At 41.0% G+C, this 142,411-nt stretch overlaps 1 protein-coding gene across 1 annotated transcript; it reads left to right on the top strand.

The window, feature by feature from the left end:
• The first annotated feature begins 34,277 nt into the window (after positions 1 to 34,277).
• htr4 (5-hydroxytryptamine receptor 4) lies at positions 34,278 to 123,180 on the top strand. Its single transcript, XM_070913412.1, has 6 exons — positions 34,278 to 34,356; positions 61,355 to 61,468; positions 67,544 to 67,744; positions 81,514 to 81,667; positions 85,666 to 86,240; positions 123,102 to 123,180. The coding sequence occupies exons 1-6, from the start codon at positions 34,301 to 34,303 to the stop codon at positions 123,178 to 123,180; spliced, it is 1,179 nt and encodes a 392-aa protein (XP_070769513.1). The 5' UTR covers positions 34,278 to 34,300.
• The last annotated feature ends 19,231 nt before the right edge of the window (positions 123,181 to 142,411 follow it).

Here is a 142,411-nt window from a genome sequence, read left to right as displayed (position 1 = left end):
AAAATAAACTCTGTGGGCCTGTGAAGGTCTCGAGCATTTCTTGGTTGTCGATGCTCCTCGCTCTTAACTTTTGCAGGAATATTATTCTCCGTTCAGCCTCAGAGCTCTGCAGCTCTGACCTGTGCACTCTTTGCTGTTGTTTTCTTGTAAAGTTGGCGTTATTGGAGTTGAATTCAGGAGTTGTGCTCTCACACTGTCGCTAAGTCACTCTGAATAAGAGTGTCAGCTAAATTCCCAAAATATGAGAAAGCAAATGTATTCCCTCATTATTTATGCATGCAGGCTGCAGGCTGGTGGAGTACCTTCATCTCCAATAAGACTCAGGCGCTTTCTTCAAGCTGAAACACGAGGAACAATACCTCCTAGGTCTCTGTGTTTGTTCTTCCCTGACTCGTTCTTTTATCATAAGGCTACAGCCTCTTTTCCTTTAGCTGTGTTTTTGTCCTTTTGGGACACATGAGACGGGCCTCTGTAATTTTGCTGTAGCTTGGTTTACACCATCTGTCTTCTTTGAATGTAGACAACAGGAAGTTGTAAATCGTGTTGGCAGTTTTTAGGGAGCAGATCCTGAGGGGTTTGTCTCTATCCATTTGTACTGTGGTGCAGTGTGTTCTTCTTCTTTTTGTGTGGTTAATTGATTTGTCCTTGATTTTTTTCAATAAATTGTCAGTGGACAGTTGTGGCATGACCATGAAGGTGTTCATTTGTTTTTAGGTTATTCGTCAATTTATCAATCGACAGACAATTGACCAAAAAGAATTGACTGAATAGATAATAAAATTCGGATAATTAGGTTTTAGAGATTTTATTTTTGATGTTTGATCAGAAAAGGGGGTTCGGCGCATTATCGGGACTTGGACTTATGACCTCAGCACTCCTGGTTACGGCTGTCAGCATGAAAGACATGTTAGCTTATGGTTATGTCTTCAAAACTGCAGTTCTTTAAAGAACCTGCTGGCTTTTCGGGGGTTTTACCTTTATATTATTTAGTAGAACAGTTCCTCTTTCTGTGACTCTAATGTAATCGTAGATGCAGCAGTCTAAAACGTAACAGTGATCAGCGGGCTATATATAACAGGCACAGACTGAGACTAATTCATCGGCTGACTGGTTAATTCCTTCATGTGTGGGCTTGGTGATTGTTAGCAGTTTTTATTTGGTTTGAAATACTTTGTGTATGGCACCCACACAGCAGAGTCACTATTCAGGACCGAGCCAGAGAAGCTTTACTGACTGGACCTGTGACTCAGCCTTTCTGTCCCTCAAAACCTGCCTCATTATTCAAGTTATGCTGATGAAGGCAGTCAAAGCACTGAAGGAGCGGACATGATTTCTGACTTTGTTTCTTGCTGCAACACTGATTAACAAACCCAGACTGCTGCTGCTGACCTTATCTCTCTCTCTCATTTAGAAAAACACACAGATTTACATTTAGCTGCAGTCTGTCGGCTCACTTACATTCACATTTTATCCATTTAGCTGTTGCTCTTCCCCTCAATTTACATACAGATTCAATAATACGTTTAGTTTATTATCCAAAGCGTACCCATTCTGAAAAGGTTAAGTGTGCTTTTTTTGGGTGGTGAACCAATAATGGTGAAGACCGGAGACTCTGACATATTACAGTCAGGCTTCAGAGCAGTTTGCTTCAGTCACGTAGCAGAAGTTACACAGTGATGTGACCTGAGCAACCATCCGTTATCCTCCATCTCTGAGGAGATGTTCACCCAAGGGAGCAGAAGTCGAGGTACACTTTGACTTTAACAAGCTTCTAACGTCAAACCCGAAAGCAGTGTGGAGCAGAGGAGGACAAACGGCTGAAAAATGGAAGCAAGAAAAGCACAAACTGCTGCTGGAGAATTCTGGAGGGAAGATTTCAAACGGGTACAAATACAATCCTGAAGCTGCAGAAATGTTCCTTTATCCATAAACCTCATACTGTCTTTGCACACACAAACACTCCGAACCTTTAAGACGCTAAACTAAGATGGTGAACGTGGTAAACATTGTACCTGCTTAACATGAGCATGTTAGCAAATTAGCATTTATCTTAAAGCAGCACTTTGTCCTGCTAGTATGTAATTATGAGATTATTTAGGTTTTAATGGCTCCAACAATGCTAATTCCTTCATTTGCTGCCTGTGATTTGGAATTATTGGCTCGAGTCGTGAAAAAAATAAAACATTCATAACCAAGCATATATTGTATGTTTTAATGCTGATCGCAGGAATCGTAGTTGTTGCCATGGTAACAGCTCATGAACAACAACCTTGACCAAAGACATTGATAAAAAGACCAGGAAGCAGAAAGAGAAATGGAATCAGAACTGATAAAATTGTGTCAAAGCCAAACTGCTATATTCAGATGTGTCTGTGTGTGTGTGTCTGTGTGTGTGTGTGTGTGTGTGTGTGTGTGTGTTGAGAAATGAGAGCCCTCTGGCCAAATGAAATATCCCTGTAATCCTAAAGTGTGTTTCTCAGCTGCTCTACATCAAAGCTCACTTGAAAGAAACTGAGGAGTGTGTGAACATTATTCTGAAGGCTGCCCACCTGCAGTCAACACTCGGAGGACACACACACACACATGCACACACACACACACACACACACACACACAGATTATGATGGGAATCAAGCGCAGTGTGATCCAAATTTACAAAATATACGGCCTCCTGGAAATGTTTGATTGTGGGCTAAAATCAGTATCAGGCATAATGTGTGTGTGTGCTGGATTTGAGAGTCTGATGCTGTTCTTGTTAAGAAAGAAGTCCTGGATTTATTCTTCTGACCCGATGACCTCTGACACTGTCTAACCAGTCAGTCAGTCAGACACACAAGTCAAAACTGAGAGCAGTGGTTGCGTCTAAATGGTGACCGCACTGAAAGGCTGAACTTGAGCGGGACTTCATCAAACGTGATTGGTGTTTTGAAGTTCATGATTTGGGTTTTCTGCCCTGTTGTCAGTTACTGGAGCCAGAAAATCCTACTTGTTTAAAGAAGGTGAAGCCTGGAGGCCTGGATGGGGCTGAGGTGGAACAAGCACGGAGCAACTCAATCAAGCAAACGCTGTTGAAGCCTTATGTAATGTCTCCTTAACGCCACAATGATGGCCACAACTGCCACCAAGATGAGCATTAAAAGTGACATTAGTAATCGAACCTAACAAAGAGACATGCTGAGACGTTTTGATCTGTTCGAGTATAACTCATAACAGCTTGAGGTTTGAGCTGGAGCCAGCCTCTATCTGCCATCTGGTAAAGAACCTGGAGGTTAAGGAACATCTGCATGGACTTTATCGCTCGAGTCAAGGTGTCAAATCCCTGAATTGTTAAGGAAATGCATTTGAATGAGAATCAGGGAAGAGCCTCCTCGGCAACGTACTCGACCTCTAGTTGAGTTGACGCACTCAGTCGCTGTACTGGTTGCATCGAACAGCTTCCACTATAAAACGAGAAAGTTACTTTTACATGAAAGATAAAGGTTGTTGTCTCTGAGTCTTCAGTAGCTCAGAAAACTGGAGATGTGCTGCACTTTCTAAAGCGCTGCTGGACATATTTGGTCTATACTGGACCGACAGATTACCCAGACGCTTTAAAGAGGCCAGGAGTCAAGCGCTGAGCTCTGCTCTGTTTATTTTTCATAAACGTCTGACCGGCGCAGATAGATGGATGAGAACATGTGGAAGAACTAAGATGGTTCACATTGTGTCGGGGTGCTTCTATTTTCATCCAGATAAGATGAAGTGATCTTGAAAGGGGCTTTGGGGTGTTGGAGTTATGAGATTCAGTTGTTGTGCTTGTAGGTCTCCAGTGTTTTCAGGGTTTTAATGTGTGTGAGCAATGCAGACAGGAATTTTAGTGTGAAACTCAAGCCAGTGTTAAAACGCCTCCCTGAGAGCTGTTTATACTGGGCTGATTTAACCAGCACAGACTGGGGCTCTTACTGGGAGAGAAAGAGAGAACCAGGCACTTTAAACTGCTCATTTTTCCAGCATCCTTACCGTACAGTTTGTTAAACATTACACATAACTTTTGCTTTTTAACAAACTGTCAATTTCAATGTGCTTTTCTTTGTGTTATCAGGAGGTCTTTGTTTTTGTCATGCATGTTGTCACAGATCTGGACCCAGATGCAGACAAAACAAAACAAAAACTACTAAAACATGACTGTGCAATCTAGTGAATAAGACATTTAGTGGATTGTGCAGTCATGGCAGAGTTATGCGATCTGAGTGCTTTCTAATTTTACACTAGCTGTCGTAGAAGTGCTTCGTTCATTCAAGGAAAAGGATACAACACTCATCTAAAGCCCTTTGAACATAAGAAACTGAGAAAGAGCCAAAATATATCCAGATACAGACACAAAGAAATATAGATATTAGTGAGAGCCTGTAACTGTGTGAGTGTGTTCAACTGTAAATCCACAGATCTGCTCTGTTTGAACGTGTTATCATGTGACTTGGTTATTCAAAGTGTAATCACATCGCGATCACATAAAAAACGCAGCTGTAAACATCGAGGATGATAATCAAATCACACAAACCGGTCGCAGAAGTGATCGAGGCCTCATTTGGTCTTGTTAACATTGAAATTTAAACGCAAAATGTCTCCAGGGAATATATATACGAGCAGTTTTATTGGAGATAAACGTTAACGCATGTACGTACTGTATCCAGTCAGCAGGCAGCACAGGCAGTAATGTAACACCTAAAACAGATGTTCAGGATACTACAGATGTGGGTCAAACGAGATGACGTCTTCACGGTCAGATTTAAAGGACATAAATGTGACAGAAAGAAATGACGTGTTTGAAAATCTGATTAGGGGACAGAAATCGATCTTTAATGTTTGCATCAGAGACGCGTAACTGTCAGGTGTGAATTATTCAGCTACATCATATGTTGATATGATACGTATAGAAACACTGGTGTCAAGCTTAAATGTCTCTTTTCTTTCACTGGTGTTGAGTATTTATACTGTGAGCCCATTTAGGGACTCCTCGTCAGGACACCATAGGCTAAGACAGCAATTAAACTTTGTACAGCCACAGAAAGTACAGCCACAAAACACTGTAAGCTATAGCAGAAATGTTTCTGCTGATTTCAGCTCCATCACGTGATGGAGCATCAAGAGACCATCTGGGTGTGGATGTCTGCTTATTTTGTTCACGCTGCTCAAGGTGTAAACACAGAGCAAGATGTAGGGTTGTTGTGACTTTAACTTCTTTGATTTGTTGGTTTAAATATCTTCATTTGACTTTATCTTTCTACATGGCACACACACACACACACACACACACACACACACACACACATATATGATATATATATACACGTGGATGCTAACATAAAGACTCATTAACGCCTGCACAAACTTTAAACTTTAAACTTCCTGCCCTGACTTTGCGTCCAGCAGACTGAACTGATACCTGATTTAAACATGTTGAATAATTAAGAGAAGCTTTGAATGGAGGTTGAGCTGTTGCAGTGCTGGATTATCGCTCGGTCTCCTCTCTGCGAGATAAGTTCTTAGGAAACTCGGAGGGAATGAGATGTGGCTGAGAGATACAATCACTGTGGGAGCTACAGCAGAGTAAACACACCACAAGTGCTGGAGTAGAGAGTGTGTGTGTGTGTGTGTGTGGTGGAAGTGTTCAGTGTCACACTTTAGTTCTAAATGAAGGAACATTTAGGGACTTTTGCGCCTTATATGCAAGTGAAATGTGTGTGTACAGTATGTGCTTGCCTACATGTGTGTCCACGTGCTATTTTACATTTACAGTGTGCGTATGTGTGAGCACGTTTCACTTGTGTTTCAATGCATTGACGGTGTGTATCACAGTGTTGACATCAGGGAGTTTCTGTTGAAGCAGTGGCTTGTCAGCGTGAGATAAGCAGCTCTGAAGAGACACTGAAGAGTTCAGATGTCTCAGCTGATCTCAGATAAGTTCCTCTAAACAACGACGGTCTTCAGAGGTTCTGAACTCACTTGTGTTGCAGCAGGAGCTGCTATTCTGCACAACAAATATGTCACTGAAGAAGAATCTGGAGAATGTAAATCCATCTATGGATTCACAGGAATATTGGAGCGCTCAGTCAAAGAACACGAGTAGATGAACTCCAGTCTGAGCTGCCTTTATAGACTTGAAATGGCATTTTTAGTTTAAGCCTCTGTTCCCTTTTTTGACAATGCTGATGATGAATATTCAAAGACAAGGGAAACAAGTCATCTCTGCATTCATAATAGTTTCAGGTGGCTTGACTGAGGTTTTCCTGACTTCCAGGCAGAGAATATAGAATAAGTCTTCTTTTTAATCACAGAACTGGTAACATTTAACCTGAACATACAACAGTAACTCCCTAGTTTGGTGCTTGTCCAAATACCAAGTGGACATTTCACGGCAATACATTCGATAGTTGTCGAGAAATTTGACAAAAAACCATATATGTCAACCTCGTGGTCAGCATACATTGTCAGGTTAAATGAAAACTTTGACCTGTTGGTGGTGCTGGATGGAAATATCAGGGGGTCACCACAGTCAGTAGGATTCATCACCTGGGAACCATGAATATCTCTACAAAATGTCGTGGCAATCCATCAAGTTGTTAAGATAAATCAGTCCAACCAAAGCGGTGGACTAATCATCCATCCATCCACACAGGGAGATGAAGAACCTGTCTCCTCTTTGCTCCATGTAAAAGTCATATCCCAAATATAATCAAAACCACAAGAGGAGTCAAAACAGTCATACGCTTTCTTTGTCAGACTGTTGTCGTCAAGCGTCACTGGTCAGACAGCCCTGAACAAAGATTTTGTCACAAAGAGCTCAACGGTTGATTTTCCCTGAACGACGGTGGAGCAAAAACTGGGTCACAAGTTGTTAAAACCCTGTTTCATGCACAGGGACTCTTAAATGTTCACAAGCATTTTCAGACGTTGTTGCCAACAATCTCTCTACTGAACACTTTTATAACCAACAGCAGAAAATAGACCCTTGACTTCTCCAAACGGCTCCTCTTGTGGTCGGAGCTGAAGTGCAGCAGCAGGTAGAATAGCAGTAACAAGTGGGCCTCTGCATCTGTCTCACTGTTTGTATTCCAGCTGGAGATGTTAAATAAAGATTAACTATTACGAACATGTAATTTGTCCTTCATGATAGACATGCTGTAATTAAATATCTGTAACTTTATTTAATGGAAGCTTAATCAGAGACTATAGCAGTCTGGGGAATGTAAGCGTATGGAGTTTTACAAGAGTCTCAATTTGCTGCTGGTGTTCCTGATGCAATAAACTTCTCTGTGCGCTGTGATGAATGACTTTGATTATTTCCATTGCTGCAAGGCAACAAACAATAATGGGCTTTGAATCATCAGCTCCCCAGTTGAACGTGAAGAATCAGGTATCGTAAAATCAACTTTTAATTAGGAAGTGTACAATCAGGTTTCTGCCCAGGAGAGATAAAGGTGGACCAAAACAAAACTCAATCAGCCACCGCAGCCTTTTCCTTCCCATTGAAAATACAGCTAAATGCTCATATTGGGACCTCAAATCAGCTCCTGGTGTGCAGGTCAGCGCCTTGTATGACAGCTCGGCCACCGTCAGTACATAAATGTGTGGGTGTAAGCGAATGCGAGGCTTTGTTTTCAAGATAAAAGTGCTATATAAATGTAGCCCATCGACCCTTACTCACGTGAACTGGCTGAAAAAGGAAATAAAAGTTGAGTATCCAATATTTCTTATATGTGGAGCTACAGTGAGGCAGCAAGCATGCTACCTTACACCTGTGTCATTTCTTTAAGACATACCTCACTGTTGTCATGGTCACAGCTTCCATTTATAATGTTCAACATCCAACGAGGGGGTGTCAGATCAGAAGGTCACGGACAAACAACGTAGTATGACGTGTCATTTGGAGGACTGTTATATGAAGAGCATTTGCCATTATTATATATATTTTTTAAATGAAAAAAAAAAACTAACACAAATGTACATTAATTGATTTTTACATTTACAATATGAGCTAAAAAAAGAAGACAGATCAAAGTAGGTTCTTTAACTTGGAATCATAAATGTAATATTTTGTATATGTAAATACTAAAAGGTGTACAACAGTTGAATTTTGGGCAGCTACAAATGCAAATGATAACTCGAGCATCAGGGAATAAGACACTCTGCACATGATGTTTACCTTTTGCACTTTATATTTGGTTCTTAACATTTTGATTCATCACTTCCTTTGGACATCCAGGCAAATGACTTGATCCAGGTCAACAGTGAAGAGTGAAATTCCTGTCTTGTGTAAATGTTTAGGACAGAACCGTGTCAGACGAATCAGGATCAGCGTAGGATGTATGTAGGGGAACTCCTTCAGCAGCTGCTACCGCCGAGACTTTCAGATACAAACTCATCCAGCTGTGCACATACAGAATATTTGCCAGGAGTCTGGCATGGTGAGCAGAGGCTCAGTCCTGTGCCACCTGGCTTCATTCTTCATCAATCCCCCAACTGTTCTGGCTCTGCTGAACAGAAACCCTTTCCAAGTGTTTGCTTTTCTGTGTCTGTGTGAAGGAGGCTGGAGAGGAAGGCAACAAAGATGAGAGACGAGAGAAGTGGTTTCAGACAGAGCAGGCAGAGAGGGCCTGATATTTTATCACAGAGATGTGAGTCTGATTTGGCTTGTTTGCTTTTTGTGTGTTTTTTTAAGCTGCTTCTTTGTAAAGCTTTTTTTTGTCTGCTCCAAAACAAAAAGACAAAAAACAAAAAACCCCAGTATGCCTGTGAAACTGTCTGACACAGACTTGAAACCAGAGGTCAGCCAATGATTATGGATGAAGACACCAAAGGTTCATCACAGTGACAGAACAATCTGGGGCTCAGGAGGCCCACGAGGGGTCACGGGATGAATCTGACGGGCTGGAGAGTATTACTGATCGTCAAGAGGCACACACATCCATAAAGTATTTGTAGGAGCTGGGTAACAAAACTCTTCACAAAAAGATCAAAACATACCTGCACACTGCAAAGACAATTCTGCTGCAAATACATGAAGTTAACGTTTCTGACTAACATTTGCTTTTTTCTTGTTGAATATTTTAACTTCTTTGGGCCTCTAGATATTATTCAAATGAACTGCACATGCAACCAAGCGGTCGCAAGTAGACACTGCTGTGTATTACGAGATCACAAGCAAAAAAGGTTGTGAACCACTGATCCAATCACCAAAAGGGCCAACTTTATGTTTGCACTTGTTATAGCAGCCTCAGTCTGGTGGCAGTTTAACACAGATGACCTACTTGTTCTTCTGATCGTGTCTTTTTTGTGTATTTTTTGTGTCTCTGCGGTCGCCTTGTTCAGCTCAACTGGAAGTTAGTATTCATGCACACCACAGGCAACGTGGAGGGAGAGGAGGGGGAAACTAGATTTCAGATAGATTTTGGCAAAAAGAAAAGAAGAAATAGAAGGAGGGCAAACAGGAAAAAAAGAAGGCAGATGGAAGAACAGTTGACAGGAAAGCGTGATAGTGGAAAGAGAAAAGAGTGGATGTTGGGGTCCTAGTTGTGTGCAGGACCAGTGCACTTCGCCTGGAAGGCCCATCCATTTGCCTGGATGCACTGGCTGGACTTCCGCTCCATCTGAGAGGAGGGCGGTCAGTCACCACCCATAGAAAACTCTGCTGTCACACGGGAAGAGAGGGGGATTTGAATCAGTTGGAGGAGAGAGTTAGCCAGAGGAGAGCTTGTCTCTCGGCTCTGCAGGACCCTGGAAAGGGGAGAGACAGAGAGAGAGTACAACATGGAGTTGACACTTGAACATCAGTCCACGAACGCCCGTCTGCAAACTGCCCGAGTGTTTACCTTAGGTTGTGAGGTTGGTGAGAACTCATCAGTTTATCCTGGCAGGGCTGTCTGGGCAGTCAATAACGGCAGGCTGAGGTGGCACCAGTAAGACCACCGGAGTCCCTGAAAACAACACGCTGCCTGAGATCACAAGATGTCTTGATGTACGTAGCTTGAACTCTCACTTAGCTCCTCTTACAAGGACTGCAGCAGTCTCATGAACTTCCAACGTTGTCAGCACGTTGGAGGAAGGAGCAAGGAAAGAAACAAATAGTAAAGAGGACATGGTTCCCATCACACACTGTTCCCTGGGAGCGCTAACTGTCTAACTGCTAAATGATTAGCAGCTATCTGGTGAATTAGTCCTCTGATTTATCGGTGGGATATCTGTGACCTCAGAGCCAGTTTGGTAATAAATAATTATCAATGATCCATTTTGTTTTTTTTTAAATTAAAATCATTACTGGTGAGAAACTGAAAGGAGGGAACTTCCTTTGTTGTTTGGATCCTGTGAAGCTATTTCCCTCCTAAAATTAGAGTTTATTATCCCCTCAGTGAGGAACCCAATGAAGTAGTACGTGGATTTATTACTGTTTATTTATGATTTTGTTAAGAGCACTACTTGTTTTCAAAGCAGCTGAGGCAGTAAAACATTTTGTCTGGAAAAACACAGACAAACCAGACCAAGTGCTGCCTTAACTGAGACAACTTTCATACTGAAACTGTTTCTATAAAAACATTGTATGTTTTGTATTACATACATTATGTTAACAGCAGAACGAGTAGCTGGAAATATTCAGTACTCTGCATTCACTTAAGCTGAATAAGAAGCTTTCATGTCAGCTAATTTTTCTTATGTACCCAGATTAATGTATTTGTGTAATTTGTGGTCATTTACTGATTGAAGTTTATAACTCTGCAGGATCCCACAAGAACAAATCAATTATAATCAACTACAATTTGTATAAAATGGGAAACAAAACAGTACATTTCATGAAACGTGACCTTTTGGAAGTTTTATCCACGCTGAAGAAGAATAAATGTACTCGACTTCTCGTTTTTTTCCTGCTTTTTCAGTCCAGCAAGCTGTAGTTGAAGAGACATTCGTCTGACAGGTTCGATCCTATGTCGCTGTACAAGTGTCTGGCAGAATAAATCAAGTGCTCCGCGAGTGCCTCTGTTAACTGAAACCATTGTCTAGCAAATGTAGAGAGAATAAATAATTCTGCACTTTGCTGTGACTTTTATTCCACATCCTGATGTTTGTGCAACTATACATGAAATACAACTTTATTTTTTACAGGAAGAATAATATGTATCCACAAAATGACAAAATCTAGGATATGATTTATATATGAATATATTTTATGCACATTTGGAGGTATCGTATTAGAAAAGCTATAGGTATATTTGTCTATAAAGAGCAGGATAGTATTATGATAGTGAGTTAAATAGCTTCTTTCACTCACCTCTTCAGTTTTAACCAGCGCTGATGAAGTTGAATGTTATGCATAACAAAAGATAACTGGTTTTAATTTATGAATCACTCCTTGGACACTAAACAAGATGTTTCATTAGTGTGGACCCTGAACAGCACGCAGCTTTGCTTGAATACACTTCAAAGTCCTTCAAAATATCCCTCACCATCCTGTTACACAGAGACTATTAGTTTGACATGCAGACACACAGCTGGTGGTGCTTTTGTTTCCCATTTGAATGAAGTCGAACAAGGATGTTTTCAAGGTTTGTCCTCCCAGAAAAGACACGCGTACCACAGACGAATGTCATTTCCTTCTAACTCACTGCTCTCGGTGTGAGTGACACTAACAACATCTGCCAGCCGTCATCCTGCTCAGCTCTGAGCACATAAAAGTCAAGTCAATGATGGGACATTAGCCTAAAAATAGAATTTTATTGCCTGAAAATAACAGAAATGCCATGTTTTGCTTTGTGGGCAACCAGTGAGTCCCTCTGAGGGCTTGTCTTCTGACATGTTCTCCAGTTAAGCGTAGAAACATTAAATCTAGTTGTTGTACAGTCTCAGTAAAACACCCTATAATCTACTTTTACTGTTGGGTCCCACCACGTTATGCGCTCTTTAAAGATGGCCTGTTATTGTTTTGTTGGGTCTTTACTTTCAGCAATCATTGTTTAATGAGTCCATTTGGTTTTTAAATCTCATCAACAAAATCTCATCTTGTTCTTTCTCTTGCATTATTTTTATGTGCTAAATGACACACTGAGCTAACAGGGAGCTAACATTTGCATTTAGAGGGTGTTATATATTTTACTTGAGGTGTCAAATAATTCACAATTTCTTTTTTTTTGTTTGTTCTGGTTGAAGAAGACTTCATTGTGTCTGAATCCAACGTCTGCACTCCTGCTAACGTGTTGCTAACACAACATGTTAAGTAACTGTTAATGACTGTTGGGCTAACAGTTGTATTTTACTCTTTTACTGCGCTCTGTGTGTATTTACTCGATAAATAAGTGCGTTGGGGCGATAGTGAAACTTTGTTGGCATAAGGGACAGTGTCACGAATGTAACTCCTGTAGTCTTTTGTGAATTTAGTTTCTTTGCTATTGTGCTAATTAGCTGTTAAAATACATTTGGTCAAACTATTGTTTATGATAAGTGATCTGTTGAATGAAGCTGATGAATGTTAGCTCTGTGCTGCTAAAAGTTGAAGATCGATCGATTGATGGGTGGATGTCATGATATGATTGGTTGAAATTGGCTGGTTCAAGCTTATGTAAGCACACGTCATGTTTTGTTTTACAAGAAGAAACATTTGTGATATAAGAACAAAAACAAATGTATTTTTTTGTATTTTTATTTGGCATGTATTGTTAAAGAGGTGCACAATATGAGCGGGGATGTGCTCTAACAGCTCACTCAATTGACATTTAATTAAAACATTGTCTCGCTAGCCTGTAGTGGTGTAGTGCCATGCAAATAGTTTACATAATTACATTTCTTTTTCTTTTTTTTATTATTTAGGAGCGCTGTCCCTCTATTAGTCCATGACATGGTGCAGCTAGTGCATTATGAATTAGAGGCCAAATCTTTTTTCTTCGTCCTCTTCCTCATTTGTTCAATATTGCATTTGATCTTTCCACCTTCTTGTAAAACAGAAAGCTTGATGCAACATACTGACGCAAGTTCTCTGAGTGGTGTTGTAATTGATAAATGGAGTCTAATTATAGACAAAAACAGGTTCAGGGTGTCTGTAACAAAGAGATGAATTACAACGTTTTATCATAGCAAAAGTCCTGGAATGTGTAGAACATAACAGTGTGAGAGCATCCGAGGGTGATATTTACTTTAAGTGGGCAGGATGGAGTTTTAGTTATGCAAACTTTCCTCCGAGGCAGAGCTGCTCTGGAGGCATAAATAACGTCTCTGGTGGGGTTAAACCAAAGAATCAGCCTGTCCTGCTCAGAAACATCAGAATACAGACCAATAAAGGAGGCATCTGGGGGAAGAGTTGCATCCTTATGTCTTAGCTTTGCCTTTGCTGAGTGTGCGTTTGATTCGAGGCCCAGCGAGCGGTGTCTCATTACTGCCTGGCTGGAATGAGTCAGCCTGCCAGCCCAGCCAGTGCACTTGTGATGAGCTAATGTAATAGATCCTATTCTTAGCTGAGCCCCCACTGTGTGGACTGGTCTACTTTAAAGACAGTTCCTTCCTGCAAACTTCTGAGCTGGTTCAGTTCATGACAGAAAAGGCCCTCACACTGTTTGACCAGGGGCACAAATTAATACATTTATTGTCCTAAACTTGGTACACAATGCTCTACTCTGGAGACAAAAAGTTTGTCTGTTTGTCCATCAGCTTATTTCGATGTGTAGGGGAAAAAGCTGAATCAATTTATGTTGTATGTAAAGCCGTGCTTGTCATGGGAAACAACACTTAGTGAATATATTTTCCACAGAAACAACTTCTGCATTAGACACAAAATAATGACCTACAGTGTGAACGTGGAAATCTAAGCTCTGATTTATTATGTTAAACACCAAACAGAAGCACAGTTGTGTGTTTTTATGGTGCGAGGTTATCAAGGACAAAGCTCCATTCATCAATGTCTTTAAATTAACAATAAATCAGATGATGTGTGATGTCAAAGGGTTGCCTCACAGTGACAAACACACCGAGAATTACAGCTTTAGCTGTTCAGCCCCTTTTAGTGGTACTGTTTTGGTTTCATAGCATATTTACTGTTGATTAAGCAACAAACATGCGCTGATAAACCCACTGAAGACAAAGTGGGACATTTTTCTGAGGAGTTGATGGAGACCAAGCAAGAGCTGAAAGAAGAGTAAATATTGACTTGCACTCATCAGGTGGACACAAACACGACTCCAAACGAATGCTAATGTTGTCTTGTGTCTGCTGGACGTGCTGGACACTGTAGGCAGTTGTTTGCTAGCACATTAGCCTTTGGCTAGCTTGTTTTTGAGTTATTTTACCACCTTGTGGCCAAAAAAACGTATTGATGCAGTTTGAAGGAGTGTTGAAGATATCCCACGTTACATAATGTAATGTAACATAATGTAACAATTAATTAATAATTAATAATTCTTTGTAGTTTCGTCACTACAAGTGGCTCCTCTCCATTTGATGTAGTCATTACTTATATTGTTAATTTATGAATATTGATTAGTGCAGCTTTAAGGTAGCACAAAAGCTCTAAAAGCTAACTGAAACCAAAGCATCTTTAGATGATTCAAAGCTGTTTAATTGTGTGTTTTAGGTTTAATCTCAGCAGTCATTTTTAAAGGTGGCCTTCACCGTTTTAAGAGCGGGATGTCTCATGAAAAGACACTTGTTCAATTATCTTCATCAGGGCTGCTGCGAGTTCAAGGTTTGTCCTCAGTTGATGATCAACTTATCACATGAAAGTTACGACCAGCTCTGTCAGAAAGTGTTCGCCTCCAGTTCGTTGTTTCTAATTAAAGCTTTCTTGGTTTGGGTGAGGAGAGCCGTGGAACATTTTTTATCTTTTTATTGTTCCAAGTTTCCAGCTTTCAGCAGAATAAAGGATCTAATCTATTAGATAGCACATAGTTGCTTTGTAGATAGATGGTTTATTATACTCTCTGGCACATGGCTGTGGACTCTGAGGTCAAGTCGGTTTATCAACTCTGCAGTGCAACTTTGTCAGGAATTGCTTGCTTAAGACTACCAGGATTATGGCACTGCCACAAAAAGGCACGCACACACACACACACACACACACACACACACACACACACACACACACACACATGCAAACTCACAAAGAGAAATGCAATGCAAAAAAGCAAATAAACCTGCAAAGAAGCACAGAACCAGATATATGACATATGCAGGGATACACAGACAAATATTCATGCTTATATACACACTTAGAAATCTACACACACACACACACACACACACTGTACGTGGCAATTTATCACTTCATGCTAGACCGTTGCATAACCGGACAGACTTGTGCTTTTGTCCTGCATGTGAATGCATGGACACACACACACACACACACACACACACACACACACACACACACACACACAGTGGGAAACAAGTTAATTCCAATTTGACTGATATATATTTTTCTCGAAAGCCCAAATGTGCACAAATATTCTCTGACTTCTTTGAAGCTTTCAGCAGCTAATATGACGTGCTTCTAAGAAATATTTTAGATGAATCTGATGACAGTTGTTGGCCAAATAAAACCCTTGTGTCTCCAAATTTGTTTTTCTTTACAGGTTGAGAAACAAAACCAATTGTATTAGCTGAGAAATGCATTAACACAAAGCTTAAAATGGCGTTCTCAGAGAGATGCCGCTGTCAATCCAATGATCAAACCGCATCCACGCAGCCCTCATGAGGCAGATTGGTGTTAAGCTATTACTAATTTACAATTAATTTATATTTTTGTCCAGCTTTATCAATGGATGCTGCTTCTTTATTTACAAATATTAGATATTTAAGATACCTTTGCATAACCTAACTCTATTTTCGTGCCAAAATGTGCCCCCCCCCCCCAAAAAAAAGACAATAATTGAGGGTTTACAACAGTTTTCATCATCTTAAGGTGGAATAACTCTGAAATAGTATCATCTATTTAACACGTTCACTCACGCGCAACCACAGAGGTGGATGTGTTTGGTGTTTTTTTTGCAGAAATGCACAGCTGGAGTTTCCACTGCTGTGTTGGCTGTCAGGTTCTTATCTGCGGCTGTGCTACCAGAGAACAGGTGGCAGTTTCCACTGTCATTAATGAGCTGCTACAGTGATGTACAGGCACGTCTGTGACCTACATGCTAGTAGCTGCTATCGATGCTGCTTAACAGAAGCAACCATTAAGGTTAATGGGACTGGGGACGCGGGCTGCTCCCCCGAGTCTCTGCGAGTTCACTTTGTGTTTAGAGGACTTAATGTCACTTTTAATGGCCACCTTTCATAAAGTCTTTATTGGAGTTTACAAATAAACCCTGTGAGGCAGAGCTACAGCGTTTAACTTCAGAGGGTGGAGCTGAAGAACCCCGTTTTAATTATTTCATCAACAAAAGAATTCATCAACAGTGTTTTCATCAATTAATGGTTTAAGTCATTTATCAAGAAAAAAAACTTCCAGCTTTTTAAATGGGTGGATTTGCTGTTTTTCTCAGTTTTATATTATTGTATATTATCTCTGGGTTTTGGACTGTTGGTTGGACAACAACTTTGGCTCGTGGAAATAGAGACCAGATGTTAGCTGTAGCTTTCTAGCAACGTTAGCGCCTCTCATTTCTGTATGTTCATGAATTCATAAAGTCTCAGGATAAGCACACATTTTTTTTAATTTTAAACGCATTCAACTCTCCATTAGCGACCGTTAGTGTCCACTTTTGTCTTTACAATCACTTTAAGTGTCTCTTTGCGTCGTGTCCGAACACACCTGAAGCCGGTCAATTCGTTAACCTTTCAAAATCACAGCCTATTTATATTTTGTCTATTTATAAAAAATGCTTTCCTCGCCAGAGAATTGACGGCGTTCGTCAACACTTAAAATGACCTATGTTTACATTTTTACCGATGACCTAACCCTAACCCTCCTGTGCACATGTGAATAATGACTGTCCACCCTCAGAAGCAAAGGCAGAAGTCTTCAGGGTGGCTGGTTGGGCGCACAGTCTCTTTTAACCATGAATGTGAACTTAACAGTGACCAGTCTCAGTCACCTAAACTTCACCAGACCTTAAGCACAGAGGTGGCAGATTCAAAGTGCTCCTATGAGTTGTTTTGGAAGGCAGTGTGTCTGGTTTGATTTGTGCGGTGCCATATCCCCCTCGTGGTTTTTATTGCACTTGCTCAGTTTGTGCGTCTTAACCAGACGTTCTTCTCATTAAAAGGGAAGAAGTTGTTTGCCAGTTGGCAGTCGCAGGTGCTGATGCACTGAACATTGGTAACACACCCAAAGCAGTGGTGAGGTCTGGCGATGAATATGTTGCCTGATTTTACCCGTTTACTGCCATCAAACTGACGGCTTAAGTGTGATTTATTCCTTCCGCACTGTGAGCAAACTCTGGAAATAAAAACACAGGAGACAGAGGCTGTTGGTTGTTTACTCACACGCCTTGAAGTATTAGCCAATATAACCAGCTTGTGATCTCCAGTATTTCAGAGGGAAAGGTTTGGGAGAGCAGCTCTGGCCTTGGACTTTGCCCCGGACAACGAGAGGAAGCGGGGCTGTTGTCGGCCATGACTCGTTAAATCACCGGGCTTATGTTAAATAGTTCAACAACAAGAGGCTGCATTGTTCACAGGTGAGAGAGAAATAAAGGTGTGTGTCTGTGTTGGTGGGTGGCGGCCTGACTGGGAGTCATTCATTTCATATGTAATAAACTGTAATGTGGACGTTGTGTTCTGCTTAAAAAGACGTTCTTTGAAATACTGAACTGGATTCTGCATCGACTTCCTGGTTAGATAAAGGTTCAAGTAAATGCTTTCCGTGACTTTTTTACAACTTAATCCTGTGTGAATCAATTTTTTGATAATCCTGGTCCTGCATGCATCCTGGTCTGCTTTTAGGTACACGACTTGTGGGAATGGTGGGAGTAGATTACTTTAAAAACGATTATTTTCAGTTGCTACATGGGAGCATCATGAAAATGAACTGTATTTTATTGAAAAATGACAACCAAATACAACCTGTTTGGCATTTGGTGGTGTGAAGTGTAGTGCGGAGCATTAGCTCTCAGGGTGATGAGGTCCATTTTCATCTTGTTTTGTGTAATTCCACGAAGCCTTTACATAATGAAACAGAGCTAAAGACTTACACTCATTTCATTTGAACATACTGTGTATTTTCTCAGTCATCTCCATTCAGAGCTGCTCACAAGGCTCATCAGGGTTTGATTATGTATTTGCCTCCGGGGCCCACAAACCTTGTCACAGCCTTCTTGTTTAAATTCACCGTGCTGCCGTAGCTCTGTGAATGAAGGGATGGCGGTGCTGGTCTGTATGTCGGCTGTTCAGTCCACCACCTTTTATTGTTTATATGTTTATTGATTGAACCACTTTGCATTTTTCAAATTTTTCCAATATGTGTTTACTCTTTTATATTTTATCCCTTTAAGTGCTACACAATAAGGGTTTACATTGTGTTTAAGTCCAAAGTAGCATCGTTTGAAGACCTCACACCTCACATCAAATCCTATAATTGTAGACTTGCAGACCACCTGGATGTGAGTCTGATGTGTGTCAACATTTTGTTTTTACAGAAAGATTAATGGTGTCTCTAATTTTTATCGTACCGCCTTATAGCACATATTATAGCGTGAATACAAGCTACCAAAGAGTCTGAGTTTACTGGACTTATGATTCTGTTTTGATTGTCCATATTTCAAAAAGAGAATATTTTTTATAGTATTAAAGCAGTATTTTGTATGTAGCGCCCCCTGCAGGCCTCACACCTGCAGCAACAATAGGATTAAGTTTAGCCATTAGCCTTCCGGGAAGAAGACAATGCAAGGTTACGGACTGAAGTGCAATACGTATTAAACTGTGTGTGTGTGTGTGTTTGCATTTGAACTCAAGGAGACTTATTACATAATCGCGACTCTCAGGAGTGCCCTATTAAATTATCATCAGTACTTCCATTTGTCCTCCATCTGTTTACGTCTTCTTTTCTCCTCTTTTCTGTTCCCCATTAAACTACCAACTTTGCTTTTAAGCAGCAGTCGTTCCTGACGTTTATATCTTTGGCCGGCTGTTTTAAAGGTGTACACAAATATATGTGTGTGCGTATGAGAGGGTCTTTGGCCGTAGGTTTGCCAATCTTTGTGTGTGTGTGTGTGTGTGTGTGTGTGTGTTTGTCGTCAGTGAGAGAATTTATACATTTGTGAGTCACTTTGTCTCCAGGTGCTCTTTGGACAGACCCGCAGGGTTTTATGGCTTTTGCTATTGAAAAGCTCCGATGAGTCACCCTGCAGCATGCCGCTCAGACAGTTCCTGTGGACATACACAGTCAGGACAGACAGACAGACAGCGAGACAGTCAGACAGACAGGACAGTCAGTCAGTGCCAAAAAGGTCAGTTTTTGATGACTACTCAGAGCGCAGGGTCCACTCTACCAATGCAACTGCTTGCTTGTGTTATTGAGTGTTCTGACCTTCAGTTCAAGCCGATATCTGAACAAAATACCAGCCGACAGTTATTCCTCCACTCAGACATTTTTGTCTTCTTAGGGTGGACTGTGTACTGATATTAGTGTGTTTAGGAATGTTTCTTTCCTCGAGGATAACATGTGTTTTAGGGCTGCAACTGATGATTATTTTCTTCTTCTTATTGTTTTATTGTTTGACCAACAGTTTACGACGTGTGACAAAGAAAAGCAGTAAATCCTCTGATTTGAGAGGCTGGGATTTGAGAATGTTTGGCATTTTCATTTTGTTTGACAAATGATTAAAACGATGAATCGATTATCAAAATAAAATCTACCATGTTGATATGGATATGTACAGTAGAAGCTTGAGTCAAAGATAAAAAGATTGCATCTGTACTTCATGAAAAGGCCTAAAAGGCACAAGATGAAACCAGGCCTCCACAAAGAAACTTCTGTTCTGTTTCGATTATTTTGGGACCCAAGTTTTATTTTTATTCAAATTCATGCAAGTTTAATTTACTGAGAGTGCTTTTGTCTTCCCAAACAGAGTGAAAGCTTTTGTAATAAATCTAAACTTGGAAAGTCCCAAGTAACTTATTTATCTGATTTCAGCGCATGAACTGTAGCTTCGACATAACTCCACAAGGCCTGTATCTGACCTGCATATTGTTGCTTTAATTTAGACCAGAGCCAGTCTGTGCAGAGGTGCAAATACTAGATGATGCATTGCACTCAGTTACTGTAGTCATAAACACATGCAAATATGTAAAGTCACTATAAAGTAGTATTTTGGTGCATTTTCTGCTGAAACAGTGTGTTAAGGGAGGGACATAACTTTGGGGGGATCATTTAAAAGTTTAACCAACTTATGAAAACAATGAATCAAACATCCAAAACATCCTCACTCTGATCCTGCAGAGCTACTTCCTGGTTCATCTTTGACCCACTGTATTAACTGTGTCTGCACATGCAGCTTCACAGAGCAAAGGACACTCGAGACGGACGTCGCAGGCGCACAAGCAGTTCAGTCACTTGGATTAAAATTCACCAGGTTGATGAACTTGTTGGACTGTTGTAAAGCTGCGTCGAGTGACCGGTGAGTAAAATGTTACCTTAACTGAGAGGAAAGATATTAAGATCCAGACAGTAAACAAACAAACAGAAACAGAACAGAAGGAGAGAATTCACCTTTAAGTAGTTGACCCTCGTGATTCCTTCCACTCTTCTGTATTCGTTATTTTATAGGTTTTCTTTTCAGTCAGAGGCCTTGAACTGAGACCATACTGACATTTAGCAGGGCAAATGCCCACGAAATACCATCCAGTGTCAGCTGATATTAGGAATCAATAACATGATGAGACACAGAGTCAAATAACTCTCGGCAAGGTCCAAAACGTTCTCTCTGTCTGTCCCTTTCGTTCTTTCTTGTTCTTTTTTTCTTTTCTAAATATTTTTTCTTCTTTGATATTTATCGTCTGTGTTTCTTTCTCCACCGGTTTCCCTGCCTTCGCTTCTTCTCTGTTTTCTCATTATCTTACTGCCACTCTCTCCACCATTATGAATCACACATGCATGATTCAGGGAGTCATCCCTAGTCCTGGATCGATACTTTAATGAACCTGGAACAGCAGTTTGGGTGGAGCATGCAAAGATTGCCAAAAAGCCTTGGTGGATTTCATCAGTCGAGAGTAAATACACTATCTTAGCTGCACAGTGTTCTTGCATGTGTACCCAGAGACCACAGGATGTTCATTATTATCAGTTTAGTAAATTGGGCGTAGCGCTCCGACTGCTGGATTAGCTGATTCTTCGTGTGGAGAAACAGTCTGGAGAAGGAACAGGAGCTCACGGGGGCTAAATACAACACAGGAATTAGAGGAAAGGCATCCATCTTGCTATTGAGAGAGACGAGCCCCAAGACTGCCATCAAACTCAAATTAGCATTTAAATTAAATAAATTCATCAAGAGGTTCAGAAGTGTGTGTCCTCGTCTCGTGGGCACAGGAGAACACCGTCTTCTCTGCCAGAGAGACGTTAGTTCTCCCTCACCCACCTTGACTCACAGTGAAGTATAACTCCGCCTGGAGATGCTCGCAGTTGGCAGCTGGTTTGCCCCTCACCAACAGGCAAGCAAATTTGATTACCGCTGTCAAATAAAACTAAACAGAGTCATCTGTGTGGCTGCACTTGCAAGGAAAACTCAAGAGCAAGCCTGTCCAGATGTCTAAAGGCTAATTTCTGTTGCTCCTTAAAACTCAGCGAAGTAATGAGTGATGAGGGTTTGTTTGGAGGGGCTCTCAGAACACAGGAGCAGGCAGATAATTGGAGTGAATTGAAACAGAAGGGAGGAATTCAAGGCAGGACGACAGCTGGCGTGAAGGTAGAAGCTGGCAAGGACGAACTTTAATGCCCCTCGAGGAGACAGAGTGGACTGAAGATTTAAATCAGCGTTTCCTGGACTAAGAACACGCATTTACTCCCTGACCCTGAATGATGTGGGAGATCCTTCTCTGTAGTCCTGTTATAAGTTATTGTGTCTGAGCTGAATTAAAGGACATCTTATATGATTTGACAAACTGATCTTAAATCAAGGTCCACTTACAAGCTTTTTCGAGTCTTTCCAGGAAACCTCACACCGACTGAGTGTGACTGAGTAATGGTAAATGATCTCACTTATATAGCACTTTTCAACCTTCACGGTTCCCAAAGCGCTTCCCAAGTCTCATTCACCCATTCATGCAAACATTCACACGACCGAGCTGCCATGCTGGTCTCCATCGGGAGCAACTTAGGGTTCAGTGTCTTGCTCAAGGACACTTCGACATGACGGGGGCAGCCGGGGATCGAACACCCAACCCGCACTAACCAGCTTCACCTCCCGTGCGACAGTGCTAACCACTGCGCCACCATGCCGCCCAAGTGTGTGTGTGTGAGTGTGAGCAAACTCCATCCACTGATGAAGACGGTGAGACGCAATTGAAAACTTTGGCAGATGATAGTTAGTGGACCTTGATTTGAGGGTTTGTCAGTCTATTTTTTCCGAGGAATTTTTATCATCAATATCTAATTTCAAGAAGTTTTATCTTGGATTTATGTAGTGTCATTGCTTATATAAAAAAAAGATTTTGACTAGATTTTAGGTCAGATGGTGTTTTGTAGAGACCTTATCCTCCAAATTAAACCCCTAGATTATGCTGTATTTCGCTTGTTCGAGGAGGATTTTTGTACACTTTCTTTACCCAACAAGGGGAATTACATTTTGCTCAATTCACAACACTTACCCATAAAAGCTTCATGCATGAATTCAACCCTTATCTTATTCAACTTCAAACTTCAACAACCATTAATAAAAGGCTTCATATTTGGTCAGTTTGCGCAGCAGGGGTAGAGATTGTAGTGGGACAGATCAGCATGTTTCTAAACTGCTCGCAGAGGATTTGGAGGGGTTTCTTTGGCATCCTTAAGGAATAATGCAGCAAAAGGCAAAGATCTTCAGTGATTTATGCAAATGATGGCAGCTGTAATCAGGACTTGACCTGTGTCTGAATGGAGAACATAATCGCTTTACGGCCAAGAAATAAAGCACAAATGAGATGAGAAGTGCATTCTGTCTGGTTGCCATTTAACAGTGTGCGTAAAAAACCCACAGAAACTCAACAAACTCATAAATCACTAGTACACATCATACTAAGTGTAATGAGTATGCTATTATTCCCCCAAAACATATCCCGCTGTGTATTTGTCTCATTATTGGTAGAAGCAGTTGGCAGACGAGCTCAGGTGTGTTTTCCTTCTGCTGCGTCCCTGCTTCATGTCCAGAGACCTCTTGCCTGGTGGGGCCTCCACGGGACAGGCTCACAGTGTGGGGACTGCTGTCACTGTCAGAGGTCCTGGTTGAGTTCAGTGGCCCCTGACACGTCCGGGCTCGGGTCGCCTCCCTCAACAGTGTCTTCTGAACTGAGGCTTAATGGGCCTCTAAGTGGGGAGACGGGAAACAGATGGTGTGGGGGACAAAACCACACAGCTGGATCATTACAAACACACTTCACACATACATCTGACTAATATTAGTAATGCCTTTAGACCTTGTGCGTGTGTGCATCCTTCAGTATTTGCAGAATCCAGCTTTTGTTTTTCTCCTTTTGGCTAATTATCCATTTGATTGGTATTAACGGTATTTATTAATATCCTGACGTCACTTTATATGTTGAGACTAATACCATAAAGTGTGATGACAGAAAACGGCTTCTTGTTGTCTCTTTCATTTGTGCAGGGTTTGGTTTGACTTAAAAAAAAACTAGCCAACATGTTAGCTAACAGTTGCCTATTTACACATCAGACAGACACAGAGCAACATTAGCATACGGCCAGAGAACCAAACCAATCAGATCACAGAGACTAAAATCTCTCTGTGGTTAACAAGTTATCAATATCCATCCATCAATATAATATAGTTGAGCTTTCAATACTACAGAAATAACATTAGCCATTGTCAGTTGGCTACTTCATCCACTTTTAAGTATTTAAATGTGGCCCTGCATGTGTTTTAAGCTTTAAATCTTTCAAACGAAAGAAAATGTCAGTCATGACTTTGATGGCTAACTAATAAGTTCAAAAACTGTGAACTGTGTTACATTTACACATCAGAGTTATTGCCCTCAGTTTCATAGGAAGTGCTGGTGTTAATGTGCACGTGTGTTATTAAACTTGGTTCTGTCATGTGTTTGCCCACTGCACAACGTTGAAAAATGCATGAGAGTGGTAGAGTTCAGAGAAAATTAAAAAAGGAAGCATTTCCATGGCCTAAATGTCATTTGACTCATCTCATTAATGGAGTTTGACACCCGTTGCACATGAAAGTACCAGAGCTGTGCCATGTCTCGGTCATGCTGCTCGACTCTGAAGCATTGGAAACTATAGGACCCCCAGCTGGTGCGAGGACATGTAAAACGATACGGTGGCGTCAGCAGGTTGCTGCATGGAAGATGAAAAGCAGGGTAACTGAAACCTGATTGACAGGAACAAAAAGAGGAAGGATATGGATGAATAGATGATGATAGACAGTTGGATGTTGGTGGAGAATGTCCATCTTTCTTTCAATTAAAAATCATCTGTTCACAAAATAAAGTGAGTTCAAAGGGAATTTGAAGTTTTAAAGCTGAAGTTCTGTAACGAGTTCCTTTAGGATTCCTAACTGGAAAGAAAGGGATCCGTCCACAACAAAAACTCCTGTATCCAACTTATAGAGGTGACTCAATGCCTTGTTTATCAAAATAATAATCATTTCAAAACAATCAAAACAATAACATCATTTAAAACTACCACTAAACGTATGCAGTCGTCTGTAATCAGACGTTGGTGTGTAAATGACATAGTTCCCATTGAAGAGCCACTGAGCATTTTCTCTGCTGACTAAAAGTGCGTAATTAATAATTACATAAAAAGCCTAATGTTAATTATCAATTAGCATTTTTGAAGCCCTAACTGAAATGTAATTGACGTTGCACTGTTTGGCTTGAAACTAAGTGGGTAAGTGTCACTTCCTGCTTGATTAGGCTGCGTCTGACTCTGAGAGGCTGAAGAATGACCTTCAGATCTTCAGATTCGTGAAGTATTGATCGCAGATGCTCGTGTCTTCTCACGTCTTTCTCTCATTCTGTGGCTCAGTGAAGGCCAGTGTCGTTATCTTAAGACTGACGCATTGTCAGAAATAGCTGAAACAGGAATTGGACGGCCAAATGTGATAATATGTTGTTTTAACTTACATTTGATGGCAGGGTGATCCTCCATTACCAATTCACTTGTAAGGAAACGTAGGGATGCAGTAAGTGTACACATATTGTACATATCTAAATCACTGTGCATTTATTTTGTTAGGAATAAATCTGCACATATGTCTGAAATAATATGTTGATATTTGGCGTTAAAATTCCAATATTAGGAAGCCTGGCAGGAGTATACAAAACATAAATATTAAGTCTATTTGATAGCTGTTCAAGATGACTACAAACGTTTAACGGTTCAAAACTGTATGGACGTTTTTCAAACTAAAATAAACCTGTATCACAGCCCAATAACTTTGTGTCAGTCACTTCTTCCTCTGATTGTGGTCCTACAAGTGAGAACACTTTGTGAGCTCCTGATTTGTGAATAGCTGCTCTCTCCCGTTGGTTAGTGTATTCTGATGTGATTGGATGATAAATCCCTCTCCCTGACGTTTGATCCCTCCGCCTCTCATTTAGTTCATTTCCTGTTTCCGGCAAATCTTGTTCTGAGAAATTCACAAGAAGTCTTAAAAAGGCTTTTTAATCTCTTCCCTTTATGTCGTTTATTCCAACAGAGATGTTTAAGATTGTTTGTTTCTCTGTTTGTTTGTGTGTTTTTCAGCAGAATATCTCAAAAACCCATTAACAGATTTCTTCCCTTTATTGTGGAGTTTTTTTCTAAGGAAAAGGGTGTGTGGGACAGATTGGTACATTTATAACTCATGATTCAAAATGTTTCATTAAAATTCTTCATGATTAAAACTGCAAATGGAGAGGATTGTGCAGCCGCGGTGGAGGTATGCACTCACTGACTGAGTGCTTTCTAGGTTTGTGTGTGGTCTGTTTTTACATACTCTGCTAATTAGTTCCAGTCCATCTGTCTGAAGTGTGTGTGTTCCTTTGTAGATGTAGCCTAATGCTTCAGGTCACTGAGTGCAAATGGTTCCTATTCTCAATACAAGTCAATGTCATCATACAGAAAAACCTCACAGAAGTTTTATTTCTATCACATTTTTGTTTATTCTGTGTGTGTGTGCTTACGTACTTCAGTTTGGGTTTTATACCTTTTGTCCGGTCGTCACACCTGAACTGTTTCAGGGCCAAGACTTGGTTTTAAGGCTGCAACTAACTATGGAGACATTATGCATTAATCTGCTGATTATTTATTCGAAAAATTGATAATCATTTGGTATAAAATGTCAGAAAATAGTGATACATGTCCAAGGTGACGTCTTCAGGTGTCTTGTTTTGTCCGACCAACAGTTTAAAACCCAAAGATATTCACGTTAAATTGATATAAATCATTGAAAAAGCAGCAAATCCTCTCATTGGAGAAAAGCTGCGACCAGAAAGTTTTTGATGATAAATTACTTAAACGTGTAGTCAATTATTTAAATAGTTGCTGATTTATTTTCTGTCTACTTATTAATTAATCACCTAATCATTTCAGCTCTACTTTGTTTAAGGGTTAAAGTTAGGATTATGTATCTTGTTGTGGCTGTTATTGTCCTCACAAGTATGGAACTGTGAGTGTCAGTTACAGGCTGGCGGTTGGTTTAAAGAGATACAAACAAGCCGGAGTGTTTTTTAACTATTTACCAGGATGATGATGTGTTCAGTCAGACCTCGCTCCTGCGCTGGCGCAGCACTAAAGCTGGCTGTGCGAGACTACGTTAGTGTTGAAGCCCCCTGAACGCGTCCAGTGTATTTCCCACGTGGACGTGCGTTAGCACATATGGAGCTGAAAGGTCGACTGTCTGTGTGTGTTTGTCTTCACGCCATACACACACTTACTATACTGTCCTAAATTGTTTACTGTATCGGAGTTTATTCATTCTGAATGTCACTGTTTATTTTTAGATTCTAATAATTGTAGTTTTCTAATACTGTTGCTGCAACAAAGACTGACCCTAACTGTCATCCTGCTTTACTTTAACATGCTTTCATGTTTTTGAGCAGGCCTGTTAATATGAGCAGGACCCCAGTGTGTACTTGAACTAAAGAGATTACCAAACAGTGTATCATCCAACAGAAACAATTTTGTTATGTTATCCAATCCTGAGTCACCGTAAATAACCCATAAATAAATCTCTACTGTACTATGCTGCTTCCATCTACTGTACCTACGTCTTTCTAAAGTAATTATACGTCACCGAGCCTAAAATTCAGTTGCTCTTCCTGGTCGGTGCAGCAGCAGCAGCAGCAGTTGGGAAAAATGTGACGTTGCCTTAAATAAAGTTAAGGAGCTTAACTGTTTTTTTCTGTACTGGAGTCAATAAATAGAACGGTTATAATTCACTGCAATAAAGAAGACACTGGTTTGACCTCACTGCAGGCTGAAGGTAGACTGAAGTAAGATACAGACATATATAATATATGCTTTTCTTTCGCACTCACATTATGTGTATAGTGTGTATTATAAGTGTGTATACAGTAAATACATCTACAGTATATACTGTACACACTTTTATAATAAAACTACTTAGACTAGTGTTTAAATTCTCTACAGAAAAGGAGCGAAAGTGGGTCTAAAAAATGTGGATTTCATTTTAACAAAAATAAAAGCCTTTACCGCCTAAGTATGTGTTTTTACGCACCCTGACAGTTTCACAGCTGTAGATATGCAGTATATTGCACAGATACACAGATACATATATATAGAAGAGTTCCTCGCTTCTTTTTGCTGGTGCTCAGTTTATTACCTCCTGGAGGCCTCTGTGCTGACAGCACACAGGAGCTTAGTTTTGAAGATTAGCCCCACCTTCACTGGAAACCTTTGGCTGAACCTCAGGAGACCTGAACCAGCTCTACCACACAGTTTAACAAACACAGACGAGACCTCCACCCCCACGATGCCCCAGTCAGTCAGTCTGCTGGTCTTGATGTGTCTGTCTCTGTTATTTGTGCTCACTCCCATTTTATATCTCCCATTTTTACCTGCTGACATTTCAGTCATTCACTATCTTCTTCATTGTGTCCTCTGTCCTAACCTGCTCTGATCGTCGTTCTCTAACTCCTGCACCAACCAGGCTTTTGCATTTTATTCCCTTCTCATTTTGTTTTTGGAATCAGTGATCCAGGCTCCTCAACAATCAGACAATGGGTCCTTTTTGTGCAAGAGGTCAGCAAAGACCCCAGGAACAGCGCCAGAATTACAGGTCATGTGACACACTGAGGCCCAGAGAGACTATCACACAGATGCATTATCACAATTCTGAGCCATTATGTTCATTAAAAAAATGAAAGTAACAAAAGGTTTTATCAACATATTGTTTATATATCGTGCACAACGCGAATTTTGTTGATGTATGAAACAAGTGAACATCTATCACAGGAAAGAATGGGGCGCCATCTTGAAACACAGCATCCAGTTCTCTTTCAGTGCCCCCCCCCCCCAAAATGAAGAAGTATTTAAGATACAGATTGAAATGAAGAAATAGAGTTGATGTGAACAGTTACATTCGAGACGGTGGATTACACTGATGCAGAATTTAGGATCCCCTTGAAGTTCTGAAGGTGTCAAATATGAGTTTATCAGAGAACAGTAATCCAACTGATTAGGGAAATTAGATTTTTTAAACAGTTTTTTTTCAAACTGCACTCAGTTTATCAAACATTTAATAAGTCTAACAGGTAGAGCTGACTGAGGTTAATGTACTCTCAGGACGGGAATGTCGCATCAACATGACATGACTCCATTCAGACACCTCTGCATAGCTGAGGGGCAGCTGGTGGCTGAACTTTAAATATTTTACGAGATTCAGTCAGGAATGTTCTCTGAGCGACTCAGGGCCGATCCAGACGGAGTAAACAGACTTCAGCTCCATTAGGACCAATCGTCGTTTTTTTACTTCATACAAGCAAACACAGCCATTGACACTGTCTCATACTATCGGTGGCTGTGTTTACATTCATGTACATTAACTGGGCTACTGGCTGCGCTCTGATTCAGGCCTGTAATATTAAACTGTTGTGATGCACTTTTGATGCCCTGCAGCTGAGTGTCCCACTCATGTTGCCATGAATAAACCTCTTAAGAGAATATTTTTGTTCACTTGTGAGGTTCCCGCCCACTGCTTGAACAGCCTACCAGCTATAAACCGATGTGGCATTTCTGGCTCTGCTACCTTTGCTGGTTGCCATGGCTTCTGTTGATATCAGGATGTACCTGTAATACTGTGCAAGCCCCAACTTTCAGATGTTTCAGCAGTGACAGAAAGAAGCCCGGCATCTTAACGCCGTGTCTCATTACCCGAGTGTGGGCTTACCGGGCTTTTCTAGCTCGACTGTTATGTTTTCATGCATCGACCCAACATCAGTTTGCCTGAGTCACCAGATTAAGAAAGTGTCAGTGCATGAAAATGCTGCAATTGGCTGACGCTTTCCTGCAGAGGATTTCTACCTCTTTTTACTTTTCTGCAATTACCTTTCTCTTTCTGTCACGTTGCTCCATCAGTTTCTCACACTGTCATCGTTTTCCTTGTGTTTCTCCCTCCCTTCTCTCTGTGTGACTGGATGAGAGCTGACAGACTCCAGTAAACCCTCTCAGCGGCCTCGCCCATTAGCTCTGTCAAGCGTTCAACTCGCCTCACCTCCCCGACTGTGTCTATTATAGAACAGAGTCGACAGGCCCACCGCGACCTGAAGACAGTGCCAAGGAGATTTCAGACTGGTGGCAAATCAGTCGCATGATGATATAATAACCTGTTCTGGATTAATGAATGCTCGCTTGACCTGCGCTGTACATGTATAGGGAGGAGGCGGGAAAATCTGCATCAGTATGCACTCATGTCGCCATGTGAGCCCACAAATTCCTGTGCATTCATGTTCTTGGTGATTGCATTGTTTTTCTTATTTGAAGCTGACAAGGTGCTCATGAGTAGGAGAACAGCAGCATGAAAAATGAGGAAAGAAATGTCATTACCAAGAACAATGAATGTGACATGGGGACTTAAGTACAGACTGGTGCAATTTTCCCACCTGTCTTTTACATACAGCAGGTCATGGCACCAGTGCAACAGAGCACCTTTGATGGAGCGGGGCTCAGTAACTGAAGTAATGTAGTGATTAACTAATTACTTCTGCTGGTGTGTAATTAGAGAAGTAATGTAGTATTTTTACATAGACTGTATAAAATAAGTGGATTATCGTTTTGAAGCCTCAAAGTTTGGCATTTTGACCGTCGCCATCTTGTTTTTTTGGAACCAGAAGTGACCATATTTGGACGAGAGGGTGGAGCTTGGGATCTGAGAACACGAGGCCACTATGCGACCTGACTGCACCAGGCTACTGGCTACACCGTGCAAAATCGCAGTCGAAGTTAGCTTGCAAATGTACTTAACCAGAAAAAATGAATCCTGAAAACACACTGTGAAAGAGTTTCGGCTATATAAGCGTACACAGCGCCGTGGATACGCATTGCTACGCCTCTGTCCTGATTGGTGCTTGCTGCCAACACATACAACCTGCCTGCAAATGAATAAATGAGTGTTACTGTTTACTGTGGTGTGGAGATTCTGTGCCGTGGTGGCGTCTGCATCGTACAGGGAGCTAGAGTTCATGTTTAGATCCAATGTGTGTGTGTGTGAGACATTCTGTAGAGTTAATAAAGACTTTTCATTAATATTTAGTACGTTAGGTTTGCAAAATAAATCTCAAACTACACATGATGTTCTTTCTCATGTCCCGGTATTAAACACAAGAATTTCATTTTCTCGGACTCAAGATAGATTTAATATATGAAGCCATAGATTTAATATGCTTTACTTGAGTTGGTTTTTAATCCAAGGTCCAATTTATCCAAATATGTAGATATCAGAGCTTAACCCTCCACAATAAAAGAATGTAGGCAAGCTTAGTGTGTGTGTGTGTGTGTGTGTGTGTGCCTTTCCTTTGCATGTGAAAGGACTATGAGCCATTTGGAGGTTGCTTTTATCCAAAGCATCTTGCAATATCTTATGAATCCGCATCCGTAGGTGCATACTAGCATGTTTGTTTGGGTTGGTGCACTGGATGGACTTGCATGTGGGAATATATACATTATATGACCTGAATATATAAGTGTACAGACCTGTACACTTATATATTCACGTGACACTTTCATTAAGGCCATTTCCTTTATTCTGAGTGTATGGTATTTGTATGTGAGGATAAATCTTCCTGACAGGCACATATAAAGACTTATACATGAAGATTATTCTTTGGGACACTTTCGTATGTCATTATGCTCAGATAGTCTATACGGCTGACCTTTATCCTCTTAATGTATCACCAGCAAACTCTTATCTTCATACTAGCAAGTTGAACCATGGAAGCATTTCTTTTCTAGTATCGTCAAAAGACTCAGTTGAGACTGAAGGTTGTGCTCATATTTTTTTGCCTTATTTTCTTTGTTTTTATGGCACTAATGTTTTTTTTAAATCTGTTCAAGAGATAATGTTAACAGATGTCATTGAATATCCAATTATTGATAACAAATGGAGGCCATAATGGTAACATTTTTATGAAGGTCTGATTCTGACTTTAATCCTCATCTTTAATCCTGAATCCTCATGCTCTGTCGCTTTCTAGGATGCGTCTTTTTCTCAATGTCAAAAGGAGGGACTCCTGATATATATATATGATATATGGATATACAGTAATATAAGACACTGACGTTGTGAGCATGAGGAAAAAAAGTGGGATATCTTCATGGACTATACATAAAGTATGAATCTTATGCTACAGAGTGAGTAGCCCAGTATAGTTTTAGCCTGTTGCAAGGCTAGCTAGTTTCTATGTGTCAGTCTAAATGTGTGTTTTCTAGAGTAGGCGGCCCTAAAAATGTCCAATAAGTCCAGTTTAAAGGCACTGAAGGGAGTTTTCTTGTTTATATTCACTGTTTATCACCAAAATGTATTGTATCCTTGAGGTCTAGCAAAGGTGTTGAAGGTATTGTCTTTCTTATAAAATAAACCTGCATTGTTAACATCCATGTATGCTAGCTAGCAGGCTTTTCCACCTTGACTTTTAGCTGGTGCATTGCTGTGTTTCGTAGCACACAACCAAATGTCACTGAGTGGAACCTAAACCTGGTGCATCGCATCCCCTAGACTGGATCTTAAAAACATCCCTCCATAGCATAGAGGTTTTCTGCTAGCTCATGTTGTGTTTTATGCCAAATGAAAACGTGCAAAGCATATTTCAATGTCTTTGCCACAGAACTGGACTGTGCAGCGTCATCTGTCAAGTAAGAAATACACTGTCACCAAATGCCATGTTAGCAGATGGTGATGCCAAGAAGACTTCCAAGAGTTTGACAGTGTGTGTGACCAAAAAGCAGAAAATACGCCGTAATAGCCACACTTGAAGACATAAACGTGACATTTATGCTTTATAGGTAGCAGTTTAAAACAGTGAAAAGGCTTCAAGGAAAATATCAGACGAGCTAAATATGAGCAGCATTTGTTATCCTGAGATAATGAGAAGTCATTATGCCAAGGTGAACGTTTTATATCTCAAGATAACTGGCCTAAAACAATATTATTAGTAACCGTGACTTCAGCTAACTTTCAAGGGATGCTAGCAGTCTGTCTTCATGGCTGTAAATACTGCAGAATGATTTGTCCATATAACAGTTGACTCTAAGTACGCCAGTCCTTTGTGTGTGTGTGTGTGTGTGTGTGTTTAAGCATTTCGAACATATGCCATCTGTTGGATAGTAATCCAGAGTACTGTGATGTAATATAACTCAATGTTTACATGATTGCATGTTTGTTGTTTGTGTGTGTGAGAGACAGAGTGAATATTGTGTAAGAGGATTATGCACACCAGCATTATTTTGGATGTCACCAAACTGGACTTCATGTTACTACCGAGACCAGAGAGGAACAATGAGGGAACAATCATCTTCATCAGCTATTTTCTGTTGAACAGGGTGAATTTGTTCCTCTTGTGTTGCGTATTTAATAACAAGAATATTCATGCTGCACAACACAAAATCTGCTGTTTGAGACTTTGAGCTCTGCCCTTTTTGTATTGTAGGTAATATGAGCATTTTGTTCATTCTGCTGTCGGATGCCGTCTCTGCTTTAAATGTCCACATGATGAACTGGTTCTGACAGCTGCCCATATGGCTGAGGCATAATGGGTTTTGTTATTCAGGGGGTAAATCTGCAGGTCAGGGTCCTCCTTGGTCTCTTCCTGACCTCCCTGTCAGGCCGACCTTCACTGTCCGTCCTCTCTGCCTGCGTGGCCGTGGACATTTACATTCACTCAGCAGTCAAGCCTTGTTCTAGCACTGTTTTGGTTGAAAGTGAAATGAAGAATGAATAAAAATGTATTGATGTTTTACTTCACAAAACTGAAATTATGAATGAATGCAGCATTGAGATATAAAAGATCATAACAGTGAAATCTAGTTGATGGCAAAGTTTCCACAAAACATGTTCAGTTATATGAAACAATACCTTCAACTTCCCAGATTGCTTCATTTGATTAAAAGGACTATTAGAATTACAAACTTCTCTATTTAAGCTTCCATTTTATATCTTACAGCATTTACAATTGTGTGGTTATTACAGTGAAGTAGCAGCAAATAAAATGCACTTACTTGCCTTTACTTAATCAGGAGATCTGTTGGGAAACGTTACACCTTTCGCGAGGCAGACACGGACAGAAATACGTTTACAATAGCAGCGTTTTCAAGTGTGTCTTTTAGATTATTGATTAGTTGCATGACGTGAAAAGGCAGCTTTGAAAGGCAGTTCAACCTTGAGGTATGTTTATGTAACTTAAATTAGTTTTACCTGCGATAATGTGAGTGAATTTGCTTTGTATGGGTTTATCGGCGGTAGCACTCACAGTGCCGATCAATCGGCAGTGGACTTCAAATGTCAAAGAAGTGTCACATTTGCATAATTCTGATTCGGTTTAATACGTTTATGTTAATGTAATCTACGGAGTCTGTTGACTGCACGAATTGTTTTATATGTGTAATTAAAAGTTCAGTCTATAATAATATAAATGATTATGTCAATTTGTTAATTGTGATCTTCTGCCTGCAGGGACTCTCTGCATTTATGGTTACATGAATGTCAGCGCTGCAGGCCAGATGCCGGTGATGGAGGAGCTTGTCAGTGAGAGGTGAGAATTAATCAACTTAAATGTAGAATAATAACTGTATTTGTAATTGAACACTTCCTGGGAATGGTCACATTACTGCACAACACATAAAATCTCTCTGGATCTTAATCTTGCATTGTTGGTTACTTCTACTCACTTGATTTAGTTTTTATTGTCCTTTAAATGCCTGGACACGATCTTTCATTATGTTTTTCATGTTGTCAATGGAGGTTGATTGGTAAGCTCAAAGCAGCATACAGTCATTTATTTACTTGAATTTTCCGATTGTTCTCTTGTATTTGTAAATGAAGGCATTATGTTGGCATCTTTACAACGTGACCTTAATTAGTCAGGATGCCACTGACAGACTTTACAGGTGATGTTTATGTGCAGATTTGTACCAAATCAAAGGATAAACCAACCTAAAGTGTCTTAGCAGGGTGCTGCCCCACCCTGAACTTTGATAACAGCCTCTACTGTACTGTGCTGAGATCACTTTCATGCTCATCAAATCAATTCAGCGAGCAGCTGTGGAAGATGTGCAGTGGTGATGATTCTTCCCAGTTTACAAAGTTATCCCTAAAAACCTCGTAAAATAATGAGAAAATGCATTTTCTGCCATCATCTGTCGGCTTTATGTGTGTGTCCGTTTCATCTATTCAGCCACACAAACTGTTGTCTGTCCTAAAAAACTCTTTATCTGGAAAGATAGCAGGCATGGCTGCTGCATTGTGTAATAAACCAGTCTCAAAGGTCTGCAGATCAAAGATGAATTCACTGCTCTGGTTCCTTCTTCAAGGACATTCTCATCCTCAGATTTCTGGTTCAGCTGAGGAAACAAAAGACAGTGTGGGGTTTCTACTGCGCCGCTCACTGCCTCTGTAGTTGTCTTGCCCTCAGGCTTGTTGCTTTGATTAAAGCAGGGATCCTGCTGAATCTGTGGGGTGGTCTTTTTTAAAGAGTTGTTTTATAGCTTCCTCCGCTTGGCTAACGTCTTTTAGCCCTGAGGGCGAGAGAGAGAGATTTTCATTTGTCTTAAATCATCACTGTGAAAGTGCAGTTGGACAACTTTTTTCTGACTGCTTGCTTTGACTCACAGACTGATAAGAAAAACATGCAGAAAGTGAAAGAGACACAGTACTTCAAGAATGCAAAGACAGAAGAATAGAAAAGACCGGAGACAGGAGGACAGATGGGACATCACAGACAGACTGAGGACATGTTGAACATTTCTGTGTTGTATTTCTACACTAATTATCTTCACAATGACCAGAATAAATCTTCCTGCTGTGGGCATTTTGCTCTTCTTCGCTTTCTGTCAGAGGCTAGTTTAAGGTCAAAAAGTGTTGTTTGTTTGTCGATTTGGATCGCCATTCATTGTTACCTTGGCAACAGCAGGCCTCTTTCTAAAGTAGCTATGAAAGAGATAAGAGCTGGAGCCCAGAAGGAGAGGATGTGTAGTTTTTAATGGCTCCTTGACTCTGAAAACACCTCAGTAGATTTTCGAATTTAGCGTCCAGTAAATTTCATTATCATCAATGAGTCAGCCAATCCTCAATGAGGCTGTTCTTGTGGGAAAATGTCTGTTATTCTTAGGTTAACAGATAACGGATTTTATCATGAGCAAAAACTTTTACCAAAACTTGAAGCCGAAACACATGAAATAGTTTTGTTTGAAAAACAAGTCTGTGTGCGTGCTTCTTACTGTTGTTGACAACATGCAGTATTAGTAGTATTGCAGTATTGCCTTGATGACATCTTCAGTATCTTCTATTGTTGATAAATGTCAAGAACTGATGATAAATGTCAAGAACTTTGATGATGAATTCACAAATAAATGACGCTCCTTGTCAAAAGTAATTCAGAAATTGTGAATGCTAATCATAACAGCTAACGCAGTGTGACTTGTAGTAGTGTGATGAACGTGTGACGTATGATGCGTCCTCACACCGGCCCACGCAGAGCCCTACATACATCCACAGGGTCACATATGTTACGTAGTGTGGTCACATACGTCTTAGTATGTTGTCTGTTTGGTTGGTGACACAGATCAGGAGGTGGGAGACAAGTGATACACAAACACAAACGCAGGCATAAATTAGCAAACATCCATTACTGTTGGGAGGGAGATCATTTTTAAAGCTAAATTAGCTTCATTAGCATAGTTCTTAATCTTCAACCCACCATTTCTTAATTAGTGGAGACACTATCTACTGTTGCTGCTAACTTATCATATCACACATGTTGCACTTCATGTTCTGTCAGTATGGCATCACATTACTGTCTTATCTCAGTTTGTTCTCTGGCACAGATGATTTCCCAGTTACACCACATTTACAGTTCCTGTGCCAAATGTGGTCCACATTATGTACAGTTTCCTGCATGGGATTCTAAATGAGCTACACTTCCTCCCAAATGGACAGTTTCACTAGCGTCTTAGCAGCAGACCTCAGGGTCGTATAGTTGTCACGTCACATTTTACTGGCAGGCAGACTGTCAGTGTACGTAAGTGTAGGCACGTGGGTGTATCCATCCACAAAAACAGCCAATCAAAGTAACCAAGTACAACCAGTATCCTCTTCAGTATCATGAATTAAAATTACACAAGTGCTTCATGTTGTAATCTCAAGGTTTTATAGACCCAAAAGATTCAAACAAGGTTAGTCACATTTCATTGTGACACCAGGAAGTAACCAGATGAATGGAGGTTTATGTACTGCAGGACCTTGATTAGTGGATGAGTTGCAGGTGTGCAGGTGAATTGGCAGCCGGAGCAGGAACAGGTAGCCAGTCCCAGACACACACACACACAAAGAGAATACAAACAGGGGACCGACAGGAACACAAGGAGGGGAAACATGAGGAAAACACATGGAATGAGGAAGAGGCACAGCCGAGACCGTGACGCTTCACTGCTATAGTTTTCCATAAAAATGTAAAAAAGAAAATGCATATCTTTCATATGTGCATGTTAAGCTGGTTCAGAGTTGCAGTCCTCCAACTAGAAGTCACTCTCGTTTATTTAGAACAGAGTATTTGCAGCGTAAAATGCCTTCCAGCAAAGAATCTCAATTTTTAATTTGCCATCGTGGCTCCTAATGCATAACCCAGTTCCTCTACAGCCTCTGAAAGGTTTTGATTGGTGGAAACCGTTTAGCATCGCTTTCTGTTAGCTTGTCAAGTGGGCGAGATCATACATTTTTCATGTCACACAGATTTTATGTAATAATGTTGCGTAGGAGATGCTGTTGTGCAGATGGTTTGGAGTCATTCCTCGTACAATCTTATTGATCAGAATCACATCCATTTAATTGGCGCTTAATTGCCACATGTACACCAGAATATGGAACGTGGATCCCTTTTCACCAATATCAATAATCAATCCACTCAGGTAAATGTATATAAACAGCACTGTAGATCTTCCATACATACAGGGTGTGATGCAAACGAAATATGAAATGATATGATAATTATTTACCGGTTGATGTTGTGAAGTACATCACTCAGTTACAGCATGTACTGCTGTGCTCCAGCTTTACATTCAATTAACTGACTTTTTTAAATGCAACCATTTCGCCGGCTCCATATTTACAGTTTTGTAAGTGTTGCGGAAACCTATTTTCCCATTTTGGCACACCGGTGAATTGAAACAAAAGGGCCCAGTGATGTCTGCTGCACATGCTGTATCTAAAATGGATCTTTCTTCAGTTTGGCCATATTATATTTTATATTATATTTAGTTTATCTTACAGTGCAGGTTGAGTTATAGAAAGACGAGTTTGGAGCTGAACATTTTGAAGTTCTGCCAAAGATGCACCGTTACGGGGGCTATAACAATTCTGCCGTTAACTTCATGTTTATGCACATTTTGCACCTTGTATTTAAAACTAAATTTAGGATTCGTACCTTCCTACCTGTGTTTTAGGTTGCTTAAATGGTGGGACCAGCAACTCTTTGTTTGACAAGAACTCTTCCACTTGCTGGTGGGATGGTAAAAAACATTACGTTGCACATGTTTCAACAGCAAGCGTCAGTCGCCCTTGAAGAAGACCCTGAAACTCTATCAGCACGGCGTGAAAGAAGAATGTTCCCACAAATATCCATGGCGTGTCACACTATAGCTATCTGTAACCAAGACCTAATATTTCTCATGTCAAACACATCCTGCAATGTAATAGCTCATGTCAGGGACTTTTATGCAACCGCGATCATCCCGGAACAGGCCGACGTGTTCGAGCCACAAGTCAATACGAGGCAGTCAGTCAGAGCGATCAGATAGCAGCGAGCTTCTCTTTCCTCTCCTCGAATCAGCTTTCCCCCCTCGCTCTGCTGTTTGCCTTCCCTCTCCTCGCCACCTCAGGTGTCCTGTGACAGATCCTGTTTTCTGGATGATTACTTCCAACAGGAAAGTTCGGCCTCAGACGGCATGAAGCCAAACAGAGAGATGGAAAGAACAGGTCGCCTCTGCCTGCCTCTGCTGTTACAGTACATTTCTCAGTTGTTTGCTCATTCGTTCTTTTGTTTGCTCGTTCAGTTCAATCAGCTGTTTATTCACCTTTTTCATCCATGTCATCCGTTCACGGATGTAGCAAGAGATGGATGGGGGGTGTAAACGATGTCCTCCAGCTGATGGTAATGATGCAAACAATTACTAGTGGAAAAATAAATCAACCGTAGTGACTGAATAATGCACTTTGAATCAAAACTATTATGGGTGGTACAATGGGATCACATGACCAACAAATTAAATAACTTTTCATAAGGAATGGTCGGGACAAAACAGGAATTTAAATCTATTCATAGATTTATTTATTGAAACCGATAAAAGTGGTACTGTAGGTAGGTAATCTGTAAATACATTATAGGCTACTGACCTGTGGTGGCGAGACGAAACCGCTGTTGGCTCCAATGCAGAAATAAATAATTACTTTTAAAATCAGTGTGCAAACAAGTCCTCATGCATAAACGACAAAACAAGTTTGTTTTATTGGTGCTTTGCAAAATTAACAAAGAAACGTGCACACAGGTGAATGAAGTGAGGGTGTGGCCTCTCGTCACAGACGTTCAGTTAACGTTTGCATTTGTTATTGGCGGTAACCGTGACCCTTTCCGAACCTTTAGCGTGCCATAAATGCCATTCACAGAAGCTGAAAGCCTGAATTTGATTCAAATAAATTTGTTATTGGATGTAACAACAACAAAACGTTTTCATTGATATAACAACGTCACGCCACTTCACCACTTCACCTGTGCAGACGTCGCTTATCAGGAGAACAGTCAGAGCGTTTGCTGGTCGTTTGTCTGTTTTGCAGTCATGTCTGACGTTCTGCATTTGTCTGCACCTTCTGTTGTGAGAGTAAATAAACTCTTTAGCCCGAAGTCTGTTTTCTTTAATAACGTATGCATGCAGGGTTTATCCCCTGTACCCCTGCACCTCATGAGAAGATGCAGGGGTACAGGGATCCATTATCATCTATCACCTCGAGCCACCTGTACTTAATTCTGACACATCGATTCTTCACTGCGGAGTCGGCAGCAGCTCACAGCACAATCTCAGTCTATTCTGCTTTTTCTTATCCCTCCATTCAAGCCCTACGTGTGCCGTTTGGTGTCTGTGCTGCCGAGTGCAGCCAACACAAGTTCACTGTCTTTTTCAAATCACAGACTGAATAATTCATTCAGCGACTGCTTACGTAATCTCAATTAGAAATCCTCCATTCATACAAAAAAACAAACATTTGCTGATGCATGAAGCTGAGCGTGCACACACACACGAACTGAGGCCCGAGCTTCCATTCGACTCAGGCAGGACCGTATCTGAGTCGGAGCACGCTAAAGATGCCGTCAAAATCTCCGGTGATGAAACTGACATCTGCCAAGCCGCTGAATCTGTTATCCTCCCAGATGGACAGGAGTCGGCAGGAGGTGGAGAGTTAGTGTGTGTGTTGGGCTGAGTGCTCCATTATACAGTGTTTCCAACCCGTTTCCTTTCATGCCTGACAAGGTGATTTATCCCACCTGTCACTGATAGCACTTCCAGGCACATGCCGGTTCAGCCTCCACGCCTCCCCCTGCTCTTTGATCCTCTCCCCTTTCAGAAAACGACATACATCCTGCAAAATCCTCAATGAGCGTGTTTCTTCACACATTTCATGGCATCTCTGTCACAAAGATCCAATATGGGTGTGGCTACCATTGAGGGAAAGGTTGTGTCTTAAGGTCGTAAGCCTTTTAAAAGCTGATAAAAAAAACGTTTCGGACTTAATTTTGTTAAAAGTGCACTATATCTTTTATTATCAGTGGATCAGGTGACTACGTTTAATATGAAGTGAGTTGCTGGTCGTTACAACCTCACAGAGAGTTATCCAGCTCTGCAGTTCCCCTCAGCTCCACAGAGCGTTGGGTATCGTCCTCGAGATGATTCCCCTTGTTGCCAAGGTGTTCCAGATGTAAAAGGAAAATCAAGAATGAAAAGAAACAAAAAAGCAGTCGAAAACCCGCAACACACTGTGCGTGTTCGCCTCCTTGACTGTATTCTGGGACATTCTGGTTTCCATATCTTCTCACTCGTAGAACACATTGTCCTTTTACGAATCTTAACTTTTAGTTTCTGTCTTTCTGTCTGTGTTGTTCTGCGCAGGTAACAGTTTAACACTCTCTGAATAAAATGTGAGGGGCTGTGCAAAACATTTTCCTGCTTTTATCCCTCACCAAGCTCAAGACTCTCACACCGCTCATCGCAGTAGAGCCTCTTCAAATAGCTACTCTCCCAAAATGTCAGTCCTGCTTCGAATGCAGAGACAAACTGAGACACAGAAATAAAACTTAAAAGAGTTGTTGGAAGAAGGTCTTTGCCAGCTTCTCCACTGAAACAAATATGTCATATTTCACGTTGAAGTGCAGAACAATTAACTAATTTGTGGTGACAAGTGGCTCTGAGCTGAAGGCTGCGCAGTGTTTTCACACCGAGCTGTTCTCTTTGATACACTCATGCTAAAGACTGCAGCGGAGAGTGTTTATGATCTTATTGACACACACACACACACACACACACATACAGAGAGCAGCCATGCAGCAGTGTCTTCTAATGATGTGGAGGAAAACGGGAAGATGCTGCTGTTTGCTTTGGGGTTCCTGTGTTGTTGGTGGTTTTAGCCGTCACTGCCTCCACACCGCTGATTAAAGCTGCAGCAGCTGCCTCTCTGTGTGGAGGGGATTAAACCAGGAGAGAGAATTTACAGCTGCAGGATACACACAGGATATGCAAAACTAAATATGTAGAGGATTAAATCTCCACATATTGAGTTGAACTCTTTCTCTGCAGAATCTGTGCGACAGATGGAGTTTAACATGATTGTTTAAAGATGCTACATGCAAACTTCAGTGAGATGTTGCTGTTGGGAGGCAATAAGTAAATGAAACAAAATGAAAACATATAATACATTGAAAAGATATTGTGTTAAAAGGCAAAAACAGACATGGGCCAATAAAGGCCAAACAATAACACTGACAGGAAAATGAACAATTACACCGAAATGACATTTAATCTATGAAAAACCTAAAGAGCAACCAGGTAAATTATGAAAACATGTTTGTATATACGTAAGAATTAAAATAGAAATGAATAAACACCATAAATATGACAGTTTGACATTTGAGATTCCTTTATTTCGTGCCCGTGGTGCTGTTCATGTTTTTGTTTCTTGAAATGAACACGACTAAATAGTTCTGGTTCTTCTGATAAATGCTGTGCTGAAATTGTTTTTATTTGTTTACATAGACTTTACATGTCATGCACATAAAAATCACTTGTCTCAGCTTTGGGAAAGTTACACAAATATAAAAATATCATAATTCAACGAGCACTAATTGGCCTTGTTGTCAGCTTGTTGTGTCCTTTCAACACTTCTGTGGAAACAATGCTGCAGGAGATTTTTACATTTTCTTCTGCCTTGTACTTCTTCTTCTGTTTGGTATTACCAGAACCAGAAACCAGAACGCTGTAGCCTAGTTTGAATCACTCTTCCTGCTTTCCTGTAAACCAATACAACAGACTTTCCTTCAAATCCAACGTGGTAGTGACTTAAAATGCAGCATAGAGGCCCAGTCGACAGTCTGAAGGTTTGTTTGCAGAAATGTTAGATCCCACTGAGCACAGAGTGTCCACTCAAGCTGTGATTATTTACAAAATCTGGTGTGTTGGCAGTAATTTCGCCTGAAAACAACTGATAGTTTTACTGGAACATGGAACTCAGCAATGCGGCACTTATCCTTGAAAGCTTCTCCGTGATGTACTTGGATTGTACCTCATTTGTACGTCAAAAGCTTCAAATGAATACATGTAATGAAATGTAATGTAATGAAGTGTGTCCAAATTTAGTGTAAAGAGACATAATTTTTGGTCGAGATTTCCTCCACTTACCTTGTCAAAACATCCAATTTTGTGCTTTGAATGGATAATTAAATTCTGAACGTATTCCCTTAATTTGGGAAAAAGACATCTTTTCAACGTTCTCTTTATTCAGACTCGTTATCTATTACAGCTAATCTTTTCAACACCTTTTCCAGTGACATTTTGATTGATGTTTTCAGAAATTAATATGCTTTTATGGTGGTATTGATGTTAAAATATCAAACAGCTCCTTTTAACCAGCGTTCCTCCCTCCATCCTCATGATTCAACCCGACTTGCAAAGTGAAACTCTGTTGTGTGTTTTAGTTGAGTGTTGGGGGAAGCGAGGCTCCTGATTCTTCACTTTTGATCCTACAAGGAGCACGCTGAGACGTTTTCTTCCTGATGATTATCAGGTAGATATGACAGACATGCTCAGTCTACGGGTGAAAACCCAGATCTATATCTATAACATGCAGAGGCCAGAAAGACATTAAAATCAGATGTGCAGAATGGTCATGAACTTTGCAATAAAGATAAGAACGTGGCAGATAAGCAGTAGAGAAAATGCAGCGCTGATGCCTGTAAGCTGTCAAAACAACACGAGCATTTAGCTGAAACTTCTCAACGGTATCGTCAAGTCAGATCTCTCTGCCTTCACTGTAAAAAGGTGATTCTGATACAGTTTACAAGCCTGTGCAGCAGGTTGGAGTTTCCCATTCAGGAAAAGGACACCTGCTCGAGTGCCTCATGGCTGGAAAACAGTGCGTCTTGTTAAATCAGAAGTTCTCCTCAGCTCTCGTTTTGTTCCTTTCTTACACTCTCGCATACTTGCACATACTTTTCTCTTTGAGGTCTTGTAAGAAGACTGACGCCTTTACCGCTGCTTCCTTTTTGGTAATTGGAGAACTGGAGCTTCTTTAGCTATGCTCTCACTTTTTTGAAGTTTGAAGTCAATGTAATGCAAATACACTGTACGTATGTGTCTTTGACCACTTTGACAGAAGCTTTCGGGCTAATATTAAGATGCAACATGCAGAATTAAAGAGATGGAAGATCACTATTCTGTGTGTTTATTCCAGTGCAGAGTCAACAAAGATTTGATTTCAGAAAAGCCCAGTTGACCTTTTCATGCACTCACATATAGATTTTTACTGAAAATGTGTACACAACACTTGAATAGGAAAATACCCCAATTTTACTCCAGCATGGAAAAACAGGTTTACATAGCCCACCAAACAATATGACATAGATCATACCTTTGTGTCATCAACGAGTCGACCCTTATGACTGATGATGGATTATATCCTCACAAGGTTAAACGTAGTGTGTCAACATCTATTTATGGCTACCTGTGGAAGTGGGGAATAACACTGAAACGTACAAAAATCTTGTCTTTTGTGCATTGACAGATGTTTTGTCCCGAATCTACGCATATTTTTTGACCTTGGTGTGTGTGTTTGTGCGTGAGAAGCAGGGTGTGCTTAGTCAAACTTATGTCAACAGGAATACAAACTTTCTGATTTGGTGTAATTCCAAAACACTGTAATAAGAGTTCCCGTGTTTATAGCAAAGGTCTCCAGAGGACGCACAGTAATTTGTCTTACAGTCATATTTTCATGCCCTGAAAGCACTTTGCAACAGTACGTGTCACTTTTTTAAAGTGACGAATCTGAAAGGCAAATTTCATCTTTTCTGTGGTGGAAAGAGACGCCTGGTTATTGACCCAAAATTAAGGCTCATTTTCCAAATCTGTTTAACATTGGCTGCAGGGCGGCATGCTGTCCTTCAACTGGAGGACCATCTCTTAAGAATAGACTAAAGTGTCCTTCAGCAAGACGCTGAGGTCCTACAGTCTCTCGGCCCGCTGCTCTGATGCCGACGCTGACCTCAGATCAGTCATTTTACAAAAGCACAAACGTGAGCTGCTGAAACAGACATTAGTTTGCAAGATGCATCTTTAAAATGATGAATAGTTTTGCTTGTTTTAATTTACTCGCAGCAGATGGGTGAAGTTTACTGCGTCAGTAGCATCTCATCAGTTTTGCTTTATTTGTTTAAAACAAACATTTTCAACCAAGACAGACTGCTAAAGGTTGTCACTGCAGTATTTCTAGGAATTACACACGTTTTCTGTGATTTTGCAGTCGGGTGACTGGGTTGCATCGCAAGTTACGCTTTTCACATGTTTTACTGACATAGTCCAAACGAGCAGCATGTCGTAGCCAAAGCTTTGTGCCGTGTTTAAAGACAGATAACTCTTTTATACCAGTGGTATTGGAGCTCAGATGTTTATCGTACGTAGTACTTGTACTTACTTATTAAAGAAATACAGCAAATTTTACAGTTCATTTGACTGTTTTATGTGTAGTTATTCATGAATTAGATGATTAATAAGCTTATTAGAAAGTCCATTAGAGGGATTGAAGCAGACTTGGCCATGAAAAAACAGTGTCTTTCTTGATGTCGGCTCATTAATTATCAAACATGGCCGCTCTAAACGAGGGCGGCTGTTTCTGCTTCCAGTCTGCCAGTTTACCATTCTGGGTTGTGTTTTCCTCACGACACACAGCGAAGCTTTGAGCCAGCAAAGTGGCATTTTCTCCTGGCGTTCGTACTCCTGGTTTTTCTCACCTGCGTCTGTTTGGTATTTTGGTGACGGGCTGTCAGCGCGACTGTGGCTGAGTGGGAGGAGAGCTGCAGTGTCAGGAGGGATCAGGCTGCGCAGAGCAGCTCTGCTGTCACGTTGGCTCTGCTCAGACCAGATCAAGATGCACGTTGCAGAGTGCAGGTGGCTTATTTTCATGTCTTCTCCAAGTGATGCACGTGTAAGCAGATCTACTTATTCTAAAGTTTACTGGCCCTGTTTGTAGATCGGTGGAATTCTTTTAGGGTAGAAAGGACAGAGTATGACACTGTGGAGCTCTGGAGTATCTTCTATTGTATACGCCGGACCCACTCTGCCTCCTCCCATGCTTATCTACAGAGTTGTACTGTATATTCACACTGTATCTACATCAATCTGCATCTCTGACACACGGTTATCAGTTTATTCTGCAGTCGTTTTAGTGTTGAATCTCCGTCTCCAACTTGTTTGAGAAGAGAAAAATGTTTTTAGCCAAAGTGGCCAAATTTTAGATACAATTTGAAAGCAAAACATCCGTCAGCGATCTCAAACATCACACAGGTTTTGGATTAAAGTGCCGATTTTCACCCACATTCAAAAATCCTGCAGAAAGAAAACCCTTGCAGAAGAAAGCATTTGTATTTATTTTTGTGCATTTCAATCAACATTAAAATGTAAAATGCGAAATCGACTTAATCTGAAATCCCTCTGACCTGAAAGAGTACCAACCAAACTAAACTGAGAGTGTTGGTACGTTTAGTCCTTTATGTTATATTTACTTTATTTACTCTTTGATCAGATCATTTCTCATTTAAACCACAATTGAGCTAATTATAGATGTATTGTCTGATGGCAAAGTCCTTGTATTTGTGTGAAGACAGAAGCTTTTTTTTTAAACACAAAAAACTCCTCTGTCTATATTTAATTAAATAAGAAAAAGGTTTATCGATAAAAGCAGAGGCATTGGCGGTGGTATTGCCAGTTTTTGAATGATATCCAGTCCTACCCACAACAGCAGAGACACTGAAGCCAAACAACACAATAACTTCTTCAATGAGTCATCTCGGACTGATGAAACAAAGTGCTATATTTGTTCGATTATTATTTATGTGTTTTAGACAGTTCTAGATAATTTGCTGCAAAGATCTGCATCTACACAATCTATCACAGTGTGTAGTAATACACATCTGTGGTGTGTGTTTGTGTGTACATTGTCTTCATTCTTTGCAGGTGTCCAGCTGTTTACACAACCTGCAGGAGGACTTTTAGTCAGTAGAATTAAAACCATGCTGTGAATTATTTGTGTATAGAAACTGACTCATTCTGCGGTGTGTGTGTGTGTGTGTGTGTGTGCGTGTGTGTGTGCATGTGTGTGTGTGTGAGCTTGAATGTGGGTGTATGCACGTGTATGTGTGTGAATGTTAATTTGTCCCATTAACACAGTAAATTTCACACTTGAACAAAGACAGCAGGTGAGGAGGGGCTGGAGTGAATCAGACACAAACAAAGTCTGTTTGGATGAAATTAAGTGGAACTATGATCAGAGACGAGGAGGAAACTTTTATGCGCTTCACACGAAACACTAGCGAACAGGATTGGTCACCCACTTAGTATTTAGTGTTGTTTGTTTTATTTGTCTCAAAACAAACTTAGTCTGGTTCCACGTTATCTGCCAGCACTGACACCCTCTGCTGAGATGTCAAAGGCCCAGTTCACCCAGCTACTAAAGCATTTTGTGTTTCTGAGAGTGATTCAGAAACCTCACTGTCAACACTTTTCATTGGACCTACATTCATTTACATTTGCACGTAAAAGTGCCGATGAACCAGAAGCTAGAGAAACTGTCCAACTCCAGACACACTGACTCACTGTTCCCAAGGAAAGTGAAAGCTAAACATACAACAAACGTATATAAACGATAGATGTTCAATAAGCCATGGACCTTCTGACGTACTAGTCAGAAAAAGTTCTGACATCTAGATTAAAATGGGCTAAATTTAGATGAATTTAAAGTTCTCCAGTGTAGGTTATATAACCGGTGTTTCCACAGCATTTAATCACTATATGTCAGTGTGACGAGGGTCCTGACTGCACACTGAAATACTGCTGAAACCACGCTTACATGTAATCTAGACATCTAAAAGAACTTTAGCACAGTTTACGTAGAATCACCAAGTTAGTGCTTTTGAACTTTATGTGTTTCAGCTGAAGAACTTTATTCGCGTTGTTACGGTGGGGCAGGGGACCTGAGTCTTCTCGTTTGAATAAATGTGGCTGCGCTTTTTGCTGTGAAAGTAGTTCAGGAGGTATAAACAGTGGTGCAAGACTCTGGTCATATTTTAGGCTATTTTATCTATCATATAATCTTAGCCTTAAGAACCTGTCTGACACAGATCTAGAAAAGAGTAACAAAGGTAGATGTGTTGCATTATGTTGGGCAGATTTGACTTTCTGAGTCCACCCTCTGCAGTTTCTCTATCAGAGGAACGAGAAGTTCACACTTTGGCTGCGTGGCTCAGCAGCAGGGATGTGTGGTCTCTGTAGGTGGTGCAGCAGCTTACATTGATTACTGTGGCAAAGCTCAGCTGCTGCATGCTGCGAGTAGATGTGTCACGTCTCTGAAGCGTCCTCTGTGCGGCTAGCCAAAATTCAGCTGTTCCCCCTGGTCTGTACACTTTACAAGCTCTGTGTGGCAGCCAAGCCTCCATCACTGCACCCTGGTCAGGAAAAAACATGTTATCACAAGATGCATTGCATCTCATGTGCTGTCATTTAGTTTCCATATGACATCATTTTGGGGGAAAAAAGGGGTATAATCAGTTAATATGTTATGACAGATATTTGAAAGGGCTTTAGGGGAATAGTTCAACATTTAGGGAAATACGGTTCACTGTTTTGAGAGTTAGATGAGAAGATCGATACCACCAGGAGGTGATTAGCTTAGCTTAGCATAAAGACTGGAATCAGGAGGTAACAGCTAGTAGCTGGTTTGTCCAAAATCCAAAAATACACCTACCAACACCTCTAAAGTTGATTTTAAGTTTCAAGTGCAGTCAATCTGTATGCTAAGCTAAGCTAATGGTATCCTGGCTGTAGCTCCATTTCGTAATGCACAGACATGAGAATCTTGTAATTTCTTGGCAAAAAGGTAAATAAGCGTTTTTCTCCAAATGTCAAACTATTCTTTACAATACTGCAAAACTTTTTTATTAAAGTGTTATTTTTAAGTCAACAATCATCTAATCAAACGTGTTTATCTTCTGTATGGTGGCCATTTTCTGACATCTCAGAACAATATGGTCAGAGTTGCTCCACTTATTTAACTCAGCTTAGCATTGAGCTAAATGCTAACATTAGCATGCTAAACTTTTAACATGCTGGGCAAGTGCTGAAAAACAGACTCATTCTTACATTCCTCCTCTGGAAGAAATCAATTGATGATTACGTTTCTGTACAAGGTCCAAAGGACATCCAGTTTGGGCAGAAGACACGAGCAGTTTAGAGAAAGGAGCATTTTCACATTCGTTTGATCCTGATTCTTCTGGTCCGAAGTGAAGTTTTAAGGCCTGTCTGAGCTCAGCAAATGTAACACAGAATGGTGGGTTAATGTGGGTCAGTCATAGCAAGGTGAGATTTGGACAAAGTCTGCAGACGCCGTCCAACTCTTCTTCTTTCCATCATCTCTTTATTTGCTCATATGTGCCTCTGTTTCTCTCAGATTGTGGTTTCTTTTTCTGGTTTCTTTCTCTTTACTCTCTGTCTTCTCGTCTTTCTTACTTTTCTGAGCTGAGCGAATCCAGTATGGGAATCCCTTTAGCTATATATGCACTCAATATTGCACTCATCCCAGATCTTAAGAGTTTCAGCGGACATCCATCCTCGGGCAGGAAACTCCTCAAAGTCCCAAAACATACCCAGATCCAATAAGATCCAATACGAGAGAGATCAACGTGAAATACACTGGCTTCAGTTGCAGCTGTGTATTTCATTTCACATTATTCTCTGGATGCTGCTGCATTATAGCGCTCAAACACGTTAGGTAAAATAAAACACAACTTTTGAGTGTTTAGTGTGTTAAGTGTTAAGTTTGTAATCACTCAGTACTGTACTGTAAATTTTTTTTACAAACAAGTGTAGTAGGAGATACCCGCTAAGCTTGCAATCTAAAAAGAAGATCCTCTAATGTCATGTTTGTGAAAGAGTGATGAATGAAAAATATTGTTTAACACACAGCTGTGTCCCAATTGCATACTATAACAGTATATGCTACTGTATACACTGATTGCCTAGTTCTATTTTGTTTGTTAATATTCAAGAAATCAATTAACTTTACTGTTTTGCAAACTTCCAAAAACTGTGAGCCTGAAGGCTGTAAGAGAAAGCTGAAAACTGTTTTTTAGTTTGTTTTTCTCCACGCTTTGTCAACATGAATGGCATTTAAACAAAACGTGCTAAACTGCTGCTGCAGTTGAACTCTTCCCCAAGAGGAAGCAGGTGAAAAAAGGACATTTTGCAGTATTTGCATTCATCAGACGTCGTGAGTAACATAATAAGATGAGAGTTTTAGAGTTGAGTTGTGTTTACGTTCTACTGCCTGATTGCCAGTCGCACCAACACACAACAGTTAAGGATAAGTACTATTTCTACAATGGCTACCACTGTAATTTTTTTCAGCAATCATACAGTAAAAAGTACAACTCCTTTGATAATTATCTGTTTCACATGAACATCACTGGCTGGCTGAGATTTGTTCAACGCTAAAACTCTTCTTTTTCTGTGTGACGTTAATCACCAGGCTGGTCTGAGCAAGTCTCTGCTGGTGTGATGGGGACCAAACAAAAGCAGCCATTTACATTTGGTCAAAGCATGTTGCCAGGCAACCCAAACTGGGGTTTGACTGCTGCTGTCACTAGCTTGAATTTCCCCAGGAGCCTTCAAAAGATGGATGTTCATTATGAAAACCAAAATATTTTTTAAATTTTTCACAGTGTTTCCTCTCTAACTGTGACTGTTTGAAGGTATTGGACTAAAATGTGTTCTTCTGTTGCATATATTTTCACCCAGCGTGGGTAAGAGCTTCAGCTTAATGCTAGAAATAGAACATTTTACTCTGTCACAAAAAGAAAATGTGACTATTCCCATTAATTGTGCTTCACTGTGTGTAAGTAATTATAATGCTACAGCTGACTAATATGGCAACAGAAGGGGATTAGTGCCATTCTCTCGCTCTTCCTCACACACACACACACACACACACACACACTTGTGTGGACACCCAAATTATTACACCTATATGTGAGTTTTGAACAATCATTCCAAACATTAACATGCTGGTAGGGAAGGCTGCAGGGATTTTTTGTGCAGGTGCATTGCCATGTTGAAACGGGAAAGGGCTTTCCCCAAACTGTTGCCACGAAGTGCGAAGCAAAGTATTGTCTGAAAGATGATCGTATGGCGTAGCATTAAGATTGCCATGACATTTGAACAGATATTTATGGTCTGCAGATGGTGACTCGCTGACATTCCCTGTGTCACTACGAGGTCGACATTGATGGTTTTGAGTATGGTTTGTCATGAAATGTGACTGTACAGTATACCTGCTCAACATCAGCATGCTAACATAAACTAATATTTAGCTTAAAGAACAGACTCTCGGAGCCGCCAGCATGGCTGTGGACTCTCAGTCCTGCTTATTAGATCTAATTTGACATAATTGCTTCTTTGAGTTTCGTGGATGTAACTGATAACAGTTCTGTCAGTGGGAGTATTTCTTCTGCCGTGAATTTGGCAAAGCATGAACAGTGAGCACGTGTGGAGAGTTTTCAGTTCTGACTCATAACGTGCTGCCAGTTGGTTTGAAATATAGCAGCACGGTGACGTGCTCCATGTTCAACCTCAGGAAGAAAAAAGACACAGTTCAGACTATGAAATGGCAGAATAATTTCCACGTGAAGAGATGTCAATCAGTTTCAGAGTTATTTAGTAATTTAGTTTCACTTCTGAAGCATGTCTTTGTCCAATGGGGCTGTGGGTGGAGGTGAGGATGTGGCGGTGTGGTGGGTCACATGTGTTAATGCTGTTTCAATAGCCACCTCACTCAGGCTCGGCCCCAGGTGCAACCCATTTCCAGATTTCCCCTGTTGCATTACGGGCAAAGCCGACATCAGGATGAGGCCAATAAATGATTGATAATTGGAGGGGAAATGGAAGTACTACCAGAGAAGCTGATGTAAAGTAATTGGGCGAAGCTGAGCTCATATTGAGTGGCCTGTCGCGTGTTTCTTTAACTTCAGGATGTGTGTGCGTGTGCGCCAGAATCACGCCTTGTGCCTCCGGGAAATTGGTATGAAGACAATTAGCCTCGAATGACTCGCAGCGCTTCTTATTCCACATTAACGCTGACGCTTGTCTGATGCCTCACGCTGTTCTGTCACTAATTTGAATTTGAATCACACAAGGAATTAGTCAATGACTCTGGGAAGAAAAGAGAAATTAGCTGCCTGTTTCCTTCACTTCTGACTGAATTCAGAAGTGTGACTCACTCATATTTTTTTTCACCCGCTCTGAAATCACAGGCAGGGAGATGGAGGGTTGGATGCGAGGCGGAGAGGAAAAAGCCGGAGCATCATTATTTCTTACGTATTTAAAAGGTGCATTAAATAATCCGTGACCTTTACTGACCTCTTTGAGCTGTATTTATAGAACGCACTGCATGCCTTTCTCCCGAGTTTGCGTCTGAGCCGACGCAGTGTGTCAATTACAGGTGATTGTAGTTAACAGTTAAGTAACGCTTTCACAGCTGAGAGGAGTACGCAGGTTAATTAGAGATCAATTAATTAGATGCGATTAGATCCAGCTGGGTCTTGTGATAAGGATTTGATACATCACCATGTTAGATGTTCAAACACTCCTCAGTCGTTTGCCTTTTTCCAGCTTCAAGGCCGTTTGAAGCTGAAATCACTTCTAACGTTGGCCTTGAGCTGAGCAGTTAATTGTACAACAGTTGTTACTGCAGTCATAATAATGTTAGTTTAATGTTCAGTTTAAACAACATATGTTGTATATTTTGTATACTGCATTACGAGTGCTGCCGTCCGTTCACAGGTTAACTATTAACCGATCACAGGCTTTAGCTTGAAGCACAACTTGATTAAACTTTGTCTCTGCTTACCAAAAAAGGTCGTGTCTGCATTTTCACTATACAGGCCGTCTGCAGGGGCTTTATGTGAGCAAATAATCTCAACAAAGTTTTATTGGCCAACGCTGACATTGATATCTGAGGGTCAGCAGTTCCTCAGGTTCACTTAAGTCCAGGAGAAAATGGCTCGTATTCACCAGTTTCTACATGTTTTATGAACATCAGAGACGAGAAATTACAGAAAGAAAGATTCTGTTTGACGTTTCTTCGCAAGCTTTGCTTCACTTGTATCGGGGCAACATGAAGTTAAATGCACCAAATACAAAAATGTAGCAAAGGAAACAGTAGATGTGACATTTTGGGCATTTAGCTTTAATTGATTTATTAATTAATAAGCACTGTTAATCAACAAGAAATAATCTACACTGTCAGCAGTGTGACCGAGTCTTTTTCAAGCAATAATAAATGAGTCATCTTGATGTACTTAAACATAAAGGATGAGGCACAAACCCTTTATTTTCCATCGCAGGACGTCTCAGAGTGTTGAACTGCACTTGGTCACATACTGCAGAAGAGGTTGGCTGTGTTCAAAGTGACTATCTGACTGAATTGCCATTTTGTTGGTGTTCAGGAAGATTGTGTGTCAAAACATGAATCAAAAGTCAAGGACAGCTTACCAAGTAGCACATTCATCTAAGTGACAGGGGAGAGTTGACGTTTCAGCAGAGCTCCTGTCAGTCAGTCCTGTCAGTTGGTTAAAAGTCATTCCACTCACCTGAAACGACTTTGATGTATGATCAATGACAGCTCCCTTCCTGCATATCCAGAGAGCAAAATGAATGATGTGAAATTTAAATGGCCAGCAATGAAAAGCAGCTGATTGGAAATTCAAGTTTGATTCCCAAATACCCTGAAAAATGTCATTAGTAAACCGCTCATGTTCATGGCTGGTCAGGGAGACATTACGAGCCCATCTTCTGCTATTGTTGTTGCTGTTTATGCAGTTATGTTTGCATTTCACGCCAGAATTTTGATTGAAACTGAGTCCAGAATTTAGAATCATGAACAGGATGAGTCTTCTGCGTCTCACTCGGATGCTTTTCTCTGTTGCAGCTTTAGTTTGAGATTTGGACTGAAAAGATGTGAATTTGTCAGTTATTTCTATGCTGATGTGCATGCGTTTGTTTTAGAGAGGTATTAACATTGTGGAAAGACTGGTTCTGTAGTTGATGTGTGTGTGTTTGTGTGTGTGTGAGAGAGATAGGGAGAGCTACTATCATTATCAAAGAAGGGGTGATGCTACATCATCAAGACGAAAAGCCGAGATAGAGGGAGTGAATGGGTTTTGATTGATGTATAAATGGATGTGTGTGTATGGGTGTTTAGAGGCTGAATAGATATTGTGAAACTGTGTGTATGTGTGTGATTGAATGATTGCATGTGTGCAGTGTTGATGGTAATGATTGCTTCTCTTGTGTATTCTGCATCATCTCGTGCAGGTGGTGTTTTCCTCTTTTTAAGCGATCTCTGCCTAATCAGGCAAAATTTTGTCAGATTTTGGTCTTTGTGTGTATTTCATCTCCATTTCGTTGTAAGCTTTGTTTAACTGCAGCGCTTGGTCCAATTACAGCTTTGAATTTGCGCAACTAGCCTCAACTCTGTTTTGGGATGTGAAAAAGATGCGTTTGTGTTGTATGTCTGTCTCTATGTCTGTGGCTGGATGGATGTGTATGGCTGGAACCCGTCTGAGGCACCTCGAGCGATGCTGCGTTTCAGACTAATGCCGAGCTTTTGAGTTTAAAGGGGGGGGGGGGGGGGGGGGGGTTATGAGCTACAGGGAAGTTGAGGGAGTAACACGAACCTGACATTTACAATCGTAATGAAGGGTGCACAGAGCAAGTTTTAATAAGCTTCAATTAGCAGTGTAAACAACTGGATGAACGCTTCGCATGTATAAACCGTCATCACACCCAAAAATATCCTAATATCCTTAATGTATCCTGGTAAATGTCACGTCAGGTTGTCACCTTAGCTTCACTTCCTTGTGTACCATTTTGTTGCATCATTTTGCTTTGAGGTGATTATTGATGAGTTAGATCTGTAGAAGAAGTGATGACAGGCAGCTCAAATAAACTTGACTTGTTTAATGTTTTATATTTTGCATGTCAGGGCTCTTTCTTTTGCTTTCCTGTGTCTCATTTTGTTGCATTGTTTTGCAAAAACACACAATTATCTAAACAAGAATGTCGACAATTCTGTGAAGCACCAGGACACGTTCAACGACAACATATTAATCATATTTTTACACTCAGTGCCTATATTTGAAAGCAGTATTGGTAAAGTTAGGGAAAGATCATGGTTACGGGTAATCCAAAGGCTAACTGCAGGTCTTCGACAGGACCTGAACTCTGCTCTCCTTCATGAAAGTCACAGCGGACAGTTTCAGAAATCATTTGACTATTTGCCTTAGTTTTCTCTTCCAAATAAGTTTGTCTAACCTGGGGTTTGCTTAAAACCTGTCCCAATGTCTGACTTTAATTTACCTGGTGAGTACAGCATTCTCATTACAAATAGAAATGATGGCCAAAACTATGAAAATAGGACCCAGGCTGTATTAAACCTGAATTTCCCTTCTAAATGTCTCCTCATTAGCACTCTGTAGCCGGTTACCACCAGTCAAATAAAAAGTAATGAAGCCAGTTCTTTTCTTTCACACCAACCCGACTGTCGCTTACAATGTCCATCACAGTGCAAGCTACGAAAGCAGCAACCAGGTTTGAATTTGCAGCCGTTGGAACCGTCACAAACACTTAAATGCTCTCTCGATCTCTTGGACTGCCAACACTTTCAAACCAGATTGTGTTTCCTACCTTTTTGCTGCTTCTCTCTTGCACTATTTTATGCTGTAAAACCTCTCTCTCTGGGGTGGGGTAAAGATAACAGAGCCTAATTGGAACAAAACTCCAGTGTGACCCTTCAGCTCGGCGCTGAAACAGAAACCCGTCGTTCAGAGGAAAACCTCAGCTGCAGCAGCGGCCGCAGTCGTTTGCTTAAAGAGCCCTTGTCACAGCAAAGAAAATAATCTTCTGGGACTGGAAAAACATAACTCAGGTAGAAGGGCAAATCCCAGACCAACAGTTTAGAGGTGGGCACCTTCACTGTCACCAAAACACCACGTCAGAAGTTGATTGGCAATTTTATACGTCTACAAAGGTGTGTAATTCCAGATTTGAAACAAAACGGCTATAAATGATGTTTCATTTATTGACCCTGGAGCCTGCAGGAATTCTTAGTTGAAAGTTTATTGAAAGAGATTACATACAGGCGTTAAGTTGAATGGTTTCCATGCTGTCGTCCCTCTGACTGTTTATTTTATGAACTGGTCAGAAAAAAATAAGTAGATTTCCGAACATTTGAGGTTTTTGATGGATACAGATGTGATAGAACTTTTACTGAACTTCAGGGCTCAGTGTCTCTAAAATATTGAGTTTTTCTTTGGTTATCTCGCTTGATATAAATACCATAAATTACTGAGCAGATAATTTAATAAAAGAAAGAAAAAGAAATCTTAGATCTGCAGCATGCAGAGCATTCCCACTAAATGAAAAATGTCATCAACAAGGCCGCTTACTCCGATGCATTGATTTATTGTCCTTTGTCAAAATGTTCCATCTGAGTGATCCACCTGCTTTCATCATTTATTTTTACTCCCGAGCTTTTCAGCATAATTATTCTCTTATGGTTCCACCCAGCAGGCGGCTCTGTCACGACCCAGTCCTCTGTTCCAACACATTTTACCCTGTTTATGACGCCGAGAAGCAACGTTTGATACCAGTTTGGACGGCACCCATCGCCCCTGGAGCCAGTCTGCATAATGGCAGGCTTGTCTTTGCCTGCTGAGAGGGAACGCCAGTGTCCAGACAGTTATTGTTTGCAATTAGGGATTCCCACTGAGGCCTTCAGCACCAGCCAAAATATATTTTTTTGTCTTTTATAAGAGACAATGTAAAGTTGGAAGCCCTCCCTGTTGATAAGATTTTTACCCACACACGGGGTCTTATGGAAGTATCATGTGGACATGTTTGGGTGAGCAGGAACAGAGAAAACAGGCTTGAATGATGGAGAACAGAAAGGATGGGATGGGGGTCAGATCTGGTCATTTGGGGTGAGCAAGTGTATGTCCTTCAATACAGAAATGTGGTTTAGTGAGATCTATAAAGCGGACTTGATTTGACCAGTTATTTAATAACTGATAATAATAATAATAATGTCAAAAGAACCCATAATTAAATGTTTGTGGAGAGGACAGACACACTAAGTTCCTTAAAGCATAGAGTAGTAAAGTAGAAGTTGGTTCATTAAAAGTCACAGCAATGTTCTGCAGAAACAATTGGCGTGACTCGCAATTGAAGCTCTTCCAAGGTTTGGGTTGACATGAAACTGTCTTGGTTGGAACATTTGGTTCTTTGATAAAAAGTCAAAGGTACCAGCTTGACGACAGCTAAGACTCCCAAGGTGCATTTCGGCCAGAAACATTCATTCACTTGATGAAACATGAGCAGTTTATATGGTGTTTACAGTTCAGTTGAAATGACAATGTGTTCTGAATTTACATCTGCTCAGGCTTTGACTCATTGCTATCATGATATCTGTAGCCAAACACCATATAAAACTGTAATTAAAACAGATGGGAATTACATGAACCCAAATTATTGTTAAAATATCCTTACAAAAATACAATCTTCCTACATAGCTTGGTGGCTACCCCAGCCTCCTCCATGAAACATAGTGAGACAGAAGTGGCCACAAGCTCAGTGTAGCTGTAAGTTAACTTAAAGTCTTAAACTGGCATAACTGAAAGTGATAATAATGTGGGTGGGATACGTCACTCATTACTTATAAGTGAGTAAGATCACCCTCACAAGAAATCTTGCATTGTATAGCGTCGGGGATGAACAGCCGTGATCATCCTTCTGCATGTTTTATTGATGCTGTCGTGTCCTCAGATGAACAAGAGCTTTCTAGGACTGTCAGGAGATGGGAAACACTTAAATCATGTATCAGCACTGGATGTGGAGTCTTCTGTGCACTCTACTCTGCATGATTGAGCAAGTTTATTAGTTTCTATCTGCTTGTAAAAGTGCTTTAATATGCTTCTTATGGCCAGTATTATCTTCCTATAGGGAGCTCCACCACAGCTATTTCCAACTAACATTTAATATGGAAGTCAAGGAAGTAAATTAGTGAATGTGCAGCAGACAGAAAGATAAACATTTCAAAATAAAAAGCATTAGAAAATTATAAACAGAAATATGTAAAACAACAAATAATGAGATTAAAACTAAAGTGACCAGCTGTGTTCACCAAAGCTTTTTGCAGGTTGTAGCTGCCGTCGTGTGTTGAGGTGGACCTAACAACAAACCTCTCTTCTGATGACAGGAGAAATGTTTTGCAGCTTTAAACTTTGACGCAATAGCAGACATTGTCACCACATTCACTGTATGTTTGTAACGGCCCCCAAAGATGATCAGTTTACCTCAGATGACTCAATGGTTCATGCAGAATCACTCAGTTGTGCTGTCAGACATGTGAGTTGTCACGCTGCCCCACACAACAAGCTCTCCGCCTGCAGCATCAACTATTCCAGGACATCTGCGTGGACCACCGAGGCTCCTGACCGCCAGTCATCAGGGCTGAAAATAAAACGCCTTGCTCTTTAGATCCAATCAGCGGCACTCCAGCGGCTCGTTCAGTACAGCCACCTGATATGGAGCCACGCTCCAGAATAGCTGGATACTCTGAGGCAGTGTAGGTGATTGAGGTGGGAACTTTTTTCCTGACGCAGTTGGGATATCTTTCAAAACATTTTCACATTTATATTGAAAAGATGTTGCCTCATGTAGCAGAGGCTTCAAAATCACTCACACCCTCAAAACTGTGTAGAAGTGTGTGTGTGTGCGTTCTGCAGCTTTAAAGCTTCTCGTCAGGAGAAGCATTTCCCCAGTCACCCCTCATCTGTCTCTCAATACCTAATTGAGGCTGCTGCTTGCTGATTGCCCACCAGAAGTTCAGCTTAGCTGCAGGTCAAAGTTCACGTGTATCGGATGTCGACAGAGTTTTCTGTTTCGCTCAGTCCTTTCACCTCTGGCTCTTTGTTTCTGCAGTCTCTCTCTCTGTCTTCCACATGCTGATATATAAAGTAGGATTTAAGAGCAGCTGACAGTGTGCAGAAAGAGTTCTTCATACATCTGGAAAATGTATTGAGGACACATGTTGCGGTGCAGGAACAAGGCAATAGAAAAGAGACGACTGACAGAACACACCAGTTGCCACAAATGCCGCTAACATCTCGCCTGTCAGAAGACGCCGCTGTCTGTGTTTCTGCAGGTTTGCCTCAGCTCCCAAAAGTTATCTGCTCCGGTTTTTCCTAAACACACATTAAATATACAGCAGCTTGCAGAGTTGTGTGTCTGCACTGACTAATGTGTAATGCATTATTAGATAAATAACACGGCGAACATGTTGAATTGTAAGTAAAAGCACAGTGCAGATATAGTTTACATACTACTAACAAAGTCATGTCATAAAATATGGGCTCTCCACACGTTTCTCTTTCAGTCTGGGAATTGTTACTGGAAGGACCTTTGAGACAGATTATGTGATACTGAGCTGTACACATAAACTTGACTTTTCAGCCAGATTGAGCTCAGTTAACCCAGACACATAGACATTTTTTTTGCATATCACCAATTCAAAAGTTGAGTAGGGTTTTAGGTGGAAGCTGAGTGCTGAGCTACATTGTTCCTAAAGAATTAGGAAGCAGATGCCAGCAGCTTTAGAATCTGAAGCTGACAAGCAACTAATGTCAGTAAGTGTGTTTTTTGAAAGCTTCGAGGGAAAGCACTGCTCTTGCCTCTGGGTGCATTGTCAAATCCAAAATTAGGTGAATTAGGTCAATGTTCCCAGGGTCCTATGTGCCCCAGCTTAATGTCCTCTTAATATGACACATGAAGGAGACTATTCAAAGGGTTTAATGTTCAGTGTATGTTTACCTGGGTCGATATGTTGAAATCACCCACCTACAGCTTACTGATGTTATACTCCTTGAAACCTACACCCCCAAGTTTACAGGCGAGACAGTTTTCCTGACATTGATATCTCCACAGTGCCTGAATGGATTTGTACCATTCAGACTGTATTTGAAACATCCATCTCCCTTTGTTCTTTTGCAATTTGAGCTGTGAAGATAGCCCTTTCCAGTCTCTTATGATGTTAGTTGATGAGCCCGCTTGAAAGAAGAAATTTGTATGCTGTCTGTCAAACCTGTGTTACAAGGTAGCCGCTACTACAATAACATGCATATCAATGTCTCATTTAGGGGAAGGTCAGACTGTGAAGCTGACAAATTCAAGATGAAAGAAGATTAGTGGGGTGTTACTGAGGCCTTTCTAACTTTTTTGGTTGGGTCATGTTGCTTCTGTTGAGAAGCTGTCAGTGTTCCCATTTGATCTGATTAGTGTGTTGGCTCCGCTGATCAAAGAACAAGTCTCATTTGCACACTATCACCTTGCCTTTGAACCTCAGATGGTGAGAGTAAAATAATTTGGCAGATAGGGACGGCGTACAGCTCCTGACTCCAGCGGTGAATCATACAGTAAAGGCGTGTTTTAGCATATTACAGATAACGTGGACAGAACATAAATTGCCCCCAAACTTGTCATTTTCTGGGAAAAGAAAATTTAAATGATGCTTGTGTATGCTTGCTTGAGTTGTTTCACTCCAGTAGTGATGGTGCGTTCCTGTGCGCTGACCCCGCTCCATCCCTGTCAAACCCTCAAGTACGAGAGACCACAAACCTCAGAAGGATTACTGTAATGCATTACCAATGTCAAACAAGTCTGAGATTAAACAAGTCATTTTCAGAGGGCTCTTAAACCACACAACTCCAGGGGTTTGATTCATGCCGGCTACTTTGAGACGTTTTGTTGAAGCCATGCCAAGGTTATATGTATAGGAGCCAAAAATGCTGTGTCTGCAGTTTTGTGCCATAAAATATATCATGTTCCCATGATGGACGGTGAATTAGCACCCTGCGTCTGGCCTTCTTAACTTTATTCAGCCTGAATCAGGAGGAAAGAAAAGACCTTTTTTGTAGTAATAGGAAAATATTAATATTCAACTAAATTGAATCTTCAGTGTCAAAGATGTTGGGTTTTATGCCATTCAGCACTTCACCACTGAAACAACTGAAATGATCATTTAGAAAATAAAGATTTGCTAACATCGAAATTGAGTTCATGTGCTTAATTATTTGGTTTTAATTTGTGGAGAGCTGTATACATGTAGAGTATGTACAGCACCGATCTTTAGCTTCTAGGCTCTGAGGAGGAGTGACGATACTAATTTACTTTCTAGGGTAATGAATACTCAGAGCCTGCAGGTGGATGCTGGGGTGGAGGTATGGAGGCAAAGGCGTGGTGTGATCGATGCAGCTGTACAAAAATAACAACTCTTGAGTTAAGATATTTAGATATGTCAAGTGAACTGCTCCTAGTATCAATTGTGACTGATGTATTAATCAGTCAGTGCGGGACTTTGCAAAAACGTTCTGAGTTGAGTTTCTGTAGGTTACATTCTCCTGTAGGTTCCCTGGATGGAGCGCTCAGTCTCATTAGAGGGTTTTTTTGACAATGACTGCACCGATACCTGAACTTAATTTGGAAAAGTTGATTTCGTTGATTACATTACTTTATGATAACGGCTGATATGATAAAGTTTCCGTCTCCTCATCGCTCTTATCTGTAAAAGATACACACTGTAGTTTCACTGATGTTGTTGTCTCTGTCTTTTTGGCGTTTCCATAGCGACAGCATGCCAAAGCGGATGGCTCTGATCTGCTTCCTGTCTCTGGTCATGCTGATGAGCGTCCTGGGAAACCTGCTGGTCATGGTGGCCGTCTGCAAGGACAGACAACTCAGGTGGGACAGAGCTTTCTTTCCTTTTTCCCTACACACTCCTTCCTGTCCTATATGACACACTTACTCTTCAAATGAACTAAAACTGTAATAATATTACCTTATTTAATACTTATTATGTAATAAGAGAATGAATGACTGTGTGTGTGTAATATACTTCACAAATGAAATGAGAGAATACATGCATGAACATACTGGACAAAGACAGGATGATTTCTCATCTGTGAAGCTGGATGAGAGACGGTAACATGCGACATGAGCAGAGCTGGTAGGTCATCCTGAGGACGGCTGGTCATGTGGGAACCAGTGTCACCACAATGATTCATTCTTCTTCTTCTCCTCCTGTCCTCCTGTCCTCCTGTCCTCCTGTCTTCCTGTCCTCCTGTCCTCCTGTCCTCCTGTCCTCCTCTCCTCCTGTCCTCCTGTCCTCCTCTCCTCCTGTCCTCTTGTCCTCCTCTCCTCCTGTCCTCTCCACCTTTTATTTTCTTCCCTTGTGTCGTCTCTCTCTCTCTCTTCTTTCTCTCTTTCTCTGTTGCTTAATGTCTCTCTGACGGCTGGACTCTCCCTCTCTGTCTTTGTCTCTTTCTATCTTGTGGCACCTGCGAGCTCAGGGTGACCTTTGTCCCCAGGATGTTGACAAACTGTGTGTGTGTGTGTGTGTGTGTGTGTGTGTGTGTGTGTGTGGTGGAGGATGAGTGCACGAAAACAAAAGTTAGCGTAGGCAGGTGTGTGGCAGTTGTGAGTGTGTGTGCACATGTGAAATGAAAGTAATTGAAGTGAGGTTTCATTTCTGTGTGTAATTGTGTGCGTGCAGTGTGTGTGTGCGTGCAGTGTGTGTGTGCGTGTGTGTGTATTTAAAAACACTGATGAGTGGCAAAGTCACCGCTGTGATGTCTCACCTCCCTGAGGAGGGAACCATGACACACCATATTTGTTTCTCCCTGCCTCGTTGTCTTTCTGCCCACTGGGAAATACACACACACACACACACACACACACACACACACCAATACACATACACACATCCTCTTTATTCCCAGTACACACCTGTAAACTCACATGCAGACCTCCTCAGTGGGAGCGTCCCATGGGTGACAGTGTTCGTGACAAAAAAATAAAGCATACCTGTGAATACATCATGAAAAACCTACTGAACTGTTGTGTTGGCAAAACAGTCCGGTCTTATTACTCAGCCTGTCGGCCAGTTTTTAGGTCAGTCAGTCATTAAGCTGAAGTTCATCAGTGTTGCAGGCTGCTCCTCCTATGACACTGTCGGACTCACGATGGACAGTTTTTTAAAAACGTGTTAGGGTTATTGATGTGGCAGACTCAGAGATATCTACACCTATCTTCCTTGTCGAAACCTGGTACCTACATTACCCACAATGCAACTGGAACACCAGCAGTTCACTATTCGCTAATGTAGCCTCGAGCAGCTAGCCTCAAGCAGAGATGAGGAGCGGGCTACAGAGACTTTTCTAATTTCTAAACTAGCTACAGCTAGCAGTCGGTACATTGGCTGCTCGGGGAGAATAAAACAGTCCAGAAGTCAAATTCATGCAAACGTGAGGCTGAACTTTCTTCACGTTCAGTGTGAACGCACAGGGCTGACAGCCAGTAACAGCCAGTTAGCCATCGAATTACTTATATGTTAATGATTGAGGGAAACATGCTAAATGTTAGCATGATACACTGGGGAGCCATGACAGGGAGAGTATCACAATGGCAGCAATGTGACAGGATTAAAAGCTGTATTATTACACAGTTTCTCTCAGGCTGCACAGACTTCACTTGCTGCGTAATAATATAGCTTTTAATCCTGTGAAGTCTGTGCAGCCTAAGAGTAAGAGAGGAAAGCTGCCAGACAAACTTTTCACACACACACACACACACACACACACACGCACACACACACACACACACACAGTCTTCCGCAGAGTTGACACCAACAGAGGGTGATTCAGAGGGTATTAAACCACTCATCGATATTACACAAACACAACCACTGTTACCAACCACCTCTTGTTTATGTAATGTCATGTCTCACACACACACACACACACACACACACACACACACGCTGGACACTGGGCAGATCTATAAGCAACTGCGGTGATAAATCTGTCTTTGTCTGCTTTCTTTGGTTTCTTATTATAACCAGGAACTTAATAAGAGATCATTGTATCTGTTATCTCATTTAGTCCATTAAAACGGCGAACTGCTGGATATTTTTATTTAGATCATGGGTACAACAGTACACGGATAGTCAGATTACTTTTTTTATTGTGATAAGTAACAATGCATTATAATGTATGGTACTTGGTACTTGGTTATCCTTTTGATTAGTGGTTGAATCAATAATGCCATGAATAAATGTTCTCATAAAACTATATATTAACATAAAAGATCTACTCATAGTGGCTTTAAAGTAATTAAGTTTTGCATCACCGTTTCTATTAAATGCTGCTGTTAAGTATTAGTGTTGTTAAAAAGGCATGTACTGCCTCAGGAAACATTTTTACAAAAACAGAAAAATTAGCTTGATGCCTTTTATTGGCAGTGGAGTTGTTTTGTTGTTTACTTCCTCAAGGTCATCCGTTTTTAGGCTTGAAATTCCACCAGCTGGAGAAGACCCAACAGCCAAACAAACCGCCAAACGTGGAAATAGTTTGCACAAGAGTGTGTTAAATGAACATATTTTCAAGCTAAATTCCAAACACTTCTGGAATCTGACAACATGTCAGCGTCACTCGGTGCATCTTTGTCTTAGCTATAATCACAGTAATTAAGTTCATAAAGAAAACCAGGGTGTCTTTGTTTTCATCTCCATGCTACTCACCCAACTTTCCATGTTATACAGTCGACACCGTGTGCGTCTGTAAGTGACACCAACCTCACAGTAACATAATTCCCTTATAATAAAGTTTATTTATTCTCAGCACTTTAAGCTAAACACGACATGTCATCCTCCTAACTAAACGCGGCGCCTCCCCTTCTGGGCATGTTAATGGCTTCTAAACTGTTCTGAATTACAGCCAACGCTGCTGTGTGTGTGTGTGTGTGTGTGTGTGTTTGAGCGTATACAGTATATACGTGTATATAACTCTGTTGTCATTCATCTACAGTATGTCTGTCTGTACAGTATTTACACATGCTTTTAAACATCTTCTCAAATGTGCTCATGTGTTTCAGTTGCGTGTATGTGACCATGTGTGTGTGCATGTCCAACATGATTTACGTGTGCCCCACATGCAGCGGGCGCAGCAGGCAGCTGGTGTTTCCAGCCCTAACAGCCTGTTTTAAGGGGCTGTTTGGGTTAGTGACAGGCAGATGGAAAACCCTCACAGCCATCCGCTCTTACTGAAGCTATTTATAGACCGCAGACCATCCACACTGCAGAGAGCACGGAGAACGGGCCGGCCGACTGACCGACTCTTTCGCTGAGTAGCTGGTCGGCTGCTGTGGTTCGTCTGTTTACCAACCCGATGAGGAAAATCTCATTATTCTCCATGTGACTGCTCACCTGCCAGGATTTCTTTCTAATGTGACAGCTTGACTGACAGATGAATTGACCGGTCAGCTGACCGAGTTCGTTGACAGGTTTTCTTTTTATACACCAACAACCTTGTGACAATACTTTCAACCCTCACGTGACCTACCGTACCAGACTACTAGTTAAATAGTGCCGAATTTAAAGATTACATTGATTAATCTGATGATGATTAATTTCTCGGTTTTATCAGAAAGGTTTCAAATACAGCAGACAGAGTGGCATCCAGTCATTTTGTGTCTGCAGTTCTCAAAGCTGCACAGGAGAAAATCCCTCAATGTGTGTGTGTGTGTGTGTGTGTGTGTGTGTGGGCGAGGAGAGAGAGTATTTATGCACATGTGTGGATGATAGATAGTCTGTATGTCCCAGCTGCATATATATATATATATATATATATATATATATATATATATATATATCAGATCTAACCTTGTTTTGAGTTGTTAGTAACCTCACACTGGAAAAACAACAACATGAGGTGCGGCTTAAAATGTCAGACTGCAGAGTAAAATAGCTTGATTTCTGAAGGTGGTATTGATGTGCACTATTGTTCTACAAGGCAACGCATCCCAGAAAGGAGCTACTAGCAGCTGAATAAACATGACAAAATAAGTAATCAATCACTGGAAAAGGTATGTATGTATTTTCAAATCGGAAAAGTTTTCACATTTGAAAGTGAACCTGAGAGTCAGACTGAATTTCATTTCACATAATTCCTCAGTCGTCATGTTCATGTTTGCCATGTTATTTTTTGGGGGAGTGGGGGCATTTTGTCCTAACCAATCAGCAGCAAGTGATGTTTCTGTCAGTCAGTCAATCTGTCACTTTGATTGATATATTTTTTTTGTACATGAACAGTTGAGCTGGACCAATAAGTCTTATTGTGGAAATCATTTTATTGGTGTATGTGTCAACAGATAAGTAGACATACCTGAATACTACAGAATACTACAGAGACAAATGAATGTTGGCTGAAATACTTGGTATCGGTCAGGCAGAGTATACTACTACATAGAACTGGCACAGATTGTGTGTGTGTGTGTGTGTGTGTGAGAGAGAAAGCTGTGGGAACGAGTGAATGTTTGTGTGTCTTTGTGCCTTCATTGAGTTGCACCAATGATGAATAATACTCATTCACACAGCAGCTGCGACTTTGTATCTCAGTTCACTCTCTCCAACGCCGAGTAACCAGTAAATGACCAGTTTAAAAAGGTTCATCCACACGCAGACGTCATGTGGGCGCCCCTAAAACAAAGAGATATAACATATGCACAATTATCTTTCTCTTACCTCCTCTTATTCAGAAGAAAAGCACTTCTTCATTCTCTGTAACATGACTAAAACCTGCGTTTTTATGGCTCCAGGACCAAAGAACAAAGAACAATGTAGTAGATGAAAGTACAATATGTCTTGGGTGTCTTTTAGTGTGATGTTTGTCTCTTTTTTTATCACAGCTGTATTGCTTCGATAAAGAAAACCACCTTTTATCACAGAGAAAGGGATGAAGAGTCTGCAGGCTGTTAGTTCCAGCAATCAAGGTGGATTCAGCCCTCAAGTCTCTTTTATATCCCTTAGTTTGACTTATTTGCAGAATGAATCTACCTTAATCTCTTTCGCTCTCTGTGGTTTTAGCTCATTTTAAGTTTTCGAGAAGAGCTGAGTCGGTGACTTTTCACTTTCACAACTCGGTATCTGTCTTCCTCCTCACACTGCAGTGAAAGGGGAGATGGATGTTTCCTCTTCCCTCTCTGTTCTGTTGTTGTTGTTGTTGTTCTGTTCTCCTGAAACCTATTCTTTGTGACTAATGGGACTAATATTTGATTTCAGAAGCTGTTTTCCTTTTTTCTCTGTACTGGAACTGGAAGACAAACTTAGAACGTGAACTGTTTTTCATTGATTGATCAGTGAACTCTCAAAGTATTCCCTTCCTGCAGTGGCCTATTGATTTTCTCTTTCACTCCAAAATGGCTAAAATGTGCTTTTCAATATGTCAATAAATTTTCAACAGATAATCTCTTGGAGCTAATGACACATTTACAACCACAAACCACAAACGAACCACAACCACATTTCATGGCCTTCTTTAGCAAATTGGAGCTGACTCGGGTGTCAAATGTCACAACTAAACTAATTTGAAATTAACTAGAAATAAATTTTTGTGATACAGTTTCAAGAGTTGCACAGCAGTGAGTAAGTTGTTGCTGGCTTGAGGTCGGCTGTGTTCAGTATCATAAAAAAACATACTCGGCAAGATGAAGATATGATGTGCTTATAAACTGTTTATTCATTATCATTATTTATATAACAACTGTGATTCAATTAATATTCATTACTTGAGTTCCTAAAGGAAAAAAATATAAACCAACCCTACATTTATTTACAACTTGCACTCTTTGTTAAAGAGCCTCTCATGAGCCGTCTTGTTGTTTTTCTATAATTGCTTTTCATGGATTTCTCGATGAACGTACTTTTTATCTTTCAGTCTACAAAATGATTAAATCTTTCCCCTCGTTCTTTCCCTCCGTCAGGAAAATCAAGACCAACTACTTCATCGTGTCTCTGGCGTTTGCCGACTTGCTGGTGTCGGTGCTGGTGATGCCGTTCGGTGCCATCGAGCTGGTCCACCAGCACTGGATCTACGGCGAGACCTTCTGCCTGGTCCGGACCTCGCTGGATGTCCTGCTGACCACCGCGTCCATACTGCACCTGTGCTGCATCGCACTGGACAGGTGAGACTTTCTGGTCTGGTGGCGTTTGTGTGTTTGGGTTTGATTTGGCACAGATTTATATTGCATCTTTAATACTTAGCATGCTGTGCTCAGGTTTGTGTGTGTGTGTGTGTGTGTGCTGAGTACGTCCACAACATTTCTGTTTCAGCCGTCCGTTCAGACTGAAACTGGAAGAGAAGAGATTTAACTGTTTTTATATTGTTCAGGTGTTTCACTGTAAAAAACATAATGAGCTAGAAACAGATGATCCTAGTGTCTATCAGCATTATATAGATGACATGTTACCTAACGTTAGTGTTAAATGCCACATCAGTAACTTAGCTAGCATCCGTAACTCAAACATGTTTAATCATGTGCGACCTGAGGAGAGCAGCTGTAACGCTATGTGATGACATTTAAGGTCCCATATTGTAGAAAGTGAGATTCTAGGTGCTAAATAAATACTGTGAAAGTATCAAAACGTAGTATCAGAAACTGGGGGCTACATGAAGGGCCAGAATAAGATGAATAAGGACTTTTTTGAACTGTGAATCATGCAAAGCTACTCCAGTGGAATCCCAGAAAAGAAAATAGAGAGCTGGAAGGAGCATAATATGAGACCTTTAAATCATATCCTCGAGTCCACCTGATTGGCTGAAACAAAAGGAGTCATGTGATGGGTTCAACAGTCTGTATATAAATACATTTGTGTGCATTGAAAAATATTTTTGTGGAGATCCAGAAATACATTTGTGAATTCTTCTGTGAGCATTCGTTAATAATGAGACTGATCTGACTCCGTAGATTTCACAGGAATTCCCAGTTTTCTGTTCATAATCTAGGTCAACAGAATCCCACCACTACACTGACGTGAAATACTGTTCGGCTGCAGCATTGCACTTACATTGCAAGTGGCCTTGACATGCTGGGAACTCTGGTGGGAACCAGATTGACTGTGTAGTTGTGTGGATGAGTTACTCCAGGTTAAAGGTCAGGACATCAAGTCTTGCAGTGTCAGTTCACACAAACCATAGACTTCCTCCTGGTGTTGTCTTGAAAATAGTTTGAGTTATATTAGGAGAGATTTTGAGAATGTAGAAAATACTGAAAAGTTGCCCACAAACTTAACAAAACCGAATCGAAAGCAAAAGGTTTTTTTTATTTAGAATTTTGTAAGCAGACTCCAGAAGAAGGTTTATTAGTAGAACGCTTACTTGCTGTATTTACTGCAGCACTTAAAGTTGGTCCAGGGCTGAAACATTAGTCAGTGAGTGTGAAGGGTGAGTCGGGGCAGAGTGCAATTTGATGTTATCTGATTTAAGCAATGTCCTTCACTTTGACGGCTTTGATATTAACTGGAGGGAGAGGACTTCCAGACTGACGGCACAGATTGTGTGAGGATGTAGACTGGATAAATTATTTCTATTGCACAGGGGAGAAAAAAACACTTTGGCATTTACAGCGACTGACAAATTTCTGCACAGCAGCAGACATAAACACAACAGACAATTCAAACTGTGAAAGAGCACTGTGAAGTGTCGTCTACACATGTGCGAATGTTTTCCTCAATGTTTTCGACCAGCAGATGGTGGGACAATTTCAAGAGCGGGATTGTTATCGATGAGAAGTGGAAGGAAAAGAGCATCACTCGAAGGGGAATAAACGGTGATGAGATCTCCAGTAGGTAGCTGGTACACATTACGACTTAAGGGGGAGACTGCAGAAGACAGCTAACATGTATCAAACGTTGTTAGGCAGGTCTGTAAAAGTTAAATAAGTGAAGTCCATCCATTTACCATGGATTACATCAATAGAAAGGGGAGGTTTTCACGAAACGCCTATCCCTCATTGCAAATGGTGGCTGCAGCGCTCAAGAACAGCACTTGAGGGAACAGGGCTTGACTCTGTGTCGAGGCCGAACGGTAATTGAATGTGTTTTTTGAGCGATTGAAGGGGAGGTTTGGAGCTACGGACATAAACCTGAATGACCTCCCTTTGTTTTGTCCTACGTAATTATTGTGAGGCCTGTAAAGAGACAGTTGATGGCAGCAGACTGACAGCCATGTAATTCGACCAGGAATACCAGCCCCCCACGCAGAATAGCTGTTTTTTTTCTAGCTCTCTCACCATGTTGCTCACTACTTTACTCATTATCTACAGTAGTTAGCTCACTAGCTAACTTTATATAGCAGTCTGGGACAGCTCTGCTCATCACCTCTGACTACTTTGGTCAGCTATTATTAGTATCTGTTTTGTAATCGTCTGCATAAAGAGTATTGCATGAATCAGACATGCTGGTTGTAAACAGTTGCTGTCAGTGACGTCGTACTGTTGATATCATATGTGAGGGTGGCAGCCTGTGATGTGAGATCAGAGCAGACAGGGTAAGCCTCATCATGCAGACAGCTGGATTAAACTTTTCCTCAACCTGACAATGGCCAAATTGAAACTTGTGAGCAAACAAAACACAGTCTTTATTTGTGTTCAGTTACTTTTCAAACATGCTGCAATTTTTTAAGCCCTAAAAATATTGAAGGGAGTAAATAATGTGGAAGAAACTTTAAGTGTTTCTGAAAGTCAAGAGTTCATGAAAAATGTATTTGGCCATTAAGGATTTCTACGCTGAACGTTATCTTAGGAGCTTCTAAAATAAAAACAAGGGTTGTGTAACATTGTGGGGATGCTGGCACCAAGCTGGACGCTGAGAGAATGTCGTGCTGTGATCTTCTGATTCGTACTGCCACAAACACAACAGCATTTTCCAAATTAAACAAATCAAAGATGCAAAGCTCAGCAACAGTGAAGGAGGAAATGGTCTCTTCATTCAATTATCTGGCCGGGGGAGCTTTGTACTCTTCTATACGTACAGCTTCCTCCGCATCCTGGAACTTCCATTACCAATTCATAGTGAGGCAATCACCCTTCATTACCCCGAGTTCCCCCAGTGAATCATATCACATCTCCCATAGACCCGTATCTTCCTCCTCCTCCTACTTTGCCTCCTTCTTTGGTTGTTATTGAACAAAACTGCAGATGTCGATACCTTTTCCTTTTTTAACTGCTTGCTGCTTGTGATGATGCTGATAAAAATAAAGTACATTCGAGTATTATGTTTGTGCTTTACTTAATTATATATTGCTATTCTGTACAAAAGCTCCTGCAGTATTATCCAGTATTGTGTTGTATTATCGTGTTTATTTTATTTAGCACACTTTTACTTTCGACTTTGCCAACGTTAACTGTTATACCTTGTTTTGTTTTATCCTGTCTTTATTATCTCATTACCTTAGCATATGTTTTTACTGCTTCTCTTTGTCTGTTGTTGTTTAGCAATTAAAAAGTTAAGTTCATTACAATGCTTACTAAGCAATACGCAGCCAAGTTTTAGGTCTCAATATCATCAAATTCTAATTAAAATGAAACAGACAAAACACATAACGCATAATAGTACTTAATTACAGTACTCTTTATTGTACAGTGTTTTAATTGTTGTAAGTTAATCAATTAATAATAACTGTTGGATAATAACGGCTCAAAGGACGATCTGCTCTCCCTCCCCAGTGCTAACCACTGCCACCCTTTCATGGCTGAGTAGTTTGTAAACCATCATGTAATTATAGGTTGTCAGAACATTTGAGATGTGGTTGTATTAAAAGCGACAGACTGACTGACAGACAGACAGCCTGAAAGTTGGCCCTTATGTAAAACTACAGGATGAGACCAAGAATTAATGAAAATGTTGCTCAGTCAGTTGCAGCAAAATGAAAGAGAGAGTCTGGAGTTGCATATTGGACAAACAAAGCCCAGATTAACTCACTTTCTCTCACTGTGTGCATATGTGTGTGTTCTGCTGGATATTTGAAATATTCAGCAAACACATACAAATGCTCACATTCTGCAGAACAACAGAGACAAAGGCACTAAAGATTAAAACAAGCCTTGACAGATTTAACACTGGATTTGTTGGCACTCCTTCTTCATTACCGTAACTTGGAACCATAACTTCTTCCCTGTTTCGGGTGAGATAAGCGCTATCACGGTGACACACAAACAAAGAATTATGGGTTTAGAGACCGATTTACAGGGAAAGAGAGACCATGTTTTCATGCAAAAACATTTTTCAACCTTATTTAACCACGGAGCATTTGCTGAACTCTGAACTCTGATAATTAATACGTATAATCTTTAATATGACTTTCTTGATCTTAAAGGAGTATAGCAGTTTTAGCCCATTTCCTACATATAGCCTACTTTACATTATAATGAACCATGTTGCTGAGTTCTGTAATTCTTTTAGTCAAAGTTAAATTATCATTAAAAAGGTAGTGTAATGCAGGCTAAATTATAATATATACATTTACAAACCCCACTCAAAATCACATTCACACACATTAATTGATACAGCCTAATACTTGATGGATAATGCCTTACTCTCAACTGTACTGCAAGGAGCACTGTCCTGCACTGCATTGATTTTGGTTGATGTTCAATTCTTGCGTCTTTTAGGAGAATAATTACACATTGTCACCCATGTATGAAATATTGATTTTTCTTTTTCTCTGAAAGGACTGGAGAGGAGTTTAGGTAGTTTTTTCAACCTTGAGTATTGTTTGCACAAGTTCCATCAACCAGAAGAGTAGGCCAACCTCTGTGTCACCTTAGTGGCCAAACCCAGGGGAAAATAGCACACACCAACCTTTGCTCCTGCTCATACAGTTTACTGCTGTAAGCACAGGGTAGTTATTAAAGGTGACCGAGATGAGCATTTTGTCATTTCTACCAACTGAACGCTTCTCTTCTTACGGCAGCTTCTGGCAGGACATGAGAACATCGTTAAAACTGAAACTGGAAAGTGACAGGAACATGTCCAACCCAGTCTCCTGTGGGACTTTCACCCCTGCATGGTTTATGCTAGCAATTTCCAGGAGACTGCTAATTAATTTTCATATTGTACAGAAATGAATGGAATGGAAATGAACCAATGGGTGCTTGTAGGAACCTGGTCCTTTAACTGAGCCCCTCAAGGCAGAACCTCCCAGGCTGTTCATCTGTGTTGGGTCTTAGGTCTGCCAATCCTAGTGATAAAGGACGAGAGGCAGTTCTGCCCCCGAGGTCCAAGTCAGGACAAAACACACTGATTGGAGCTACTGAGTTGTTCAATAGGAACAACAGGGCCGAGAGCATCTTGACCATACAGGGAGGGAAACAGGTCTTGATTCCCCCTGACAATTTGAGATTTGTTCATCTAAGCAAACAGTTTTGTGTCAGAATCTGTCTTTTAGCTCTTTAAACAATCCTTGAAAGAATACAGGCTGTTGCAATAGCACTAAGTAGTTTAGTTTAGTTTAATCAAGAGGAAATTCTTCTGCACTACAGAGTTACTTCTCCCATTCACACAAAAGGAGTTGCAAAAGCCTTCAGCTCAAAACAGAAACATTACAACAGAGGTCAGCAGACGCAGGCGACTCGGAGTCACACTGTAGCAGCCTTCTGCTGAGAGATGAAAAAAAAGAAAAGCAACATGAGAAAGATTGAAAACAGCAAAACAATAGAAAGGGATTGGAAAAGTATTTGCTAATAAGACAGTAGAACGAGGAAAGAGAGGACAAAGAGAGAGATTAACAATTAGATTAGCATTTAGAAAACTGAAACCAAACAAAACTGAAAAAACTTCAGAAGGGGACTTTAGGAAAGACTTAATTGATCCTCTTAACTGTGTCAACCTGCATGTTAGACAGAGTTTACAATACTGATGTTTTACCATTTCTTCAAGAAGCTGCTCAAGTGTGCAGCCTTCCATCAGCATTCATGAAACCTTTATGAAGGTGTTCCTCAAGGACCCTTCCAGGGCTCCACTTCTGTTACAATCTGCAAATGCATTTCCCCTGAACCACCAACATGAATAGATTCTTTGAGGAACGTCTTTTGGGTGCCATATGGTTCCTCGAAGTGTTGTCAAGAGTGTCTGCAGTTACTGGAAGCCTTGAGGTTGAGCTGTATAGACAACAAAACGTTTGACAGGAAGTTAAAAAAGAAACTCTCTCTTCCCTCAACATTCAGGATGCCTTCAAGTTTTAATGCTTGACCTTGTGGGAAAGTCGAGGATGGAGATACTGAACAAAGAATCCTCTCCCTCCTTTTCTCACCTCCCTCAAGTTGCCCAGAAGCAAAGAATCCTCGCTTACATCAGTGAAATAACTTCCTCATCCTACTAATCAGCTCCCTGTGTGAATATTAGAAAGTGTTTTAATCCTAAACAGGTCCAGTCAACCTTTCTTGGCCAAAGTAAGGTTAAATAGTTGAGATGGAAGCGGAATGAGAAATCTAAGTTTTGGGCATGCTATAAAAAGCTTGTCACTTGTCTGCTCACTTCTGTGGTGCAGGCAGAACTGTAGTTGAAAGCCCTGGCCTCCAGACAGCTTTTGGCATTTTAGGTTTTGGCTGCTGATGGGCTCTGGTTCAGCGGGACGGGGAAAAGAAACAACCTTTCACCAGAGGCCCGACCTCTGCTGCTGTTTGTGCTCTGAAGAGAAACTATAACGCATGAATACCGACTGAGAGACAAGCTCTTTTTGTCTTGGATCTGAACATTGACACACACACACATGTAGCATATACAGATTTGGTTTTACAGTTGTCAGGGTGACAGTCTGTTTCCTCTTCTGTCAGAGAATCACTTTCTGTGCCTCTGGCTGCCTTTAAAGAGATGGTTTTATGGGAAAACAAGCATTGTGTTGGGTGGATTTCAAAGTTGTTGTTTAAGTGTTGAAGCATGAAGCTGCCAACTTTTTGACGCCATTAGATTATCATCTGCCCCTCTGGGGACAAAGTTTTAATGAAGAACTAGAAAGACTGATGACATTCAGCAAACAACTGATTCGGGTCTGAATCGGGTTATTATTCACCCAGGGCAGATCTTTTTGATGGCCTTTGCATATGGTTCATCCAGGGACGTGTTAAGGCGTCAGTATGCCTTAAACCGTTTGCTGTGGAATTGGGGTTGCTGTGTCCGACCATTTTGTAACCAAACAAATCATAATCTGACGAGCATGCCCACTTCATGCAGTGACACAAATGCGTCAGACTCTGAAAACCACGCCCACCGGAGGGGAAAACAGTCGCCGCCACAAGATTCAACCGAGGCCTGAAATGCTAACAAAACGCACTGAAATGCAACAGTGGATGAGAGAGCCATGCTTTTATGGTCACAGAAGCCTCATTATCCCATTAACATTCATTAAATTAGTTACCTTCATTGAGAAAGAGACAGTGTTAGCAAATCAATATCGTAATCATTTTGAGAGATTCATCTTTTTTTCCACAAACAATCAGTACCACCACTAAAAGGACAATCACATTTGTTTGGGAGCCATGCTGGACTGATTTATGACACAACATTAATTTAATGTTGTTAATTTAATCCAGCTCTTACAACACAAACAGACCAAAACCTTTTCTGGTGACAACTGAGTGAAACGCTGATGGGAAAATCACTTCCAACATGTTTATGCTTTTCAAGAAAGAGGAGCGGGGGGAGGTCAGGAAGACTGTTGATGTCATTTGTAGCCTCCAGCGTCCTGAATAAAACAGATTTATGAGAAAAGAGCAAAACAAGAGAATAATAACAACGCATTTCCCTAGCATATTTTGAACGTCTGAAAGGAAAGCATCTGTTGACTGCATCACTGGAAGAGGACGAGCATAAACACAGAAGGAAACAATGAGAGACATTTGAATACCTCACATAAAATAATTTAGAAGGAAAAAAACCCACAAAAACAAGAATGACAAACATTTCTAGCATATTTCTACCTGCATATAAATACTGTCATCTCAATTTTTGCTATTTTATTTATTTTTTTTACTGTTGTCAAACACTGTCACTGCATTCAATATGTAGAAAATATTTCCTGACCCGAAAACGAACGCTCTGCCGAGCTGTTGACGGAGCGTTACAGAAACACAACATGGCGTAAACATCCATGGGGGAAAAAATTGTCAGACAGCTTGTATAAGGACACACACGGTTTGTCATGCTTGTGGTGGTGACAGCAATGTTTTTCCTTCAGAGCAGCGAAGTGAGTATTTCAATCATTTTGACTCGGTCAGCTGTTGAGGAAACTCAGCCAGAGATCTCGTGACTGCCAAAAACCTGCTTATTAGCACACTTTCAAATTAAGTTTCTTAGTTTTTTCCTTATCAGTATCATGTCTTCTCTGGGGCATCTAAAGAACTCAAAGTTTAGGACTTGTCTCTTGGTTCATTGGAAACATTACTAAATCATTCATTTCTGTCCTTGGTTTCTTTTACAATACTTTCACCTACAGTCCCGCCTCTTGTTTCTGATGAATTAGACCACATAGGAGGCGTAGTGTGAGCAGCACGTTGGCAGCAACGAGTAGCAGCAGCAGCTTGAGTGTAGGTCACCCACGTTTTAGCAACGCTCAGAGCTCAACACACAATCACTGTAGTAAAAAGAGAAGAAAGTACACTTGAAATATGCCTCGGGTTGCGTTCATGTGCATACAGTGCAAGTGATTGCGTGGATTAAAATAGAGCAGATCTGTTCCGTCAGACGTGAGATGGACGACTGAAAAAGGCAGTTGTGTAGACATGCGGTTAGACCTTCATTTGACTTCCTGCAACAGGCCATTGTCACATGTTACTAATAACAATGACCATGGCTCCGTCATATTCAAGTGTCCCAGTGAGCCATGACAGTGTGTCAGTGAGCCAGCATGCACAATACCAGGACCCTGAAATCAAAGCAGCTGAATGGATTTCCTCCATGGTTCATTTTATTATTTACACCTCTGCTTTTCCTACTGTGACATGTCAGAATGTGAGAAAGGCCTATTATTTTCTTGTACTTGTACTTGTAGACTCGGCTTCTCCACGGGCCTTGAAGCAGTTCAGAGGTCACTGTGGCTGTTGAAACAAATAAATAAATAAATAAAAACACTGAATGGAAAGCAGAAGAAAAGAGGCGGCTTGAAACGTGACTTGATGCTCGTAGAGCGCAGAAAAAGAAACATCTGTTGCCTGCAGTGTATTTCTGCTGTAGGAGGTTGGCTGACAGACAACACAAGCTTGTGTATGTGACAGAGAAATAGAAAGAAAGGAGAAGGATACCGAGAGGAAAGAAGGGGAAGTGGAGAAGAAAACAGAGAGAAAGTGAGAGAACATAGAAAATAAGTGAACAGCTGCAGGATAAAGCTTCTCATTCACCCACTGTGAGCTGAAGATGCTGAAAAGGGCTGAATGGAAATGAATTAAGACTAAAAATACCAGAAATGCCACAAGGAGGATGCTCCAACACAAAGGCATTCAGTGAAGAGGCTAACATAGACAGAGACATTTAGACTGAGACAGAAAACTCACAAAGTGACTGTGGGAGAGGGAAATAAAAGAGATGGATATACAAAGAGCTTGAATATAATTGCACGGTCTAATAGTTAAAACCACTCTGCTTGATTGCAGATGTTGATATTGATGCTAATACTCAGTATTCAGTGTGTTTAACCTGTTGTTTGTTTTTACAAGTTTGCAGGAAGGATTTTCTTCGAGCACTGTGTCAGAGAAAATACAAAATGCAATGAATACAAAACACATTATAACAACTTTTCAAAGTGTGTTTTTAAATAAAACGTAATAGTCATAACTCATCAAAGGGACCCCCATTTTTCAATTTTTCATCCTAATTCCCAACATTTTAAATCCAAAGCTATGCTGTCACTGACTTTTAAACAGTTTTCTAAATTCAAGGCTGGATTTCTAAGCAGTAAAAGTGGACAACTGCCATATAAAGCTCCAAAATTTCTGTTTTTGGTTCATTTGATTGCAATTACAAATTAGTTTACCACTAAAGTTAAGTGTCAGATCATGTGGATGTACTGCGTTGTTAGCCTCCCTGTTTTGTTTTGGAGCCCTGTGTCAAAATCTAGTATAGTCATATCACATGATCCTCTTCAGCAGATTTGGGTTTGCCTTCCCGCTTGAACACTTTAAGGAAATCTACATTTCTACCGTGTGCACTGAGGGAGGGGGCGTATTAGGGCTCTGGGGCCACATAACTCGTTAATGCAGTCATGGCTCTATAATTACAGTCGTCGCACATAGTTGCGCAGTAGCAGCACATACATGTATTTGTTTTTGTAAGTTTGTAGGATGAATACTGCTGTGACAACCTGTCAATATTGATTAGATTCCTCGGAGCAGGTGCTGATGGCTGACAACATAGGGCGATCCTGTTTAGTCAGTGTAAGTATTCGACATGTGTCACTAAAGATCACATTTTGACCCAGTTTCCTGAGGCTAAAGACTGTGGTTCTTAGGTCTTAACACTGAGACCCAGAGTGGCGCTGGTCTTCTGTCCGAACTTGTAGTTAATTGCATTTGGAGGCGAATAAATGGAGTAAATAGGCGAATCGCTGTCGTGTGACTAATCGTACCCTCTTTTTATTTTTCACCTGGCTCATTAGTTTGGGATTTATGAGAAGCTAGTATGCTATTTGTACAAAGATGCTTTCTTTCTTTTTTAATATTTTCAGGATCATGGTGGATGTCTGAACTCAAATGGGAAGTGTGGAGGATTTGAACGGGTCCCTCTCTGGTCACAAACCTTTCTCACGTTTGAGTTTCTTCACATATTTTGGCTTTTCTCAGAAAACCAGATTCCATATAAATAAATGTCTGAATAAAAATGCCAGAAATAAACACAGAGAAACGTTTTGTAGATCAAAAGGAAACGGGGTCCATTTAAAGTGCTCATGGTCAGGACATGCTGCCATTCAACCGTGCTGCGTCTGCTTCTAATCTTCCGCAGGTTAATGTGTGTGAGAGTGTGTGTGTGCCTTTGTGCATTTATACATACTACTGGTTCTTTGTATGTATTTAAGCATCTGCAGGTGTGCATGCATACTGTGCTTTTGTGCACGTGTGTTTGTGTGTATGGACATTTGTATTCAGACAATGCAAGGATTCATACTTGTGTTCGAGACACTTGGGGGGGCCTCCACATCCACACTTAAAGAATCCATTTGCAACCTTTCAACACGACTATTTTGGCAATTCAAACAGAAAGGGTCTCTTGACCTTTTTTAATGCCACAGCACATGCAGACCACACACACACACACACACAGTATACACAGCCACTCCAAATTTCTGATGGCTGCGAAATGCCACACACAGCAAGTAGGTAATGAGGTAGGACCATAGCAGGGGAGGCAGCAAAATATCAACAGTGACTGACGGTGGGATGAACTGGATTATCTTTAATACTGCTGCTGCAGAGCGCAGTGTTCAGTCAACCTTCTGACGATAAGCAAAGGTTATAAGCAAGTGTGAGTTCAGCTGCTGTGGATGAGTCAGACAGTATGGATTATTGTATGTTGTAACAATCGTTCTTATGATTAATCAAGCATTTGATTGAGAGTATTTTTAAAGTTGCATTAATTATCTGATAAGATACAGACACAGAGGTAACATGTTTGTGTCAACATTCACTAGGAAATGGGTTTGATGAGAGAGCTGAGATTGAATCATACATGTGTCTTAAAACCAAACCAAAGAGACAAAAAAAGGGGATCATTCCCTGTAAGTTTGTCATTTGGAGTGACTTCTACAATGTAAAGCCCCTACACCCCCACAGTCCACTTACACAGGTGTTTTCACTTATGTTGCCTAATTAAACCTTTTCTCCAGACTGTGTGGGAGTGTACAGACTGTACTTGACTGACAGCTCCCGCAATCTCCTCTGAGTTTGGTTGGATTTGTCAGGGGAAGATTTATACCATTATCATTGTTATTGGGTCATAGAGTTTGGTCACATCATGTAATTCCAAACAAAGATCCGACCAACGTGAACCTGAGGTCGAATCAGCCAAGTAATTAAAACCTGTGTGGGCGTGCAGGGTCTTTGAGTGTTTCAAAGTGAGAGGAATTATCTGCCAAGGTCTGTTTCAAATGAGCACAAAACCAATATATAATAGATCTGTATAATACATTTCATACACAAAGTGCTTCTCATAAAGCACTGAAAACATTTAAAAAGAAAAAACTGCTTAAAAACATTAAGATGCAAATTAAAGGAATATTTTATTCATTATTTTATTCATGTTTATTTTAAGTGTAAGTAATAAACACTGATATAGCAGAGCCACACACACACACACACACACACACACACACACACACATATATATATACACTCACAAACATGCAGGTGGATAGAAGGAAGCTTTAAATACTCACACATATTGTGATCCACAAGCTTGATGCAGCTCTGTACCCACATGCAGACAAACAGATACTCATAAACGCACTGAAGCGTGACATGGATGCACACACACACACATGCTGCAAAGGCACACAGAAGCTCACTGACACACACACACACACACACACCAGGCCAGGTAGAATTGCAGATGTGGAGGATTTGTTACAGTAAGCAATGCAGCATCTGTCATTTGAGCTTTTCTCTAACGGGATTAATCTGTCGCTCTTCTCTTATCCTCATCTCTTCTTCCCTTTTCTGTCTCCTGGTTTCTGCTTCTGTCTTCATTTTTCCTCTTCCTCTTCCTCTTGCCTTTTTCATTCCTTCTATTCCTTTTTATCCTTCTCTCTCGGTCCTTCTCCCTCTCCCCGAGCCCATTCATAATATTCCTCTGTCACCCGTGCGATCCCATTCATGCAGTTTAGCGCCAGCGTCGTCTTAGCGATATCACTGCCCGACAGCACGCCGGGAATTCCTGCTGTAGTGCTTGATATCATGCTCTCACACACACTTAGGCACACACACATTTGCTGGTGATAAGTCAGAGTCAGAGCGAGTGTGTGTGTGTGTGTGTGTGTGTTTGTTAGGTAGTGAGTAAGTTACAAATGAAGTGAGACAGATGTAGACGTACATATACGTACATACACGAAATATAAATGAATAAGTGCTCATTCAGTTTCTCTTGTTTCAGGATGATGGGAAACAAGCAAAATCAGTTTGTTTCACTTGTTTGAAAAGCCGAAGTCCAAGCTGCTTGGATTTATGGCATCAAAGAGAGAAATATAGCAAGCAGGGCAAAAAAAAAAACATCGAGAGAGTGTAAAAAAGGGAAGAAAGTGGACAATAGAAGAGACAGATCTGGGTCACAGTGAGTGGGAGAACATTATTGTTGATTTTAAATGTTCTTTAAAGGAATAATCCACGAAAAAAAATAAATGTTTTTAGTATCATTCACTTGCAGGCTTAAAAAGTGGGCGAAAAAAGTTTGTAATTTGTCCATTTGTATTGATAATGACTCACAGTCAGAGATGATGAAAGAGACATGAGGAGAACGCGAGGGAAACGTTTGATTTTTGAAAATGCTCTACTGCTTAATTATTGGTGGTTAGCATATTTTTGCAAATGCATTGGCAGCAAAAAGCCTCTTGTCTTGCCAAAAGAGCTCATTTAAAATGGAAAACATAGAGAGAAACAGAGGGACTGAGTGACAGCAGAAAACACCAGAAATAAACAAGGATTTCAGCTGTGTCCCTTTGTGTCCCTTTTTATTGGCTGGTTGCAGTTTTGTGGAGTGATGTAATGATTAAAATCTCCGATACTGTTAACTTACTGTGAGCTCTTAAACAACAGAGATTAGAAGGGAATGAGCAACCAGGTGAACAACTTTTATTTCATCCACAACTTTTATTTCAAAGGTCTATTCTTTCTAAACTTTGGCTGCTCGATTAAATCAAGTTATATATGAATGTGTGGGTGAGTTGACTGGTCATCCGATTCCTATCGTGTGTCTGCAGGTACTACGCTATCTGCTGCCAGCCTCTCGTGTACCGGAACAAAATGACGCCCATGCGAGTTGCTCTAATGATCGGCGGCTGCTGGGTTATTCCCACCTTCATCTCCTTCCTGCCCATCATGCAGGGCTGGAACAGCATCGGCATCGACCACCTGGTGAGTGCTGTAATGTGTGTGCATGTGTGTGTGTGTGTATGTACACCAGGGGAAATTCACTGAGGAGCCTGGGTTACATGGAGATGGAGAAAGTATATTACATCTCCACAGGATATTTAAGTTTATGACAGTAACACACTGAAAGAAAGTGATGAAAATGAGTCAACAGTCAAAAAAAACAAAAAAAAAAACTATTAGTGTTCTCATGTGCTGAGAAACAAATGATAGTCCGAAGGAGCATTGTTTACAAGAAGGAGGAAAGGGTTCCTATGTTGCTATGGAAACATCATCAACATGGCAGACACAGAGACAGAAAGACAAGGCCACTGACACCACACACTCGGAGTCAGTGTCTTGTTTGTGCAGTGAGGTTTGTTTAATGTCAAATAAAATGTAAGCTAGAATACAGAAAGAGGGATTAGAAGAAAGGTCCTGGTGTTGAAACTGAGGCATCACAGAAACTAAACGCAAAAGGAGGTTCCCGCATCGTGAGGTCAGGATAAATCTGAGACACAAACAACTGCTGCTTCCTCCAGATCGTGTTGAGTTTAGATCTGTCCTTTTACCTCTAATGTCAAACTGTACAGACAGTTGAACTAGAGATTCTTGTCTGGATTATTCTATTCCTGTTAAGACATGTTTCCCTGTTTGGAAATACTTCTTACGTCAGACGCATTACATCATTTGAAAGTGCTGAGAAATGAATCCATACTTTTGGGTCTTCACGACTAGATTGCTGAAGTTCATTAAACTCTTTGCTCGGCCGAGCAGCTGAAGCAGACGGTTCAAAAATGCTGCAGCCTGTTTTATAGCAAAGACAAAGCACATTACTCTCTTTCCATTGGCTGCTAGAGAAGATAATTCAATCTAAACGTTTAGCTATTACCTATCAGGCACTACACGGTGAAGCCCCTCAGTACATTTCTGTAACTAGATGCTTTTATTTTGAAGCAGTTCAAGTCTTTACTTACTTTCTTACAGGTTGGAACAAATGCTCAAAAAAAAAAAAAAATATATATATATATATGTACATGATATGAAACTACCAGAACGCATGCATATTTGCAGTGTGTGATAAGTGGGAAACTTGTTAGTATTATTTGGGATATTGCGAAACATTACATCACTGACCAAGTCAATGTTTGAAGGACTTTTTTTGTGCAAATTTGTGAATGAAAAAAGGAAATCTGTTACTAAAGACAAGATGACTGAATGAAAAGAACAAGGCAGTGTAGAGCAGAAAAAGGAGAGAGAGAGAGAGAGAGAGAGACTCCCCAGCTACTATTAACCTCACTCGCCCCTGACGGCCTTCGTCTGAACGCCAGCGAGTTACTTCCAAGCTGACTGTCAACAGGAGGCTGGCTGGCTCATTTTTGGCAGCGTTGGCAGTGACACACACATCACACACACTCTTCTTTGCCTTCCTCTTTTTTCTAACACACACACACACACACACACACACACACACACACACACACACACACAGAGAGGTGTAGTCTAAAGTCAGCGCTGTGCAGCAGCGGTGGCACCGTCTCTCTTTGGGTCTAATTAGAGCTGTTGAATATTCAGAGTAGCCAGTCAGTTCTGGCACAAACTGCAGCTCAACAAAACAACTGGAACTCAGGTGCCGATAGAGACACACATACAAGTCACACGCAGTCCCTGTTTGGTTTCGCTGCTTCCTTCTGTTTTTATGGCCTTGTGGAAAACACATTACTTCAAATGTTGTCTTTAGAATTGTCCACTGTGACAATTTTTACCGTCAGATATTTTCAGCAGTGGAAAGTAACGTAAAGTACATTCACTCAGGTACTTTTCTGAGCACTTTAATTCTTAGATACGAATACTTAACTTGAGTATTTCCATTTTCTACCTCTTTGTACTTCCACTCCACTACAATTCAATGTAAGTTTAGCCCCACCTTTACCAGCTGCAACATCACAGTCATCTACTCATTGATAATTATAATCCATATAATAAAATATATTTAGGTGCAATTTATGTACTTTTACTGAAATAAAACGTTTAAATGTGTCTGCATTGTGGTATTGCTACTTTTACTCACTGAGTACTTCAAACTGTTCATAAAGTGGCATCTTTATATCCCCTATATATTAAAGTGGACCCTTTAATGTCTAGTATCTTGTGTTACTTCAGGCAATGTTACAAATTTACAGAGCAGCTTTATTTCATCTATTAAACGGTCTCTTAATTGAATTTAGAAATCACAATATGAAATTCTAATCAGATAATCTGATTATCACCCTCCCCTACTGATCAAATACTGTAAATGGTTACAGTTCTGATATTATCTCGCCGAGGCTGCAAACGTTATTTATTTAAAGCTTTTAATCAGCTTCTCATAAAATAATGCTATTTCAGTATTTCCAGATCAAATCCGTTAGTACGTGTCTCTGAAGGGAAGAGAAGGGCTTGACCTCGGCCTTCTTTTACAAAAGTCTTTGGGGTTATGTGTTCATGTAAATTGAACTTTATCCTCCATAAGTGATTGGAAAACATTAATTCTCATTATCATAAAATAACATCTTCAGCCATCAGCACTTGGATGAAAAGGCCTTATTACAGTTTTGATGTGTCTTAGCGTGTTCAGTTTATTGGCAACCCGTTGACTTTAGCATGGTGGAAAGATTTACCACGCAGCATATACTGACTGTGGAGCTTCAGAGAGATTTGGAACAACATCCATTTTCATTTTTTGAGAGATGATTCCCAAAACATGGTATGGTGTCTTCAGTGAAGGCATTTCTTCCCACAGCTCAAAAGATTAAAGGAGAATAAGTGACAAGAACTGCTTCCAAGGAGCCCTTTGGCAAGACTTAAACAGAGTAAATCCAGATCTTACAGAAAAGAACTACGATCACTGAGAAAGAGCTCAGTCGACTGTACCTGCATGAAGCGCAGATAAAAAGTATGTATATCGAGTTTGTCCTATTTTTACATACTTTTACTTAACTCTTATCATTGTGTGCATTCATGCAGCAGGGCAGGTAACCGTAACGCTCACACTGAACACGTTACACTTAGAAATGTCAGCCCATTCATAAAAACGTTTTTTAAACGTTAGGGAGCGTGGCCTCGCAGCTATATGGATTGATATCTGTATTATTCATCTCACAGCTCTGAGCCGTAGTTTCCCACAGAGTTGAGATGATAGCGGAGGAAAAACTGGGATGAGACTTCACTGTGATTAATGGCGACTTGCAGAGCCTCCTTCTCCCTCAGGAGCTGTGTTCCCCGTTTACTACGGAGACTCAGCAGAGGACAGCGTGGGATTTTAAGTGGGTTGTTGTGAAGTCTTGAGGCGTTTCATGGCGTAGCGGGGCAGAGCTGCCCGGCAGCTCAACACATGTGGTTACTTGGGGACTTATTTCTACAAACGGTGTATGTGATTGAGTTGAGCCCTTTGTGCATGACTTTACTTTCGGTGGCAGCTGGTACGTCAATGTACTGTTTTCATTTTTATAATAAGTTCGCATCAGATTTGAGTCAAGCAACGAGTGTGGCTAAGCAAACGGTCAGCAGGCCAATCCATCGGTCCAACGAGTCCTCAATGAAAATCGACGACGAAACTCAGTTTCAACTGACTGACTAACAGACTAAGTCCGATAATGTTGAGCTTCACCAACTGAGATGTCCTAAAATGGCCACCGTACAGAGTCTGAATCCTTTTGATTTAGGTAACAAGGCCTTTCCTCTGGCACCACCCCCAGACCAACCTTTAGGTTCCTAGTGCTACTAGAAGTTCTAGAAGTACTAGAAGTACTAAAAGAGACAAGAAAGCGTACTTTATTTTGTGACAGTTTTGTGTTTTTTATGTTTGGGTATAATCACAGCTCCAAATGCTACAACAGGCTACTAACAGACGTTTCATTGCCGCTGTCCTCATGGTGCAGGAAACAATACAAAACAACAGCGTCTCTGAATCTTGACTTGAGGTTCTCGTCTAACTGTCTAACTGATGTGACTTCTTTTACCAGATTGAGCAGAGGCGCCACAGCGAGGGCAGCAACTCCACGTCCTGTGTCTTCATGGTCAACAAGCCATACGCCCTCACCTGCTCTGTGGTGGCCTTCTACATCCCTCTGGTCCTCATGGTGCTGGCCTACCAGAGGATCTACGTCACGGCCCGTGCACACGCCCTGCAGATCAGCATGCTGCAGCGGGCGGGAGGAGCCGGTACCAGCGCATCTGGGGTCGACTCTGCTGACCATCAACGCAACCACCGTATGCGAACAGAAACTAAGGCAGCAAAGACTCTGTGCATCATTATGGGGTGTTTCTGCCTCTGCTGGGCGCCGTTCTTCATCACTAATGTGGTGGACCCCTTTATAGACTACACAGTGCCAGACAAGCTGTGGGTGGCCTGCCTGTGGCTGGGCTACATCAACTCCATGCTGAACCCCATCCTCTACGCCTTCCTCAACAAGTCCTTCCGTCGTGCCTTCCTCATCATCCTGTGCTGTGGGAGGAAGAGGTACCGCAGGCCGTCCATCCTGGGGTCCGGCGCTCCCTGCACAGCCACACAGATCAATGGCTCCACACATGTACTCAAGTAAGTTCTCTAAATCATTTTAGTGGTCGGGTCTGGTTCCATGTTATCAGGCATGAAACTGTATGACAGAAGAAAGCAAAGGTATCCATAGCATAGATGATCCATAGCAGTTCCTGTTTTACACTCAGTGGATGTGAAGAATTTATGTCGTGAAATCAAACTGTCTTGTGTTGTTTTTTGTGTCAAACAGATTATATATGTTGCTTGTACGTCACACTAGGGGATAAAAGTAAGATATTGTACAACGCACAAAGAACGACTCCGTATGTTATAACAGAAAGTTCATCTGGTGTCATAACGCATCTTTATTTTTTTATAACGCAGCTTTTGTTTTTTGTCTACTTAAACCGTCACTTCCTCTTCAGTTCCTCGTAACGTCTGCATGTGAACGTTGCATTAGTAATCTCACAGAATACAGAGGGAGCCATTTATCCTTCATCTGCCCTGCGTACACTAATTACTGCAGACATTTCCTGAATAATGGTGTGTAGGGTCAAACGGCAAGTAGCAACAGCCCATTGTGATAAAAAATGATTTGTTTTCAGGCGTGTTAGAGATGACTTTATCTCTGTATATCCCCTTCTTAGTCTCTGCACGTTCGAATACGCGGCCTTGACTCATTACTCTCCTGACCTCCTAGTGCTTCCAAATATAGAACACATGTTTCACAGCCATAAGAGTGTGACGTTTAACATGTACTTCTTAGCGGCCTACTGCATATTTAATCTTCATTTTTTCCCCATCGCGTCTCTACGTCTGGATAGGACGATCTTATCAGTATTCAATAATGATGAATGCAGCGCAGCAGCTTCTCGTTAATGCTGGGAAGGTTAAATAATCCTGCATGTGTCTGACAACATACGTATGTGATATGTATTGATAATTTACATTTGATATACAGGTATCATAGGGATACTACAGAGCCTTGTGACCCTAGTAGGAATTTCTTTCTTTCCTTGCTCTCTTTGCACAACAGTGGCCTGTAAATGACACAAACCATTTAGTCACGTTTACAAATTAGAGACAAACAAGCCGGTTAATTAAAGTACAGATTCAGCTGACACGGCAGGTGAACAGATGTCATACCGTATTAAATGCTAAGATAATAAACCTGCTTTAGCATTTGTCTTTTGTGTCAGAGTGCAGCGACTCGTGATGCCAGTCACATCAGTGTGACCTTTTCTAAGCAGCTGAAAGTGTGACCAGAAAGGTGAGTTGTCCAATTTGCTAATTGGCTGAAGCACATAAACCTGTGGTATGGATAGCCACGAGGAAGAAATTATTCATAGAGAATAACCACTTTTATACCACTTATTATCTTTTTTCTACCAAAGTAGACAGTCTGTCCAGACCTCCACCTTTTTACAAAGTAGTTACCAGTAACAAGTTTGTAGTTATCTGGCTAAAACATGCAAAAACACTGGAAGAGTCAGCAGAGTTCTGTGCAAATCCCTGTTGAAGCTGGCTGCTGTGTGGCTTCTCTTGAGCAAGACTTTCAGAGTGGCATTAAGGTTTCTTGGACTTCCCTCATCGTCTGCAGTGTGAGTATATTTCATTGTGTTTCTGATATCGCCCTAGTTTTACCATTTCCAGGGGTTTTATCTCTTAGTGAGATCTTTTGATTGTGAGTAAGAGAAGATCATCTACAATAACTATGTTATTCATGTAAATACAGACCGGAGACAGCCTCCTATTGTCAAGGTCTTGTACCTCTCCCTTCAAAAGTAGGCTTTCTTAACTACAACGGCCCATAAGATTTCATTTGAGCTTATTATGTTCATTTTTACACCAACATCTCCTCTTAACTACACTGCGGTTTCTGAGTGTCCTCTTTAGCCTTTTCAGTGTGAATCAGTCGTTTCAGTGACCTTATCACACTGCAGTAGCACTTCTGTGGAAAAGGTCCTTTTCCTTACCACTTGATAAAGTTCAGAGATTACTTGATGTCCCTTCACTTCAGTTTGTAATTAGTTCTTCTGAGAAGGAACAGTGCCTTCGAGACTGCAGACGGAGACAACATGAATTCACACACCTGCAAGTGACATTTTCTCCACACACCGAGACATCACTGGAACAGGTGTTATGAATAAAGAATATTAATGGTTTGAATTATCTTAACGCTTTTATAAAGGCTAATGCATGCATTGCAGATGGAGTCACTGTAAAAGCTGTAAAAAAAGAAAAGCACTTCACACTGGAACTGGATCTACGTTTCTGCTTCTGACCAGAAAAACAAAATGATCCGGTAGAAATGTTCTGAGACAAAAGGCTTGAAAGGAGACTTGATCGGTGTACATGGTTTCACTTAATGTAGCGTGAAGGACATGAAACATCATCCTGACGTTGCAGATCCTTTGGGACTTTTGAGCTCCAGAAACAATTTGACTCTGATGTCTGCTCGCTGTTGTAATACTGAGACAGCGAATGTTCATTCAAACTGGTGTTGACACGCTCATTGTAAGCAATCAATGAGTGTATTTATACCAACACAGAAGCTCTGATCAATTCATGTCCACTCTGCCGACAGTACAACATTTTCATTCCCTCTCTGACATTTCTGGACCACCTCCAGAGAGTTGTTACTGAGGACTGACAGCAAGCAATTAATGTGAGCCTGCCCATATGGAAGTCATCTTTACACTCATTATTTTACTCTGAAGCGAGTACTACTGAAATATACTGCTATTATTCACACAGGAATAGTAATACCTGGGGACCACCAGTCATTTGTGATATTATCAGAGGTTGTCTGTGCTTCTAATCCTTAATTCCACGACGTGATGCAATATTAGTCCTGCATCAATGGCATTTCAGTCATTTAGCAGCTTTTATTTTCTTCTTGCAAGGATTCCTGCTTGTAGAAACTACCATAAAGCTTCCTATTACAAACAATTAAATATTTAATGTTTTATGTGTCATATGGGCAATGCATATATATATATATACATATATATATACATTCAGGAAGCTCATGTGGGTGCTCAGCAAGAAAATGTACGAGGGAACAAGAAAGAGAAATGCTCGATGATGAATAAACAATATCGTGGCAGTATTTGACAGCAGGTGAAGTGTAAACGTTTTGGAGTCAGGACGATATAGTGTCACATGAAATAAATGCACTGAATAAACTCCAGGTAATCTACTTCATTCAAAGTACTCTATTAACAGCAAACCAAAGTTAGAACCAAGCTGCATGAGCACAGGTACAGGTGTGTTTTCCTGTTGTTTTTATCATTCCTATTATTTTTAACTGCTGCGTATCAATCTATGAGCTTTTATTGGAATCATAAATATTTTTGTTCAATGATTTGAGAAAGTTTTCAGCAAAATAAGTGACTCAGAATTGCGCCTGCAGGTGTTCAGTGTCAATGAAGATGATGAATGATACCCATTTGCCATCATTAGCTTCGGAGCATGTTTTCAACATCATGAAAGTCTTTAGAGGTTGGGTTTCCTACCTTCTGTTCCTGAATGTTATTACCTCTGCAACATATCTACAAGCAGTATTTGACTATAAGTTTGTGCTTTATATCAGACAGGTGTGATACACTGCATATTTTCCTGCACACTCTCTCATTATACCTCCTAGTGTGCTATAGATAGGAGCTCCACCGAGCACCGAGACACCTCTGGACGTCAGAGGTTTGTGGCTGTAGACATCGCACGGAAGACATCCATTAGTCTGCTCTGGTCTCCCCCATGTGGGCTGTTCAAAAGCTCAACGGGATGTTGTTCACGTCATCACATCCTCCAGCTTCTCTGTGTTTATTAGCCTATCACGGACGCACACGTCACACACCGAGTAGATGTACAGGGTTCAGCTCCTGTTACGGCCTGTCAGACTAAAAATATCGACATTCAAGGCTTCTGACAGATGAAGATCATTGACCACACAGAGTTGTACACGCAGCCAAGAAGATTCAACAGTGCAAGGACATGAAGGCAGCCAGCTGCACACACACACACACACACACACACACACACTGCAAGTGACACACAAAGTGATATATCAATATATTTCTGTCTACATGTGTTAAACGATTTATGATTCTTCTCTGCTTCCCTTTTGCCCTCGTGTCTCAGTGACGGTAAAACTAGAGAAAGATTTTTAGTGGCTGCGGGAACAAAATAATCATCAGTGAGAGGCTGATAGGATTGTTAATCAATACCAATAGTCTAATGATCACTTGGACAGGTTATCATTTTTGCTCATTGGTGTGTGAAGATACAAGCAACTTACGTAGGAGGACATTTGTTCTAAATATGTTGTTGATGTTGCTATTGGTTTGGATTGAGAACAATAACATGTGATAGATAACATGGAAAAAAAACTAATTTGTTAGACTGAAAGACATTAATCAACTTCTGATAACATGTTAGAGACATTCTGTATTTTTATATATCTCTGATGATATTTTTAGGGCAAAAGAGAGGAGGATGATGTGAAAAGCAAAATTAAGAATCTGCAGCCATTTTAGCGGCTCTATAAAATATAAAATAAAAATAAACAAAAACATTAAATTAGAAATAAAAATAAGCTGAAATAGAATAACAGAATAAATACTATAGAGCAGTTACAGTGTAATGTTTACCATGTTCACAGTCCGTTTGGTGTGTTAGCATGCTAACAATTAGCAATATAAGAACAAGGGCAAAGTGAAAATCGAACCTGGTGATGGCGCCACATGAAAAGTTTACCAAAGTTGTGGCGGTTCATCGTGTCGATCCATCCAATAGTTGTGGAGACACTTTGTGGCATTTATTTGGTGCTGGAGTGACAGGGAAGGTACGTGTGCTTTGCTTTGCATGATCAAATACTCATTAACCCGTTAAAGCAGAAGACCTGAAGACATTGTGAATTGTTTTTTTTAGCAGTTAATTTCTGGCCGGAAATGAATTTAGCCACGAGCCCTGCTGCTCCGAGTTCATTTAAACCCGTTTTTACCGTTTCCTCCTTCCAGCTGATGAACTTTGACAGTCGAAACAGGAATTAGTGAGGTAATCAGATTGAGGTAATCAGCTGTCAGTTTGCAGTATTTGTAGTCTCCATTATTGGCTGTGGAGTTTCTGTTCCGCAGAGATCACATGTCAATCAAGCAGTGTGGGCGGGACTATGGCCTCTTCCATTTATTACCTTTGTTTCGCTGTCTTTTTTCTTCTGAAGTAATAGTGTTCAGAGCAACTTAACAGCTTTCATGAACTGGATAAAGGTTGAATCACTTTTGTCAAACTCACGCAGCACTTTAAAAAACGACACTATTCATCTTAAGTTCTGTAAATTGAAGCAATGTCTACTCGTGACCACAGGTTGAAGTGTAAAATTTGATCCTAAGAGAAAGCAAAAATAATAATAATAATAATAATAAATGTGGGTTACTAATTTCAAATCCCGGCCTGGACTCCACGGACGCTAATTAAGATCAGACAGACAGCTGCAATCTGAGATTAACACGTCTGAGACACACGAAGACGTTGAGGCGGTCGATGTAGACACAGTCCAGTTTGTCCCTGGTGTGAAGGATGCATTGATCCCGACGCTGATGATGACTGAATTGGTCCTTGGCACTTCCCCCGGGGGAGGTTGTGATCAGTCTTTAACCCGTCTGACCTTTATTTATCCAGTAGGATATTATATCGTTTTGGCCGTCATTTCTTTCAGTTACAACTACATTTTATTCTGTTTTTTATTCAATTGTTAATTGCTGAGAATCTACAAATGTCAGCTAAATACGGGGTCATACCACAGGAGCTTCATTTGTTGCCCATTTAAGGTTCTGCAAAGCATTTTAAGCCCTTTACTTTTAGACATTTGCATATGCACGCTTCCATCTGTTAAGAGCTCAGAGATTTCATATAATTGTTGAAGAAATGTATGCAAATTAAGTACTTTTGGTGCACACGAGCCATCAAAAAGAGCTCTGCACAAGCAAATAGCCTCATTCATCAACAATTGCAGGCACAAATTGCTTCAGCTTTTAAGACGAATTCATCCCGCCTGGTGCTGTTAAAGTGGCCCTAATAACGGGATCATTCTATCATCTGATTTGAGATTTAAGGTCGGAAGCTGTCACTCTTCCTTTGTGCAGCTCACTGGCAATGAGGTATTCATCAGTGATGACAGCAGCCTTTTTGAAAGTGGCAGCATCAATAACTTATTGGTGTAATTTTTGCAGTAAATTGTGAGTAATTTTTGGTAACTTGAGCTCTGACGATGATGATGATGATGGATAATTACTTTGTGCATTATCAGTGAACAACACGGCTACAAGAACTTTCCATGTTCATCCATATTACAGTCAGTGGAAAGTTGCCTGGCATGAGATTGTATGTCTCATCACAGTCAAACATCTTCACAAATAAATGTCTCCTTTCATTTTACACATTTATTTGTATTCCTGGGACACAATGGAGCATCTGTCAGCATGCATTAGGTGAAAGGAAGGCTGGCACAACCCACAAATGGAAACAACTTGTCTTTATAGAAAGTTTTGCCCTGAGAGTGCTTTTTTTAAAGTCCAGGACGTTTCACAGTGGAATGTTTTCAGTAGTCCACCTGTTTTTCTCCCACAGGAAAATGGCTTAAAGGTCCCATAAAGTGGGTACTTAAACTCCCTTTAAAACTTCTGTTTACTGGAAAACAGTGCATCTTTAATGGTGACTACTGGGTATTAAAGGAAAAACACAGCAGGGTGTTGACACATAGCACATACCAGCTACTATATTCAGGTTTATCTGACGCTAATATGAGGCCTCACTAGTCTGTCTCAGAGGCATTAAGTGGACATATTCCAACTTTACAGTCTTTTTTGTATAAAATGCCTCTTTGAGTAGAGCTGCAGTGGAAGAATAGTTACAAAAGCAGAGATTTTTGTACTAAAAACACTAACTTTGGAAGATATCCACTGCACTTGTCTTGCTTCAGATGAACTTTGAAATGTATTTTTGCGGAGAGGACTGTGTATTTGTCCCCCATCACTTACATTGAAATTGCTCTCGGAAAGGATCTCTTAATGGCCAGTATGAACAAGAAGAATGATTACAGCGAGACAAACCTTGTTTTAAGACTGGTGAGCCTATTCTTTGTCTGATGTCTTGCACAAACATCGGTTTTCAAAAGGAAATACGTCAAAGTAAAGAAGTGATGACCCTTTTTAGTGGGGCCTTTAAACAGAGCAGCAGAGGCGGAGGTGCCTGTTCAGGGACAAATCGTGGAAGCGGAAAAGAGCGTTACAATTTCACCCACCTATTCTGTCTTTAACAGGCAGCGCTGCATCCAACTGGGGAACTTTATGGGTATGACCCTGTTTCATATAACCTTTATACCTCGGCCCATTACAGCAAGGCCACTCAGCCTGACTGAGGTAGTGGAGGGGTTCAGCATTAGTGGAAGAAAGGTAATGGCTTTTAAAATGCCCGGGGTATGTCAGGTTAGCCTGGGACCGACTGGTACAGTACAGAGTGAGACCCAGGGTGGGATTAATGCATGTCTGAGTCACACAGTGTGCTGACTTCAGGTTCTCGCTGTGTTCTGTAATCATCCAAGAGAAGTGACGGCTGATGTTTCTCCTCATTCATCATCTACAAGTCAAACAGAGCTCTCTCACAGGTATGATCTCTCACTGCGAGGGCCAGGGTGACCTCAGGAGTGATGCATCTGTGGGTGGGCAAGCGCACAGGCACCAAACTAGAACTACACGTCCGTCACTCCATTTAACTAGCACAATAGCTGTACAAGGACGTACAGTACCACGGCTCACACGCCTGCAGCATTCTGGGAAACGGTCCAGTTATAGAACGCCCCCGCTGCTCGCTCAATTTACACAAATTGGAGTTTGTTCCCGTTTGACCCTCGCTGGCCTCTGTTTCAGAGCTAATCATTGGTTGTAGAAGAGTTGGATATCCCCCCACGAGGGCGAAGGTCATGACTCACTTGTAACTGACTCAAATGGTGATGAGGCCTATTGTTGTTTGTACAGTGTGAATGTGATTGAAACAGCTGCTGCGTCTGAGCGCAAAATGAGATGCGTGGAATCTGAAAACTATAGCCACACGTGTACTCGAAAAAGACTTAATAGCACAAGATAAAAAATAATGATTGGCTTTTCAGATGAAAGCAGATATTACAGACGTAACAATGCTGAACTTTCAGCAACAACTCTTCATAACCAGTTATCACAAGACAACAGCAATTACCCTTGTCCATACGAGAGCGTTAAAATGGCGGGTACGTTCACAGCTGCATATTTGAGAAACAGTTTCTACATTTTGTTGAAAGCATTTTTCTTTATGTATCAGACAGTTCAGGACGTCTGATGGAATGTGCTCCATTATCATCTGGTGCCAATCTGAGATGATGGGAGCCAAACATGTAAACAGATTTTCAAAAGCCCCTTCAGTTTTCCATCTCGGAATTTGCTTCTGCTATAGATTTAAAAAAAAGATATATATCTGAAATACATCTGTGAATACAAATATACAGTACATACACAAAACCTCAAACTGGATGCACACAAACATTCATGGACACATACAGAAAAAACAAACAAATGACTCAAATACAAGTTAACAAATAATTGGGAAATTTTCACAAACAAAACTTGTTTGTTGTGACACTTTAACACTGTGGGAAAAAATAAATTAATCAAAGAAACATACAAACATAAAGTCCCAGCAGGATGCATCAGGCCCGTCTGCACTGTTTGATTGACAGGTGATTTCTGGTAATTACGGTGCAAATTACAGCACACAACAGCAGTGAAATAAAGATGGAGACGCAGTGAAATAAAGATGGAGACACAGTGAAATAGAAGCATGGATGAGTGGAGTTCCCGCTGGCTGCAGTGAAATATATCAAGAAAGCATTAGAGTGAAGAACAGCTGTTTGGTTAATAGGCAGGTTGAATATGATGTATCAGCCGGTTAACTGGCCAAGTAAAGCAGGATACATAATACTTTTATCCTCCAAGGCACGTTACGACACTCCATTATACACACACACACACACACCAACTGTAAGCCTGCTGAGTGTTTATAGTCTCATTGGAGTCATATATCTGAAGCCTGAAGGTGCCGAGAGAACAAACTGTATTCAAAAAGCAATTCTTCACTGCCAGAGGAGAAGAGAGGAGAGGAGAGGGTGGAGGAAGAGGAGGAGGGAAGACAGAAGGACGGGAAAGTAAGGAGGTAAGAGGAAAAGTAAAGATTAAATAAGTGAAAGACGGTAGGAAAAGAGAGGCGGGAGAGGAGAAGACGGTAAAGACAGAAAGCAGAGGAGATGTGAGGGGAAGACGGTGGAAGAGAAAAGGAAGAGAGTTTGGAGAAGAAAGACGGAGCAACAAAGAACAGAAGTGTTTCAGAGTGTAATGTCAGGGCCTCTGCCCAGCGTTTTATATTACTGCATCTTTCTTTCTCCAGTCCTGTAAGTGATTTATGTGTGTGTGTGTTTTGAAGCCGCGACTTAGTCGGCCTTTTCCATCATGTGTGACATGAAGGCTCACGCCACCTGCAGTGAGAGCTGAAGTCTTCCTCTGCAGACTCATGCAGATGGTATGCACACTGAAGGTTTTGTTTCATAATAAAACACAGAGGTGGTTAAACACACTCAGCAGTAAAGAGATTTCAACTGTGCTGAACAGTGACAAAAAAAAAAATCACTTTCAGAATAGCATTTAAAGACGAGCTGAAATCTTAATTCTCACTGTTTGTGTAAGGAAATATAAATCATAGTGGTACCACAGCTTTGTGTATATATTTCTGATTTTCTTTTGGACGTATTTGGCATGTTAGCTTACAGTAGCTGGCTAATGTTAGCGCCGATTCCCACTGGATGTTACTTTTTGGAGCCTGTTATTATAACGCCTTATTAGTGCCACTGACAAACTCACGCTTGTCCAAAAATAAACATAAACCTCCCACAAATAAATAACGCTCGGGGATATATCCCACAACGGGACGTTATAGCAGCCAGCCAGGGAAGAAAGTAAAGCATTTAGCAAAAGAGCCAGATATTATTCTTTTTTTAAAATATATTTAAACACTGCTTTATACCATCTTGGTCCCTGAAACTTCCCTCAAACACATAAATCTTTATCTCCATACTGAGATAGAAAGGGTTCCTCCTTTTTTGTATTTCTGTTAATACATGATGTGGTGTTTGCTTAATAAAAGCACTCACACACACACTCACACACACACACACACACACACACACTCTCTCTGTCTGACAGACACACACATAAAACACAGAAACGCTCTGCACTTCAATTAAAAGTTAATTGTCTTCTCAGATGGAATCAATTTAGCACTTTAGCATCTCATATTGGATAGAAAATGAGCTCATTTAATTACATCTTTTCATCTCATTAAGGGAGAGATTATTTTCATGTGATAAATGGATTTGATTGGTGCAGCGAGTGTATTACAGTGTCGTTTTCCATATCAGAGCTTCTTCAATCAAATGTGTCAAAAGTTTCCCAAAGTAAGATGTGATGAGCTTCATTAATCACCGACGTGAAAGTGGGATAGTGTGGCAGCAAAGACGTATGTGGAGGACAGACAGCTGAAGAAGGGTACTAAAACTTATGAATACAATAGTATAAATGTGGGTATGTGTGTATGTATGTACTATACATAAACATTCTGCAATCATACGAGGACTAATCCATCACCTAATAGGCACAGAGACCAATTTGCGACACTCTGTGGACGCAGTAAATGAGGCAGGTTGATTGGAAGTGGTTTCACCAAGACGTAAATGATACGCTCCATCCAGAACAAAGAAAGACAGCCTCCGGAAATGCGTTGAACATGAGCAGTTGATGATCTCTCTCTGGAAGTCTTAAGCCCTCAGATGGTCTGAGGTGTTTTAGAGATGTAAAGATGTTATCACACCCAGTCGGGTCAGGTTTGTGCTAGCGGAACAAACAGCAGCCTCTCTTCATTATTCACTGAGTTCCCTCCAGCTGGGGATATTACCTTTGGCTGAAAATATACAGCTGCTGCTCAGACTCCTGCTGCTCTGTATGCAGCAGGCTGGAGGAGTCAAAATAAAGACACTTTTAAACACACACACACAGACATTATGTACTCACACAAAGACACATATATAGAGCATTTGGACACACACATACATACACCTACATGTAATGCTGGTGTGTTAATCTGCCTGAAGAATTCAAGACGCTGCAATATTGGCACACACACACAAACGGCAGCTAATAAGAGAGGAACTGGACACGCACACAAGCATGTATACACACTTTTAGTTTTCTTTTATATGTTGGCAGGACACTCAGCTACTGAGACAAGACGCCCTCTTTGTCTCTCTTTTATGTCCTTTTTCAAACCTTTGTCCATGTACCTCACAGTCTATCAGCTGAATGGGTGCAAAAGCTACAGAAGGAGAATATGTAATATTCTCTTCCTCCCTTTTTTCCATGAGTTATCTCCGTCTTCCTCCTTCATCTTCATCAGTTTCTTGACCTTTTCTCTCCTCTCATCTTCTGTCTGTCTCTCTTTCCCACCCTCCTATATTCTCTCCCCGTCTAAATCACTTCTCATGAATGTATCTGACTTCATCTCTGCATCACGTTTCCACCAGAGTTCAGTGTGTGTGGCATCTCTTAGTTGACCTGAAGCAATACCACACACACTGTCCACACTACATTGTGTTAGTGTGTGTGTGTGTGTGTTTGTCAGCTTGTGTATGTGTGTACTGCACGTGCACTGGTGTGAGAGATAAAAGAGAAGGAGATAACAGGTGTGTGTTTGTGTGAGAGGAAGAGAAAAGATGGAATGTGTGTATTTATTTGCATGTGTATGTCTGCATTTGTGTGTGTGTGTGTGTGTGTGTGTGTGTGTGTGCGTCTGGACTGTATTGTCTTGCGGATATAAACAAAATCAAACAGAGAAAATCCTAACAGGAAGCATTGCTCCCAGGCTGTCGGGTTAAATGCCGTTATGATGCTGTCAGCTGCATTCGACCACAAGCTCACAACAAACAACTGCAGCTAACACTGCACACACGCTCACTATCTGGCTCTGCTTCCAAATGTGTTACAGCAGATCACGATGCACCGAGCTGAGTGGAAACAGCAGCATTTCCAAAAACTTTTAAAAAGTTATATGTTTTATAATAGAGGTCAATCAGAGACCTATTTGTTAAAAGAAATGAATACAGATCCAACTGGACTTGAGCCCATTCAACCCCAAAGGATCTACTTCCAAAACTAAAACAAAGTTTTGCAAACTGTGCTTTTCCCGACCCCAACTTTAATTTGTCTTTTGTCTACAATTATGACAAATGCTTTTGGTTTGACTTCATTGTATATTTGTTCTCCATATTCCCTTGAAAAATGTTTCCATTGTTGTCGTCTGGTTAGAAACTCTCTTACTGGTTGAGCAAAAAGTCAAACAGTGGAAAGTCATGAAACTGTTCAGGCTTGTTGAATATTAGTTGACTTTAATTCCGCTGCTTCCACGGCAGCCGGTGTAAAAGAAAAGTGCCATGGAGGCGCAGCCCGCATCGGGCTGAGCAGCTAACTGGGAAGGGCTGTTCATTTATTGAAGGTTTGAATGGTTTCCAGAGCAGCAGGTGTCATTGGGTGCAAAGTGTGAACCACAGGGTTGTACTAATGTTGCGTTGTGTGAAATAGATTATTGGAGGAATCTGATCCGTCTGTGCTGTTTTAGAACGACTGATGTCTTCAGGATTTAAGCCGGTAATGTGTTGAGGGTTGACTGCTTTTGGGTCTTGTCAGGTCTTCTGTACACACACATATATACACATATATGTAGTACATATATATATTCCGAGATTATTACCACTTGTGGGTCTAACACGTAAACATTATAACTGTAAGCATGCTAACAACTATCCAATGTAGCCTTGTATGTAGCACTTAGCATTTTAGCGTGTATACAGTAACATGTAAGGTTACTGTACCTTTGGACTGGACTTTGGTTCAATCACACGAGATCATACAGTTAAATTGCAGCAGTGTTGCCCCAAAAGGCAGCAAATCAGTCTAGCAATACACGCAGGTGATCATGTAGGCGGCAGGTGACACCAAGAGGGTTTTCTGTACATGAAGACTGTAACTTTGGAAGATTCCCACCTGAGTCGCCTAACTCAGATTGCTGAATCCCCACGTTAGCCTCAGGTGAATCCCCCATCACTTCACCATTGAAATCGCTTTGAGAAGGGACTTATAACACTTTCAATGAACACATGTGCATGTGAGTATTGTTTTATGACCTTCAATACATATGACGATGATTTAGCATGTAGCTTTTTCAAAGGAATACCGGCTCATCCGACAGCATGCAGTTTCCTTTGATTTAGGAGAAATTTGGGGACTATGTAGGATTGCTGGGCAGGCTTCCTTGTGGTTTTTATTTTTGGTGGCTGATATCACAGCCAGTTGCTTCCCTCTGACAGCGTCTCTTCTCTTTCTCTGTCCACTAACCCGTCTCTGGGCTCGTTATGTCCACATGGCTGCTCCACGTCCCCGTCAAAAGCAGACAGATTTGGATAGAGCTCATTAAATGTCAGATTTGTCCAAAATTTCGCAGTTACCACCAAACCTCTGACTGAGTGTTTTGATGTGGGCATGATTTGAGTGTGTGTGTGTGTGTGTGTGTGTGTGTGTGTGTGTGTGTGTGTGACAGAGTATGAAAAAGAAAGACCAAAACAACAACAAGTGTGATCAAGAGGGAAGGAGATTGGTAGACGATTGTGACATGAATACACTGCTAAATGTGTATCTTGTTCTTGAGTCAAGTTTATAATGTTTCCTTCTCTGGCAGCCTTTTATTACGTGTTTTGATGGATCGGTCGGTTCGTCCAAAACTCCAGCTCATGATTTCTTGATATAATTGACATTCATAATCCTCCCCAGAGGATGATTCCTAATGACTTTGTTAAAGATAACTGAGCTGTTTGTGTGCATGTGTCCTGCGTTGTTTTATAATGTTGCCCGTGTGACAAAAATGTAATTAAAATTTGTTTATTTGTTGATGCTCACGTTTTTTTTCCTCCCTGTGGACGTATTCAGCTAGCTCTCTCACACACACACACACACACACACACACACACACACACACACACACATCATAAGTCTTGTCTTGCCTGCTGTCTGATGGGTCGTCTGGGTGTAAACTAACCTTGTTTTTCCCTTTCTCTCTCCCTCCCTCTCTCTACCTTCCTGTTTTACTTCTTACCTCCTCTCGGCTTTTTATTGCTTCTCTACTTTCTCTACTACTTCCCCGCACTTTCTATCCCTTTTGTTCCATCCCTTTTCTTTCATTTCTGTTCCTCTGTTCATTCATTAATTGTCTTGATTATTCACTTTATGTGTCCCTTATTTTTCTTTATCTGATGTTCTTCCTTCCTCCTTCTTACCTCCTCTCCTTTCCCTTTGTCATTTATTTCATTTCTTCCCTTTCACTGGCCACATTTCTTCCTTCCTTTCTCCTCTCCCCTTGTTCCCCTCTTTTCCTTAATTCCTTTTCCACCCTTCCTCCTCTCCCCCTTATTATCACCCATTTGCCTCCTCGCCTCTATTTTCTTTCTGTTCATTACCTTCTCTGTATGTCATTTACGGCTGCTTCCACCCTTGTTCCTTCATTGTTTCTTCCTCTTTTTCGTTCTTCCTTTCATTTCTCGCCCCCCCCCCCTCCCGCCCCCCCCCTCCTGTCTCTCCAGCGGCTGCTCCTCTGCCTCCAAGCTGCTGCTCTGGTTCTGCAACACCAGGCCAGTGCCTGTCTAGCTGCTGTGTGTTTAGGGCGTCTCAAGGCTCTATCAAGTGAGTCTGCTGCCTCACACACTCACATGCACACACATGCACACACAGGAACACACACACACACACACATTCACACAAACACACCTACTGAGATCAGATGTTTCAGAAATGTTTAATCAACATAAATTTAGAAAAATGATGTCCTCACAACTTCCTGTCATGGTCTCTTTACTAGACTCTTTACTATTCCAGCTGCAGTTAGTTTTTTAACCACATAACAACAATCAATTCTTCTACATCTGTTATTTCCGTCTCGTTTCTGCAGCACGTAGTTGTATTGGTTAAAGTTCAGGTTTGAGTCCTCACAAGTATGGATGTACAAACATTTGTGTGCGGGTGGGTTTGTTTCTTTGGTCTGCCGGTCTGATGGGGGATCTTGAGAGATAAGTGGTGCTGTCAAAATCACTCTGTCTTCTTTACCTTTTTTTCCATTACCTGTGTGTGTGTGTGTGTGTGTGTGTGTGTGTGTTCATTCACCACTACAAGTGTTTCCAGCTTCCTTTCCTATTCTTTCATGTTATCTTCCTCCTGCTGCGTTTTTGTCTCTCTCATTTCTTTCCACTCTTCTTCTTTCTCTCCTCTTCTTTTTTTCGACTCCTCGGCTTCTACTCTCTTCAACATTCCTCCTTCTTATTTTCTCGTCTTATCATTTTGTTTGTGTATGTGTGTGAGCGGGCTGCGAATCTTCTCCGGCTGTTGATATGACGATTGTCTTTGATTGGATGTAAGTGTCTTATTTGTTTACTTTTCTTACTTACATTGCTTTTATTTACCTTTCATGCTGTTGAAAATGTAAATGTGTTCCCTAAAATGACTCTGAAGATGAGCGTGACACTGGCGAAGCTTTGACAATAGATTTCTTTCTGCAGAGAAAACAGCATGATTGACTGAAGTGTGTGTTTGTGTGTGTGTGTGTGTGTTCATTTGTAAGACTCACACAGTGACTCAAATACATAATAATACATAATACATCTCATAATCAATGCTGAGTTTTGTCAGCAGCACTGAAGTCCTCAGAAACACAAATATGCAGTAAACGCATGGAAACTCCAAACAGTAGCATATGAATTGAAAGTTTGAATGTGTAATATTGTTCATGTGCACTGCTTCTTCTGTCCAAGGAGGCACAACGTTAAAAGTGAAAAGACATATTGGCCTCTATCTATGCATTCAATGCTTTCATTGCAAACCTCCATAACAACACCATTACCACTTGTGTGAGGAAATTACCTCTTTGGTAAGTTGAAAAGCCACCGAGCCCATGACTACTTCTTGTAAAACACAGTGGCAACAAGGCAAGCCGCCATATTTGAGAGACAAAAAAAAAAAAAAAGCACGTTCAAGAGGAATACACATGGTGTTACTTCATAAATGACTTTATTGAAAGTGTAAACAAAAAAAAGAGACGCAGCTTTTCTTGATTTCATCCACTTCTGGCATGCTGGATGTAGATTTGTCCACATTGTTCAGTACAGCGACAGACTACAACGGCTAGGCTAAAAAAAGGTATGCTGAGACCTTTTATTCAGGAAGAACTGAACTCCTTGCTTATAAAACTACATGTTGAAAGAATGTGAGTAGGAGGGACGCTGCCTGTCTGCAGAGAGAACAGACATGAAGGATAATGAGATGTATAATTCTCACTTTGAGAATGTTGTGAGCAACAGCAGCTTATCCTTGCAGCCCGCTTTCACCACAACATGCAAATAAATTTGCTTCGCCAGTTTTGGTCTCTCTACAATCACACGCTGTTCAGTTCTGAAGATGTTTCATTACTTAATCAATCAAGTTTTACCTTTTCTTTTGTCGTGATTTTTTAATTTATTAATCTTCAAATGGCATTTTTAAATGAATGATTATCGGTTTCAGCAGTCAAACACAAAGGCAGGGAGGGACAAAGGAAAATCAAAAGCATTTTACATAACATACTGGAGAAGTGCATGATAAATGTTGAAGAAAAGAAGTACTGGCACCCCCATGTCTTGCCTCCGGAGAAAGGCTGCCCAGCAGAATGCAATGCTAAGCTCACATTTGTTTTCTAATCTTCTTTACTAAACAGCGGCGCAAACAATTTCCAGAAAGTTTTACAACAATTCACGTGAATTAATGAAGCATGAAACACAAACTCAGTTTTAAATTGATTCGATTTATCTTCAGTCTTGTGGTGTGTGTATGTGTGTGTGTATAGTAGTGTTAGTGTAATGACTTTAGGGATCTACATTTACATGTTATTACATTTACACTTTGTCCATTTAGTGTGTGCTCCCATTCTCAGCAAATTATAATGAGGCTCATTTGAGAAGGAGCCTAAAACTGCAGAAGCTGCAAGTACCAAGAAAGCCAGCAGGAAACTAATCACTGGATCCACGGTTCTGTTACATCAGCCGTAAAAGTGCTTTTTTTTAATATCACATACAAGCTAGTTGGAAGAGGAGAGGTAACAGAGCAGAACAGACTGCAAACAAAGGATTAAAAGGTGAGGAGACAGTCAGCGGTGTTGAACCTTGACCTCGATCTTTCCCTGGCGTGAACCTAAGATCAGAAAACAGTCATGTGGACCGTATTTGTAACGGCCTTTTAAAACGGTTTTGGAAGGCACTGACAAATCTTGCTGATGAAGGCGTCAGATCAGAAAACACGAGACGGGGGACAGGCGGATGCAGGAAGGAACAGAGGATGGTTAAAGAGACTGAACGGGGTTTCAGGGTGCCGGCAGGAGAGCTTTTATTTATTTATCTAACTTCCCTCCGTCGTCCACTTGAGTTTCTCTTCTCCTCTCTGGTCCACTTGTTGCTGCTGGCAGGCTGCTAAGGTCTAATTACATCACTCCTCAACACTGTTTGTCTCCCTGGGGGGTTATTAGACTGCCAGATCCCCGGGCGCACACACACACACACACACACTTACTGCAGCACTGGAAATAGAGAAACAACAGTTCTAAGAGTTACAAGTCCATGATTGCTTCAACAAATAAAACTTGCAAAGAGCTACGAGGCTGCCGACATCTGGTAGAGCATAATACACTGATGTGCACACGTACACTAAATACACACTATGCAGTATATTCTGTGCAAATGTGTGCGTAGGTGGTTGAGAAGGAGATGCTGGGTATTTCACATGGCTGTATGTGTGTGTGTGTGCTCCATTTGTTTCACTTAACATGTCACAAACACAGAGCATTTTTTTAGACTTTTTGCTGACATGCAGAACGCGTCTAAATGTTTGCAAACCTGTCGCTGACTTTTCCGCTGCCCTGCTGTTGTTTTCCTTCTCGTCCTGATTCCAGACCTCCGGACTGAACAGAGTGATCTCACGGAACCATCTGACTGATGCTAAACTGTGGTCACTGGCTGTCCTGAGGTGTACATGTGTGTTTGTGACAGACGTGTGTGAGAGAGATCACAGTAATAAGCTTGAGGATGTGTGTGTATTGACACTATATATATATATATATGTATACGGTGAACAGCAGCCAGCTCAAAGACGTCCTCTTCTGTTTGGTGCAGATGGCAGCGCCATTTTCAGAGCTATAAGTGTGAAAGTTGTCATAGCTCTTTAAATGGTACTGCTGTACGCACTCAGCTAACCAGCCACCTGAAACACCTGAAATCCAGCTCCGCCACCACTGCGGAGGAAGTCTTCATGAGAGACTCGGCTCATCTCTGTTTTGTACTTTGACCAGCAGGGTCAGTAAGGACACTCTTGTGGTGGCAGAGGAGACAAACTTGGATGCAGCGATGCACTAATTATCAAACATATGACAACTTTTGATGTCTTCATCGCTGCCGTTGTGGATGAATAAATCATCTTGCAGTATGTTTGAAGGAAAGACATCACAAGAGTTAAGTCTTTGGTGTAGCTTTTCTTAAACTGTGCTGACAGTTTATGAATGAGGGTGTGTGTGGGAGTGATATTATTGAGCTTTTGGTCGCCTCAAACTGTCAGACAGTAGGTCATGTGTCAGTCAGGAGCTTCTTTTCAGACACTGCGCTTCTTTTTTATTCTTATATTGAAAGAAAAGTGCTGAGCGTTTCACATATCTTTGTGTGAGAAATTTAAAATATTCATACCCAAAAAAACAAAACTGACATTGTCCCTGGCAGGGGTGACCAGGGCAGTCACCCACACTGTCATAGGACCTGTCACGTCTGGGATCACACATAGCTGAGCCTATTTGTGCTGCAGAACTCAACTTTCTCTGCGGAGTTCAGTGGACGGATGCTGAGGCCGGAGATAGACCAAACATGACGGGTATCAACAATGTAAAGCTTTGTTTAGTCAATGGGACTTCATCACAGAGGTGTCAAAGAGCAAAACTACATTTAGATGATTTTATGCAAACAGCAGAAAGCTTTGAACCCAGGTTAGAAAACAATCATTCAAATAGATGATACACTCAACAGAAAGACGGTTAAAAGTAGCTGGTTGTGTTCTATGTTTCCAAGTAAATATTAGCATTGTTTTTCTTTTGTATTTGCATGCTGGATTTCCGGTATGCATTTGACATGTATGTATACATTTTATACTTTTTGTGCACATTATCTTGGAGGGAAAGTGTGTGTGTGTGTTTATGTATCGTGTGTCCTCCGCTGTCAGCCGTCTCTGGCGGCCCTTCATGCGTTTGGCTGCTGTGTGATGTGCAGTGAACCCTGGAGGAGCTGTTCTGAAGAGGCTCATTTTCACTGGCCACACATGCTGGCTGTTATAGCTGTGGGTGGCTATTAGCAAGACATATACAGGGACTTAAACGTGTGTTGATGGCTATAGTATAGGATCTGTATGAAGCCATTATTGTAGCCAATTCACTTGGAAATAAGAGTACACGAGGGAAGTGAAGGATTCACACTGAGAGAGACAACTGCAGAGCTACGTGCATTAGCTACATTAGCTCCAGCAGACTCTTTCTCAGGCACACGACAGCACAAATATACCATACTGTCTTTTATCATCTGCATGGCGCCTTCTTCAGGAGAACTGGTGGCAGGAATCCACAAGGAACAACTGAGCAGCTTGAGAGCTGTCCTCAACCAGTAACCACATTAAACTGGTCAGGAAGGATTTTCACTTCCTAATTGAATTGACTTGCTGTGTGGGTCGCTGCCTCGCTAACTTCGGCGTCTCTGTCTCTCTTCTCTGTTTGTTCCTCTGTCTGTCTCCTCTCTCGAAGACACAGAAATCTGTCAACTCCGCCAAGATGAAAGACGGCAATTACCATAAACAGTATAGATGCATCTGGCTCACATCTGCACACGCACGCAATATAAATTCAACATAAACAATCCATATGTGGTTCACAGCTGCTACGTGTGTCTGTACAGGCCTATTAGTCAAGTTAACATCCGTCACTTTGGTCCAAACATGCATCTGATTTTCCAATACAGTACGTAGATCACATATTAATAAATCATTTTTTTAAAGATTAGAAAACACTATTTTTGGTAATATTTTCAGGATATAATCTCTGGCCTTTAAATGGAGGATGTGGCCATCATTTTCTTGTTACCGAAAGAGTAGAATTTTGTTAAAGAGTTAAGAGTAAAATAAGGTGATTTGATTGAGCAGCACTTAAAACGAGGGTTTTACTGATTCGGAGAAATGGGGTTACAAGGCCAATGGAAATTTTAAAGGAGACATTTGATTGTTTGCAAGTTTGAAAATGGAGCCTTTCATTTTGTGTTTGTGTCATTTTATTGGATTAAATTGCCGTGAATTCCACTTTGTTTATGCCCTCTTTAAACAAATCCTATGATTAAATTCCTCCAGATATTTCTAAGCCTGATGATGATGCAGAGCTCTGACTGCACTCACACTTCCTAAACCTCTGCATGAACTACATGTGATCAGTGTTCTGTACTTTCCTCTTCCCACGATAAATGACAGCTCGATGCGTCCTTGTGAACGTCTACAATGCACACTGACAACTCAGCAAGTAGTTGCTTTGCAATTCTTTTATTTTTGGGACTCAGAAACACAAAGACGAGTTTCTCCTGACAACAACTGCTGAATTCAGCCACAGCAGCATCAACGATTGCGAGTTTGAAAGGTCAACAGTAATTTTAACTTTTCATCAAGGCGTCTCGGTGGTGAAATTGAGCGGTGGGTGTTGCTATGGGTAACACACCACTCTGTGATTGGAAATGAAGCAGCGGGAACAAAGCAGCTTCACCTCATGTGTATGCACCAAAAATATATGTAGTTTTCTTTATGAATGCTTGTGGGCGGCACAATGTGAGATGGAAAAAAAGAGAATTTGTTTCCCTCTTTTTCTTCTTCTTTCATTCTCAGGCGCACACACACACACACACACACACACACTCTTGCTTTCAGTAACACACAAATCTGCACACACACATGTTCTGTCTCTCTGAGGTTTCATTCAGGATTATCTCTCTGTTGACGGAGGTCTGTTTATTTTCTTCTGTCTGAGCATCATATAAATGTGAAGATAGTAGCCCCTCGTCTCACAGGACTCCAAGCTGCACAAGTGTAATTTTCCCTTCCTTCCAGGTAGAAAGCTCTGCTTGGCAGGAAATTTTCCATTCTCCCTCCTCCTCGCTGCCGCAGCGTCTTCCACGGGGAGCTGAAGTGAAAAAGAGAAAGAGAGAGCTACTGTATGTAGAGATGAGTATTTGTCTCACATCTGCCAGTGAAGATTGTAATTCACAAGTCAGTTCCTTCCAGATTTACATATATGACTGGTTCAAAAAGACCATCCGGGACCTCGGCCCTCATAGATTTAGTGGAAGTGTAACAACCTCAGGTCCCTCTTCATCACTGGCACAAACACACGTGGTCGCTTGTCAGGAAATAAAAAGGTTTTGACATTTAACCAGTGGTGTGTGGTCCATTAAGGGCTTTGAAATACATATTTTAATGGAAAATTGTTAATGTTATTGTTGTGTGTGTGAATACATTTAAGATGTTACTCTCACATAAATCATATATTATAACAGAAACATGCTATGACTAATAAAAAAGCGTTGCCTACAGTCTTTGTCTGTGTGCCGAAGAGCGCTCTTATCTCCGCCCGACGGCGGTATGTGTGTAATATGTTCGGCTTTCCCTGGTGGCCCCTGATTGGTTGACACGGCACCAGAAAATAACTGGATCTGGAAATGTTGCCAAATGTAGGTGGCTGTAGGATGGTTTCATGTCTGTAGAAATTAGCTAGGGTGGGTTGACAAAACCTTAGCCTGATTTGTCATGGTGCAGATGTTTTTCTTCTTCTTCATTATTTTCTGGCTAATAACTACATTTTTGAACCAACCTGGCAACACGTCACGTGGTTTGGTTTCTCTACGGCGGCCTGCTCATAAACAAAGCTTTAGCTAGCCTGTTTGCTTTTCGTGGTTGTAAAGTGTGTGTGTGTGTGTGTGTGTGTGTGTGTGTGTGTGTCAAACTCTAAATGACACCAACACGCGATAGAGACTAGAGCAGAGTTTTTTTTACGTGACAGTAAGGCGGATAGCATGCCAAGATTTAGTAGCCCCACCTAGTGGAAAAGTCACGCCGTGCCACTGCATTTGACGGTCACATGTGGTTCATCTTAATGGATCAATTAATGAGTTTGACTTTTGTGGTGATACAGATCAGGAGTAAGCTTTAGATTGGATTTAGGATTGTGTCGCTGTCACGTGCTCATCTGGGACTCCACTGCCTGTTGCTAAGCAGCAGTAAACCCACATCTTATTTCTTTAAAAAGGCTGCAGTTGTGTGTGTGTTTTGTGCTCACCTGGGTATCTTTTACATTTGCTTTGCACATGTAGACAGTATGATGGAGACATTGTTTGACAATACAGTAAGACTAGCTTTCATCCCTGTCACATGGTCTTCCTCAGCAGGTGGAAGAGTTTGCTCAGTTGTCAAGGAGATGCACCCACTTCTGTTTATTATCATCATCTCCAACTGAGTAAATTCCATCTGCTGATTATGAACGTGTGACTAAATTAAAAGCCGCAGAAAATGCTAGTAAGTGGACCTTGTTGAGGATGACCTTTAATGCTTATCAGACAGGTAACCTACACATGATAAATACCCCCCAGTAAACAGTAAAGAATTGCACAATGACTTTTGTTTAGTTTTTTGTTGTTGTATTATCCACATTATAGATTATACTCAGATTAATCATCCTATTAATATAAATAACACATTTTCTAATGGCAGTCTGGTTGGTAGCTGTGAGCATATCTTGCTCCAGAGTTGGAAACAGATGGACCGACCGACCGACTCGTCAGCAGCCGGTCAGCATGTCAGGGATCAGATTAAACTCTCCCAGTAAGCGGCTGGTGGTTTCATTGGAACAGCAGGGACAGTGCAGTCCGTGTCCATGTAGGTTAGGCAGAGGCTTTCAGTCATTGTAAAGGCTGAACTACAGTACGCAAACAGCAGTAATAAATGGAGCTTGGACTCATTTAAGTGGACTACATGTCATATGTTACTTATTTAGGCGTTGAATTAGGCTGTTAATGTGCTGACCAAGTTTATTTAGTGTCCATGTGTAGGCTTTTTGTTTATGTTTTGTTTATGTAAGTAAAGTCTTCGTTTACATGCTTAAAGAAGCAGTTGTGCAGTAAGATGTTGGTGGTATACATATAGTTTTTTTGTTTGTTGCTGATTAAAGTGTCTAAAGGACGACACAAGCAATGGCCCCAAAGTGGCTAAAAAAACCCAATTATTATTATTATTATTATTATTATTATTATTATTGCTTTAAGTTGCTCTCCATTTGAAACTTGAAGCCTGAGTGGAGAGCTGTTGAACGAGAGGCTGCAGTTTTAACCGGGCGAAGCTGACAGGACCAAACTCTGACAAGACATAAATGTTCAATGAGTCTTCTGCTGGTGAAGAGGGGACGTCAGCAGAGGACAGCACTGCCAACGTGCGTCTTTCATTATTCAAATAGCCTCTTCGTGTGTCTGCTGTGAAGTTTGTCAAAGGAACTGATGGCTGATTTTGTCCCCAGTCATGCAGAAAAGACAACAACCACTGGTTACAGTTAAATTACATAGCGTCTTCATCCTGATGCCGACAAGCTCTTTCATAAAATACCTGGTACGTTTTAAGATTTTAGTGAGAAGTTGGTGGTTGAGTTTGTTCAGTCACGCTGAAGAAACAAAAACAAGATAAAGATTGGTTTCAAAATGATGGGACCATTGCAGGCGCAAGTGTTTACAGTGAAAGCAGATCAGGTTTTGATGCTAATACTGAAAAGCTCTGTCAAAGCCTAAAAAGATTATATTCATCATGGCTTTTCTGTGCTGCCGTGTAAAAAGACAAACGCATGATATGTTTCTCTGAGTCCACTGAAAATGATGTTGACAATAAGTCAGCTCTTTTTTTTTATCTGATCTGATGTTTTACAGTCGGCAGGTGTAATATGGTGTATATGCGCGGCTGACTTTGTCCACAGCTGCTTAGAAAAAAGCTCAGAACAAACTACAGAAAATGTTCTGGTGTGCAAAAACATATCTGAAAACTTGTAAAACTACAAGTAAGAGTGGAGTAAAGTACATTTTCATTTCCTTCTGAAAGATAAAAGTACAAGAGACATAGTAGAAGTATAACGTCGCACAAAATGGATATGTATCACTGCAAATGAGTTGAGTTGACTGCAGCGGCTGTATGCAGCTCTTGGCCCTGCTTGACCCTTGACCTGGTTAGCTCTTCATGCTAGCCGGAGTTGCGCCGATGCCTCCGGCCGGCCGCTTGCAGTCTGTGCAGTCTTCTGTGCGATGGTCTTGTGGGCGGTGTTGCTAATAGAGTGTCAATGTGAATGTTCTCCCCCAAGATAAAGACAGGAAAACTTCTTTTGTCAGTGTAGGAGGAGCTCATTCGCCCAGACAACCAAACCGACTGGTTAGCCAACAAGAAATAATGAACATCAAATGCAGCCATGTGAAAATAAAAAGGTTTCATTCCAAAAAGGTACATTTCCATTTTGGGGAGAAGATGTTACCATGTGTTAGTAACGTACAACATACTGAGCTGTGGTAGTGTTTTGGACGCAAACCTCCTCAAATTCATAACTTTTGATATTTTGCTAATAATATTCACAGTCATTAACTCTGACCTTTATATTTGATGGAACCACATTAAGCTATTATGTAAAGTAAATACAAGAGACAAAGTAATTATAGCTGTGGGTTTTAATTATCTTTTCAGTTTTACTTTGTTTCTAGTGTTACTTTGGACACTAAATATTTATTTAGTTTTAGTTCCACTTGTATTATTTTGGTCAGAGTTTTTTCACCATTTCAGGGAGAAAAACTACTGTTATGTCGTATATTTTGGATGCCAATATTTTGCTCCTTGTTGAACACATCACCATTCCTCGTGCATGTACGGCTATAGACAGTTAATATGCATGCAACAAAACAATACATTGATTTTGTTTGCTTGTTTTATGTATTTAAACACATTTTTCAAGCGACATACGAGGCAACAACTAAAACAACGCGTTCAATCAATCAATCAATCCCAAGTGTTGGTTACAGTAATCACTGTGGTTAGATCAGTAACAGTTTATCTCAAATATCTCAAAGTCTGGGTTTGAGAAGTGCGTGATAATTGTACGTAGTTGTACTGCTGTCAACCTGCCAGCCTCTGGGAGCTGAGACCAGACACAGCTGACCTCAGATCACCTGGAGAAATCCAAGATATAATAACAAACTGATGATAAAAGAGATGTAAAACTGAAGGAATGTGTCAGGTATCAATAAAAACATCCAGGTGAAGATCTGTTGATTTATACCTGAGAAGCATCATGGACTCCACACCTTTACAGGCAACTCTTTCAAACCCCTTGAAAGAGGCCAAACACAAATTTAATACACTTCTTAATATACACGACTTACATGCAGGTATGGCACAAACTATATGCACACACATACACACACACACACACACACACGCACACACACACACACACACTTGCAGTGGTGATTTCTCCTCATTCCAGTCATGTAAGCAATTAGTTGAGGAATGGAGCGTTGCAGGCGTCAGTCATCCAGAAATAATCAAACCTCTGATCTACTGAGAGCCAGCAGCACATTCATTCCTAAAACACACACACACACACACACACACACACAAACCATGGCCCCTTTACCTCCAATCTTATGCTACTCTACATGTGTATTTTTGTGCAGCATCTTCTTGACGAAGAACCCTGCTTGCTTAATGATTCAGCTCCGCAACTCGTGTTGTGACGAGTGTGTGTGCCCACATGCTGTATAGTATGCACACACACACACACATATAGTGCAGACACGCGCATGCATGTGTGGTGTGTTTACTTCCCCACAGGCCTGCCTGCCTGCCTGCCTGCGCACTTCACCCTCATGCCTCAGTGCTTGTGTCCAGGCTAAATCCTTGTTTTAATGTTCTGAGACAAACAGAGCAGGAGGTTCAGTGTTTTCAGCCTCAGTGCTGCTCAGCTCAACGCTGCAGGTCAGCTCAGTATCCCTACAGCCGTCTGAGAGTCCACTGAGAAAGAAATTCACTATAGCTTCCAGAAAAAGATTCTTTAGGCTGTTATCTGACCCACTGCAAAGAGAGTGCAGACCGTAGAGTAAAGGGGAAAGGTGCAATATATCATAATGACGATTACCACAGAGGATATCTGCCGATGCAAAGCTAATACACTAAGCGCAAAAACAGATGTGCGGAATAGTACTTCATGCCATTAGAATATGTAGGAGGACTACAGAGTTTTCAAAAATTAGACGGTCATAATATCACTGTAGTATTTGGAATATACTCTGATTCTGGGTGGTCATTGGTCCATTATTCACTGCTGTGAATCCAAGCTGACTATCACCAAACAAAAGAGCAAGCTACAAACCTTTCAGAGCCACCTGTCACTACGGGGAGTGAGTGTTTGATACTCAAAATATTTTAAAGCCCACTGGCGTAGAGAAAATAGAAAGTGGAAAGCTGAAGAGAAAAGAAAAAATATTTATGTGCACTGAAGAACAGAGCAGAGTGCCACCAGTCCTCGTGTAAAAAACATGCCTTTCCTTTGTGCCAATCATGTTGACTGTGTCGCGTCCCTGTTATCAGTAAAAGGTCCATTTCTGATTTAACAGTTTTTTCACAGAGATGGCCCAGGTCCATCACCCTTGCTGCACTCGAGGACTCGAGTCTGATTGAGCCCCACGGGCTTACAACCTCTTATCGAGGAGGAAGAAAAAGAAGGAAAAAAACTAAAATAACAGGCTGAATCAAAGCGTCCATCTTGATACCTCTGCGTTCTGATGGTACGAACCCAGGGAGTTATGATGGACGCCTCGCCTCTGTCTCTGAGACTAAGCCTGAAAGTGCAGATGGTATCGCTGTGACAGAAAAGGGAAGGAAGTTTTTGTTTGCAGCGAGTGACGCTTTGCAAAGCGAGCGCTGCCGTGCCATCGAATACCACGCGGCTCAGGGGGGGAGCTGGCTGCCATTAGATCCTAACGAGGGAGGGTGAGGAGGAAGAAGGGGAAGACTGTGGTGTTTTATATGCTGATTAGCAGAGTAGCTGGAGTTTTGATATGCAAGTATGGCTCAGAGGAGTTGTCCTCTCAGCAGCGTATTAGACTCCAAAGTCTCACCTGGCTTTGTTTTATGCTTTTAGTCCATTAGGACAAAATAGGTACTGAGTACCTCCTCAGGGACAGTTCTGCATTTTCCTTCAATGTCACCAAAAGACGATACTTGGCCACGACCCAAACGTCATGCGCTCTCTGTAAAAGCTGTGGCGTAGGCTAGGCTGCCCACTTTACGGATGTCAGGAAGGAAACATACATTATTCTGTCCGAACTGACAAGAGAGGACAATGATGCATCCCTGCGCTGCACTGTGGGGACTGTGGCCACTAGGGTCCCAGAAGAACTCTAAAGTAAGCTGAGAGACACAAATTAATATTCACTATCCATTTAGCTCTGAGTTGGTTTCCACAGCCTCCTGAAGAAAAAGCTTCTAGCTACAGTCATCGCTAATTTTGCCTGTCTGTCGTTTGGGTGTTGAGTGTTTTGTCTGCTGCTGCTGGAGAAACTGAACCACAGACTAAAAGTGAAGAAAACACAAAACCCTGGTTCACAGCAAGACTGCGACAGCTGAGGTTGGAAAAGGAAGAGGCGTTTAAGAGTGGCAACAGAGCAGAGTTTAAGGAAGCCAAGTACAAGTTTAGCAAGGCGGTGAGGGAAGCTAAACGACTGTACTCAGAGAGACTACAAAACCAGTTCTCCTCCAACGACTCTGCTTCTGTGTGGAGGGGGCTCAGGCAGATCACCAACTACAAGCCAAGAGCCCCCAACTCTGCTAACGACCGACGCCTCGCCAACAGCCTCAACGACTTCTACTGTCGCTTTGAAAGACAATGGGACAGTCCTGACACCATCCCCCACACCATCACCCACCAGCTCCAGCCCAACAGCCCCAACCCCCTCATCACACCTGGGGCTGAACTCTCTCACCTCCTACCACCACAGCTGCCCCCCACAGCGCCCCCCACTCCTCCAGCATCGACACCTCTGTCTGTCCTTGAAAGAGATGTGAACAGGCTCTTCAAGAGACAAAACCCGCGTAAAGCTGCTGGACCAGACTCCATCTCTCCATCCTGCCTGAAGCGCTGCGCCGATCAGCTGTCTCCGGTGTTCACGGACATCTTCAACACCTCACTGGAGACATGCCACGTGCCAGCCTGCTTCAAGGCCTCCACCATCATCCCCGTCCCCAAAAAACCAGGGCCCACAGGATTAAATGACTACAGACCCGTCGCCCTGACCTCTGTGGTCATGAAATCATTTGAACGCCTGGTCCTGTCCCACCTCAAATCCATCACAGACTCTCTGCTGGACCCCCTGCAGTTCGCCTACAGAGCCAACAGGTCTGTAGACGACGCCGTCAACCTGGCTCTACACTTCATCCTCCAGCACCTGGACTCCGCAGGATCCTATGCCAGGATCCTGTTTGTGGACTTCAGCTCTGCCTTCAACACCATCGTCCCGGCTCTTCTTCAGGACAAGCTCTCCCAGCTCAACGTGCCTGACCCCACCTGCAGGTGGATCAGAGATTTCCTGTCTGACAGGAAGCAGCACGTGAAGCTGGGGAAACACGTCTCAGACTCGCGGACGATCAGCACCGGCTCCCCTCAAGGCTGCGTTCTTTCTCCACTACTCTTCTCCCTGTACACCAACAGCTGCACCTCCAGTCACCAGTCCGTCAAACTCCTGAAGTTCGCGGACGACACCACCCTCATCGGACTCATCTCTGGAGAGGATGAGTCTGCCTACAGGTGGGAGATTGACCACCTGGTGACCTGGTGCAACAGCAACAACCTGGAGCTTAACGCTTCAAAGACAGTGGAGATGGTTGTTGACTTTAGGAAGAGCGCAGCCCCACCCGCCCCCATCACCCTGTGTGACTCTCCAGTGGACACTGTGGAGTCCTTCCGTTTCCTGGGCTCCATCATCAGCCAGGACCTCCGGTGGGAGCTGAACATCAGCTCCGTCATCAAGAAAGCCCAACAGAGGATGTACTTCCTGAGGCAGCTGAGGAAGTTTAACCTGCCACAAACAATGCTGGTTCACTTCTACACCGCCATCATTGAGTCCATCCTCACCTCCTCCATCACCGTCTGGTACGCTGCTGCCTCCACCAAGGACAGACGCAGACTGCAGCGTATCATCCGCTCTGCAGAGAGGGTGATCGGCTGCAACCTCCCATCTCTTCAGGACCTGTACTCCTCCAGGACCCTGAGGAGAGCAGGGAAGATCGCTGCCGACCCCTCCCACCCCGGACACCATCTGTTCGACCCCCTCCCCTCTGGCAGGAGGCTGCGGTCCATCAGGACCAAAACCTCCCGCCACAAAAACAGTTTCTTCCCCTCTGCAGTCAACCTGACAAACTCTCACTGACACCCCCCCGAACACTACCACAAGCTATACGTTATATTAACGTACATCACCCCTGTCCCCACTGCGTTACATTAACGCACTCACCCCCTACTGGACACTTTATCTGGACACTTTACTTTACTTTATTCTGGTCACTGCACTGTTTGTTATTTATCTTATCTTATTTTTATTTTTATTCTTATTGTTATTTTAGCTTTTATATTCTACTTATTTGTTATCAAAACAATAGCACCTTCAGACCACAGCAAATTCCTTGTAATGTATGTTACTTGGCAATAAACAGTTTCTGATTCTGATTCTGATTCTGAAACAATGGCTGCAAACACACTACGAGCAAACCGTTACAGGTTGTCATTCTATTCAAGATTAACTGTATAAGAAATATTGATTCATGCTGCTTTATGCAGAAAGTCTCACGTTCCAGCTTTCGACGAGGAAGGAGTTAGCTATCAACTCTGCTGTGTTCAGCTGCTGTGCCGTTTTGATGCCGCTAGCTTTCGCTCACAAACCACCAGCCACTTATTAACCTCACACCTTCATTCCTCGGACCATATATGAAACGTTCACGGTGCTCCATCACTGTGGAAACAACACAGTCTGTGCAGCTGCCTTCCTTCAGAGTTTCACTTCTTTCTCTGTTTGCCTGGTGCAGAGTGGGTTTCTCGGGTCGTGGCTACAGTTCTATCTAATGCTTTCTGACGTGTCTTCAGACCAGCCTCGTCCAGCAGCAGAGGAGCAAAACTAGCCGGCGAGATTTAATCCCATGAAAGGCCAACTTTCTGATTCCTTCAGTCGACCTGGTGCCAGCCGTTCTACTTTCACTTACCGACTGTAAACATTGATTGTTTTGAATTTTTGGACTCCCAACCAACATTTTAACCTCATTCAGTCCCTTTTTTTTCGGGGGGGGGGGTTTCTGCCTGAGTTTTATTTTTTCTGCTTTATTTTGTTGTGGAAAGTTGTGCAAACGGACGTCATGATTTTTCTATCAAGTCAAAAGACAGCAAACATGAAATATTCTTAAACTGCCTTTGTGTTAAACTATTTTCCGTGTCCTTGTCCTCTATCTGCCCTCCTCCCAACACAGAGAACATTACTCAGTGTCATTGTAATTGAGGTGATGACACTTACCTACTGTAATTCGTTTTACAGTGAAGATGCTTTTGCTTACCTGCCCATTTTTGGATCTTTGGGTTCCAAACAAATCTTCCTTCAAGGTCAGAGGAGTGCAAACACTGAGGGTTTTATGTAAAATACATCTTTCTTTCTTTTTCTGGCAAGTCTTAGAAAGTCATGCTGCTCTTGCCAACTTGCATATTTTTCATATTTGTTGTTGAGCTGCTGGCAAACTTTCCTCGTTGGTGTAAACTTTGAATAATTTTTGCAAATCTTCCTTTCGTTCTGGTTAGCTCAATGCTGTGTAATCTCTCTTTTCTATTCAAATTCCAATCTATTATACTCATCTCATATTTATCACCCTCCTTCCTCACCCTCCCCTTTATCAGTATCACAGTGGGCTGTGAGCTCTCGTTTCTCTGTCGGGTGCTTTTGCCTCGAGTGACAAACGGCTGAAACTGGACAGCTGTTGTCTTGGTCGGTGTTGACCTGGACAGAAACAGAAAAGCACAAAAGAAAGCGAGAAAGAAAGAAAGAAAGAAAGAAAGAAAGAAAGAGGAGGAAAAGGCTTCCTGATTGTGATGATCAATTATTGTACTTCAGACAGAAAGACTCTGAGTGGGATCATCAGAAGAGAAAGAGAGAGAGAGGCTGAGTATGTGATTAGTGGGAGTCGAGAGGGCGAGAGATCTGGAGTGGTCATCAAGAGAGAGAGTGTGTGTGTGTGTGTGTGTGTGTGTGTGTGTGTGTGTGTGTGTGTGTGTGTGTGTGTGGCAGCCCACAGGCTATAGAAGTGGAAGATTGGATCACTTGTGAAGAAACTGGGTGGAAAGGATTTTCACCAACTGCTGCAAACATACACTTCTCCTGTCATTCATGCAAAGCACAAATTCAGGAATGTGTTTGGTGACAAACATCGTTCCATCGTAGGTCAGAATTAACGTTTGTTAACTTTCTGGCCTGCAAATCACTGAACCAAAAGAACCAGAAAAAAACGGCACACAAGAGTGTTCACATCTTTGTAAGAGAGTCAATAAATCACGTATTCAGATATTCAGTGAATTCAATACCTGATAAATCAAAGTACCAACGTTGCCACGAAGCAGTCCAAAGTGGCCAAATACAAGCTGCTCAGGCGCCCTCAAGCAAGTCACTAAACAGGCTCCAGTCGTTAATACGAAAGGAATTTGTTTTTAATGAAAAGAGGGAATAGTTGTGGGAATATGTACCCGTAAACAATAACTGCCAAAATATAATTCTATAATAATAAAATCCTGAAGAAAGCCGACCAGGTGGATTTAAATCTTTTGACCCTTAATGAGTTACATACATGTGTTGGAGAGATGAAGACATTTTACCTTTTACAACACTTTTTATCTAAGTACTAAATTAAAGTAAAAAGGGCAGACAGTTAGAAGACTGACTGTCAGGCCCTTGAAAGCAAAAGTAAGGCCAATGTACTTGAAAATGTGAAGGGTTTTTCTTTCTCTTTGAAAAGCTTTTTTATGTTTTTATTTTTATTCACCTTTTGTAGAGCTGACTTTCCTTGTACTGCATATGTCTAGACACATCGGAGGACGTGTTAGGTAAAACTTTATCTCCCAGTGTTCTCTGTCCACTGCATTAACCTGCAAATGAACCTTTGTAGGAGCACTGTCTTATTACTCAATGGAAATCTACATTGTATTAGAACAGTGCCCGTTTGTAAAGGTTAATTCTCGGGTTAATGCAGTGGAGTTTAATCCTCAGTGCTGAAGAAGCTTCAGGGTGAAATGCATCGACTTAAACATGAGACAGTTTTTATTATATCGCTCACTAGAGGTGGATCTTTAAAACACCCACAACCCGAGGTTGGTTTGTGGCTTTTAATCTCACACAAGTGACTGAACGTTTTTAATCAATTCCTCATTAATTCCACAGCAACAAGCGCTACCTTCCCCGTGTTGTACACTGCTGGTTGCACTCTGAATGAAATTACTTTTAAGAACATTCTTCATTCCCAAACTCACCCGTTAGGGCCGCTCAAAGCCTCCAACTGAGTGAATAAATGATGGCAACAGTTTGTCATTTCATAGCTGTTCATAACTTTAGTGTTAATTAGAACAAGAGAGATCGTCTTTTTTTATTCCACGCATTCTTCTTCCTTGTCAAAACCTGGAGATTCAGGTGTTTTATGCTATTAGCGACTAATGCAGCCTCGAGCAGCTAGCCTGCAACATTCAGGGTGCTAAACCAGGAGCAAAAGTCTATTGAATTCACAGATTGAAATAAGATTTTGTTTTCAATCAACTGTTATTTATTGTTAGCAAGAAACACACTGATACACTGAACAATTCATCAACTAGTTTATCTAATTAACTAATTTATCAGCCTTGAAAGTGTGAGATACAATGTTAGTTACTCTGCCACCTATATTCAAGGTTATGAAATACATATTTCAATGTTGTTTGGACTTCCAACATATTGATCTTTATGGGGAAATGTGTCCTTTCCTTTCCCACTCCCCCACAGGAACAGCAGACATCAGGGTCTGTTGCACAGCACATTCAAAGTCTTGCTAAAGGGCACTTCATCAAGACTGAATGCTCGCCACACTACTGCCCAAAATATGTCGAAATGTTTAGTCTGCTTGTAATCCGGGCCTTCTGTCTCTCTCTCTCTCCTCTGGCCTCATTAAACAAATCTCCATCCTGTCTCCAGCTCTGCCAGTTGGCCTGGTGGCTCAGTTGTGTACAAACAAAACCACAAATAAACACAGAGTGGATGCAGCCGCATGTCCTGCTCCAAATTTTAATTTGATCCAAATATAAAAGTGAGGAAATTCTCCAAATGAACACACTAACAGTTTGCAGCCTTCTGCGCATGATTATACATATTTCTGTACATTAACATCGCTCACTGCGTTCTTTATTTCTTTTTAATGGGACTTTAGATGAGAAGTTTTCTGTAACATGTTGGCTTTTCATCCTTTCCTCTCTCATTTATAAATGATTATGGATGGAAAGCTTTAAATTTCCATCTGGTTGACTCAAGTTTGCATGTCATTTACATTGATGTGAATATATAAAGATACAGCCTGGTTACACGTCGGCCCGGTCTTAAAATCTACAATCAAGATGTTGCAGTTTCATATATTTTTAATCATCATTTCATGTTTATTCTAATCTACTTACCCAAGTTCACAGGAAATAGAGTCGATGATGCAGATCTATCTTTATGACCCTCACTATTGGTGAACCAACTTCAAGTTCAGGGTTGTTTTATTGTTGTAGTATTTACATTTCATTCCAAAACAAAATTTAAATAGCAACTTACTGATAAGAGTTAAATTAATAGTTTGTTGGTTCAAACCACCACTGAACCGCTGATGAACACATAAACTTGTACAGATACAAATGGTAGCACATTAGAGATGAACAAGAGCTAAAAAAGAGAAAAACAGCAGTTTTCCAGAATAAAAGTGCAAGAAGTTACATTCAAAAGCTGTCTGTTGTCGTTGAAACTCAAGCCAATGCATTAAGACATCGCTTAAGACAAAGCAAAAGAGCATTTAACCCTTCAGTTTATCTGAAAACCCTGAAATTCACACACAGATAACACGCGGATTGCAGCATGAAAGTTGCTATTTGATGGGGTTGCTGAGATTTTTCCATATTTAAGTGTTTTCTTTTAGAAACATCATTTGGTGTGCCGTCACTTCTCAGATGGCAGCATCATTTAGAGCATCATTTGGACGGATGTCAGTGATGTAAAGCATAAAGCGCTCAAGCATGAAAATATAGTTTTCAAACCATGAAGATTAATGCAGCAAAGCACCAAAAGTCGTGAATAACTTCCCCCGGCTCTCCAACATCTTTCCACCGAAGAGCAGAAGCAGCAAACCCGTCACACTCGCAGAACCACAGCGGGACCAGCTGAGGGTTTAACGCCGCAATGTGGCAGCAATTTTGGGTTCCGCTCTGGTGAGAATCTGTAGCCTGTTTCCTTTTGAAAATCCCCAAATGTTCGAGGCTGTCGGGAAGGTAAATTTCACGGCCAGTTTGGCAGCAGGAAGTGTCTTTGGTCAGGGTGTTTGTGTAAACAGCTCGTAATGGTTTTAGCCCGCGGTGAGGCCTCTGTGGCGCGTACACATTTGTACATATACACAGATATGTCCATCATCGTTCACTGTACACGTCCCCATACACACATGCATACGTTCAAATGCAGTGGAGCCTATAGACTGTACACAGCTGAGACCCATTACGGCTGCAGAACGAGTTTCTCTTATAGTTGACTTATAGTTAACAAATGTGCGTCTTGCTCTCGACAAGAGATGTGTTGACTTGCTGTGTACTAATTCCAGATTTCTTACATTTGTTTGAACCAATTACAGTTGCATGTTGGACATGTGGCATTAGATTCTGTCACATTCGTCTTTGATGCTACTAAATGCTTCTTTTGTCAGATTAAAATTGCTTGCTAGAACAAATTAGTGTAACATCACTGAACTACTTTCCCTCTCACACATCCTCCTACTCAAATGACTCTAATATGTTGTCACAAAATAATGTAATGACAATATTATGCTCACGCTGTGATCCCTGTTCCCCTCTTTGCTTATTTCTATTTGCTCATTTTGGCGATCTCTGAATTTAAATTTATTTTACTGTTAATAGTCAAATACTTCACTCTGTATCATCAGCGAAATCACTAAACCACATCAACAACCATAAAAGGAAAACATTAATTTGACACACACTTTCATCAGATCATAAAAAAGTCAGCTAGATTACAATTCAAGACAGGATCAGTCGGGAGAACATGTGCATTTCTACTCGGCTTGTGTTTTGGTTTTGAACACATTAAGTGACCGAGGAGCCATGACGGTGTGTGTGAACCATATTAAAAACCTTTCAGACATTCAGGTTACCACCTCTTCCTCCTCTGTCTGCTTTTTAACTATCACTCCTTCCAGTACCACTAATGTCTCGTAACAAAGTCAACCTGCGGTCAGCTTTGACAGCTTCTCTCAATCACCCTCCTGTAACCCAGACTGTGGGATCACTTTTCCAGTAAGCAGGGATCGGACTGTGTTCGGAAATGACTCACTTTCCATCAGGAGAATGTCGTGAGGCTTTAACTGAGTGTATTATCCCTCTACGAAGACCTATCAAGTCTGAACTGTTTGGCGGTGAGTAGACTAGAGGTGGGCACCATGTCTGATTCTGATTGTGCTGCTAGTAATCTCGGAAAATAAGCAGTTCAGCCCGTGTGACGGTGGTGAATGTCTGCTCCGGCTCATGTGGTTTGGAAGGTCACTGGCTTTTTAAGATGTACATGAAGCTGTTGGACAAGTTGTGCTTTTCTGCTGGACTTCTGTTGCACCTTTGCTGCCTCCCTGAAGGCCCCTCCAGACAGGAGCGACTGCAGCAACTTGCCGCCTCTTTTTGTTTTGTGACTGGTATTTTCTGCCCCTGCAGGTTGACCATGTCAAACTTTTTGGTGCTTGTCGCTGTGCGTTTTCTGGTGGGACCAGGTTCTGTTACAGCCACGGTGGTTGTCATTTCCTCTAAAAGGGCTTGAAGGGGAACTGTTTTCAGAAAGGTTTGCCTGAGAGTTTGACCAGAATAGCTGTCAGACCCACATAAAGGCCTGAAGGCTATTTGTTTGAAAGACATGAGAGCTTTATGTTTGTTCAAGCAACGAGTTTAAAGTCTTCTGTTCATTTTATGTCATAATTGATCAACATCAGGATTCATATAAATAATCTTTTTCTCATTTTTGTTTTTTTCTGGTAAATCGATGAGTTGGTTGGTTTTTATAAAATGTCATAAAAATAATGAAAATTTCACCTTCTTCAAATTGTGTGTTTTGACTGACCAACTGTTTAAAATCCAAAGATATTCAAAGCCCTAATGATGTAAAACAGAAAAGAGCAGCAAATCCTCACATTTGAGAATCTGTAACAAGCAAATATTTGCTTGATAAATGACTTTTTCTTTAACTTAAATGACGATTAATCTCTCTCTCCCCACCCCTCCTCCTGTTCTGTTTCCTCCCAGGTATTCTGTCCTTCACAACGGGAACCACGCGGAGCAGGAGAAGAAGTCTCTGCACACCGACCACGAGTCCTGCTTGTGACCAACAACGACTCCTCAGTCACATCTTCAACGACCTCGGCTCTCGCACCGTCACCGCAGAGTCGATGGATGGAAACCAGTCGCAGCCTCCACACATCCGGAGCTGAAATACGCTACAAATCCAGAAGAGCTCCAAAAACCAGAGCCCCGATGGGACTTTAGGGATCCAGGCGAGGAATGTGACATTGCAAGGGGTGCATCTGGTTTTAAAGTTCAGCCCAAACTCAACCTGTGGTCTTTAAAGGTGGCAGGGACCTAGTCTTTCTGATGCTGTTTCTGTCGCGCTGGTTCTCCCGTCTGCAGGCCCACAGAGACTGAGCTGTCCCAGTCGAACTGAACCGGAGCCAGAGAGCGGCTGTGATCCCATCAGCAGGCCCGCTGGTAGCTGTCTGTGAAGTCCAGCTTGTCTTGTGGAGAACCGGCAGCTTCGGTGGAATGTGCAGGAGAATTTCACAGCGCGGGATGTGATTAATGACTGGGAGTGGTGGGAGTGAATGATGTTGCCAAAGCTATTTGATATTACATACAGAGGACCTATTTCTGATTATTATATGATGCTCGCTGTTGTTTTCCAGTACAAAATCAAAGAGACTGACAGTAGATTTTAGCTGGTTGTTCCTTATAAAACGAGCATGACGAGTCGGCAAAATGAGCTGTTGAAACAAGTGGCAGAGTTGAGATCAATATTTTCTTCTTTTTTTTTTAAACATCACATTTTAAACATCACGTGTCTTAGCCTTAGACACAAAGCTGCAGAACCTGTGCGTCTCCCAGGTCGAAGCTTTCCAGCTTTGCTAAATCCTCACTAAGCCGAAAGGAAAATGTGGTTGCAAGGCTGCGTTAAATCCTTGACCTAAACTGTTGAAGTGCATTATTATAGAGGCTGCTAGCTCACACTCCATGCTCATCACCACACGAGGCTCCGTATGAATCCTTGTTTTCCACACAATGAGAAGTTAGAAGACCACAACGCATAAAAGCTGCTCATGAATGATTCAACAGACATTGTGATGATGCTGGAGCAATATGTGCAGGGTAATGGTGTGTGTGTGTGTGTGTGTGTGTGTGTGTGTGATTACATTTGCAGGTTTTTGCAGTCTGTCTGCGTCTGTATGTGTGTTTCCGTGGTGATGAATGTTTGCATACAAGTGTGCTTCTGAGTGTGTATGTGCATGTCCTCATGTGTTACGTTTGTATGTATGAAACACCCTTTTCCCATCATCCCATGCTGTGTTGCCCCCGCGCCATCTCGACACGCCATGTATTCCCTCCGTCTGCGCTCGCCTTGGAGGCCGTATCAAAGAATGTACCAGAACGGAGAACACTAAAGCCAACTGTTCCTGTATCCAGAATGCAACCTTGTCCTTTTTTAAAAAAAAAAACCTCAGTTATAGTTTCCTGTCGTTTCCTTGCAAACTGTCCTCTCTCTGTGTCCTCAGTACTTGTAGCTTAAAGCATCTTTTAGTCATTAGTCACCAAACAAGTATGTAATAAACCCACTGTAAGCTACATGCCCAGCACCAAACAGCAGGTAGACAAAGTTAGCAAGTAGCTCGCAAAGAAAGTGGAACGTCGAGAGCCAGATCACTTTCTCAGGAGTTGGGGGAGACCAAACCAGAGCTAAAAGGAGAGTGAACGTTGGACTTACATTCATCAGGTGGAGAGAAATACAACTTTAATAGGAAGACAATGTTGCTCTTTGTCTGCTGGATGTGCACACGTCTGATTGCCAACACAAAACAACTTTATAAACTTGTGATATGTCAGCTTACTGTAGAGCTTTTCCACCACCAAGTGGTCAAAAATGATTAATGCAGCTTAAAAGAGCAGTTTATCAAAAGCATTTTGACTTTGACATCAAGCAGTTTGACTTTAAGAAAATATGGAAATAATATGGTTGTAAAATTACCATTTAGGGTTTGGAGTTTCTCAAGTTAAAAACCCAACAAAGGGTTGCTACCTAACTTTCTATGGATCATACGCACGATTCATTTCATTGACAACAAAGCATCTCCAAATTTAATGGATTTCAGTTTATAGATACAATTGAGGACCAATGATGTATTTAAAGCAAAGCTGTTTTTCTTTAGTTAATGAAAAGTTGACATTTTGGAAACACGCTATAAAATACAGACAAACAGCGAACATGTTGTCTTCCAGAGCCAAAGCAGACACAGAAACAGAAGTGAACCTTCTAAAAAGGGCTTCATAGGAACAAACATAGCCCTCTCAAATCAGTTAATCAGATGAAAACACAGTTGAGCACAAAGAAAAGCCAAAAAGCTCTTGACTGGAATCACTGGGCAGGCGAGGTAATTACAAATCCCTGCAGAGACAAGCCCATTGACCCAGTTTAGCAAGTCACAGTTCAGAGGAATCTATCCAATCTAGGCGGAAACTTCATATATGACACCATCACTCATGTTGCTCCAGATACATAAATATGAGCCTCACACAGTCCAGTTCAGCCAGGAGGGTCAGCTGGTTCAGTCAGACCATTTACTATAGTTCAGTTCACTTCAATTCTTTACCACCATTTAAGAAGATTTTACATTGCTGAAGGTGAAATCTGCATTCTTAGCCGTGTATTGTATTATTATTTTTTAAGGCACCATGTGCAATATTCAACATAAATGTTCCAGCATTAACTGAGAGATCATTTTCATCTGCAGGCAACTGATATCATGCTGAAGATGCTCTATCCAAAGTCTATCTTTCGAGTATCATTCACCTTCTGTAGGCTTGAACTGCTGCAAGATGTTTGTGGGGTCGTTCTTCATGACAGCCACTGTTGATTATCAGCTTTGATTATGGCGGCTACGATGGATTGAAATGGTGATCACGGTGGACGTACAGTATCACAAACCTTTACTGCAGCATAATCCAGTTCTCTGCTGCAAAGAGTCATTTTTTTTCCCATAATATGGTGAACAGAGGTTCTGGTGAAGTGTCGGACCATCTAGTAGGATCATGTGACACAGGAGCAGTATGTTTAGCCATATTTTGCAACTGGAATTTACAAAATCTCCAGATTATGGTGAGGTTTCTGGATGGAAATTGGTCACCATTTTAATCCAGACTACAGCCTGTTTGAAGGAGGGAGCCATTTCCTTTACATGCTGGTGGTGTGTTTGATGCTCAAAATAGATATTTGGGATGGAGACTGCTACTAAAGCTCTTGGGGATTCAGTGTTTTACTCAAGGACACTGCAGAATGGTGAATGGTGCTATAGTGGTGGCTTGAAATTGGACAAATGCCCTCACAAGTATCTTGTCTAGTGAACTAGTGGAGTTCTGGCAGCCCGACATCCCACCTAGTTAGGGTTTACAGTATTAGAAGTCAGAACAAATACATTCAAATCAACTGTTTCTCTGTTTTTTACATAAACACAAAAAACACACAAAGGGAACAGCTGCTTATGATTCCAGTCGTTAGTTATAAAGTCATGTTATGGTTAACGGATAGCTATCAGATGTCAACATCTACCCATAATCCCTTGCAATTTCAAGTAATTTCCTGTAGTTGGTGCAGATGATGTTGTTCACCTCAGTGCTTGTTTTTTCAGCTGTTTTAAAACACTTCTAAAAGGCTCAGAGAATAGGTTACTAAAAGTGCCAAAGACAAGCAGAAGAGTCTGTATATCAGTATACAGCAAGAAAAAAGGTGATCCATGAAAAATATAAAGTTCTCACACAGAGTCAGTCATTTCAAGATGCTTTGTCACTCTGACGTTCTCGCTTCAAAACCCTTTTTCTTTCTGTTGTTGGCTCAGTTCAGTCACGGCTTGACTCGTGAACTCACTAGTCTCTTGAAGAACTCGTGAAAAGCTCCAGTGTGCGCTGTAATGTTTATGGAGTAGCCGGCTGACAGGGATGCATGCAGATGAGGCCATATCACAGGAGGAGTGGATGCAGATCTTTTTGTGGCTGCTTCAGTATTGTTAATTTTTCAGCAACAAATAATAGACGGTTTATACTTTATATACATATATTGGTGTCTGATTGTGTTTTGTTTTCCAAAAAGGACTCAGTTCAAACTCTTCCATAACTGAAGCACAAGCACTTTTTTCGTGATTTAAGGAAGGATGAATTTAGTAGTGTCATCACAGATAGTATGATATATTCCATAAAGTTATTAGAGCATTTAGAGCAATTCCTTAAAGTGATCATCCCTCCCAAAAAGTGCATTTGAATATTATTTATTTTTCAATACATGTCCAATGTTCTTAAGATAATTAAGATTTAGACTATCTACTTTAATATTAAACGTGTGCAGGTTATGCATTAGGACCAGTTGCCGTTTGTCCCCCCTTTGCAGATCCTGATTTGTCAATGTTTAACTTTTGTAGTTACAGAAAGAAAGTTTTACAGTACGTGATGAAAAGTTACGTTTTGTTTGTAAAACAAAATCTGTAATGGCATTTCTTTATTCTGAGAAAATAAAAATAATGATTTTTTTATATTAAATTAAAGAAGTTCAAAAATTGTGTATATTTTTATCAGTTAAATGTCAAAAACGTGCAGACTTTGACATTCAAACATTAGAGATGAACAAGAAAAATGAAAAGAAGTAATTCATTCAAGACTGTAGATTGGTTAACTTGGATTTGATGGAGTTTGCCTGAGATTGTTTCTCTAGAAGGGTCCTAATATTCTTTGCTCTCAGAGTAAAATGGCCTTAATTTCCTGATTATTTTGGATTTCTAACATTTTGTAAATGGAGCTTAAAATCAGTGAAAGTTAGTAATGAGAGTCAGAATCGTTAAATATTTGTGATTGAAAATGTTTTTACATTTTGACAGTTTGTTTTTTCGTCCTCAACAAATCTCAAAGTCTCAAGTCTCAAACCTTGAAACAGCATCACTGGGCCTTTTTTTACTTTCCAAATCAGAACAATGAAACAAACTCAGATGGCCAACCTTTCTTTGGAGAGTTTTGTTGGAGCAGTAACTGTCTTCCAAAGCGTCCTCGTGATCAACTTTAAGAGGCCCTTGTGTCCTCATTGTCCTTCACAAACATGACCTCTCACTGCAGAGTGAGGCTGAGAACACAGACTGCTGAATAAAAAGTAAATGATACACAGTCCCACAGAGACATTTTCTGTCCTTTTTTATAGGAAGTCACATTCATGTTTTCAGCATCCTTAAACCCACAATTTTCTTTTCCAACAAACATCTGTTTATTGTTTTTCCATGAGTATAAAAGGAGACAGACTTTGCGGCTTGGGTGTCAGGGATTTTGTGTCTATCTCTATTCTGCCTATTTTTTCTGTTCAATAGCCGCCCACTTCAACGGCTGCAGTTTCCATGACATCTGTGGAAGCTTAATGTCAGGCAGTGTGCATGTCCATTTTTGTGTGGAGATGTTTGTGCATGTATGTGTGTGTGTGTGTGTGTGTGTGTGTGTGTGAGCGTGCGTGCAGAACAGTCTAAAATTAGGAAACCCAAGCTCACCTACCTTCATGAAATTTAATGAGCCAAAAAGTCGAAGGAAGACCATTTTTGGAGATGTACCAAACACATCACGGGATACAAAAAAAAATCTATCTGAGCACGCTTCAGTTGGGAACCATCTGAGAGATTCAAAGGGTTACGCAGCTATTTCAGGTAGAATGAGACTGAGGAGAAGTGAGGAGAAAACCCTGCTGCCCCACATGGAAATACCTTCAAGTTAGAAATCTATATTTTTGTTTTCACTACCTCAGAGAAACAGTTGTCCACCTGTGAATTTGGTTTCAAGTTTTGTAAAAATCCATCGGCAGTCTTCAAACTCCTTGAGTATATTTGAGGAATACGCAAAGTTAGCGTTGAAAACTCATGCAGAGTGAGCTCAGACAGCTGGAGGTGAGCTGTGGTCAAGCGAGAGAGTTTGCTCAGAGAGATAAAGACCAACGCAAACTGTCTCCTCTGACGTCTTGATTGGCTTTCCAAAATCATCTTAGGTATCGAAATATTACTAAATTGTAGTCTTCAGAGTCTTGTAGTCTCTTTAAAGCTGCCATGTTGTGTTATGGAAGAGGTACAGAGGTCAATTTCAGCGCCTACAGGAGCTTAAAAAGACAAGAATGCAATGCGGCCTCAGGACTTGTTGGGTCTATAGTAATGTGCATGACTGCAACCACAGACACCCCGCCGGTTAATAAAGTCACTGAATGTCCAATCACCCACCTTGACAGATGATCTGATGATCTCTAATCTGATATAGTTTACTACATTATTACCTGTTGCAGAAATCCAGACAGAAGAACTTAGCAGAAACAATTTTAAATGAAAGGATGTTCAGTCAGAGTACTAAGGTGACTTTGGGAAGCCCGTCCGGTGGCTGGTTTAGAGCCAGAAAGCAGCACTGCCACTAATACAGACCAACTAAACACAGTATGGAAGTCCTAACTGCGGACAACAGAACTGAGTCCCTTCAGCATGAAGCTGACGTGCTGGTTGGTGAGAGTTGCATTGTGAGATAAATAAGGAGGATGGAAGATTATTAAGGCATTTAATCCCATTAAGAATCCATTATTTTCTTCTTTACCTTAGCAGAATCTGTAGCCTTTAAGAGCATTTTGCCTCCTAAATATCCCATGTTTTTTTTACAGTTTTTGTGTTTTTTTTTTTTGGGGGGGGGGGGCTGTTGTTGATGGTTCAATATTTCATCAAATACAGAAACTCCAGTAGGTAAAACTTTATCCAGAATAATCACCAAGCTTCTGGTTTCATCCATTTTTTTGCATTTAGGTGTGACTTCTTTTCAAATGCTGGATTAAATACTTAATGTAACCTCACAGTTAACATTTGGTACTGAAGTTCTCAAACGGCCTCTTTGCCTTTTTTATTTGCAAAATGAAAATATCCCTTGGACATATTTTTAACATCTTTCCTGCCTCCTGCAAAAAGCAGGGTTTCGACAATTGCTGCCGTTTGTGCAACTTCCTGACTTGTATTCCGTGCCACTCCTGCTCTGTATCCATCTCTTTTTTAATTTATTCATTTATTTTTGCAGCTTACAGCATGAATGTGTATATAAAGAAAAAAAAATCCCACAAACTGTCCAAAGGAGACACAAAAAAAAAACAACTTTTATAAAACTCTTCAGTATTTATTTTGACAGAACAAAATGGGTATTTTCATGTATTAAAAGAGCATAAAAGGCTTCTCTTTCTGGGAGCTGAAATGTGTATGACTTTTTTCTGTTGCTATGTGACAGTTCCAATAAAGGCTAATTAAAGAGTAAAGAGATGCTGATAATCCTCGCGTTGACTTTCTTTGTGACTTCGATAACAGCGCACGCGTCGGTGAGCTCGCTGATTAAAACGTCATTAAAGTGCACACTTCACTCAAAGGGTTCCTGTTTCCTCGCTGAGCTAAGCTGAGCTCTCTCTTTCTCTCTGTTTCTTCTTTTGTAAGTGAAACACTGACGACTTGGAGGCACTCGGGAGGATTAAGCTGCAGTTCAGAAAGAAAAACGCATAAGAGATTAAGCACATAAAGGGCGTCTTCTTAGCAGAGATCCTTGATAGTGATGAATGGAAGGAGCATTACACCCCATCTCAGCTTTGTCAGGATGAAAAGTCTCACTCTCTGGGTTTATCACCTCCATGCTGAGTGAATTAGGACAAATTCTGATACTGCTTTGTGGACCTAATGAGAAGAAACTTGTTTAGAGAGAGACAAGCACTGCCTTTGTTGCAGAGGTATGATGTTCAGTCCGATCTGGGTAAGATGTTTTCAGTTCAAGAGTTCATAAGACATGCATGCACTACCTCGAGTATGCTCACAACAACAGCTCCCCGTTCCACTGGACAGCAGCTTGGAAGCAACTTGTATGAGACTTCATCTGTGCTTACAACAGCTTCACATTTGGGCTCTTTTTTTTATGTATTATGTATTTTGGGGATATATTGGGGTCTACAGTAGACAGTAGAGGGCTGACAGGAAATGAGAGCAGTGAATGAAGGATGACATGCAACAAAGGTCCCTCGCCCCCCTGGTCCTGGACTCAAACGAGGGACACAGCATCTGAACACACAGCCTCAATGAAAAAGTGAGCTCAGGTGTGCAATGGTTTGTAGGAGAAAAGCAGCCATTGGGTAATAATCTTAGAGTGAATTATCAGGGTGAATTATTTGGTTTTAAGGTGCTTGTGGTAAAGTAGTGAAGTTCCTTGTCCTTCAGATTTAGATAGAACATTTACATCAGTAAGTGGAAAGAATATAGACAGTTATGGCACATAAATTAGAGCTGAAGCGTGAGCTGGTCTAGACAGCTGCACTGGTTAAGATGGATGCATATGTCTTCCTTAGATGAATAGCTGGAAATATGCGGCTGAACATGTAACATGTAAACAGCTAGTAAACCTGTAAACCCTGCTTGTGGTCCTTACAGAACAGGACACAACCCAAAGCCTTATTCTAGCTAAAAATGTTACGTTAAGGGGCAAGACGAAAGATCAGGAAGTCATTAAAATGAAAAGGTTTCATCCTTTTGGTTGGATGGTTCTGTACACAGGGAGGTAAAGTATCGTAATGTATAATTTCAGAACATTTAATGATTAAAGAGTTGCTATTAAAATTTTACTATTGTTTTAACATTCATTCTGGCACCAATAAAAGAGCAACATTATCTCCTGAGTGTTAAAATATGCAAATGTTCATTGTCCCAGTTCTGCATTCAGTTTAGTCTCCAGTCATGTACAGAAAGAAAAAGATCAGAGCAGACAGGCTGTGCTTTTATGGTATGTAAATTAGCTTTAGATACTGTAGTCCTCACTTGCATTCACACATATCCTCCCCGACTCTTGATGTGGCACATTAGACTCTGTCTAAACTGTGGGAGTAAGCAGTCCTCATCCCTGTGTAACTCATGGAGACACAAAACACTAAAAGATCCTATGGAGCACTGTGTCCACCAAAGGTAAATATGTTTTTTCTTAAGAAGTGAGAAAAAATAGCTGGAGGTTTTGCATGGGAGAGGAAATATAGTCTGGCTTCAGATATTTAGGTAAAATAAATTAATGGGCCTTTTTGTTGCTTTTCGCTGGTGAAACCTGGTCGTGAATATTTGTGTTAAGTGATAAATGATAGCAGTGTAATCCTTCACTGTCTCCACTGATACATCTGTTTCCAAGAGAAGTCCCTGACCGTGTGTTGGTTTGAATAAAATGAACAAGTGAAGAAAATACAAGAACTCTTGAGCTCCAAACTCATCGCTACGCCTCAACTCTCGTCTGTCAGTGTGCAACCATTAATCTCCAGGAGCGAAACCTCTGATGAGATCTGCAGGTTGAAAGGAAAAGACCAGGTATGAGGCCTCTGTGAGACCGTCACAGCTGTGAAATAAGTACTCAGATACTTTACTGTACTCAATAGCATAGTGTATAAATACTCTGCTACAAGTAAAAGTCCTGCATTCAAAATTATACTTAAAGTATCAGAAGTAAAAGTACTCGTTACGCAAATGATATATATTATATTATTGGATTATATTGATGCATTAATGTGTAGGCATTATTTGAATGTTGCAGCTGGAAAAACTCAAGTAAAGTATAAGTACACAACGTTGTACTTAAGTACAGTACTTTAGTAAATGTACTTAGCTACTTTCCCCCATCATACATCGTACATCATTTCATTTTGAAGACCTCTTCTGATGAAGCTCGCAGTAAGTTGTCTAAACGTACTTATATTCATTATTTTAGAAGCAGGAATATTTATAGGAATAGAGCTGATGTTTGCTTTATTTATCTGTTTTACAGTAGAGTGTTTATTATAGAGCAACAACAACAAGTCAACAAGTCTTTGCTTGTTAATGAAGGAGATCAGGTTCTGAGCCTCAGGAGCACACTAGTACTCCTCAGTCTCAGTAAAACGTTGGAACAAAGATCTCGGACTACAGGATGTTAGTGACACAGTAACTATAGAGCTTATGTGGGCAAAGGACACAGACAAAACCACATTCGCTCTGTGAAAACAATTTGGTTGGACACCTTCCTGTTTTCCTGTTTTGTATTGACAGTCGATGTGAAGCTGTAATCTGCAGGCCAGCAGGGACGCCGCAGCGCAGCGGGGCGAGAAGCTGAGGAATTAAAAGCTGTTGGTTACTGTGTTCAAAATGACTCACAAACAAGTCAGAGAGCTCAGTGCAGGGAGCTGACACACACACACACACACCGGCATATGTTCAAGCATTTAAACATTCACACAGGGATTCATATACAAGCACACGTACACTGATAAACATTCATGTAAGCACATACACACAGACGGTCATGAATAAACAAGCTCACTAAAATAATAATGAATAAATACACGTAAACATATTCATCATCATTCGACTGGTTGTGATTTAACTACGGCCGTCGTTCTGCAGACTGAACTTCGGCTTTAGCGTTATGGCTTGGAGTTCAGCTTTGCTTTGCTTTGGCAGCATGTTTTGGATTCAGCTCAGACTCTATTCATCTCCACAGACCATCACTTCTGCAGAGCGTCGATAGAGACGGTCAAACCTGGAGGATAAATATCCACAGAGACACACACATCATTCAGGGCAGCACTTCTTCACAAAGCATAAAGAGGTATTGTGCTGCGGTGCCCAGAGATGTGCTGCCAAATGTGAAGTCTCTCTCATTGCTATACATGCATCTTTTTAACCCCCGAGAAATAAAAATCATTATTACATTACATGAATATTCTTTTTTTTACTTCTAATGTGTGGTATCACTGGTCACCCAGCTGTAACTGGCTAATTACATTCAGTGCACAGCTCAGCTCACCGTTTTCTCTGCTGTGTTATATGCAATTAAGTAATTCCTAAAAACATTAAAACAGGTGTTTGCAATACAGTTTTATAACACTCAAACATCACAACTGGACTGACTGGATAAACTAGATACTGAATCTATCTGATCTGATCAGTTTGTTGCATTTGACCTGTAAAGTCTGCTGTCAGCAAGCAGCCAAATGTTCACTGTGAAGAATTTCACACAGTATCGCCAGCATGTCTTAAGTATTTCCAAGTAGATTTTTAGGTAAATAAAATGACTTTTATTAAAACTCCACCAAACTGAAAAGGGAAGAGACAGTGACATAACCAACAAACGCAAGATAAACAGAAAATAAAGAGACTTAAAGACTAGACGGGCAGACAGAGATGGTGAAGTTAGCGAAGCAGCCAGCCCACAGATTGAATCAATTCAATTAGAAAGAGAAAATCCTTCCTGGCGACAGTTTAATGTGGTTACAGATTGAGGACAGCTCTCTGACAGTTCCTTGTCTGTGGCAGCGACGGCCATCAAGAGAACAGACGCCGAGCTTGAAGTTAAGCCACAGCTTGTATCTTTCACACTGACTGAAAGATCCTGCATGTGGGATTTTAAAACTAAAATTTGTCACTATCAGTTGTTATATTTGGAATCATTTCTGCACAAAATGATCAGCCAATGACAAAATCTGTAAAAGTGTGACCTCTTAAGTGTCCTTTTAAGTGTCCTTCAGATTTGTGCCGTGAAGCATTCAGCAGATTTCCCTCCAAATCAGATCTGGTGGAAATGAAACCAGTTTGCAGCAGTTTCAAGGTTTAAGAAATCCTTTAACCTGTCTTCACCTGTTTGAGTCCATCTGGAATAAACAATTAAAATCAATAACTGACACTGACCCTGTGCAGACCCGGACATCTTCAATCGCGACACCGATGTGTTTGTTGTGTGTAGTTGTAGCGTTTTGTACATTTGGTCCAAATACTTGACTTGACTAATTCAATTTGTTCTATTGTTTAGGAACAGTACTCGTCGCTGCAGGTTTGTTTTCACTCATGAAAATCTTTCCAAACTGCAGGTTGATTGTACGACAAGCATCCACGGCAACACTGCACCTCATCACTGCAGTGAAACGTGCTGTCTTTGTTAATATGGGGAGCCCACTGCAAGACACAGAACACATACCTGGGTGGGTGGCTTGTCATAATGAAGCAGCACCTTCAAGGGAGGCGGATTTCTCATTTGAGAAAAATGCACCTTTGAGAGGGTTCACAGTAACGCAGACTTTCTCTAAATGTGCGGTTTGTGAGCTTTTCCCGTCAAAGTGTGTTTTATAATAATGTAACATTTACTGAACATAATGATAGATGACACATTCAACCACTTATGTTATTCAGCTTCCTGTGTGTGTGTGTTGGCTGTCATATTTGGACTGCATGAGAGGAAAGAAGAAAACTTAAACCAGCTTTTTAAACATAATCTATATTTAGTCTAATTATCTGTTATCGGTCTCTCTCGCTTTTATGTAATGATGACATGAAAATTAAGAAGGACATGCTACAGTACATTAGTGACCTAGCTAAGAAACCATGATGATAAAAAAGGATGGACAGAAGGGGGGTGGGCTATCATGTATAATGCAGAAAGACCACTGCAGACAGCAGCTTTCACACTTCACCTGACTCTCAGCAAACTGCTTCAGGTGTGATGAAAGTGATGAAAACAGCCTTAATGTCTTGTTTTTGAACACCTTGTTTTTGCACCACACATGCACATAGACCCAGTCTGTACTGCCACATGTTGACCTTTGTTTTACCTGACATGTGTGTATATCCATGTGTGTAAGTATCCCTGGACTGGCAGGATAAATCTGGGTGGGGGGAAAGTGAAATAGCAGCACTTGTGTAATGTATTTTGTATTGGCTTTTTAAAGTAAGTGCATATTATGGCTCTAAGTGTTTGTTTGATTGACAGGTAAGATGCCCCCCCCCCCCCGTCTAATAAATCCAAATAGTCCATGATAAAGTTTTAGTCTATATTGTGAGTTACAGAGAAGAGGGAGAGACAGCGAGACAACACACAATGAGACACAGATTAAGGCGGACAGAAACAGAGACAGATTAGTCTACCAGTATAAACTGGAGCTAATTTGTTTTGGAAATGATTATCATGTCTGGGCTTATTCACAACAGGTTTGTGGAGGTTTAATTCAATTACACATGTGAAATACTTGGTTTTCGATAGCCAATCTATTATATTGGAATCATGCGCAGGCAGACAGAGCAGGAGTCCAACCTGTGGGGATTCATTAAACTGCAGGAGGTTTGTCTGATTAGATTGAGGCTTCATAACGTTGAAATATGAGTGCTGAGATGGACCAGAGGTACGTGTCAGATTGTGTGGTGGAGTCACAGCCGAGACCGAGAACTGTTGTTTGGACTGAGCCTGATCGTCTTCTTGCCCTTCTGTACTACATTCAGATTGTTTTCACTGGATGAACCTGGACACCAGATCTTGAATGAATGCTGTCATTCACAACACACTTTAAAGAAAAGGTTATATTGAGTAGAAATCTTTTGTGGTGAAGGACAGGGTCAAGAAGGATCTTTACATCTCTACTTCTAAGCTAACAGAAGTCCTTAAAGTTCTCAAAAAACACTATGGCACACTTATGTGAGACTGATGATAAGACCAAAGTCCTTCTCTCTGGGTCATTTTGATCCTCTCATCTTCCTCTCATCCACAGGTTGTTATGTTGGTGAGTTCATAGCTCAGCACACCGGACTCTCTGGGTCTGCAGTCCCTTGGTGCTGTTGCTCGTTTGTACTGATTTTAACCCCAATCCACTTGACCAAAGACTGTTTTATCATCCACATCCGCCTCTGTGTCTCCTTTTGGGTTCAAATTGCATCAAACCGAATAAGAGGCTCAAGGGCTCTCCAAACGTACATTAGGCCTCACTTAATCAATACTTGATCCCTGGCTTATTATGACACAGAAAGTCTCTATATTGGTTTGTACCTCATCTTACACTTCACGTTTGACTTAAAACGATGATCATGATGCCAGTGAGCCCCTCATTTAGGTCTTTATGGTGTTTAGTTTGTATAGATCTGCTGGTCCAGGATCACCAATCTTGACCAGTTGTAGAGAGCAAAGAGACAGAGATGCATGCGGATACATTTCCCTGTTCTCTGCATGCACTTGAATTTCAGTGAAATATAAAAGCATAATGTGGTCAAAGAGCCATCCGGATACCGAACACACGAAATGTAAATGCTTTTCAAGGAGATCTAAATATCCTTCGAGACATCCCTCTTAATAAAACATCTCATGGAAACGGCCCCCACAGTTTCACATGTGATCTGAAACCAGAAGCAGTCTTCATTCTTTGCTGCACATTCTCTGCTAATCCATCAGACAGACTGACAGTGGGCCATTATACCTTCGTCTACATGAAGTCTTTTCATTTCCAGCCCAACATGTTAAATGGATTTTCCCTCACAATGTCTATTTGCAGCCCCCTCTGTAATTGTTCTGGTTTGATTAGTATCCAATATTAAGGAGAAAAAAATGACAATCACACCATTGTTTCTTGACCTGCATGTCTGACATTTAAGGTCTGGTGGCTGCGATTGGCAGACGAGGAAAACAAAGGCACAAAGCGCCTTGTGATGCGCCGACTAATAGAAGAAATAAAACAAAGAAATAGAGGAATAAAGTCATGCACTCGGATGTGTGATAGTGACATTTCCTGTGTGGTCAGGGCAAAAGAATATGTAGAGGTTTCAGCAAAGCTTCACGTGGACTTTAAGGACTACAGGTCTGAAAACACAATCTATTGATCGGCAACTAATTCCTTATTCCTGCAGCATAAAAATCCTACTGAGTCACTTTTGTCTATGCAATGATTTCCTCACCTGAAGGCACGTTTGAGAAAAAATAGTCACAATTGAATTAAATTGTGTTGTTTATCTTACAAAATGAAAACATTTCGTTCTTCTGCATTCTGTCTCCATCCTCACATTCTTGGCAAACTCAAAGTGAGTTTGTTGTCTTCCATACCTCCCTGAAAATAAAGTGAAAAAAGAAATCAATTCTGACTCTCACTCAGTCTCCTTTCAGATTGACTTCAGTGTGGAGTTGCCTCCCCAGCTCTCCAGTTCCACTGTGTCCCCACCTTTCATTTCCCACTGGGAATAGATTCATGTCATGTCCATTTCTCATTTTCTCAAGAGAGAACTCCCATCTTGCAAAACTGGGAGTGTTTGTGTTTTAAATTTGTTTCGAGGCTCTTTTCTCAAGCACAACAGTTGTCAGGTGTTTGTAGCCCCCCCCTCACAAACAAAGACACAGTGTAGAGAGAAAAAAAACATTTGTGAGAATGTTTCTTGACATTTAAGCCTGATAACTTAATACAAGGTAAGATACAAGATAACCTTGTATTAAGTTATCGTATTTTGCATCGGCTCATCTGCTTTTTCAGGTAATGAGTTCTCTTTTAAATCACCTTTTAAAACACTCATTTGTCTTTCTGTCTGGTTTTGTATCCTAATGTTTCATTGTTTTATTACAAAGCAGTTTATTTTCTCAAAGCCCGCTCACTCACAATTTGGTTACCAACTGCTGTCTCCCTCTTACATATCTTTATGTTTTCTGCCTCTTGCCCAGTGAGGGCTTGGATATATGGAACCCCTGAAGTCCTAAAAGCACAAGTTATTATTTTGTTGACACAGTATTATCCTGTGCACAAATAATATCAACAAGATTAAGAAAATATGATCTTTTAGGACTTTACGGGCACCGAAGAGATATGATTTGTGGGTAATGTTTTTAATTTGTGAGTGATTCATCTAAAGTTAGGGTGCAACATAATGTTGCTGATTATTTTCTCTACTTCCAAACATAATTCAGCTGTTACTTCAAAATGGAGGGCGGGCTATTTTTTTACTTTCAGGCCGTTGACTGAGTTTATCGTTTCCTGCTGCTGCTGGTTTTTGTTTGACCAGCAGGTGCCCGCAAAGACGCCAGAAATCAACCAATCACGTTGCAAAACAGACAGGTGTGTCTGATTGGACGAGCTCTGACCAATGGCCTGACGCAGAATGCTATCGTCTAACCAATCAAATCACTAATATGGAGCGACCTGTCACCCACAACGAACGTCACTTTGCTGCGGAGCAACGGATGTTACCGGTAAGAAAGTTTTACAGGTGATTTAAATAAAATGTTTCCTTCGTGTTTTGATAGTAGTCATAAAACGCTTAAAAACGTTAGCTTAATGTTAGCTTTAAGCTAGCTGACGCAACTCAAAAAAGGTTAGCTAGTTCGTAGGCTAATGTTGGGCTGCTAGCTTAATGGTACTTGATAACACTGGTGTTGTCACGTAGAGGACTGACCCTCTGTCAGAGTAAAACTACCAGAGAATCAGGATCAGATTCTGAGACAACAGGTAAACTTATTCACGCCAGAAGTGGCACAAAGTAGCACAACTGTTGTGCAAGTCACAAGTCTCAAGTCCTGGTTTTTCACTCAGACCAACAGGTCCCGTGGAGGTCGTATTTTACACCTTTCAACAAAGTTTTAGATTTAAAGATGTTTCACTAAAATGATTAGTGTAGTGAACAGCTATAATAACAGCTCAGATATAAATAAATGCTTATGAATGTTACATTTAAAAGCAGAATGATCAGGTGTGACCTGGGATGTGACACAACAGACCCTTCTCACAGCAGACTTGTAATAGCATCGAAAAGACATGTGTGCACTGTATGAGCTTATCGACACATTTCTTCTGCCCTTCAGTATTCATGTGAGTACACGTTTGTACATTGTGTTCACATGCACTTGTGTGTATCTGCACGAGGGTAGCAAAAACAAATTTAAAATTCGACCACTGCTTCTCTAAACAGCAGTGTAAGCACCAGCTAAGCATTTATACAATCAATAAAACCATGAATTGGAACTTGAAGTTGACAGTAAATGATCTCTGGGGATCAATACACACTGGGTGCAGCCAGCTGTTCTGACAGGAGGGCGTATACCCAGAAAATACTCTCTAAATTATCGAACCCCCTTCACTATCAGTTGAAGAGACACAGTGTTTTTTAGCTGATCAACATCCTGAGGAAAACTGAAAAACTTGGAGCAGCTGTTGGCACACTGAGTCCAGCAATGATACCTTGTTATAGACCGACGTGGGAGATCAAATGGCAGATTTCAAAAGGAAACTTTGCATTGCGTTTTTCATAATGAAAATAAGCAGTGAGGTTAATAAGGATGTAGGATATCCACACATACTGTATCGTTAATAAGTCGTCTCCACACTCCACTCCATCCACAGAGCAGGAGGTGAGGGACGCTTCGGCTCAAATACTTTCAGGTTTTAGGCAAAGTAAAAACTGTGACGCTGTTTCAGAGGCAAATCCAGAAAACTCACCTGGTTATCGACACGGAGAACAACACTGAACTTGAATCCCACAGTACCTTGGAACTTTGATGATGATAATTATTCATTTCATCACAAAATAAATAAAAAGCCATTAAGTAGGAGTACGTTCGTGCCTGGAGTAAGGAACAAGATACTTTCCAACTACTAATACTTACCCTAGAGTGAATTCTATCATGATCAACTGCAATACCTGGCTGACTCAACCACCAGCGCTAATAAAAAAGGAATATGGTTTATGGACTTGAAGTCTTGGCTTGACTGTTACAACAACTGCTTGAAGGAACTTGTGTGGACAGCGTCCTTAATCATATTTTGGCTTAAATGTGTGTTTTTACGTAATCTTTTTTTAATGTGAGGAGAGAAATGATTTTCCAGACATTTCAATCTTAATAGAAACTGAATTTTTAGCTGGTCTAAGCACAACAGATTTCTTTTTAATGTGTGTTGGTTCAGTAATTATGCTAAATAATGATTGTGGGAATAGGTTTTCATATGAGAGTGTGGATGGTGTGGCGGGTGTGTGTGTGTGTGTGCAGAAGTGCTCGTGTGTTTTTTTTCTCCATGTGTCTGTTTGTGAGTTTTATGTTAAACTATACCCACATTATGTCCTTAAACACAACATCAGCAGGTGTAATAATAAATCACCATGATGTTTTTCCCCATTGGCCAAAAAGAAGCAGAAAGCGTGAAAACCAATCTTGATCAAATCCCCAACTCCTTTATTTTTTATATATATATATATATATATATATATATATATAGACGAATCACCTCTTCTTCCTCATTTCAGTGATTTGTTCCAACTATCAGGAGCGTTCCTCTGGCTTTGTCTCTGCCTCATTTGTCTTCTTTTGACCATTTGAATCATTTTCCATTCACATAAGTACAGGCCTGGAGAAGAATGACATGGAGTTTCAGCTTCATATTGGTAAACTCTTGGTATCTAATGGCTGTTATTGAAGCGATGCTACCTTTGATGAAAGCACATACCTATGGGCATGCTGTGCCGTGTATACAGTAGAGAAGCCAGCTTTATGTTTTCCTGAGGATAGAAGTAGTCTGAGAGATGAGAGGAGGGCGATGACACAGAGGGGAGGAAGAAATCTAAGAGTTGTGAAAGGCCGGAAACAGAAGGCAGCAAAGAGAAGATTCAGAGGGAGGGGAGATGAATGGAGACTGAAAGCGGTGAGGGCAGCCATCTCTGCTAAATTAAATCTGATGACCAACAAGAAGAAGAGAAGCTCCATATTAGACATCTTACTAGTCATTGTTTTCGTCAAAGATTATTTTGAGACTCGGTGTGCAATCACTCCCAAACCACAGTGGAAAAGTTTACTTTGTTGCATGTTTTTGGTTCGTTATGGTTCAAGTTGGCTAATTACAAACAACCCGGGGCTTGTAAACACGATTAACGTGGACTCTTTAAGTAGCGTGTTTATTGTGTGGAGTTTTGGTTACCTGACATCATGCCAGGTTAGAGGTTTTGGCAGTGGTGGAGAGTCTAAACAAATTGTGATTCCTGTCTCTTGTGTCTTTAGTTGAGCATATTAGACTTAACCATCTTTTTCTGTGGTGTTCATATGAGCTAACAGATGAAAAATCATCAGTACAGGAAGTTGTGGCCATCAGATGTCAGTGTCTGAGCAATATTAACCCGAGCATTGTAGCTTGTTTTCTGCACTGCACTTAATACATTAGATACAATATGTTTACAGGTGTTTTTGTCAGGGAAGTTTAGTAACAACAAAAATGTGGGTGAGCAGAAAGTAAAATTTGAGTGGTAGCAATCTGCAAGACTTGTAAGCACAAGCTGAAAGTAAGCAAAGACAGAGAAGTATGTAATCAGTGCTTTTGAGAGGAGCTTCCTCTGCTCGCTGGCATCTGAGTTGTATGTTCTCTTGGCAGATCACATCCCTTGAAGTAAAAACTCAAGAGAGAGCACAGGAAACTCAATTTGGAAGTGAAGTGTCATCCTGTTACACTCTAAATAATGTCAGGATACTTTCCATTGTGATCCTTCACCATTTTTATTTAT

Source organism: Enoplosus armatus, chromosome 10 (assembly GCF_043641665.1).
Source record: "Enoplosus armatus isolate fEnoArm2 chromosome 10, fEnoArm2.hap1, whole genome shotgun sequence".
NCBI lineage: Eukaryota > Metazoa > Chordata > Actinopteri > Centrarchiformes > Enoplosidae > Enoplosus > Enoplosus armatus.
This window is presented reverse-complemented; position numbering and strand designations above follow the sequence as displayed.

Bases quoted from the DNA above. Each gene is read 5' to 3' on its own strand.
- htr4 (XM_070913412.1), top strand. From the start codon at position 34,301: ATGAATGTCAGCGCTGCAGGCCAGATGCCGGTGATGGAGGAGCTTGTC. The intron at 34,357-61,354 runs GTGAGAATTAAT...GCGTTTCCATAG, and splicing joins GAGGAGCTTGTCAGTGAGAG to CGACAGCATGCCAAAGCGGA. The intron at 81,668-85,665 runs GTGAGTGCTGTA...TTCTTTTACCAG, and splicing joins GCATCGGCATCGACCACCTG to ATTGAGCAGAGGCGCCACAG.